This window comes from Dipodomys merriami, unplaced genomic scaffold (genome assembly GCF_024711535.1).
Source record: "Dipodomys merriami isolate MVZ:Mamm:240054 unplaced genomic scaffold, mDipMer1.0.p SCAF_1, whole genome shotgun sequence".
NCBI classification, from domain to species: Eukaryota; Metazoa; Chordata; class Mammalia; order Rodentia; family Heteromyidae; genus Dipodomys; species Dipodomys merriami.
Genome location: NW_027202270.1, coordinates 141,236,923 through 141,381,101, shown reverse-complemented (window position 1 = coordinate 141,381,101; position 144,179 = coordinate 141,236,923). Strand labels below are relative to the sequence as shown.

Sequence of the window (144,179 nt, the reverse complement as noted above, 5' to 3'; positions counted from 1 at the left end):
TTCTTGACCAAGCCTATAACACACCTGATAGGTAGACGATGCTTCAAGCTCCTTCTCTTCTTTCACCCCTCGCATTGCCCTACCTTATCCTAAGGTTTCACCAGAATAAAAGCAGTTAGTCATCTTCATAGTTAAAGGAAATCTAAAATCAGCTCAGCCAACAAACTAGGCCTTCCCATGAATCAGGGCCACACTCATCATCCCAGTACACTGGCTTGTGAATCTCTATCTTCCAAATTATTTTGTTGTGACTTTATTCCATGTAGTGGAGAGAGAAATACTGCATTTGTAAAAAGCCCTAGGAACACATCTCTTTAGTTTACTGCCAGGATGTTGAGACACAGAGGAGATAAATTACTTGTCCAATATCACACTGCTAGTGTCTATCTGAGCAGAACAAAGAAGTTAGGTTTTCTGTGAGGTTCTTCAGTGATATCAAAAAAGAGGTACAAGTGTTGCCAGAAAGGATTTGAAAAGAAGCAAATTGCAGATGTATGTATAGGGTAAGACCTTAGGAATAATGCAAATATCCAACAACTGGAATAAAGTTAGGTAAATGATGGTGTGTCCATGTGATAAAATAGGTCATATTAGAGGCAAGTTCTTCTATATAATCCATGCAAGTTTACCTGTAAAATGATCCTTAATGAAATACATTAATTACCAGTGATTTTTGTTATTTTTTGTACTTTCCAGAGTCCAGGCTATGTGTTACTTTTATATGCAGAAACTTGCTTTTAAAATTATCATGCCATATTTCTATACATTGTTGTTAGAAAAATGAATTTGTATTATCCCCTAGTATGCAACAATATAATCTATTTAAGGATGATCATTGCAGCACTATTTGAAAAAGTGAAAAATTAGAGAAAAACATACATGTCTATCAACAGGGGCATGGATGGATAAATGAAAATTATTGCCATATTATTGTTACAATTATCACTGCTTTGCTAAAAAGCTTACATTTATTGGTCCATACTGTGTGCTAGATTTCAATTTAAAGTACTTGTGGCCTAAGCTTTTTAATCTCCACTATGACTCTTTGAAGTACAGATTTTTATTAGTCAGAGTTCTCCAGAGGAACAGAACCAAGGAAACACACGTAAGAGGGGATTTATCAGCCTGGCTTACAAGATCAGATGCTAATTCCTCTGCAATGTCTGTCTTTAGCCTGGAGAGTCAGAAAACTCATGAGCTGCCCAGTCTAAGAAGCTGGAAGCCTCAGAGCAAGCGGAAGCAATGATGCAGCCTCACCTGAGGCCGAAAGCCTGAAAGGCCGCTGGTGAGTCACAGGTGCAAGTCCATGGTCAAAGGCTAAAGAACCTCCACTCTGATATTCATTGGCCAAGGGCAACAACAACAACAAAATGCACCCACTTAAGAAAAGTGGGAACTACCCATGCTCCAATTTCCTCCAGGTCCCAGCTCACTGGATGGTTCCACCCACGTACAACACGTGCCTTCCCCTGGCATAGGTTATCTCTGGAAATAACATCACACTTCTACAGTTTTCTAAGCATCTCTCAATCCAGCCAAGGTGACAACCAAGATAACCATGACAATACTATTACTACCTTCACTTACAGTTGAGTTCTTCCACACATATAATAGTCCATATATTCAGCTTTTGGTACTTTGCATTTCTTTAATCATTAGCTGTATTACATGTACTGTTCCTGGGGAAAAGTGTGTGGGTATGTGCGTGCGTGTGCATATGTGTGTGTGTGTGTGTGTGTGTGTGTGTGTGTGTGTGTGTGTGTGTGTATTTGTGGATGCCATCCTGGGGTTTGAACTCAGGTACTGTCCCTGACCATTTTTTGCTCAAGGCTAATGCTCTATTACTTGCACCAAAGCTCTACTTCCGGCTTTTTGGTGACTGATTGGAGATAAGAATTTCATGGACTTTCTTGCCTGGGCTGGCTTTGAGCCCTGATTCTCAGATCTCAACCTCCTGAGTAGCTAGGATTACAGATGTGAGCCACCAGTACCTGGCTAAGCTTACTTTTTATTGTTACTTTTTCTATTCATCATTTAAGAAAAATAAGAGAAGAGGTAGGTCAAAGTGAGGGTGAGATTATTGCATGAGGTAACACTGATCAAGATGCATTGCATTCATAAACTGCTTTGCTAATGGCATCTCTTTTGTACAACTACTTAAAGATAAGTTTTTAAAAAATTAATTTAAAAACTGTGGTGTTCTGATGTACCTGTGGGGGAAAATGTCCATGATCCTTTTTTCTATAAATAAAACACCTCAAAAATGTCAATATTCAGGACAATGACTTTTTTTTTTTTTTTTTGCCAGTCATGGTACCTGAACTCTGGGCCTGGGCACTGTCCCTCAGCTCTTCAGCTCAAGGCTAGTGCTCTACCACTTGAGCCACAGCATCACTTCCAGCTTTTTCTGCTTATGTGGTGCTGAGGAATGGAACCCAGGGCCTCATGCATGCAAGGCAAGCACTCTACCACTGAGCCACCTTCCCAGCCCCAGGACAATGACTTTTTTGGTATGCAAATGTTTGCAAATCTATGGGCATAGAAAAATGGTCTAAATTGGCAAACTCCTACTAAGGGACTTCTCCAACAGAAGTAACAAAGAGTTTAATACTTTACTTCATGTTCTTTTAAAGTTTCATAGACTTTAGTAATCAAAATATTATTGTTTTAAAAAGCAGTGAAAAGTAAAACTATCCTATCATTATACAACTAAAACTGAGAAAGAAAATGTATAAATGTATATATGTGTGTGTGTATGTGTGTGTATACATCGATATGAAAAACCCATAAACTGCCTAAAAGAAGTTGACCATGCAAGTCTAAGGATGCTTGATAATATCGTAGACAAAGTTTACACAAATAAAAATGACAGGCATCATTTGATCAAAGTTACTCAGAGGAGAATGAGGATATACTATGCGCCTGGAGAGTTCAGAGAAAAAAGTTTGATTAAGCAAAGGGAACACCCTTATTAACATCACGGGAAACAATTCTGGTGAGAAGATAGTAGAGGACCTTGTCTTTCCAGTCACAATGTTGGACTTGATTCAAGTGAGTTTAAAATACTAGTCAGTCGATGGCTGGCATGGTTTTATGTACCTATAGTCTCAGATACTCAGGAGGTTGAGACAGGAAGATCATGAGTTTGAGGCCAGCCAGGGCTACATAGTTAGACGTTGACTCAAAGAAAAAGATACTAGATAGATAGATAGATAGATAGATAGATAGATAGATAGATAGATAGATAGATAGATAGATAGAAGATAGATAGACAGATAGATACAGACAAAAGCAAGAGAAAGAGAAACAGGAAAACAAAAAGGTGAAAGTTAAAAATTGAATTAAAATGTTAGCTTTGTTGAAATAATTTTGGTTTAAAGTGTTAATATTCAATGTATTTACATTTGGATTTAAACTTTAAAAGTAGACAAATATTTTAGAAGAGCTGTTTAGGAGAAATCATTGTTATGTTTTATGATTTTAATTTTCAATCATTATTTCATCACATTTTTGTTAAAAACAAGTTTAATTTATATTCATAACACAAATTAAATTTTATTTTCTGATCTTTAACATAGTTGTTAGTACAATACCAAAGGTAAGAAACTTAATTGGTGATTTTGTGGGGGAAAATAAGAAAAATAAATGGTATTAAATACACACATAATAATTTTGAAAGTATGTATATCTTTATTTTATCGCTCAACCAAACATCATCAGCCCATCAACAGAAAACCCAGACATGTGTAATTATAATTAAATTCAGTTGTTTCTGACATTTTGCCAAGTTTCAGTCATACATAAACCATAGCTTTACCCATATTTTTCTCTGGTATTATTATGAAGCTATTATATTTCAAGGCAAAAAGGAATGCAATTTATTCAACGGTTTGTAAGCTTGACTTTTTGTAACTTTTAAATCTTTAGATTATAAGGTTTATGGGCCATTATTTTACTCTTGCCTTAGGCCTCTCAAATGATATAGAGAAAGTCCTAGATTCAAGAGAAATTAAATAGAAAAGTCTATTTAGGATATAAGGAGCTAAGGAAATGGAGATAATAGGCAGATGCTTTACTACTTGAGCCATGTCCCCAGTCCAGTGACTCAAGCCTGTAATCCTAACTACTCAATTAACTACCAAAAAAGCCAGAAATGGAACTGCGATTCAAGTGGTAGAGTGCTGATATTGAGCAGAAAAGCTCAGGGACAGGGTCTAGGCCCTGAGTTCAAGCTCCAGAACTGGAACACACTAATTATTATTATTATTATTAGTGATCATAAATCTGATGATCCCACTGAGTTGAGAAGGGAAATTGGAAAGGGTAGCTTTTCCATTTGACCTTTCAAAAAGTCTAATGTGGGGGCTGGGAACATGGCTCAGTGGTAGAATGCTTGCCTTGCCTGAATGAGGCCCTGGATTCAATTCTTCAGGACCACATAAGCAGAAAATGCTGGAAGTGGCACTGTGGCTCAAGTGGTGAGCGCTAGCCTTGAGCTGAAGAGCTGAAGGACAGCGCCCAGGCCCAGGGTTCAAGCCCCATGACTAACAAAAAAAAATGTCTAGTGTGTCTCAGTGGTTGCATTCAATCATAAACATAAAGGAGGTATAAATTTAAGTAAGGCAGGCCCAAAGAAACATAGGCCCCATGGTTTCCCTTATTTGCAATAACTAGTACATGTGTAGGACAAACAGAAAAGGCAAAATATATGACCATATAAGATGATGTTAAGTGAAATGAACCCCAAGATAGGGACACAAATATCTTTTTTTCTTTCTTGCTCTTGTTTCTAACGTATTTATAATGTACCATGTGATTTTTTTTTTGTTTCTTTGTATGTTCCTCCCCCACGGTATAACCCCTATTTCCACTGTATTTGCATCTTGTATATACACTTCTCTAATTCAGGAAGGGGAAGGGAAAAAACAAAATGCTTAAATAAGGATACAGGCTGATCCATTGTGACAATGAGATGTACAAAACATTATATTGAAAATGAACTTTACAACATTGGCGGGGTGAGGGGGAATAGCTGGGTGGGAAGGAATGGGAGGGGGAAAACAAAGGAGGAGGCAACAATACTCACTAGGAAATGTACTCATTACCTTGCTCATGTAACTGTAACCCCTCTGTACAGCACTTTTACAATAAAAAACATACCAAAAAAATTAGAATCGATACTATCAGTCAGGAGTTAAAGGAAGATAAACTTGGCATCTCTGGAAGTCATATCTGAGCCATCTTGGTAAGGAGTCTATGGATGTAGCAACTCCTGAAGAAAAGTAATAAAGAGAACAGCCACTTTGTTAGGTGAACTAAAATGTATGTGTTTCTACTGTGGGCAATCTCAGAATGGCTCTTTAAACTGAAATTTCAGAAATATGGGCATTATTTCAGAATGGTGATGGTATGAGTTGATAGTATGGGTTTCTATAAGCAAATTTTATTCAACAGAATCCCTAAATCCTGCTGTTAATCTATAAAAATCACATCCTTTTCTCCTAGCCCTGAAGACACACCAGCATCATCATATACTATGTGGACCTCAGTTGACATTTCCCTATGTCTAAGCTACACTTTCCTTTAAGACACCCAACGCTTAGGGAAAAAAAACACTCTGTCCACTTGGCCTGAGCTAGAAGGTGATTTTTCTTCTCCGTCATCATCACTACCCCCATGCTCAGAGCCACTGGCTATGATGGCAGCACACCCACTCTTCTTGTGGCTGAAGTTATTAGTCTACCAGGTCTCAATCTCCTTTAGCACTGTGCTAAATCATCCAAGCCTAATTATTTTGTTAGCCAGCTCTCTGTCACTGACGCAATATCTGAGACAATTAATTTACAAGGGGTAAAAGTTTCCACTGAAAGTTTTTACTCCATGGTCTCTTTACTCTGTTGCTTTGGGCCTGTGATACCATAGTACATCATGGCAGGAGCACTGTGGCAAACAAGACCTTCCTATAACCCGGAAGTAAAATAAGAAAGGGGTAGGGGAAGAGGCCAGGGTCCCATATCCAAGTGCACACCCCAGTGACCTAACTTCCAGGAGGCCACGCCTCTTAAAGGGTACATCACCTCCCAATAGTTCCATGAGCTGGGGAAATATGCTTTCATACCTGGCCTTTGGGAGACATTTTAGGTCCGAACTTTAGCAGACATACTTTCTGCAAATTTGAGTGGAGAAAAGGAGAGAGTTAAAAATCCACAAATATGTAAAGTACATATTCCTCTTTAATGGCTACTATCACCTATCAGATGTAGGGAAACTTTTTTGTGACCAGGGCCATCGGCTATTTATAATATCATTTATGAACCATATGAAATCAACAATGCAGGCAGATGAGCCATCAGCAGTTGACAAGAAGCCTATATGTCAGTCCTGTCACATACCAAATGATTTAATAGGTCTTATACATTCTGCAGGCCAGGCATTCCCTACCTCTGAATTTCCTGTCTTCAGCAATCTTCTGGGATCTAAACAATGCTTTCTGTAACTCCCACCCACACTGGGTAGCCTTTTGGTGCTAGTAACCCTTTCATAGATTAACCTACTCATATGAGATTTAAAGAGAACCTTCCTATTCTCTACCCACATTCAGTTTGCTATTTGAAAAGTTCAGCTTCAAGTAAGTATCATGTCAGGGCTATAAATCTGAGTTCTTACAATTTCCACCTCCATGCTCTCAGCCTGTCATACACATGTATCATATGCATACATCCTCACAAGCTAAAAAAAATGTTGTCTATGTCTCCCTACTCTCTCATTTCCTAAGCATATTTGGCCTCTGTCAAAATATTTTGGGCTGTTTGTGAGACAGAATTCAAGAAATGGATAGGGAAAAAAACCTTGAAAGAAAGAAGAAAATGGGGAAGAATCTTACTAGCAGGAATATTGCTTCTATTATTCTCTTCTAATGTTCAAAATCTAGGTGATATGTTAAGTTGAAAGGAAATTTTAAAAGAGAAGACTTATTTGGACAACACAACAAAGAAGAGTATAAACAAGGAAGAGAGGACATAAAGTATAAAACAGTGTCAGACATGTTTCTAGGGAAGGCTGGGTAAGCTAGAACTACTTCAAGGTGTAGAAAAGACAAGAGAAAGGGAAATTTTTTCCACTGTGTGGTGTGAAATGTATCCCTTAAATAGACTGTAAATGATACAGATGAGAATCAGAAGTGCAGGAACTTCTGATACTAGAGATACAAAGACAGAGCTATTTGAGCCTCAGTTGGCATGTAGGTTGCATCGTAATATAAGCCTCTGGTTGAAAAGCTGTGATTAAGCCTCATCTGAGATTCTGTAGAGAAAAGGCTCTCCAAACAGAGAAGACAGGGACAGACACCAAAATGTATTCAGGCAAGAGTCTTCATCGGCCTGGAGATGTATCTTTGACCATTCAGATGGACTTAACACTTCTTACATTCCTTCTTTTTCCCCTCAAGAGCCTTGTAGAGTTTGGTTTAAGTGTTTATTTCTTCCTTTTCCAAGAGGAAAAGCATAATCTCAAAATGACAACCTTTACCTGGCAGAATTTTCTCTTGGATGGTATTATAGCTTGATAGTATTATAGCTTGCATTGAAAGCTTGATCTGCAGCTGATGGCGCTAGCTTTGGGAGGTAGAGCCTAATTGAAGGAAGTGAGGCAAGCCTGGAAAAGGGATATTTTGTTCCTTGCTTCTTCCTTTTCTTCTGCTTGTGGTCTACCATGAGGTGAACCATTTCGTTCCATCCTATCTTTTCTGTAAACAAGGCTCTGTCGTGTCTGGAAGTCTAGAAGCAATGGAGCTAAGGGACCATGCATTGAAATCTCTGAAATCATAACCAAATAAGCTCTTGACTTCTTTAAGTCATCTCTCTCAGGCAGGAACAGAAAGTTCACTAAGCCAGGTGCTAGTGGCTCACACATGTAATCCTAGCTATGTGAGAGTCTGAGAATGAGAAGATTAAGTTCAAGGCCAGCTAGGGGAAAAAAACAAAGTTTCCAAGGCTCCTTCTTAACCCATAGTTGGGTGTAGTGGTAAGTTAGAACAAAATGCCTATCATCCTAGCTATGGCAAGAAATATAAAATAAAAGAACCATGGTCCAGACAAATACCTAAGCAGGAAATGAAACTATCTCAAAAATAACCAGCAAAGGGCTGGGAAAGTGGCTCAGTGGTAGAGCACTTGCCTTGCATGCTCGAGGCCCTGGGTTTGATTCCTCAGCACCACATAAGAAAAAAGCCAGAAGTGGTGCTGTGGCTCAAGTGGTAGAGTGCTAGCCTTGAGCTGAAGAGCTGAGGGACAGTGCCCAGGCCCAGAGTTCAGGCCCCATGACCGAACCCCCCCCCCCAGCAAAAAAAAAAAATAACCAGCACCAAAAAGCTATAGGCATGGTTCATGCCGTAGAGTGCTAGCCTAACAAATATAAGACCTTGAGTACCTTCCTCCCCCACCTCCCCAAAAAAGGTGATTAATAGAGTTTGGAGATATCCCAGTGGTATATCTATAAATGTTCTCTATGATAAACCATTGAGCTCCACATTTTTTATCTGTGTGTGTTTTTCATGGTAAAATGTTAAAAATTATTGAAAGCACTTATTTCTTCTGTGTTATTCACAAATAATTGAAACTTAACATACTGGCAAAAGTGAAAAGATACTTCTCTTTGGTCATCTCAGAGCTGAGGAACAGTTTTAAATCTGGAAACACTTTGGCCTTCACAGTCACTACCCAGAATTCTCTCACCCAACTGCGAAATTCAGGAAAAGATTAACTGAATTTAAAACTACTCTTTACAGATGCATAATTTAGGAAAACCCCAGAAGTAATTTGTGAACTATTACCTGGCTTTTTTTCTTTACTATTGAAATGCATTTACATTTTAAGCATAATGTGATCTAGATTGGTGTACATAATTCTACCTTGTTTATTATTTTAAGAAGTGTGCCTTTCTTCATGTCAGTGAGCTGGAGACCAGATTCCAAAAGAGGGGGGCCTAATTCTAAGCAAGAGCTCATAATTTTTCATGAGGACATAATCCAACTCTAGAAGCAGTCATGGGTTAAGTATGCCAGATTTAGGGATAAACTCCTCTTGGGTCTGTGGAGAGGGGTGAAATTTTAATCAACTATTTTCTAGCTCATAGAGTCCCATATGGTGTTGGGTTGTTTTGGACACAGGAATGCTTTGACATTGCACATCACTTTTATTTCTCACCCCATAGTACAGCCACAATACCCCCTGGTTTGAGGAGCTGCTTTTAGTAGAAGCCACTCCCAAGAGCCCGTTGATATCTGCTGGCAAAGCTAACTTGCAAGCAAGTCATGCGTGCATCGACTCCTTGCTAATGCTCTGGCATGTCATGATTAGGCACCGCTAAGTCTTTGTCAGGAACAAACCTGTTGCCAATGTTTGTTGTTCATGCCTGTTTGTCATTAATTTTCTTTCTTCCTCACACTCCCTTGTACATGGAAAGGAACAAGAATAGGGAGCTCGGGATGGTTGTCCTTCCCATTTAGTGACAAGAGCAGGGAAAGGTGAGAGGTGAGGTGTGGGAAAGGAAGGGAGGGTAATAGCATGCCACCTCCAAAACAGAACTTTTCTGACATAAATTCCAGCACTGCTCTGTTCCATCACAACTACAATGGAATCAATAGGGGAGATGGAAGGGGATTGATTTCAAACCCCATCTCTCATGGTTAAAGGTGTACGAGCATTAACAGAAACATCAGAGGTCTTTTTAAAAAAATATTTATTTCCTGAGGAGATGCTAGTGTGGAAATCAAGATTAAGAACCACTGTTGTGACTCAGTGACTCAGATCTGCTGAAGATCTGTACGTTTATTATTCAGTCTTCAGCTCAGACTCAATGAGTTGCCTATCGGAAACATCGAGGATCATATGACATGTGACAGTAGCAACAACTAGGATGTGCAACATCAACTGGTCTTGTCCTCCCTTACGGGACAGCTAGGACTATACTCTTCAGATGAAATACGGCATGTCCCAGCCTCCTTTTTCCAAATTGTAGACTTTGGGAGGAATTCAGTGACTATGATAAAGACACTCTGTGTTCCAGGCATATGTGAATACTTAGTAGCTTACTATTTATTTTTGTCTTTGTGCCTGTATGTGTCAATAGGGGTACTCCAGCCTAAAGGGGTAAAAATGAGTCCCCAGAACTCTTTCTAATTTATCTGATGCTGGAGTGTTGTTGGTGAAAATACATTTTTTTTAACTCTCTTCATTGGTCATCTCTCATCTTCTCTCTGTGTCACTATATAAGCACATATATGAAGTGGATTTAGGGGGACCTATAATGGAGAAGCAGGCCGAACTATTAATGCTACCCCAGGATTTCTAGGGCTAGGACTGCTCACCAAATCCCAGGTCTGCAAATGTTTCATTTTAGAGTCTCAGACAATTTATCTACATCTCCTCCACTATCTCTTCCATCGACAAAATGGAAAAATTCCACCAGAGATTAATTCTTGTCTACACGGCACTTTAAAGATTAAAATGCACTACATTAAAAAAGCAAAGCATTAGCCATAGGGAGGAAATAGAAAAAAATCACCAAGGGAAGAGGTAATAACAAGTGAATCAAACAGAAGGTAAGTAAGCCTTTTCTAAAAATGAGCTACACAATTGCTATAAACTTAGATTTCCTGTCTTGATCCCTTGAGTATCTGCAGTTGGCCTGATTGAGACTTAACTAAATTCAAAATTCCAGGAAAAGCTGCTATGTTTATATGAAAGGGCCAGCCCATCTTTTAAATTACATAATCTGAGGTAAGTTAGTTCTGAAATAAACATCAGGGCGCTCTCTCTCTCTCTCTCTCTCTCTCTCTCTCTCTCTCTCTCTCTCTCTCTCTCTCTCTCTCTCTCTCTCGGTGTGGTAGTGGGGTATTTCTCTGTCTCTGTCTGTCTCTCTCTCTTTATCTGTTTCTTTTTAGTTCATTTCTTGATCTGTACATTTCAACATGTTACAATTGATGTCTTAAGTCATGCACAAATAACCGCTAAATATGTACCTGTGAAGAGATGCTGTTTCTTGACTTTACAAAAAAATGCCATTGAATAGATCAAAGCCAGAAAGCACTATCAGATACCGATATAGACTCTTGCCTCTTACTGTCACCTCCCCCCTCAATGCCACAGTTCTCCTAATATATCCTTATTTGGTCAAATACTTGAAAAAGTCAAGTCCATGTTTTCTAGAAAATGGCAAAATTAGGTAGATAAATATTCTTTTACATGGTATTCTGAAGTTCTGTACTTCTGTAACCTACACTGGACAACCCCGTCCTCAAGTTCATAAACTTCAATACAAAGCAGGTAAATTCTGATATGACAAAATTAATGATTGGCTGCTATTGCCTGTAACTGGCAAAGACACCGGTGGACGGGAGACAGGGACTTAGCCGACAAAGGGGAACGCAAGCAGGCGGTGCCATCAGGAGTCAGGCATGCCAAGGGCTGGTCCTACATTCCACCATACCTGGAAGGAGCTGGTGAAATGGGTGTCAGCCATGGGGAAGATTCCCAGATTCACCACATCTTTTCCAGAGTTCCACCCATTACAAGTAATAGACTCCTTCTGTGTATATTTAAGCTGGTATGATAACTGCCTTCAGGTGACACTAACTTGTGGCCAGGACCAGGATGGACTGATGTGGCACAGACCCCTGGAACTCACAGACTGGCTAGTTGGGCATCCTCACTCTGGTCATTTCATGGCTCTTTCAATATACCAGTTTTTGAGTAAGGGGTGCTCTTGGATGGTATTTTTACAATCATGCAGATGTTTTACTCTACTTAATGGTCTCAATTGTATGCAGTATTATTCTTTAATTTGTGCCGTTTAATGCACAGCCAAATTATGAAAGTTCATGGTGGAGAGGAATTACGGTGTCTATTGCAAGTGTCTAGAAGGATGGAGAAGACAGGTAGACACTTAAGGACTCCTGGTTTCATTTCCCTGTTGAGATGTCAGTGCAGGATGAGATGCCTCATTGATATGTTGTTTTGGTGTGTGTGTGTGTGTGTGTGCACGCGCGTGCATGTGTGTGTGTGTGTGTGTGAACTAAGGCTTGAACTTTCACACTCTCTCTTAGTTGTTTTTTTTCTGTCACATGAGCTACATTTCTACTTCTGGCTTTTTGCTGGTTCATTGGAGATAAGAATCTCACGTACTCTTCTCAGCCTGGGCTGGCTTCAAATTGAGTTGCTCAGCTCTCAGCCTCCTGAGTAGCTAGGATGGCAGGCCTAAGCCACCAGCACCTGGCTTGATACTGATGTCTTTTAGCTGCCTGGAAATAAACCTATCTGGCATAGACATTCCTCTCCCTACACATAGGAGGCTCTTACATGTGGCTCAGCCGGGCTTTCAAAATATGCACAGTACATTCCTTTATCCAAGAAGTAAAAAAAAAATAGTTTTACTAAAAGCATCTTTGTAATTCCAATGCTGTTATACAAACAAGTTTCTGATTTTCCAAGGTTTCCTATAGTTACCCCTCAAACTTTGACTTAATTTTTCTCTTGATGCTAAGTGTTTAAGGAAATAGGAAACACACATACACACCCCACTAGTGTGTCCTTCTCAGGAGGAGGTACCCACATAAAAGTCTGGAATGTGCTTGGCTTTGCACCCATCCCAGCAAGGCATTAGGAATATTGGATTTAGTGTTGTGCGTTCGCAGATATAAAATTGGACAGACAGAAGTCTGGATCTGGGCCTCGCGCCACACTGCTAACTTGTAGAGCGCCGGTAGCCAAAAGGGTTTTGGAACGGTTGTCTTGCTACCGAGGCTGCCATTCATTTTCGGTGGGAACAGAACCACTTACATCTAATTACAGTTTCTGCTTAAATTAGCAGGACAGATATGACAGCAAAAACTTCTTCAGACTAACTGGTGGGGAGACCTTTTGCTGACACAACTTATGAAGTAGCTGGCTCGCAGCAAAGTAATGTCAATTTTTTATAAAAAGTAATTTAGAATTCACACGATTGCATCCAGGAGTTTGTGGCAGCCAGAGAAAAATATTTGGGGTGGAATATGACATGGGTAGGCAAGCACAGACCGTATTTTAGAAGAAAGAATAGATTATCTCACTAAGTAGACAAGTTTTAAAAGATTGGGTTACTTTGCATAGCACTACCACAGGGCTTCTGAGCTGTGGAGCTGGCAGATGAATTTCAGAGCTGCATTTCAGCCTTGGTTACCTCTAACACCACCCCCTGCCCTGCTCTGACACCTACCTCCTGTTGAAAATGTTACTCTCAAACAGAGAAGATTCTGTGCTTCATATTGGTATGACGGTAGTATCACTGGCCTTAGTTTGGTCAGTAAACTTCAGGCTGTGGGATCCAAGGTGACCTGATGCTCCTCAGGACCACAGAGATCCTTAGAATGGGTCACTACACAGCCCATTGAATTCAGACACTGAATTCAGTGAGAAATGGGGGCCTCCAGGCTGCCTTTGTGAGAGACATCCCGACAGATGTGAAATTTAAACCTCACATCATTTGCCTCTGAACTACCCTTCTGCCTGTTTTCTGCCTTGTTCTATCTCTCTTTTGGTTTGCTAAACCTCTCCTGTCCATCCACCTAGCCTGTCAGTTTGATGGATCTTATCAGATTTTAGCCTGTGTCTTCAAGGAGACCTGGGCTCTGATTCCTATCTTGTTTACATTGATCCAACAACTTGACAAACAACCACTTGGGCAGGGGCCAGTCTGAGGACCTCCGTACCCACTTCCTGCCCGCTGTGGATCACTCCCTTCCCTGATTCCCACATAGACATGCGTGCATCTGGGATGCTTGTCTTACTTGGGAGCCCAGAGAAGGACAAAGGGTAGACCCAGTCTTGTAATAAGTAGCTACTACCAATGAAGTATGTCCAGGCACTGATGGCTCACGCCTATAATCCTAGCTACTCAGGAGGCTGAGATCTGAGAATCACGGTTCTAAGCCAGCCAGGGCAGGAAAGTCTGTGAGGTTCTTATCTCCAATAAATAAAATTAAATTAAAAATAAAATAATTTATTTCTCTTTAAAGGAAACATATTTTCTTTTTTAAAATATGGTTTCCAATTAATTTAAAAGTTGCTTAGAGTTTGGCTGAATAGTAACAATAATACAAGTCTATAAATCAATGCTGTTTCTCTAAAATCTCTTTTAGGCACAGAAATTAATCTCAAAGCTGTTGCAATGAACAAAATAAAGCATACATTTACCTGTAAGCTTGAGGAAGATAAAGAACAGAACCTGTCAAAGCCTTCGCTGGCTCAGAGCTTAAGAAATAGAACTTTGAAAAGAGTTGAGGGGCAAAGCAAACAGGAGAGAGACTTGACAAATGGGATTACAGCAAAATCAAAAGTTCCTGCACAGCGAAGGACCTGGTTACTAAAGACAGCCAACTGACTGGGAGAAGATCTTTACCAGCAATATATCCTAAAAGGGCTTAATATCTAAACTATACAAGGAGCTCAAAATTTAATCCCAAAACTAATAAACCAATCAAACCGGCAACGAAGGGAAAGAGAGATGTCTCAGAAGAAGTAAGAATAGCAAATAAACACATGAGGAACAATGGTTATCCCTGGCCATAAAGGAAATGCAAATCAAAATGACTCTGAGATTCCATCTCACCCTAATTAGATTGCCACCATCAAGAATTCAAACAACAAATGCTGGTGACAATGTGGGGGGAAAATGAACTCTATTTCACTGTTAGTAGGAGTATACAACTAGTATTGATGGCAATCTGGAGGTTCCTCAAAAAACTAAGCATAAAACTTTCCTATGACCCAGCCATACTACTCTTGGACATCTACCCAAAACATGACAAGTCAGGATATGGTAAAGATACTTGCAGATCCATGTTCACGATAGCCAAGTTATAAAAACAGCCCTGATGCCCCCCCACAGTAGATAGGTGAATCCAAAAATGCATACAATGGGATGTTTCTTAACTGTTAGAATATTTTATGTCATTTGCAGTAAAATGGATGGACCTAGAACAAATCATGTTAAGTGAGGTAGGCCAAGCTCAGAGAGTCAAGGGCACATGTTTTCTCTCATATGTGGAAGCTAGATCTAAAATACACATAATAGATTATGCGGAACTCTAGGCATTCACACAGTCAGACTGAAGGAGGATACTCTTACGGGAGGAACTCAAAGGCATAACTCCTCTGAACATTTAAATTCTTTTATCAAGCTCTCTCTCTGCTTTCTCTATGCTCTTTTCTAGCTCTTCTATTTTCTAGCTATTTTCTCTCTTTTCTAACTCTCTCTTAGCTCTTCCCCAGCTCTCTCTTTCTCTCTTTCCCAGCTCTCTCTCTTTTCCAGCTCTCTCTCTTTCCGAGGCCTTTCCCAGCCGTGTGGAGAGCCAACATGGCCTGGTGCCAGCTGGAACAATGAATAAACCTACCCCTTACCCGAAAAAAAAAATTATTTTATCAAAATGAGTTCCAGAAAATGGAGATAGGTGGTTTATTGCTGTTGTTTTTGTTGGTGCTGGTGTTTGTTTTTGCTTTTGGGGTTTTGTTTTTTGTCTTTTTAGGGGAGGCAAAAGGAGAAGACAGAAATGGAGGGAGGATGAACAAGGCATTCATGGCCTTATTCATGGCCTTTGATAAACACTATGTGAAAAATGAACTATGCAGCTTGTGGGCAGGGACAGGAGGGGGAAACTAGGGGAATGGGAAGGAAGAGGTCACATTATCCAAAAAGAATTCTACTCATGGCCTGGGAATGTGGCCTAGTGGTAGAGTACTTGCCCACCATGCATAAAGCCCTGGGTTCGATTCCTCAGTATCACATAAACAGAAAAAGCAGGAAGTGGCACCGTAGCTCAAGTGGTAAAGTGCTTGCCTTGAGCACAGAGAGGCCCAAGGACAGTGCCCAGGCCCTGAGTTCAAGCCCCAGGACCGGCCAAAAAAAAGAAAGAATTCTACTCATTACCTGATTTCTGAAATGTTAACCTTTCTGTACAACATCTTAATAATAACAATAAAATTATGTTAAAAAAACAGACATAAGCCAGGCACCAGTGGCTCACACCTGTAATCCTAGCTACTTAGGAGGCTGAGATCTGAGGATCACGGTTCAAAGCCAGAGTGGGCAGGAAAAGCCGTGAAACTCTTATCTCCAATAAACCACCAGAAAACCGGAAGAGGTACCATGGCTCAAGTGGTAGAGTGCTAGCCTTGAGCTAAAGAGCTGAGGGACAGTGCTCAGGCCCAGAATTCAAACACCATGAATGACAAAAACAAAAAACAAAACAGACATTGGGAAGTTAATAAAGAAGATGCTTGGTACATGAGTAGAACTAAAATCAGCTCTGGAACCTAGAGCACATACATAAAAATCTGTCCTCTTTAGAGTCCTATTCTCATTTCATTTATTTTATTCTCTTTTAAAAAAGGCATTTCTCTTTTTATGGATACAATATTTACTCTCTGTTGGTGAGAGGGAAGAAGAAAAATAAAGTTTGCAGCATCTCTGTGAACAGAACTGTCTTGTGTCCAACATTCATTGCTTTAAGGTACAGGAGGGTGAGGAGTAGGCTGTGATTCGAGTCTCATCTCCACTATTGTTTCACTATACGATCTTGGATAAGTCATTTGTCTACTCTGTTGTTCCAACTTTTTTATCTGAAAAAAGGCAGGGGTGGGAGAGTCATAAAAGACACCCCAATCTGCCATAATGTAAAGCTGTACAGTAAAATGAGGTGAAAGACAAAGTTAAATGCTGAAAGTTAGCATTTTTTTTCTAGGAATGTGTTATCTATGCTGTCAATTCGATTCAACAACATGGATGGAGCATTTTCTTCATGTGTGCAAACAATTTTTATCATAGAAATCCCTAATTTATTTCAAGATATCAAGATTGACAGCTTATTCTTTTTTTCTTTTTTCTTTTTTAATTTTTATTTATTTTTTTATTGTGAAAATACTGTACAGAGGGGTTGCAATTACATGGGCAAGATAATGAATACATTTCTTATCAAGCATTGTAGCCTCCTCCTTTGTTTCCCCTTCCCATCCCTTCCCAGCCTTCCCCCCCACCCCCCCCACCCCCCCCACCCAATTGGCAGCTTATTCTTGTCCTTCCCGTGCCCTTCGTCCTCCTATAGAACTTGTGAAAATCCTTGTCTTCTTTGGAAAGAAGATAGAACCTGAAGGAGAAAAGCTTTGGGAAACAGGAAGTCAGAGGGTGAGTCCCACATCCCAGGACCTTCCCAGTTTAATCTCCTACTTTGGATCAAAGAGAGGAGAGGAAAGTATCTGCGTGATTACCGTCATTGGCCTGTAAAGCCCGGCCAGCCACTAGACTCAGAATTATCTCTATTGATAACAATGTCAGAGTGACAAAATTTCCACGAGTGGGAAAGGAGATGGATTTGGGTGGCTCATTTTTATCCAGTATCTAGTGGTTAGATGAACAAGCTTGCTGCACTCATCTTTTTGCTAGGCTGTGGCCTATATTTCAGCCGTCTTGGTTTGTTCTTTTTCAAACGGCCCATATGCAGTCCATGTTGTTGTTTTTCAATCCCCACTTAACCACATTTCATGGGTAATGATAAAAAGAAAGCTTACAATGAGATTAAAAACCAAAGACCACTGTCTCACTTCTTAAATACTTAGTGGTAAGTAAACAAAAGAATCTAGAATACTTATTAAAATTTTGGTAAAAAGGGTGTGTGTGTGTGTGTGTGTGTGTGTGTGTGTGTGTGTGTGTGTGTGTGTGTGTGTGTGTGTGTGTGTGTGTGTGTGTGTGTGTGTGTGTGTGTGTGTGTGTGTGTGTGTGTGTGTGTGTATCCTAGGGCTTGAATTCAGGGTCTGGGTGCTGTCCTCGAGCTTTTTTCAGTCAAGGATAGTGCTCTAGCACTTGAGCCACAGCTCCACTTCAGTATTTTTTTTTAGTAGTATATTGGTGATAAGAGTCTAATGACTTTCCTGCCCAGGCTTTGAACCACAACCCTCAGATCTCAGCCTCCTAAGTAGCTAGGATTACAGGTGTGAACCACCAGTGCCAGGCAAAAAGGGTATATATATCCATATATATACAGCTATATTTGTACAAAGTAGTTTCCATTTTAAAAAGTAGTTTGTGCATACAATATATCTTGATCTGTGTCACAGAAAGGGCTTTAACACATGGATAAGTCTTAAATTCATGAATCACTGAAGAGAGTCTATTTTTAGTCTTGAATTTAACAGAATCTTAGACTTGAAAAATATTCAGGAACCACTCTTGAATTTGTTTGTTTTTCTTGGTTATGAGGCTTGGATTCAGGGCCTAGGTGCTGCCCCTGAGCTTTTTTTATTCAAGGTTTGCACTCTACCACTTTGAGCCACAGCTCCACTTCCACCACCCTTAAATTTATGGGTCTTAGATGTCTCTTGACCTGACCAATTTGAGCCTGAGAAACAGTCTCAAAACAATTTTTTTTAAAGGAAAGTATTATTCTCATATCTCCCTAATGTGACTTCTTAGATATTACTATCAGAAAGATGACCATAAGCAAAACAAGATTCATTACTATTGGTTAAAAGGTCCCATTTTAGACTTCTCTCCAGTACATTTTGAAAGTAAAAAAATGACACCGAACCCTACTTAGTGAATATATGACATATGACCAACATTCCTTTAGATAGCCACTCCAGTGGGTAAAGAAAAAGTGATAGAAATGGAAATGTTAGCCTTCAGCCCACTGGTGCTATCCTCCTCCAGGCCACCAATATGCCTTATGATCAAAGGAAAGGCAATTTAAATTTGTTGGGCACAATTTTTCCCCCCAGCCTATGGGCAAGTCTGTTTTATTTGCTTGACCCTCTCTAGTCCTAAAACTATTTATGGTCAGATATTACCAAACGTGTGAAGATCCACAGAACAAAATTACATTTCTTTTAACCAGGGGTAGGGGAAATAAGTTAATTTCATGCTACTTCTTGAGGTCAGATAACAAAATGCACATTTACCCAAGAAGAGAAAATCACAGGCTTTTCTTCCCAAAGTTGTGAGTCCTGAAAGTAAAAAGCAACGGAGGCTAGCAAATCAAAGAAGCAGAGCCACTCACGAGAGAAACCTGGCAGCTGACCCCACTGCTTTGCAAGCTTGGGGCGGGTGATAGAGGCAACTTCTCTGATCATTTCAACTCCTGCAGCCAAATTGTGTGTGCCTCCAAGACTGGGACTCCCCTGAAGGATCACTGAAGGCTGTTTCCATAAGAGGGGAGACAACACAGAGTTGAGAGGGGTTTTTTTTCTCCTCCTTGAATTTCAAGTACGATTCCTTGGAAGCAAAAAAAAGATAGAGGAAAGAATGTGGGATCAGATGGCTCATGACTGTAAGAAGGAAGCAGACAACTGAAATTAGTTCAGAGCACTTGGAGGATCTGGGAGAATGAACCCATGAATTCTGGAGCTGGAAGAGACCTAGGGACCATGTAGTTCGCTTTGTTTTTATGGTTTGGAGTACAAAGATTCAGAGGGTTGACTGGACCCACACATGAAAGTTGGTGTCAAGGCTGAACTGAAATGTGTAGCTCTGCCATTGCTCAGTCTCATTCCATTAAGCTATATTGTCTTGAGGTCAACGGAGAAAGAAGAGAAATGCTTTCTGCATATGTAACATTCTGATTACAGGCTGGGAAGGTGGCTCAGTGGTAGAGCGCTTGCCTTGCATGCCTGAGGCCCTGGGTTCGATTCCTCAGCATCACATAAACAAAAAGAAAAAAGCCAGAAGTGGCACTGTGGCTCAAGTGGTAGAGCACTAGCCTTGAGCTGAAGAGCTGAGGGACAGTGCCCAGGCCCAGAGTTCAGGCCCCACGACCAGACCAAAAAACAAACAAACAAAAAAAAAAAACAAAATAAAAACATTGCTATTACAAATAAAATTTAGTTAAGAGGACTCTCTGGTCTCAACCCTTTCAAGGGCTCTCTCCTACATTTCTGAATTGAGGATAAGTTTGAGTCTACTAATGGGAGCAGACATTAGCAAAGTCACATGTTAATATATATGACAGTTCTTCAAAACACTCAAACTAGAGTAAAGCCATGGTGGCTTATGTCTGTAATCCTAGAAACTCAGGAAGTTGAGATCTAAAGATGACAGTGTGAAGCCAGCCCAGACAGAAAAGTTAACCATTGGGGGGGGGGGGGGAGGAGGGGGAAAGGGAGATACCGCTGGAGGCATGGTTTAAGCGGTAGACCTGCAGCAGACAAGTCAAGAATGTGTGAGGCTGTGCAAAAATATGTCCATCAATAGATGAATGGATAAAGAAGCTGTAGTATATAGATACACGGTGGAATACTATTTGGCTTTAACAAAGGGAAATGCGGTGAATGGGGACAAAATGGATGGGGTTAGAGAGCATTCTGCTAAGTGAAATAAGCTGGGCACAGAATGAAATTCCTACAAGTGAAGCCTGCAATGGTAGTGGCAGAGGCTGGGGTTAGAAGGAATAAAGAAGGATGGTCAGAGGGTACAAAGCCCAGGCAGAAAGCATTGCTTGGTTTTGTTTCTCATGTGTGTTAGACTTATAGAACAGCATGGTCTAGTTAATCATAGAGTTTTGTACAGTTTTTATCCGTGCTAGCGATTGAATTCTGAGCCTCATGTTTGCTAGCCAGCCATTCTACCATTTCAGTCACACCTTGCCATATTTTTGTTGTTCGTTTCTAAAGTAAGGTCTTGCTGTATATCCAGAACAGCCTGAAACACTACTTGTGTTTCCCCATGCTACTGGGGATGGCAGGCGGCACCACCGCCTAGCATAGCTTGTGATTACAAGCGTGTGCCACCATGGGAGACATTGGGTAAGATGGGATCTTGTGAACCTTTATGCCCCAGGCTATCTTTGAACTGAAATTCCCTGATCTCCACCTCCCAAGTAGCTACGATTCTAGGTTTGAACCACTGCATCCATCCATTAAAAAAATTTCTGAGAGTATATTGGGAGGTTCTTTGTTTTTAATGCTTAGAACATTTTTATTGAAATACAAAATGATGAAGCTAAGGAGAAAAGCATAGTAAATATTTACAAAAACATTGATAACATCACTCAAGAAACACATATACCAATTTAGAAAGGTCTTAAACCTCTGTTGCTGGTACCAAAAAAAGGGCAGCTCCCCCCCAAAACAAAACAGATCCAGCCTTAAATTCTGATAGCTCTCAAAAACCTGACCCTGCCAAGAACAAGACTCGCCGCAAAAGGAAGCCATCCACTTCTGATGATTCTGACTCTAATTTTGAGAAAATCATTTCTAAAGCAGCCACAAGCAAAAAACCCAAAGGGGGGACCCATACGTTCCTTCTGGACTTTGATTCGGCTGTGGCTCCTCAGGCAAAGTCTCTATGAGCCAAGAAACCTATCAAGTACCTCGAAGAGTCAGTTGAAGATGACCTGTTTTAAAATGTGAATGGTCTCATTGAGCCTAAGACTGGTTTTAAAGTTACTTGAAGTTCTTAATTTCCTCTCCTTAATACTGTTTGGGGAAGATCTTTTTTTTTTTTGTCTTTTCTTTTTTGGTACTGGGGATCGAACCCAGGACGTTGCACTTGCTAGGCAAGCGCTTTGCCACTGAGCTACATCCCAGCCCTGGGGAAGATCTTTTAACACAAGACTAACGAAGTAAAGTGAATACAGTCCATAGACCCTTAGCTTCTTATACAGTGTACTGTCTAAATAATGATCACCTTGTGAGCATTATTTTCTTCTCTACCTTGTCTGTGCTTTCTCTGTTTTCTTTGATTAAAATCAGATTTCATATTCTTCTAGACTCAAGTTTTATGGTCACTTCAGCAAAAAACAATTTATCAAAATATTAAGCTAAAACTGGAGCCATTTTACTTAAGTATTACTCTGCCTCCTTTCCTGTTTTTACTAAACGGGAGGTTCGTATCACAAAAACAAGTACTTAGGGTGACAAGGTATATTCATTTGTATGATTTCATTGCATGCTACATTCACAAATCATGCCATAGCACATAAATATACGTAATAATATTTTTAATTTATAATAGAAATGGATTTTTAAAAGTATACCTCTAATCAAATTCATTCTATGCAACTGCCACCCATCCACATAAACAGCACACATAACTTCTGGCTTCTTAGCATTCCAGCTGACCCAGAATGGATTCTATTCCTGAACTACAGAGTTCCAAAGAAAACCAGGCGCCAGTGGCTCACGCCTGTAATCCTAGCTACTCAAGAGGCTGAGATCTGAGGATTGCTGTTCAAAGCCAGCCGGGACAGGAAAGTCCATGAGACTCTTATCTCCAATTAACCACCAGAAAACCGGAAGTGGTACTGTGGCTCAAGTGGTAGAGTGATAGCCTTGAGCTGAAGAGCTTAGAGACAGTAACCAGGCCCAGAGTTCAAGACCTCACAACCAACAAAAACAATCAAACAAGCAAAAGCAAATCAGAATTCCAAAGAATACTTCACATTTCTCTTCAAATCCTGTCTTCCTATCCTCCTAATATCAGCCAAGTTGAGAGTTAGACCTTGAATGCACTGGTTTAGTGGTACATTCTTAAGAGGATGTGGTTTGAGAATTTAAACCATTTATAAGTTTTTACCAGTATAGTAGTGGCAAATAAGTACATAACAAATAAAGCTAATACGCTGAATGCAGATAAGAGAAGCACTGAAGATCAACCTCTACTGTTTATGTGTATGTGAACACACGGTTGTGCACATGTATGTCTTTGGCCTCAAGCATGTTAAGTATGTGGTGTACTATTGAGCTACACCTCCAGCTCTCCATCATCTCTACTTCCAATGAACCCAGGAAAAGACCTTGCTGGCCATAGCTTCTTAGGTAGCTGACTTATAAATCAGTGGTTCTCAAAGGCTAATAAGCACCAGAATTCTGTGGAGGGCTTGCAGAAGGCAAATTGCTGCCCACTTCCCTTGATTTTTTTTTTATTTCATAAACTCTGGGCTGTGAATAGTGATTTACTGGCATCTTAAACAAGTTATCTTGGGGATGTGTAATTCTAATGCTGCTAGTCTGAAGAACACCCTGAGAATAAATGATCTAGGGTAAGAAAGGGCAGTCTTGGGCAGAAAGGGATAAAGAAACCCCTCTCTATATTTCTTCTTGATTTTTTTTCAGTCCTTGAGCTTGAACTCAGGTTCTGGGCACTGTCCCTGAGCTTCTTTTGCTCTCTACCACTCTTTAGAACTCTACCACTTTGAGTCACAGTGTCACTTCCAGATTTTTCTGTTTATGCAGTAGTAAGGAATCAAACCCAGGGCTTCATGCATGGTAGGCAAGTAGTCTACCACTAAGCCACATTCCCAGTCCTCTTGAATTGTTTTGACATGTCAGATTTCATCACACAATACTGATGAACAACCACAAATCTCTTCCTCATCCCCAACTTTCCCCTTTGCCCCCCACACCAATAGAGAGCTCTTGCTCAGAGGTTGCCATAGATTGAGGCTCTGTGTGGGTCTTAGATACCTAAGGGCTATGGACCTCAAAAGGGTTCTTTGAAAGACTCAGAGGTCGGTGTATCTATAGCTAATGAAAATCTATATAATGCCAGGCTCTGAGACAGAGTCTCTAATGAATGAAATTCCCAGAGGCTGATGATAATGACCCTAACCTGTGGCCTTAGGCAAGGCCAGAAGATACTCTCAGGACACCTGTTCTGAGGTGAGGCATAAATCCAGAACAGATGCCTTGGAACTATTCTCATATAGTACAGTCCTTTCTAAAGCACTCTACCCTGAAAAGGCTGTGGAACTGATTCCCTTACACAGCACATCATAGTTATCAAAGCAATTTCCACATGTATTCTCACAACTCTGTGAGTGTTAGCATCAGTGTGGTTCCCATTTTACAGATGAGGACATGGAAATCCAATAAGGTTCACCCCAGGTCAAAGAGCTGTAACCCAGGTGGCACAAGCTCAATGCATGGTGCCACAGCGCCCCTCAGAGGCCATGGAGCAGATGCACAGTAGTAGCCTGGGAAATGGTTCAACACAGAAATCAGAAAGACCAACAGAATTCATTAAAATTCTTCATGCCAGGCAAAACAAAAGAACAGGGCAAGAAGCATGCTATTTGGCCAGCAAGCAATGCAGAAGGGGGAGAAAAAAAAACAAGATAAAGAATTGGATTAAATAACATTTACATAGTGATTTTGCAGTAACAGATTTTATAAAACTTAGGTCCTCTGAGGGCACCTATGAAAGTTCTTAGATTAAATTAACCCACAGGATCCTTAAACAGATATCTCACTCACCACCATCCTATAGACACATTTTAATATTCACTTTTGCTAAAGTTTTATTTTAGGGTTATGCAGGAAGAACTGCTACCACAGGAATTAAAATGGCTTTGTTAAAGGTGGTCAATTTCTGAAACCCAGTGATGTTGAGAATGCTTATTGAGAGCCCTTTAAATATGTATTCATGGAGATGCTCTTTCCCATAAGCTCATTCTCCTCCTTTCCTCTTATCTCTCTTATGTCCTGGGTCAGAGCCAGCCTTGGGCAAAACTGACAAATAGGAGTTTATTTTCAGCGCCACCTCCTCATTCCTAATCTGTGCTGGCCCCATCTTCCTATAACAACCCCAGGTGCTTCTTCCTGCCTCTCTTCAACCAAAGACTGTGTTCTGTCCTTCCCAATCAAAATTTGCCCTCCAGAAAGGGGCTGATCAAATTTTCACACTCTAGACCAACAGATCCCAACTTTGGCTACACATTAAAGTCGCCTTTAAAAAAAAATGCCTAAGCTGTATCCTAGACAACTGAATGAGGATAGCTGATAGCCAGCATCAGTTTTTTTTTAAATAACACAAATAAAAACACGCCTTCTAGTGACTCACACAGAGCCAGGATTGTATGTGCTTTAATGAAAGGCTTATTGTGATTCTTTTTCTGGAAATATCTATATTTTATATCATAAGAAAGCCTTAGTAGTGAATTTTTTTTCAAACAGGCAATAAGAGTGATGCAGAGTAGAGGAATTACAGGGAGAAAGGAAGACTCCTGTGTTGAAATTGCTCCCTGTAAAGGTGGGTATCCTATGGTTTTCATCTTCATTAGTGAGCTCTGTGGGTCCAGCAATTATAAAGTATTTCAAACACCTGCATTTGGCTTAAAACCATTCCACCTGATGGGCTGCCTCTTGGATACAACAACCTTTGACTTGTGTTTGTGTTAATGACACTTAGACCTTTCCATTATGTTTCTTTTCTCTTGACGCTAGTTGATTGTTTTCCTTCTTAGACTGGATTTGAATACCTGCCATGACTTTCAGCATTCAGCCAAGTGTGCAGGGTGCCCAACATATTTAGTATTGTCAGTGTTTTGGTGATGGTTCCCAGGTCCTGCTGTAAGAGAGTAGGATCCTACTGGCCAGCTAGTAGGATCACCAAGAATGCAGCATTATAGTATCTGAACCAGGTTTGTCATTGCTCCTGAAAGTGACCAAGCCCTTGTACATGCCCTGGCTCATGCTAATCTACCATGACAGCATCCTAATATCAATGTACTCACTTTTATTCAGATCACTGACTGCCAAATGGGCCATTCCTGTTGGCCAGCTTAGGAAAGTAAGGTCAGGAGACTTCTTAATAAGAATAAAGGTAGAACAAAGGTACAAACCAAAGCCATGCCTTCACAAAATGCTCCCAGAGATTCTCAGAGCTTCTAAAATAGCTGGATTTTTACATGCTAGCCATCCTCCCTACATCTGTTTCTCCTTGCCTTTGAGACAGAGGCCTGCTTTCTGAGAGTTAGACTGTGGGATGGCAAAAAATTTAGACCAAGAGATCATCTTTGTTGAAGGGAGAGTCTGTATCTGATAAGATCTCTTCCACCAAAATAGTGGTCTTAATTCTTCTGCACATTAAAACCACCTGGGAGTTTTTCAAAACTCTTGAAAATGCTGACATGTGAGCCAAACCCCAGAACAGCGACCACCCAAGTCCCTAGGGGTGACAGCCCACAGTATGAATATATTAGGGGTGCCAAACACACCACAGGAGTATGTTGCCTGTGATCGTAGATTATTTTTTAAACTCCCCCAGGTGATTCCAATGAAAAGCCAAGTTTATGACAGACTGAGCTATGTCTGTGAAAGTTACTAGCATATCCAAAATCAGATTGCAATCTCTTTTAGATATCCTGTTTAGTAGGTGTCAAGGCAAGAAGAGTTTATATGTATATGCCATACACTGAGAGGCCTTTATATACATAGATCTTGGTTCTGAACATGGGCTCCTCATCCTAATCCATAGGAGTTTAGCTTCCATAGGGTTTAGCTTCTTAAAGATATTTATATTATGAGGAGGTAACAACGTTCGACAAGAAATGTACTCATTACTTTAATTATGTCACTGTTACCCTTCTAACATCACCCTTTCAGTAAAATAAAATAAAATTCTTTTTTAAAGACATACTTATATTACCCACCACCTCCAAGATCTCCTTGATCAGAAATCCAGAGATTGAATTCTGGGAATCTGGAGCTTTTCAAAACTACCCAAATGAGCTGATCCCAAACTAGGGCTAAGAATCCTGAGCCATGTAAATAACCTGCCCCTGTGATAGCTACTGGCACTTGTTATAATGATGTCACTCTTTGTATGGGGACTGATTATCACAGGTGAATCAATTGGTACCCATGGTACTAATAGACAAGGAATGGCCTCAAAAAAGTACTGGGGAAATAAAATGCCAGTGGATTTGGATCTTGAGGTCTTGTTACACACACACCCTAACTAAAGGACAAAATTTCAATCCAGCCCTAATATCGGATTTTGGCTGATGCCTATTTGAGGTTGGTTGTTTCCATATATACTGCGTGATAAGGTCACTAATATTGTACTTATTGGCACTTACTAATTGCTTACTATAACTTTATTATAACTTTTCTCCTGTAAGGAGAGCATTCATTCACTCATTCATTCATCCACTCATTCAGCAAATACTGACTTCCTGCTACAGAAAAAGACAATATTTGATACTACTATGTGCATAGACTTTGGAATGACACAGCATGAGTTTGAGTGCCTACTCTGTGAGCTATTGATTAGTTATCTTTGGACAAGTGATTTACTCTTTCTCAGCTTCAGAGTTACCTCTTCTGTAAACTAGGGATAATAAGATCACCATACACACGTAGAATATTAAAGCACTCAACACAATATCCAATAACTATTTAGCCAGAATCATAAGCATCAGAGATTGTTATTTCTCCAATGTGCCCTATGGGCTAGATGTGAGTTTCCTGTTGGGCACTTTATCTCCTGAGCAAATCTGTTTATTCACCTATTTAGTAAGTCAATCAGCCAATAAACTATTTTATAATGCTGTGTCAGGACAAGGGAGACAGACAGTAAACAATTGGAAAAAAGAGTCAATGAGCTGCAGTAGAGCTCTGTGTGTGTGTGTGTGTGTGTGTGTGTGTGTGTGTGTGTGTGTGTGTGTGTGTGTGTGTGTGTGTGTGTGTGTGTAGTACCCTGTAATATGGAAGGAGGGAGAGGCCACTGGCAGCAGGCAAGGATTTCATGGCATGATGACCATTAGTCACATTTTAAAGGAAGAACCACAGTCAATGACATGAGGGAAAGAACTTTCTAGACAGGAAAAAACATATAACAGTTTAGCTTTCTAAGAAAATGATCATTTAACTTAAGAGGAAGTACCTTGACTTTTTCCCCCCGGATTTGACAGTCTAAAGAGTCTAGATTTCATTTCTGAGTCTATAGATTTATACCCACCTACAGTAGGTTTTAAAAAATGCTCATCAAGAGTTCATGGGTTCAAAACAACACTGAGATTCCACTTCATCCTAGGTGGAATGGCCATTATCAAGAAAACAAACAATAACAAATGCTGGCAAGGATGCAGCCAAGAGAAAACTCTATTATACTTCAATGGGAACGTAAACTTGTTCAACCACTTTGGAAAGCATTATGGAGGTTCCTCACAAAACTAAACATAGAACTACCCTATGACTCAGCAATTCTATTCCTGGGCATTTATCCAATAGATCACAAACAAAGTTATGGTAAAGCCACCAGCACAACCATGTTCATTGCAGCACTATTCACCAGAGCTAAGAAATGGAATCAGCCCAAATGCCCCTTAATGGACAAACAGATCAAGAAAATGTGGTATATACACACAATAAAATTTTACTCATCCATCATGAAGAATAATATTGTGCCACTAGTAAGAAAATTGAAAGACATGGGGGGGGATGTATTAAGTGAAGTATGTCAGACCCAGAGAAACAAAGGTTGCATGATTTCCCTTATCTGTGGTAGCTAAAATTTACCTAAAAACCCATAAGTAAACACATTGGATGGAATGCAAGTGGCTACAAATTAATTAACTGAATTATGGTATTGGAGCCCTATGGAGAGCTCAAATAGTTTAATTTTATACAAAACCAAAGTCTAACAAAATAAGCCCAGGAAAGTGGTACTTGGGAGAAGGGGAATGGGGAAGAAGGGAAGAGAATGCAGTCAAGAACTCATGCTATATACTACAAAACTAAAAAAAAGTAAGGGAATGGTGGGTTGAATGGTGGGTTAGAATGGTGAAGGAGGTGACATTGATCAAGATGCATTTTATTCATAAGCTGCTTTGTTAAGTGGGACTTCCTTTAGTCAGATACTGCTGGCTCATGCCTGTAAGGTTGAGATCTGAGGATCATGGCTTGAAGCCAGCTTGGGCAGAAAAGTCCATGAGACTTTTATCTACTCAGAAAAAGCTGAAATGGTGTTGTGGCTCAAATAGTACAGTACTAGCATTGAGCTCAAAGAGGCTCAGAGACAGCGCCCAGGCCCAGAGTTCAAGCCTCCAGACTGGCAAAAAAAATAATTTTAATATTAAAATTAATTTTAAAGAATATTATTTTTAATTTTTAAAAAGAATATAAAAATTTTTAAAGAATATTTAGAAGCTCTAATGATATAATAGAGCAGAGTTCAGACCAGTAATGTTTTTTTGTAGCAAGGGAAGTCATGCAACCTTTGTTTCTCTGGGTCTGACATACTTCACTTAATACATCCCCACACCCCCATGTCTTTCAATGTCATTTATGGCAAGAACCCACAAGTCTGAAGGCAAAAAAGGAGATTTGGCTTAAATCACTGCTTCTTAATGGATATTCCAACAGGATTTCCCTATTTTTCTAGCACTTGAATTTGTTCTATTAGCCTTTAAATATCACATGTATAATTCTGTGGCAAAAACAGGCTGGGGAAATATTAACAGAAAGAAGTATTATCAACATTTACTGAATAGGTTAAAGTATATTCTAAACACAAAGGATCCCATCACTAGAGGTTTTTTCCTAGCAGAAAGCTCTGCTCATGTAGCCACAAAACAGATCAAGCCTAAGGCTTGCTCATGTCCCCACTGCAGAGGCTGAAGGAACTTTGTGTGTATGTATGTATGTATGTATGTATGTATGTATGTATGTATGTATGTATGTATGTATTGTGTCTGCACAATACATATTCAGTTTCACTATGGCAGACAGCAACCCTATTGCTCTAGTGTCTCAAAGAAAATAGCCCTTTTGTTGCTGTAGTAAAAGTCTTCTGTTACCTTTCATTTTTGCTCATTTTTTTCTTTTCTTTTTTTGGTTATATCTTGTTTGGTAGTTTATGACTCAAATGAATTATATTTTAATAGTGTATATTTAAAGTCAAGTCATTGCCACAGCTGATTTAAAAATGAAAGGCATGTAGTAGTATTGAATAGTAATCTATTTCTTAGAAAATCTTCTCTAGTTGGGATAGATGGAGAGAATGCTGGAAAGGGTGTTAGTGACCAAGATACATTGTACTTATAAACTGATTTGTTAAACTGAAACCCCTTTGTGAAAATATTTAAAGGTGGAAGGAAGGAAGGAAGGAAGCAAGGAAGGAAGGTAAGTAGGCAGGCAGGCAGGCAGGCAGGCAGGCAAGATTCCTTAGATACCATACCATAGAAGCAAGATAATGCACTAAAGTTTCTAAATCACTAAATTATCACTAAAATAATAATTCATTAAAATTTCTTAAAAAGTTCTAAAGCTCGTAGTGATAATATTTGTATTATTGGTCAGCATACTAATTGCTAATGCTATATGTTGGTAGCTAAATAAATATTAATACATCTTACAGACTGCTTCTTTTCTTAATATATAAAATTATAGGGGGCAAACATCATCTCCTGGTCCTACTCTTACACAGCAAGAAAGACTGCAATTGTAAACGTGCCTTTTAGAACCTTTTCCATTTCAAAAAGATGAGGAGGATGGATCCTGCGTCCTTACTAATCTGTAAATAGAGTAGCAGGCCAAGAATCAATTCTGAAATTTCAGCATCAATTGCACAGGCTTCCACTTGGTTTTAGTTGAATAAAAGCCCTACTAGATACGCAAATAACATCAAACTTGCTGGATTAAAGAGAGGCCCCTCATACTCTAAATCATGATTGTCAATCATCACTCGGGATTAAGGGATGTATTTTAAAAACCTAAAAGCAAGCGCTTCCTTTTAACTTCTGCCTACTGCGCATTTTGGATTATCGCCCAGAAATAGTATTACTTGAAACAAGACTGCCTCCCTCCTACCATCTCTGAGAAGTGCATTGTTACCATCTGCTGTTGCCTATTTGGAATAAAACTCGGGCAAGGCCTGTGGCTTCCTATGCAGAGCCCTTCAGCAGACAATGCTTGTGTTTGTAATGCAGCTTCCTTTTTAAAGAGAGCTGATTTTCAGTTTCATCTGTGTAGAAAACACTGCTATGCTACCCTCCCCACCAGAAAGGAGCAAATTAGTCCAAGAATGAGGACAAGCACAACATATCCAGGTTGTAAAGTGGACACTTGCTTTAAATCCCTGGGGGAATAGCAGAGCTTGACTTGTAGACTCTTCTAGGTATAGTCAGGTGAGTAATTTCCCCAGTTTATTTTTTCTCTTTAGCATTTCTCAATTGCATCACAGAAAATATAGCAGGGAGCATGTAAAAGGAGTTCTAACAGCCCTAACGAGAAACAGATTTTGTGACTGTAGGGAGGAGGCATTAGTATGTTCAAAGAGAATCTCTGAAATGCCCACAGGAGTCTGGCAACAGCATTCTTCAGTTAGGGGTTAGGGAGACTAAAAGTGTGGGGAAAAGTCATTTGTCTATGTTATTTGGTGCTTTCTATTTTTAACACATGAACATATTACACATTTTCAGGTATAACTAATGATGTGGTTCTTTAAAATTATGAAAATAGAATTTTCTGGTTCTTTACATTTTAAAAACAAAAATCACACTCCAGGACCTATCTCACCCAGAAATAGCCCTTTAAAAACATTATTAAAACAAAGTGTTAATTTCTGAAAAGTTCAGCATTCTATTAAAATGCTAACAAAACACAGAATTACAACCCCAACAGGTTGCTTCATTGAATTCATTCATCAATTCTTGGCAAAGACATCCCAAATTTGAACTTAATTAATATTCCTTCTCTTGGTTTCCATAGTTTCTTTTTAAACCTGAGAACCAGTAGAAACTGGCAGTAACTTTAACCATATTCTCAATAATAAACCCCTCTGGCTGTCAATATGTATGAAAAGGGACATTTTTTTAAATCCCAGAAGAGCCTTCATTTGCACGTCTTTTGTTTTACAAGATGTGGGTAACATTTCCTTCTCCCTGTTTCTCATTGAGAGTATACAGTTTGACATACTTAACTCTTTCTCTGCCTAGGGTTCAGTCAACGGATGCTCAGCTAGAGAAGTAAATATTCAAGTAGAATGTTGCGATTCCTGAATCTAAACAATAGCTTCTCGTTCTGCGTCCTGCAACTTCAAAACTGCATTAGTCTATACAACTAGAACCTGATAGAACCAGGCCTGGCAGGAATCTATCACCCAAGACAAATTAGCTGGTGTAGAAAGATTCCTTTGTTTCTATTTTAACAACTGAGTTGAGATGCCATTGTAAACAAAGGAATAAACTGGTACGTAGCAACATTCATGAGTAAATGATATGTGGATCTACAAATTCACAACATTCCATGCATTTCCTCCAAGGTTAAGTACTTCCTTCTGGCCCCAAGTGGAGAACATCATAGGCTCAGATCTAGCCTGGTATCCTGTCCCCTTATCCTCTTCCTCAACTTGCTGAGTGCAATGCTTCCCTTAGTCACTCTCTCTGGTAGACTGCTGGGGGCTGTGGAAGCACACCTCTGTGTCCACTTTAGAATGTCTGTATTTTTCTGCCATGAAGCAGTTGCTCTGATTTTACATGTAGCCTCATCTCTGGACACAGATACTTTTCACACTGCGGATGGTAAATTTATCTTCTACCTACATGTGTCTGTGGTCATTTACAATGAGATTCATAGGCTTATGGGTCTAGCATGAGAGCCCTTTCCTCAGGTTTTAAAGCCTGAACCACTTACCACATTATTGCTGTGCTCCCTGATGGTGGTGTTTGGTGTGCTTTCTCTTCACTGGCCTTCAGTGCCAAAGCCATATGTGGAAATTCCACCTAAGTGGCCGCCATGTCAGTGGCCTCTCTGGTTTCTTCTTTGGTCTTGTTGACACCCCTGTTTGTGACAAGTAGCCACACAGGAGTGTATTCTCAGGGTTGGTGCTAGCCTTGTCTTGTCTACTACTTCTGCATGAGATTCAAAGATCCCACTCTTTCACCTTGGGAATTTTTCAGCTTTGAAGTTTCTGCACAACTGATCATAATTTTTCAAGATTAAAAACAAGCTTCAGAAGCTAAGCCATGATTATTAATAGGGTTCTCCTCCTTTAAGGGGTAGATTATAGAGTTCTTCACTTTAAAATGTTTATGAAGTGACCTCCCTTTGGTAGAGAGTAGTGCTAGATAGATTTTTTTTGTTATTGTCGTTTGAGACAAAGTCTTACTATCTAAAATTTGGCTTCTGAGAGTCATGATTTTTTTTTTCCTATCTTAGTTTCCTAAGAGCTGGGATTTACAGGTGTATCTCATCATGCTTAGGTCTAGTTTGGATTTCTGATCACTGATAAATCCGTTGTATGCAGAGAAATTCTCTTTGGGGAGAAATGATCTAGAAGAGGCTCATTTGTTATATACCAAATGAACTTAAAAGAGTTCACCTCCTAGCTGCTTGCGAGCCTGAGACAGGTGGATCACAGTTTGAGACTAGAAGATAGAAAAGTTCATGAGACCCTTTCTCAACCAGTAACTGGACACAGTGATGTGCACCTTTCATCCTAGATTCATGTGTGGCCAAGATCAGGAAGAGTATAATTCCAGCTGAGCATGGGCAGAAAAACAGACTCTATCTCAGTGGAAAAAGTTGGGGCATGGTGGCACATGCCTGTTATCTCATCCGACACTATGGATAGAAGCCCTAATATAGGCGGACCAGAAATGGTCCAGAAATACAAGGAAGCAAGACTCTATTTTAAAATATAAAACAGTACAGAAAAAAGCCTGGCTTAGTCATAAAGACAGCACTTGCCTAGCAAGCTTGAGGTTCTGAGTTTAAGCTCCAGTACTACCATAAAGAACAAAAATCCATTCATCTCAACCAATATTCTTGAAGGATCTTGGAGGAATATGGGGAGTCATCAGAAATACAAGTCTAGCCAGGCATGATGGCTAAAACCTATAATCGTAGCTGCTTGGAGATGGAGATCATGGTTTGAGGCCAACCTGGCTATAAAAGTTTGAGTGACTCCATCTCAATCCATGGCTGGGGCAGTAGTACATGCCAGTCATCCTAAGTTATGGAGAAAGCACAATGGCTAGGCACAGAGGTACATGTCTGTCATTCTAGCAACAGTGGGAAACACAAATAGGAGAATCACAATCTAGGCCAGCCTATAAGCAAGAAAGATTCTCTATCAAAAATAACCAATGCCAAAGGACTAGTAGAGTCTCAGGTGGTACAATGCCTGCTTAGCAAGTAAATACCTTAAATTCAATCTCCAGCTCTAACTCCCTTGCTCCTGAAAAAAATAGCCAGCCATTATAATCTGAACAACTCATTTTGAAAGCCACCTACTGCTGTTTCACCGGGAGTTTTGTTGGTGGTGGTAATAGTGGTGGATTTTATTTCCTATCGTACTGGAGTTTAAAGATTTGCTCATCCTGCATACCCACCACCATTTGTGTCTTGCTATTACTTGTGTCATATTTCCAGCTCTACTTCTGCTGGTTATTTTGGACTTTTTTTTTTTTTTAATTTTTTTTTTTAAATTGTATTTTATTTTATTTGACAACATACTGTACAGAGGGGCTACAATTACATGGGCAGGATAATGCATACATTTTATTTTGGACTTTTTATCATGGACTTTTCTACCTAAGCTAGCTTTGAACTCAGATCCTCTGGATCTCAGCCTCCTGAGTTGCTGGGATTATAGACATAAGCCACTGGCACCTGGCCCATGGGTGTTTAATAGTACATGTACCAATGACTAACTGCCTATGTTCATTCCTAGCTTTACCTTGCCTTACCTGAGCTGAGTTGCATTTGGTTTTGCCATGTTTTAACTCTTTTATCTATAAAATTATAATAGTAGTAGTAGTTACTAATAGTAGTAGTATGTATCCTATAGTTTTTGTGTATATTGAATGTATTATGCATGTATTATGAATGCATTATCTGTCATAGACTAAGTGCTTAGAATATTAGCTGTCATTGGGAATTACATTTAGTACCTAAATGTGGGATTACCTGTGCTGGGTATTGAAGCTTTGGAGAAGTGCTTTCCCTTATGTCTCAGTGTTCCTATATGATATTAAAATGAACTAATCTGGGTTTAAAAGAAATCCACTCTACTATGATTAAACAATCATTTTAAGGGAGAAAAATGAAGAGACCTTGGAATTAGTGGCAGGGGAGTAGGACAAAGATCCCCTTTATATAGCATGAATTTGCAGTATGAAAATTCTGAAGGGTTTTGTGGGTAAGTGTCAAATTGGCCTCAATATCTGGAACCTGATAACAATTCCACAAGGTCCAAGATATTGAATTTGTGGCTCATAAACATGAGAAAAGCCACTGCCAGTAGCAAAATCATTCAGTAAAACGTCATTAAGTGCTATGTTAGGCTTCATGTTAGGTTCAAGGTGTTGCATCGAAGTCATAATTTTAATGTTTTCTAAAAATCTAACCATTTTTAGTCCAATGTGGCAGCACATGACACTATGTATTTATGTGCATGCTACATTGTATATTTCTATGAGGTATTTTACATTGTATACAGGTTTACTTTAAAATGAGAAAAAGATGGGTAGTACACAAGTTAATCTGTCTACATAGGAATTACTACAGTAAGTAGTTCTTATTCTTTAAGGTCAAACAATGTTAGTTATTCAACAAATAGCACAAGACAGGAGTTGTATCCAGAAAGTTCTAGAAGATGTATTTCTGGATTCTACAGTTGCTGTTGTTATTTAAAATAGGGGCAACCTTCCCTCATTTGTTGTCACTAGCATGTGCCTATAAATCTACAAGTAAACACACTGGATGGTAAAAAAACAAAAAAATACACTTGGAGATGATAAATTATACAGGACTCTAGACATTCCCTCCTGAGACCAAAGGAGGCTATTCTTGGGAGAGGATCACAAAGGCTCAAAAGCAATGTGTATATAATCATATAAAATGATGTTTATTGAAATGAACTCAAGGAAGTGGAAACACGAAGTTTTTTATTATTTTGCTTTCTATGTTTAGTTTTGGTTGGGTTTTTTTCTCCTTTGTCACTGTTTTTGATTTCTGTACCTTTGTCTTGTATATAAATTTATCTATTTGGGGGAAGGTAGGAGGGAACACAGAAATGGTGGGACAAAGGGTGAAGAAATCTAGAAGTGATATTCACACTATGTTGAAAATGAATTATACAACTTGCTATGTGTGGGAAACGGGGAGAAAATGAGGGAAAAGGTGACATTGCTCAAAAAGAAATATACTCATTAGCTGACTTGTGCAATTGTAACACCTCTGTACCTCACCTTTACAATAATAATTAGAAGAATGTTAAAAACATTTTTTAAATGGCAAAGTTTATTAAGAACTTTAAAGCTTCTTGGGCCCACAAATTAACAGCTCGGCATTCTGGCCTAGCTGGACTCTATGTCCTTTGCCCTGGGCCATTCTCTTCTGCAGTCACTTTTCAGTCACAAGTCAGGAGAGAACAAGAGATGGGACTACCAACCTGCCAGATATGAATGGCTCTTACTGGAACAGGTCTCCTTCTAGCAAATCTTATAACCATGGACTGTCAGATCATCTCTGATCATGAGAACATGTTTGTAAGTGGGACTATTTAACTACATACATACCTTTTACCTTCCTTCTCCTAATTCTTGGCCTATGTGAGCCTATAGTTTACACTTGTCTCTACCCTGAAGATAAACTAAAATGTTATCTTCCTGTGGCTGCCTGTGTTAAATAATAAATCTCCTTTCTCTGTCCAAAAAACCCCCCAAACCAACAGAATAGAAAAATGCTAATGGCTCATGCCTATAATCCTAGCTACTTAAGAGGCTGAGATCTGAGGATCAAGGTTTGAACCCAGCCTGAACAGGTGAGTCCATGAGACTCTAATCTCTAATTAACTACCAAAAAAGCCAGAAATAGAGAGAGCTCTGGTTCAAGTGGTAGAACACTGGACTTAAGGGGAAAAAAGCTCAGGGACAGCACCCAGGCCCTGAGTTCAAGCCCCAGATGGGCACAAAAACAAAACAAAATAACAACAAAAAAGCCCTAGAATACAGTTCATTAGAAAGACATTTTCAGCTGAGAGCTAATGGCTCATTCCTATAATGATAGCTACTCAGGAGGCTAAGATATAAGGCTCATGGTTCAAAGCCAGCCTAGGCAGGAGATCCATGAGACTGTTATCTCCAATTAACTATCCAAAAGCCAGAAGTGGAGCTGAGGCTCAAGTGGTAGAATGCTAAGCTTGAAGTAAAAAGCTCAGGGCCAATGCTCTGAGCTGAAAAACTCAGGACTGGCATAGAAAGGAAGAAAAAAGGAAGGAAAGAATGAGGGAACAAAAGAAGGGAGTGATGGAGGAAAGGAAAGGAAAGAAAGAAGGAGAAGAGAGAGGAAGGGAGGGAAGTAGGGTGTGAAAGGAGGGAGGGAGGGAGAGAGGAAGGGAAGATCTGATCTGGATTCTACAGAATTTGTAACAATATAATTAGTTGCTATGAATAAAAAATAAAAATAGTGATATTCCATTCATTTTAAGTAACATTTTGTTAGTATATAACAAATTCAGGTATGTACAAATTGTACATTTGTCACAATGAATTATTACAAAGCAAAGACTCATGTAACTGTGCTCAGATAAAGATCTAATCCATCCTAGAAACTTCCCTCTTGCTCTCTTCAGACAGACTCTTCTCTTAAAGGAAGAGTAGAATTTGGGGGCATTCAAAGCAGTTGAGAAAAAAACCCTCATGCCATCCAGATAGCCACATATTTATTCTCCCCAGAAATGTGTATGAGTTCTAGGAGCATTCCATTCTATGTGCATTCCAGTTGCCATGAGATGGAATTGTCAGCATAGTGTAATATTAGCCGGCCTGAGGGAGGAGTAATGGCCTCTCACTGTGGATATGGATTTTAACTGTGATGAGCAATGAGGTTCCACACCTTTTCATTTGTGGATTTCAAACCTTTGCTCATTTTTCTATTCAATCATCTTTATCTTAGCCATTTGTGGAAGTTCTTCATGTATTTTAGATAAAAATCTTTTGTCAATTATTGCTATTGCAAATATGTTCCTATTTTTGGGGGGCCTTTTCAATATCTTGAATTCTATTGACAAACTTGTTAACAGTCTTCATAATTCTAAATCCAGTCCCCAAAATTCTTGGGCTCAGATATTCAGAGTATCTTTCTCCCCAATTCCCTCACTCCTAATAGCAAGAATGAGAATAACTTTTTTCTTCCTGTCCAACCCACAGAGTGAAACGATTCCCAGTCCAGAAAGCAGAATTCTAGAAGAAATCTACCACCGTAGAATGAACTTCTCAAAGATCAGGTGAGTTAACAAATTGATTTTAGCTTAATGTAATCCTATACATAATTTTTGTAACCTAAAAGGCTGTTTTCCCCATGTTATCATATATTTCTGGGTTTTTTTAAGCTTTATTTCACACTGAGTACATAATTAACATAGAATTTGGTTTTGGGTGTGGCATTGAGAGTCAAGGTTCATTTTATAGAAATGTATTAGTTATTGACAACTGTTACAAAACTGTTTTTCCTCTATTACTCTTCAGTGCCAGTGTTCGCATAAAGCATGTTTCTGAAACCTCTGTCTTCTCTTTCATATTGTTTTTCTATCCTTGTGTTATTCATAGCATCTTTTTTATATTGTAAATAAGAATTAAGTAAGAATTATTAGAAGGGTTACAATTCCATAAGTCGTTATAAGTACAATGTTTATTTACAATGTCATCCCTACCTTCATTCTACTCCATTTTCCTCCTCTCATCCCTACCCACAAGTTACAGATACAGAGTTCACTTGTTTTGGTTGTTGGTGTTTTTTTTTTTTTTTTTTTTTTTTTTTTTTTTTTTTTGAGGGGGGAAGAAGGTTGTCATAGGGCTTGAACCTGTGCTCTGTCCCTGAGCTTTTTTGCTCAAGGTTAGCACTCTACCTTGAGCCACAGTGTCACTTACAATTTTTAGGTAGTTAATTGGAGATAAGAGTCTCATAGACTTTCCTTCCCAGGCTGGCTTTGAACTTCAATTACATCTCCTCAAAAAAAAAAAAAAAACATGTTTTGATTTCCTGGTTTTGATAAACAGTACCTTAGCTGTTCAGAGGAGTTATACTTTTGGATTCCTTCCCTAAGTATACCCTCCTTGAATCAGTTTGTATGTAAATACATAGAGCCCTATATCTGTTATACCTAGCTGTATTTTAGATCTAGTTTTTGAATATGAAAGAAAAACATGTGCTGTTTGTCTCTCCATGCCTGGTGTACTTCAATTATCATGATTTGTATTAGGTACATGCATTTCCCCTGCAAGTGACATATAGGTCTTTCTAATGGCAAGTTTTTGCGTGCTGGGGATCAAAGTCAGGGCCTTGTTCACATTATAAGCAAACACTCTACTTCTTAGTCATACCCAGCCCACAGACTACCTTGTAACTTCACACTGTTAGTACCTAGTAGTGAATATAGTCAAACTTTTTCTTCTAGAACATCTTTGTTATGGCTTTTGCATTTCTTTGTGAATTGTAGAATCAGCCTAACAATTCCACAACAAATATGGCTATTTTGGTTATGACTATTAAATGTAGGGATCACTCTGTGGGCAATTTACTTATATTGAATCTTCTGATACATGATTATGGCCTTCCTTTCACCTCACTCATTGTTTTGAAGTCTTAGGCATAGATGTCTTTTGCTATTTTTTGACATTTTTGTAATTGGAAATTGTTTTAAGTTTTATTTTCAGGTTGTTATTGCTAGTGTAAAAAAAGATAGTTTTGCGTATATGGATTTTGCGTCCAGCAACCTTGCTAAATTCATGTTATGACAGTTATCTTATATGGATTTTCTATGCACATAGTATCGACAAATAACGCAATTTCTTTCCACCTTATTGCATTGGCAAGGATCTCCAGTATAATATTAAACAGAAGAGCAAATGTCCTTGCCTCATTACTGATCTCAAGGTTTTCAATTTCATTTCATATTATATTCATATCATATATTATAAACTTTGTTGTATTTTTTGTAGGTAATCTCAGATTAAGGAACTTCTAACTCAGAATTCGTTGGATTAAAAAAATCAATAATAGTTCCATCAGCTTTTTTCTTCTTTGACTATTCGCCTTTATCCAAAAAATATGGTAAATTTGATTTTTGAAAAATTTAATCAACTTTCTATTCCCTAAACTTCTGTGTATATATTTTCCTTTTTAAATATTGCTAGGTTTGGAATTTGTTTTGGAATAGTCTGTAATTTCCTATCTTGTAATGTCTCAGTTTGGGGGATTAAGGCTTTATTGGCTAATATAGAATATTGGACATTCTCTTTCTATAAGAATTTACTGGACTATTCCTAATAACTATTGGGATTATTAATATATACTTTTTAATCTGACTACAAGTGTTAACAAATTTAAAATTATTTTGAAGTAAAGTAACATTTCTTTGAGTTTCTTGGGGAGTTGACATTGTTTTCAAATGCCTATAGAATATGTCAGACATTTCCTGATATTGGTTGAACTGGTAAGTCTTTGTGAATTTGTCAGGTTTTTTAAGTGTCAAATAAGAAATGAATTTATTATATATGATTTAAAGTGAATAATGTCCATTATAAATCTCCAGTTACAGCTATAGATTTTTGGATTACTGTCATTTTCAATGGTCCGTTATATTTACCTCTTCCTGATAAGCAATTGATGCTTTACAGAAAAAGTGTCTCATTATTTTATGGAGCCAATAATCACTTTATTCCCTAGTATTGTTCTACTTCATTCCTGAACCACCTCCTCTAGTTCAGGCCTTCACAAGCCACCATCCATGCAATAGTCTGTTTTTTGTTGTTTTCTCCCTTCACTTCTCTGGTCCACAGCATACATTTCTATTGCATGTCCTAAAATACGGAATTGTTCACAATGTCATTCACCCACTTAATCTTTAATGGTTTCCTGTTGTCTTTGTAATGAAACACAAATCAACTGACATAGCATTCAAGTTTTTTTGTGTGTTTGTTTGTTTGCTAACCCCAACCCAATTATTCCAGTTCCACTTGCTTTTCTGATGGTGCTCACACTGAGCTCTACCCTGAAGGCAGGTATCTTATTCATTGAATATGACAGTTGACTCATATCTGCACTTTTGTAAGTGAGTCACTACTGGCCCCTCTCCCTTGCCTTTTGAAACACTACTTGCATTTTGCCCAACCACACATTGACTTCCTTGATGAAATCTTTCTACATGTAAAATAACAAAGTGGTTAAAACATTGGTTCTGGGAGCCAGAGGGCATGAGTTTGAATTCTAACCTTTTTAGATTTATAATTTTGGTAATTTAGCCAGTTTACCTATTTCACATGAAGTTTATCTTAGTATGTATGAGATCCAACATCAGTCGATTCCTTTCTTGTATGTCCATCTTACTTAACATGTATTTTTTCAAAGCCTTCAAAAACAATAATTATATGATGTTTTTTCCTTTGAACTTTATTAGCAAAATAACCTATTGTTATATTCAGTTTTTAATGGTCAGACTTCGATTCACATTTCTCTGCAGTACTCTACTATTAAATAAATTACAGTATGAAGATTATAGAAAAATATAATAGTAGGCATTCCAAATTTAATTCATTTAAAATTTAACTTTGGTGTCTTTGGTGTAACACTTTACACTCAATTCAAGTTTACTAATTTACCACAACTGGGAAAAACATCCAAATAAAGCAATTTCTGAGGCACAAAACTATGAGTAATTTATTTAGAAATTTTAAATCTTTATATGACTTCTGTGAAGACCATTTTCATTCACCCAATTTGTTCCTAAAGTACAACTACAGTACCTGAATGGGAGGGAGATGCCCTTCTCCTGAGCAAGGGTGGAAAGCTCAGGTGGGGTGGGAAGGGTGTCACACAGAGGAAACATGTGTGTATACAAAATACGTGTTTGTGTGTGTATGTACACATAAAGATCCCTAGCACTATCCACCGAGAAGCTGTAGCAAAAACACCTTAATTGTAAAAGTTTGGAGGGATGGCTGATTCCAGATCTGGGGCAATACAAGTGCAAAATGAACTCGAAAAACCCCGTTACGCTGAAGGTCATGGCGCTTTTTAAATGATGGCAACATGTCAAAAGGCCATAAAAACTCAACTTCAAGAGGCTGCTATTAACCAAATTTTGGACAATCTGAGGTAGGATAAAGTATTATAATCCCCTAAATAGAAAATCATGAATCTATGGTGTCAGAAGGAAACTGAAGCTTTGGTTAGAAACATGATACGTACATACCTTCAAACTCTTCTCAACAAAATATTTGCAAAAGGAAAAATAGTAGCTCTACAGTGGAGAAATCTGCTATTTTAAGCAGGGCATCAAAATGAACAGCACCAGAAAAGAACAAGATAGTGTTGTTCACTACCTAATAGGAGAAAAATGAAAATACAGACTAGCATCTGCAATACTCCCCAACAATTACAACCGGAATCTAATCATGAGGTAACAAAATCTAAATATAGGAAAGATATGTCTCACTTATAAGAAATTAAAGTGCCATAGGCCACAAAGTCAGGAGAAACTAAGGAACCGTCCAAGAATCAAAGTCACTACAAACACGACAGCCTAAAGCAATACATGATCCCAAGACACTACTGGGACAACTTGTAAAACTTGAGAGGGGCCTCACGATTAGCTTTCCAAATTTGATGGTTGTACAGGGTTAACTGTACAAGAGAATTTCTTCTTTTTGAAAATACAAAAGTATTGCAGGGAAAGCATCACAGAAGCAATTTATTCTAGAAGGGAAAAAATATTCAGTTTTTAACCCACCAGTAAGCTTGAGGTTATTCCAAAAATTTTCCTTTAAAAAACAGGAGCTGGACACCCAGTGGCTCACACCTGTAATCATAGCTACTCAGGAGGCTGAGTTTTGAGGATTGTGGTTCAAAGCCAGTCAGGGCAAGAAAGTCCATGAGACTTTCATCTCCAACGAACTACTCAGAAAAAGCCAGAAGTGGCGCTGTGGCTCAAGTGGTAGAGTGCTAGCCTTAAACACAAAGAAGCTCAAGGGCAGCACTCAGGCCCAGAGTTCAAGCCAAAGACTGACAAAAAAGCAGAAGGGAGAACATAAACCAATATCCTTATCATTATTTAAACATTCATAAAGGATGAGTATAATCCATCATATCTGTCAGTCAAGCTACTCAGGAAGATTGAAAGGGTTGTAGTTAAAGGCCAGCCTGGTAAAAAAAACTTTCCAAGATCTCATTTGAACCAATCAAAAGCTAGGTTGGGAGTGTGTACTTGTCATCCTACCTATGCAGGAAGTATAAATAGGAGGATTGGGTTCCAAAATGACTTGAGCCTAAATGAGACCTTATCTCAAAAATAACCAAAGCAAAATGGGCTGGGGCATGTTTCAAATGGTAAAGGAGAAAGCCTGTCTAGCAAGAGGCAAGTCCCTGATTTCAAACCCCAGCACTGCCTAAAAACCTAAAAACACAATTTAAAAAAAAAAAAAAGTTGATCATGTAACTGTAAATCTGTATAGCATCTTTACAATAAAATAAAAATTTAAAAAAATAAAGGAATTCAATGAAATACACAAAAGTAGTCTAACTGTAGCAAACTCTTCTAATTTCTATGTCCATTGTGTACATGTTTTGGTTGTCCTTAATTTTCCCCTAACTTTTCTCATAAATGATTTTGAGTCTAATTTAAACACACACGCACATATTCCTACTATCACAATAGTGACATGGTTCTAGGTGTTGTTCAGTATAGGAGTTATATGAATTCTGTATTTGAAATAAAAATGTAGATAGTACTATAAAAAATAACTTTTTCCCCTTATGGTAAAATCTGAAAATAAATTCTAGTGAAGAATAAGCACTTATTCTTTTTTTTCTTTTCTTTTTCTTCTTCTTTTTTTTTTTTTCTTTGTCAGTCATAGGGCTTCAACTCTGGGCTTGGCTGCTGTCCCTCAGTTCTTCAGCTCAAGGTGACCACTCTTCCACTTGAGCCACAGTGCCATTTCTGGTTTTGGGGTGGTTAATTGGAGATGAGTCATGGACTTCCCTGCCCAGGCTAGCTTTGCACCGTGATCCTCAGATCTCAGCCTCCTGGGTTGCTAGGATTACAGGCGTAAGCCACAGGCTCCTGGCACTTACTATTCTTTATAAAGTACTTTCATAAAATTTAATGTGAACCTTCTATATTAGCTCTAAGTAATACACAGTATTTTCAAACAATGTACTCAGAAGTAGTTTCAGTTTTCTTTAGGTCAGGATTGTCTGGATTCTATTTGGATAATAGCCTTCATAGTTAAAAAAACAATTCAGGTGTGGTAGAACTGGCACAATGAAAGGCCAGAGTTAAAAGGATTGGTTGGTCACCTATAATATAAAGATTACAGTGGCAGGCAGGCAAAGATAGCTTCATTCAAAAGCATCTAGCTGGCTATTTAAGATTATAAGAACATCAGGAAGATCAATCTAAAAAACTAGTTAAATATTTGAAAAATCTACCACTAAAGATTAGTTCCTCTGAACTAGTTCTTTCCAATCTTCACTTAGTTTATGAATATAAAGATATGCTGAGAAGGGGAAAGACATTTTCTTTTTTTTTTTTTTTTTTTTGGGGGGGGGGGTCCGGTCGTGGGGCCTGAACTCTGGGCCTGGGCGCTGTCCCTCAGCTCTTCAGCTCAAGGCTAGCACTCTACAGCACTTAAGCCACAGCACCACTTCCAGCTTTTTTTTTATGTGGTGCTGAGGAATCGAACCCAGGGCCTCGAGCATGCAAGGCAAGTGCTCTACCACTGAGCCACCTTCCCAGCCCGACATTTTCTTCATTTAAGATTGCCAACAGTGGAAATCCACTAAAGAAGTCAGTCAGCTAAGTTATAAATGAAACTTAACTTTCTCATTCAAGATTCTTATCCTTCTTATCCTTCCATATTTCTTCCTATTAAGTCGCCAGTCACTGATAAGTCTATGCTTTACAAACCTTTCACTGATGATAAAGTAATTTAAATGGGTTTTTGAAAGTAAACAATTCCAGTTTCAAACTTTTAAATTAAAAGTTGCTCAGTTGGTTACTGTCTCCTAAACACTGTAATATAAATATTAGTTTCTTGGTTAAAATGAATTATTGACAATTTTAATACATGTTGCGCAGTACATATTAATATGGAAAAATACATGTTATCAGCAGTGTAATGTTGACCATGTTCTAATCCATTCCACCTGCTCAAATATTAGTGCAAATAATTATATATTTGTAATGCATCACTGCTGTCTAAAGGAAATCTATGCCTTCTGAATAAATGGTTTGCCTCTGAGATTGTTTGCTATTTCTAGTACAATGTGATATTCTTATTTAATTTTGTATGGAGAGGCAAACTGCAACCTAGCCATTTAGAAAATGAGCAAATGTATTTGTCTTCTCTAAAAAGATACTTAATCATAAAAACCTACTGAATAATAGTGATAAGATATAAAATATACAAGGCCTAATTTAAAAATAAGTCTAGGGCTATCAGGGTAGTTGTTCCTATTTATCAACTAAAAGTCTTTTTCTAATGTGTCAGGTTCCTCTCTACCATATGCTTCAGAGGCTGTTTCCTCACTAAACTAGGAAAAGATAAGTGATTTATCATTGGTAGGAATAAAATGTGTTAAACAATTTTTAGAAGAGTTAGCATTCAATATTGGTATTATAAAAATGATTACGGATTGCTTATACAGTACTTTTTGCCCTACATTTTCACTATTATTAGTACTGATATTAAAAAAACTGCCAACACACTGGCTATGGTGGTACGCATCTGTGATCTCAGATACTTGGCAGATAGAAGTAGGATTATAGTCTGAGACTTGCTGGGGCAAAAGGGCAAGACTGTAAAATCCAAATGGCAAAAACAAAAACCAAAAACCAAAACAAAACAAAAAAACCAAAAGGATTCAGGCATGACTCAAGTAGTAGAGTATTTGCTTAGCAAGAAATGAGGCCCTGGTTAAAAACAATCAATGCTCTGAACAGAATCAGCAAACTTCTGACATGTAGTCTATGACTGAATGTATAAATACTAGTTTCCTCATATCTTCTAAGGTAGTTAAACATTTTCTATCATGTTACAAAATATTGTGCAAAATACCTAGACTTGTCACTAAGCAGAAACAGTATCTGACTGTATAACACTTACTAAAACTTCCTGTATAAATTTCTACTAAGTATGAATTTATTCAATTAAAATCTCATGACTGCTTAATTTAAAAAAACTAAGAAAGCAGGACCACATACTGGACACATAAACAAATCCAACAGTAATTTATATACTGATACTATAGTCTAACATCATAATCTAAACTTCACAATGGCAGTCAACCATTGAACAAAAAGAAAAATAGATTAAGCAAAACAAGCCTATCAAACTAAAGAAGCCATTTGTTACATAAGAAAAATAACAGAATACAAGAGAAAGAGAGAGATCCACTATTCTGTCAGGTTTTTCTCATATGCACTTGTAAGGTAGTTTCACCACTAAACTTGGAAAGACTTAAAGCAGCTTTTAAATGAGCTTTTAAAAAGCATTTAAACGAGCTTTTAGCAGCTATAGACCTTCACAGGTCTGTCTACTTACCCTTTTGTGCCTTAGGATTTTCACCTGTTAAATAAAAATAATAGTACTTAGAAGTTACTTTTGAATCAAATAAGAGAATACATGCAAAGGACTCAGCATAATACATAGGACTTAAATCTAACAAATGTATCTAAAATTATCTTTATTGTGCATTAAAATTCTTTAAATTGTTAACTATTTTGTACTTCAAATAGAATTAGTCTAATAATACAAATTGGTCTTTTCTTCCAAAGTACATCATATATTGTAGGATAAGCCTTCTCAAGCAGAGTAGTACAGGAACTGAATGTAGTTAATCTGGCTAAAAGCATAAAATGCTTTTGATGTCAAATTCTCCACTAGAAATCAGAATTTAGTATGATTCTGAAAAACATCTCAACTCTTCTAAGAAGTCAATATGCAATATGTGGTCAATGACAATATTTTTGCATTAAAATCTAACTGGCCAGAGATGAGCTTTTTTCAGTCACCAACAAAGTATGCACTGAGTGAACTGTGCTATCTCCCACATAAAATTCAAACAAGCCTTAAGCCACTGTATCTTGTAAGTATGTCCATGTTGACAGTTTTGTAGTATTACAGGAACCAGTAATGTTTTCTCTTTATTTTAATACTAACCATATTAGGTGAGAAAAGATCATCTTAAGGAATTACATTTTCTACCTGGAAATCAGTATGTTGACTGATCAATAATTTCACGGTGAGCCAGAAGGATAGTATGCAGAAAGTGAAATACTTAAAAGAGGAAAAAGAAGAATGTTCTAAAATATAACATACATTAATCTATTTCAAATTTTAATTGAACTTACATTATTTTTTTATTTTTCAGTCATGGGGCTTGAACTCAGGAACTGAATGCTGTCCCTAAACTTTTTACTCAAGGCTAGTACTCTACCACTTCTGATTTTCTGGTTAATTTGAAGAGTCTCATGGACTTTCCTGCCTACACTGGCTTTGAACTGCAAACCTCAGATCCTGAAAAGCTAAGATTACAGGCATGAGCCACTGGCACCAGCAATTTAACCTACTTTAAATGAACCTGTAAACTATTTCTAAAACAAAATCCTAAGGACTTGAAACTAGGATCACCTTCAAAATGATGCCAATAACTACCTTGAAATGGTCAGGTGTCCATCTAAAGATCAACTAAAAGTTGTTACTTAATATTTTTCATCAACTCCTCATCCATTCTCATTTTCTTTTCTTCTTCTTTTTTTTGCCAGTCCTGGGGCTTGAACTTGGCCTGGACACTGTCCCTGAGCTTCTTTTCCTCAGGTGAGCGTTCTACCACTTGTGCCACAGTGGCACTTTCAGCTTTTTTGAGTAGTTTATTGGAGATAAGAGTCTCACAGAGTTTCCAGCCAGGGCTGGCTTCCATCCATGATTCTGTTCTCAGCCTCCTGAGTGGCTAGGATTATAGGCATGAGCCACCATCGCCCATCTACTCTCATTTTCAATACAGTTAAAAGGACTATATTTCTTTCTTAAATCTGTTTTATATTCCACATACAAAAGTTTTATGAAAAAACAATTTGTACTGTTTTAGTTTTACCTAAATATTACATGTCTTATGTGGAACTGTGGACTGTTACAAAGTTTTCCCTTCATCATCTCTTCCTGGTTATAAATTTTATGATGCCTACATATGAAAATACTTTAAAATCCAGATGACAAAGAATGTATATTGCTTCGCCCAACATTTATTTTTTTTCTTAGAGAAATATCTGTGTTTAGGCTAAATTTATAACCTTGATTATACAGTCACGTATATTTCTGCTTAAAAAAGAAAAAAGTAAAAAGACCAATGCTATGAAAAATAAGTATCTTAAAGTTTTAAATAGAAATGTTATAAAATTTAGTATGGATGTCCTTAAATGTAAAAAGAAGAGTGAAATAAAAAAACAATTGAAGGGAATTTGTTTATTGAGCATTAATGTTAACACTTCTAAATTAGGTAATCACTTATGAATTTGTCATTGTCCTATAAATGGACATAATGGAAAATATTGCACAAAACTCAAGCAAGGAAATAATAATTAACAAAATATCTAAGCAACAAATATATGCTTTACATTTTAAAAATTAATCCAAACAAAATAATCTGAAGTGCTTCTCTGGCTTAGAAGTCTTAAAATGTTATATCTCATATTTTATCTGAGATTTTTTTTCTTTTTTTCTTTTTTTTTTTTACAAATTGACACTGTACAAATAGTTCAAATGGCCAGTAAAACTACTGCCTTAAATTGTTGGCTTTAAGTAACAGAGGTATAATTTGAATTCACATCAGAGCTCTCTAAAATGGCAATAGAACAAGCATGACTTTTTCTAGTATCCAAAACCTGTTCTGGCTCTCCCTTGGCTGCAGAATAAAAATCTGGAAAGCCTTCTAAAGCTGCCACAATGTCCTAAAATGTGTTGACAAAAGTTGGCATAGTTCATCTCCCTTGCTTTGCCTTGGTAACACTGGGCTAAACAGAAAATGAAGAAAATTCGATCAATAGTAACTTAAATGGTTGTTAGTTTTGGACTCAGAAAGTTTGGGAAAGTTAATGACCATTCAGAATCAGGTTCTCAGAGGAAAAGTGGTTTTCCAAATTTAAGTCCCAAAGCCTACATTAAAGGAAAAAGTGCTGAGAATAAATTGAACATTAAAATTGTTCTGGTTCGTAGAGGACTATGAACAACACAATGGAAACTGATACACAACATATAATTTAAAATGCATTTTCACAGAGCAAGTTCATAATGTTTATAGAGTAATGGCCTGTCTAAACTTTTATTAATGTTTATCATGTGTAAGTGACTATATCACCATATTAAGCCAATTCAATTAACCATATCCAAGAAGAAACTTTTAAAACACTCTGAAAAAAAGAATTTATGCATTGGAGAAGCAATTAGTCTTTGCAAAGCTTGTCTCCAAATATAGAATATGTATCAATTCCTCTTAAAATAGAAGATTACCTACATGTTTAGCCCTCCAATCTTATTCAAGTTTAGCAAAGATAGAAATTTAAAAGGACTGCACTGTTGCTAAACATTGTCAATTATTTCTCGTATGCACCTTTTAGACTGTATCTCACTTTTTAACTTTCCTATGCTATTAAAAAATGAATAAATATGGTCCTTTAGGTAAAGTTCTCCAACGTATCTTTGTGATATATAAAATAAGGTAGTTTCATTAGTTTCTTGCTAGAACTGGCTTAAAACCTATTTACCAAATAAGAAATAGTAAACTTTAAATTTTACCCAGAAGGCAGGTATGTTCTGATCCACTTTCTAGTGTCTATATAAAACATTTCACTGTTTTAATCTATAACATTAGCACTGCTGTTTCTCAGAAAAACTTCCAATCAGTAAACTACAGAAATGATGTTCAACTGCTAACTTTTTGAAAAAAAGCAAAAGATTCAAGAAATCTTAAAAATATTTTGATTAATATCTAACAGTGCTGGAAAGGTCAATAAAAACTGATGGATAATAAATGTGGTTTTGCTGTGTTTCACCCATTATTAATGCATACCCCTTCAGATGGACAATGTGAAAGACAAGAACTAGAGCACTGGTAAATTTTCATTTCCCTTCTCACACCAACATTTTCCAGGATAAAAACAGTGACACGTGGTTTTGCCAAATTTGAAATTAATAAATTGAAGTAACCGGGAGAAAAATATAGCTAGTGTCCAAATTTCAAATAAGACCTCAAGGATTAACTATGGCTGCTGTTTTCTTCCAGTCATTTTCTTTCCAATTAAATGTTGGCTGTGTCATAAGGAATCTCCTGTGCTTTCCATCAACCAAGGCTTGATGAAATAAAACACATTTCCATAGTAAATTCAACCTCAGCTGAAATGTCGAGCAAGGCGAGCAGATCTATAGTCAGCACGAAGTTGTACAAAGGAGTGAAGTATGTTCTTGTCCAGATTAGCAAGTTGTTCTCCTGAGCAGACCTGCTTTAAATTATCAGGAGCCACTACCAGAAGATTGCAAAGTGCATGCAGAGTATCAAAAAGATGTAATACCATTGGAATCTGAAATGAGAGAAACAAAAAAAACCCCACTGAAACAAAATTTCTTACTTTATAATTAATTTGGCAAATGCTTTGTATATACTTCTAATTAGAACTTACTAAATATTAGAACTTGAAAAGTTAATACTTGGCTTCTAAAAAGTTAACACTAAAATATTTCCATAATCTTTTGAAAAGATTCATTTTATGTCAGTTGTCTCAATAATTAATAACTGATACTCAAACAAGTTATCATTAACACCTTTCTTAAATAATTTAAACTGAGGGAAAAAGTTCAGAAGGCCATACATGAAAAATATTATTTTCTTAATGTATGGTCATGGATGTCAAATAAGGCTATTTGGACTATGCAACTAAAATAGGATCTGGTGAAAGCAAAGCAAGAAGAAAGTGTTAACACTGAAAACAAGACTGAAGCAACACTTTTTCAGATAGAATATGTATGTATTCATCTGTGTATCAACAAAAGTTAAATAACATTTTAATAACCATAATGATCAGATTTATATTTCTGATCTTACATGCAAGTTTGATTTTTTGTGAATACATACCTTGAAGTCTTTGGCACACTTCCTATATTCAGCAACATCACAAATTGCTAACATGCCACCCATACAACTGTAGGAATATTGTTGAAGATGCTCATAAATAAGTCGATGAAAGCGTACTCCAAGTTCCATCAAAACTGTATCTACATTTTTTCCATCCATGGAATTTTTAATCTTCTCAACTTGTTTTCTTACATAAGCACAGACTTTCACACAGGCCTGTAAAAGTTTTCCTACATTTACTATATAGGTTTGTATATCAGCTTAAGTAAGGAGAAAGAATAGTATATTTTTTTTTCAATAATTTATACAAATAACAGACAACAGAGGACATAGTAAGATACAGTGATGAAATTTTATTAGCAAGCTGAATAGCTTTACTTACATTAGTATACTGAATCAAAACATTATTTTCATCTTCTGGCTTAAAATCTGTTTTCTTCTGTTCTGCAGCCAAAATATGCTTCATCTGACCAATCATACAATTTAGTGTCCTGGAGAATTGAAAACATAATATATTTGATACATCTGTTTGATACTTTTACTTACATCATTTACAACACTAAAATTACTTAATATCATATCACCATAAACCTTTTGCTATTGGTAAACCTCAGAATTAAAAAAAATCAACTATATGTCTTGGATCAAAAGGCTCATGGCTATAATTTCCTACTCTGGAAGAACTTAAAAATCTGTCCCTCATTTGATTACTTGACAAGTATCTTCAAGGACAAAACTATACATACAGTGTTTAGGAAGGTGGAAAGAGAGAAGGCTTAAGAAAAATGACTATGTCATGGAAAAGCAGGTGGGAGATTCCAGGCTCTCAGTCTAAGGGGATTTAAGATGATGAAAAAGTGGCACTAAAGATCCAACTAAGACATGAGAACATAGATTTACAATGATAGCAATAATATGTAATTTATATTCTCCAACAAGCAGTCACACAGCTACAGGAATAACGAGACCATACTGATCCAGATTCTGGCAAGATAGATGTGGTTGAAGAAAACAGATTTAAATAAATATAAAGCAGTAATTCAAGAGACAGGCCAAGTAATTTTAACACAATAATGAAAGCAAGTTAAGAAAAGGACTGTGATACTAACATAAAATGAAGAGATTACAGGAGATTAAATGAAGAGATTAAAGGTCTTGCTGAGGTCAGAAAACAAGTACATGGAGAATTAAAAAATTGGGACTACAGCAGGCTATAATAGGATATAGAGTAGTACATTCAGGCTGAAGGTTCTTATTACCAATAATCAATAACCAAGAAACAATGATTGGTTTTAGTTATAATAGGTAAGTGCAGATGAACAACAAAATGACTCACATCCATAGATATCGGAAAAAATTGACTTAAGGTCGAAGAAAAGCTATGAGAAAGATGCGGAAGTCCTCAGTAACATAGAGAAAAGGCTGAAATGACAACACAAAAATGATAGAAGCTTTAGACAGATTTTTCTGGCCTACTGGTATGAAAGTATTAGCAGGGAAGCAAGTAACACTGAGCTACTTAATACTCAAGGTCCTTCAAGAGATCTCATTAGCCCACTGTGCTTTCAGCAGAGTAACTAATGCAAACACCCCAATATTAAAGCTCACAGGCTATAATATAGAAGGAAAAAAACTTATTTATACACACATACTATATATATGCACACACACATATATCCATATATCCTCCAAAAAAATATGAGAAATAGGCACCAGTGACAAAAAGCTGGAAAGCTTTTCCTTTAAGAGCAAAAACAAGAAAAGGATGTCCACTCTCACCACTTCAACATAGTACTGAAAATCCTAGCTAGAGAAATAGGTTAAAAACTAAAATTAAAACACAAAAGAAGGCATCTAAACTGGTATGGGAAAAGTAAAGTTGTCTCTGCAAGTAACATGATTCTATATAGAAAGCTCTGAAGACTCCATCAAAAATGAATTCAGAAATGTCACAAAATGCAAAATCCATATACAAAAATCAGTTGTGTTTCTGTATACTAACAATGATCTACTCAAAATATCCTAATTTTACTTATAACAAAATGAAAAAAATATTTTAGGAATTAAACAAAAGGGTAAAAAAGACTTTTACATTGAAAACTTAAAACACAGCTAAAAAAGTTAAAAGAGATAAATAAATGGAAATAGCCAGGTGCCAGTGGCTCACGCCTGTAATCCTAGCTACTCAGGAGGCTGAGATCTGAGGATCATGGTTCAAAGCCAGCCCGGGCAGGAAAGTCTGTGAGACTCTTATCTCCAAAAACCACCAGAAAACTACAAGTGGCGCTGTGGCTCAAGTGGTAGAGCGCTAGCCTTGAGCTGAAGAGCTGGGGGTCAGCACCCAGGCCCAGAGTTCAAGCCCCACAACTGGGAAAAAAAAAAAAAAAAAGGAAATACATTCTATATTCATATAAGAGTATAATTAAAATATCCATACTGTCCAAAGTGATATACAGATTCAAAGTATTCTCTATCAAAATTTCAAGTGTATTTCACAGGAAAAAAAAATCATATGAATTTTCAGTTCTAAAATAGCCAAAGAAATCCTGAGCAAGGATGAAACTGCAAGTATTACACTTTAAATTTCAAGATGTATTATAAATCTAATTAACAGTATGGTAAGTAATTACAACAGTATGATGCTAGCTTTAAAACAGACATGTAGACCAATGCAATAGAAGACAGGGCCAGAAATCAACTCAGGATATTATAATCCATGGATCTTTGACAAGAGTGCCAAAGACACACAGCAAGAAAAAGTATCCTTGTTAAATGGTGCCATGAATATTGCTTGATCACAACAGAGAAAATTAAAAGTAGATTTCATATATACAAAATAAACTCAAAACAGTTTAAAGGCTTTACCATTAAGATTTTAGCTGGTAAAGATACCAGAAAATCTTCTTGATGTCAATTTTTTTTAATATTACTCCCAAGACAAAAATATACAGATAAGAGTGCGGTAAACTAAAAAAAGCTTCTGCTCAGCAAAGGAAATAACCAATAGAGTAAAGAGACAGCCTATAGACAAAAACCAACACAAATTTAAAAAGGGCGAGGAACTTTGACAGATATTTCTCAAAAGGAGACATATAAATGACCAACAAATATATAAAAAGCTGCCCAACATCACTAGTCATCAGGTAAATACAAGTATTTAAAGTGAGATCAGGATCTATCAGGAAGGCTACTATAAAAAAGACCAAAGATGGCTAAATGTTGGCTAGGATTCAGAGAAAGAGGAACTCTTATACAGCTATACACAACCAAAATGAAATCAGTACCTTAAGAGAACTGCTTTAACTAATGTTCAGTGTAGAATTATTCAAAATAGCCAAGATATGAAAGTAAACTAGATGTCCCATGAAGGATGGAGAAAGAATATGTGGTATATTTATACAATGGTGTATTATTGAGCCTTAAAAAGGAAATTCTGTCATTTGCGACTACATGAGTAAAACTAGAGGACATTAAACTAGATGAAAAAAGCTAGACAGAAAAAGACAAATATTCTGTGATCTCATATGTGGAATGTAAACAAGAAGCTAACAGTGGTACAGGGTAGAATGTTGCTTGGCAGGGCTAAGGAGGGGAGGTGTAGAAGAAATAGATATGACAGTCAAAAAGGGCAAGATTTCAGTAATGCAATAAAAATCAATTCTGGAGATGTAATACACAGTATGGTAACTATATTTAGTAATACTATAAATTTGTTGAGAGAATATTCTTAAAATTGGTAATTATGGCCGGGTGCTGGTGGCTCACACCTATAATCCTAGCTTATCAGGAGGCTCAGATCTGAAGATCACAGTTCAAAGCCAGTCCAGGCAGAAAAGTCCCTGTAAGACGCTTATCTCCAATTAACCACTCAAAAACTGGAAGTGGCACTGCGGCTCAAGTGGCAGAGAACTAGCCTTGAGAACAAAGAGGCTCAGAGACAGCAGCCCTAAGTTCAAGGCCCACAACTGACCAAAAATTTAAAAATGGTAATTATGTTTAGGGATAGAAATGCTTAATTAGTATTATAGTGCTACTCATATCACAAAGTATTTATACCTTAAAACATGTTGCTCTACTAAGTGTTTCTACAATTAAAAAAATGTAACAGAAATAACCCAACAACTTGCCTGTCAATGCCAGTATCCAATTTCATCTCCATCTGCTCAATTATTTCTTTTTTCTTCTGAAGGCATTCAGATAATTTAGGAGAGGAGCTATTGTATATTTAAAGGGGAAAAAAATCACATTAATAGGCTAATTTCAAAGGTGTTTTATATACATATATTTATAAAAACATAACATACTTTAATTTACACTAACATGATTGATTCACTCACACTAGAAATTCATTAAAAAGAAAGGAAGAGTAACACTGATTATCAATTGATAATGCCTAGTGTGCTTCCTGGAGCACACTAGGCAAGCATTCTACCAACTTTAGCTATACCTCTAACTCCTTTGTCTTTTGTTTTTGTTTTTTAGGTAAGGTCCCACTAACTTGTCAGAAGAGGAAAAATTAAATTTGTTACTCTCTGTGAAGCTACCCTTAAGAACAAAAAATATGTAATTTTGAAATTTGGCATCTATTCATTTCCTTTATAAGTAAATACTGGGTATTATACCAGAAAAGTCACAAGATACCACAAAACCCTTAAGAATGTATTATATTAAAATATAAACAATGTTAAAAAAGACTATGTAATTCTCTGCTATATGGTATAACAATCCTTTAAAAAGCAAGTTAAAAAGTAAATTCCCTTAACTAGGTATAGTAATGCATGTCTAAAAAATCTCATCAGTTAGTAGGTGGAAAGCAAGAGTCAAGTCACCCAGGAGTACATAATAAGGTACTGTCTCAAAACAAAGTAAAATGAAAATAAAACCCAATAAATAAATATTCTCTCAAAGTGCAATTCAGGCATTACAAGTGATCTTCACTTATGGATTATTCTTGGCATAACAATGTTTAGGACACACTGACAAAATTTATCTTTTGTGTAAATATCTTTTCTGTAATAGTGTTAAAGAGATGATTATATACTTTACTCATTAATTATATGCTTTTAAAGTTCATATATAAATTTTTGTAAAATTATGTCAACTCTTAATGGCTCACAAAATCTATCCCCTGGAAGTGGTGCTGTGGCTCAAGTGGTAGAGAAATCGCCTTGAGCTGAAGAGCTCAGGGACAGCGCCCAAGCCCAGAGTTCAAGCCCTACGACTAACAGCCGCCTCCCCCACCCCCCCAAAGAAAAATCTATCCCCTATCAATCTCACAGATTTCCCCACCCCCCACCCCTTGGGCCTGGGCACTGTCCCTGGGCTTCTTTTGCTTTGGCTAGTGCTCTACCACTTGAGCCACTGTGCCACTTCTGGCTTTTTCTGTTTATGTGGTATTGAGGAATCAAACTCAGGGCTTCATTCATGCTAAGGAAGCACTCTACCACTAAGCTATATTCCCAGCCCTCACAAAGATTTTTATGTCTTTATATTGTAATAAACAGGCTGTACCTGTTGAATCTTTTTTCTTTTGTTGTACTGAAGTTTGAACTCAGAGCTTTGTACCTATTATGCAGATGCTCTGCTGTTTGAGCCATGCCTCAAGCTTATTTTGCTCTGGCTTATTGCAAGATATGGTCTCACTTTTTACCCAGGCCAGCCTAGACTGATCCTCCGAAGTACCTGCAGAACTGCACCATCATGCCTAGTTTTCTCTGCTGAGATGGAGTGCTGTGAATATTTTTGCCTGGGGTGGCCTAGAATTGGAATCCTCCTGATCTCACCCTACTGAGTAGCTGGAATAAGAAAATATAGGCCATCAATACCCAGCTACTGGTTGAGATGGGAGTCTCACAAATATTTTTCCCAGACTGTGAACTGCAATCATCTGTTGGTGTCTAGGCTGTTGGATCTTTTTTGTTGTTGCAGTTGGTCATAAGGGCTTGAAGTTGGGGACTAGATGCTGTTCCTAAAGATTAGTGCTCTACAATGTTGAATCACAACTACACTTCCAGTTTTCTGGACGTTAATTGGAGATACATTCTCACAGATTTTCCTGCCCCAGCTGGCTTTGAACCATGATTTTCAGCTCTCAGCCTCCTGAGTGGAGTGAGTCACTCCACTCAGTGAGTCACTGAAATTTTAAGGATGTAAATTTACTGAACTGTAGTAGGCTGGAAGGCCTCTTTCATACAAGATTTTAATTTTAGATTATGATAGCTGTCTTTTCAAATGTACCAAAAAGTTGAGTTCAGCCCGGGAATAAATACGAGACCACATCTCAATAGTTGGCTTCTGCATCACACACGTCATCCTTGCTATAGGGAGGTTTAGATCATATTCTACTTACACAACAGAAAAAGAAAACAGGAATGAAAGGAAAATCAACACTTTTTTTTTTGTGATACTGATGTTTGAACTTATAGCCTTGAGCTTGCTAGGCAGGCATTCTACTTTTTGAGCAATGATCTCAACCCTTTTTGCATTTGCATTTTTTTTGCCAATCATGGAGCTTGAACTCAGTGCCTGGGCCCTGTCCCTGAGCTTATTTTCCTCAAGGCTAGCACTCTACCACTTGAGCCAGAGTGCCATTTCTGGCTTTTTCTGTTTATGTGGTACTGAGGAATTGAATCCAGGGCTTCATGCATGCTAGGCAAGCACTCTACCACTAAGCCACATTCACAGGCCCTGCATTTGTTGTTTTTTAAGTAGAGTTTTACATGTAACTTGGATCAGATTGTACTAATATCTACTTATTTATACGTCCCACATGGAGAAAATGACATGTATGTTCTACCTCATCCAGCTATTAATTGAGATGGAGTATCACAGCTTGGTCGAAAACTTCAACCCTTCCAATCTCAACCTCCTGATAACAAAGATGACATGTAAAACAGAAGCCAGCTATTGAGATGTGGTCTCCTGTTTCTTCCCAGGCTGAACTCAAACTACAGCTCTCTATCTGAGTAGCTATGATCAGACATGAGCCACTGGCACCTGGCTAAAAAGAATAGTTTTATTTCTCATTTCCTGTCCTGTTGATGTTTTTAAAACAATTCAAAACATGATTTTTTAAAATTTAATATAAAAACTGTAATACTTACTGAAATATCAATGATTGTGACTAACCTTATTAGTGGCATAAGGTGATCATTAAACTGTTTGTCAAAAAGGTGAAAAATAGTATTGGCCTGTTGCACAACATCCAAAAAATAGAGATTTGCATTCTTAGAATCTGAAGAAGGAATTCCTACAATTTGAAGGAATACATAAATGAAAATCAACCTTAAAGAAATTCACCTTGAGTAAAAGAAAATGGGCATTATATATATTGCATGAGTTAAAAGTAATGTTATTTCAAGATTCAGCAATGATTAAGAGAAAATTGTTAATAGCTTAATAAAATTCATCCAAAGCACTTTGTTGCTCAAATTTTTGCTATTTAAGATTTTGTTGAAATAAACCACGCAATCATCTTGCGTCTATCTTCTCCTTTCCTTTCCAATTCTTTTTTTAAATTTTTATTTATTTTTTATTGTGAAAATACTGTACAGAGGGGTTACAATTACATGGGCAAGATAATGAGTACATTTCTTATCAAGTATTGTAGCCTCCTCCTTTGTGTTCCCCTTCCCATCCCTTCCCAGCTTCCCCCCCCACCGAATCCTCCCCCCTCCTTTCCAATTCTTTAGTACTCAAAAATTCATATGCTCCATGAATACATCAACCATTTTTCTTGTAACAGGTCTTTATCTCATTTCTATCTAAAATATTTTTATTAGTTTTCCTGTTTCCTATGTCTTTATCTTCTATCCTATATATCATGTCATAGTAAAATATACCTCAACTTATACATCTTACATTATCTATTCTTTCCTCAAAAATATTCAAAAATCAAACTATATCAGAGTAAATTCCTGATATTCAGCATAATAATCAAGCTAGTCTACATTCTGACACTAAAAATTGAGCTGAATCACTGGATTTCAAAGTTTCTTTTTGTAAAGAATAATAGATACTCTAAGGTTCCTAGATATTTGCACTTTCACCCAAAATTAAAAGACTTGAGACTCAGAAAACTATCCAGAGCTTGTAACAACATATTAGCCTAAAACCTAGAGTTATGTACAGAACTCATTTTAAAAATGGAAAATATATGTATTCTTCCACATTAGGCAAAATCAAGTGGTAAGAAAATTAAAGGCTCTGACATAAACTTTGAAAAGAAAAATACACCTCATTAATCATTATTATTAAGATATGAAAATTTAAGGCAATATTGATGTTTTCAATTACCAAGTTATTAAGGAACATTCAACAGTGTTCTGAAAAAGCAGTACATGTAAATAGGCTAACAGTAGTAAACATTGATAGGGAAGAATCCTTTAAAAATAAGTTTATATCAAAATGAAAAAAAATATTGTGTTTTAAAACACCTTATTTTAAAACATATACATATATATATACATATTTATATTACATACTTTGATTTGGTTATTTCACGTCTCTGATTTTAGCCAGAGAAAATAAACCAAGATAGGGAACATTTAACCTATATAGTGTTAGCTGACCAGTACTTATTACTACTAAATTAAAATTTAGTAATTGAAATTATAATTTAGTAACTGTACCATTTCAAAAGGTTCAAGATCTAGAATAACAAGGTATGGAAGCTATATGTGTTTGACAGAACTTCATAAAATCCTATTTGATTTCATGCCAGTCCTAGGGCTTGAACTTAGGGCCTGGGTACTATCCTTTTGCTCAAGGTTAGTTGAGCACTCTACCACTTGAGACACAGCTCCATTTCCGGCTTTTTGTAGTTAACTAGAAACAGGAGTCTCTTTTGCAGACTTTCCTACCCAGACTGGCTTCAAACTCTAATTCTCAGCTCTCAGCCACCTGAGTAGCTAGAATTACAGGTGTGAGCTACCAGCACCCAAAAATTTTGTGCAGTCTTATCCAGTCCTGGCAGGAAAGTCCATCAGACTCTTATCTCCAATTAACAAATCTATCTTGTTGCTTATAAGAGCAAAACTGAAAAATTGGGAAAGGATAAACCAGTTAAGCCAAAGCAACTGATTTATGCTAATTCTGGTTTACTGTTAGAATCTTTACAGAATGTTTTATACAGCCAATAAAGATATTTTAGGCATCTATGCATGCTCAGATGCTAGAGTACAGCATTGAATAAAACAAATTAATATTCCTATCTAAAAGAGCTTACATGATGATGTTTCTATCTAGACTACTTATTCTCAAGTCAGTTTATGATACCACTTCAATCAGTTCTCTCATGTGTCTTTGCAAAGGTCTTCTCTATTCTTTTTTTTTTTTTAAGCTCTTTGCCTGTGAATCCTGCACCATACCTCATTACTGTTCTCTCTCCCCTACTCAATTTCATTTTTCACTGGATTTTCTAATAATTCATCTGACTTTTCTACAAAATGTAAAATGGGTCCAGGAGTAGGAAAGCAGTAATATAAGGCAAGCGAAAATGAACTCTGGTGAGTGAAAGCAGATACTAACAAAATTTCATTGTGATGTTATAAAAAATGAATTTAATGATGAGATCATGAGTAACTAACTCCAAGTGTACAGCTAAGGTGAAAGCAAAGCCTAAGAAGGGGAGATCTGGAAATCAGAAGACTGCAAAGCCAGTTTTGAGATGAGCTGAGAGAAAGGAAAGAAAAGAATGAAAGTTGAATTGGGACAATGTGGAGAAATGCAGCACAAGAAAAGGATGAATACATTTAAAAACAGATCAAATAATAAGCTATTAGAAAGAGTGTTATTCTTTTCCTTAAAAAAGTAATCATTAAGTCAGGCCTAGAGGGACAAAGGACACATATTTTCTCTCATATTTGGAAGCTAGCACTAAATTGTAAGTATACAAGCAAAAAACTTATAGGTTGTAAGCAAGTGCACACAAATGTATTAACTCAGGTATCGTATTTGCAGGGGAGAATTCAAAGTCCTTGCAAAAATGAACTCACAGTCCAACAAAATAAATACCAGAAAATTGGCGCTTGAAAAGTAGAAGGGAGGTATCAATGAGAGAGCAGTAGACCAATGAAGGGGGGGAGGGGAATGCAGTCATAATATTCAGCGCACAGCCTATGAAGGAAATTGAGGGGAGATGTTATATTGGGAGTTATGGGGGAAATGATGAAAGAGGTGATATTAATCATGATGCATTGCACTTATACACTGATTTGGTCAATAGTAACTCCTTTGTGCAACTACTTAGAGATAATCAAAATAACAATTTAAATTAAATGAATTAAAAGTTTTAAAAAGTAAATAACTGGTGACTACATGAAATCAGTACCTCAGAAAGGCAACAATGGACAAAGGACAGTCATGAGCCAACAGTGTTTAAGCTAGGGTGGCGTTTATTAGAGATAAAAGTAGAAAAATGATATCTGCATTGATGAAAAAGAAAAATTAAGGGATCACCTGAGTTTGAAGTTTGAGTAACTAGTAAAAAGGTCCTTTTTATGGGGAAAAGAACATTTTAGAACAAGACAATGAATTTCTTTCACTTTTGGTACATTAAATTTGAGATAAGCATTGAACAAGTGGCAAGGTCAAGTAGGCAACTAGTTTAATAGGACTGGAACTAAGGGAAGAAATCATTGTTATACCACTAACAATGACAGATAGACCAAGAAGATCAAAAGCAAAATAAAAATTGTAATATAAGTATTCCTTTTCAGACTTACTTGCTAAACTAATATTGCTTAATTCCCTTCACTTATGTACCTTGACGTTTTATAATGGACAGAATTATGTTATATTTTGTCATGTACTATAATAACTTATACTGTTTATTACTCTACTACATGTAAACAATATTATATAACCATGTATTTATTTGTATAGCGTTCAGCACCTGGCAAATCCTTATATTATAGAAGCTCAAAATTCATTCTACTAAATTTAACATATAGATGTAATTAGATCCAAAAATTCTAATTCTATGTTCAGTTTAACTAAGTAGTACCAAAGAACTTTCACAGAAAGTGTGATACAAATATACTTACCAGCAAGTCCTGTTTCCAAAGCATAATCAATATGTTCAATACACAAAAATTCCACAAGAATAGTAAAAATTCTAAAGGCATTCCTTGGTAAATCAGAAGGATCCGAAAGCTTTAAAAACAAAAATATAAACAATATCACTCCTCCAATGTACCTTTTCTATTAATTAATTTAGTTCACAGTTATTATAAAAGTGATGTACAGAGGGATTACAATTACATGAATCAAGCAATGAGTATATTTCCTTTCGTATAGTGTCTTCTGTCCCCTCACTCTCTCCTAGTCCCTCCCTCCAGTCTCTACCCATAAGTTGCATAGTTCACATTCATCAGTGTATAGTGAGCTCCACTGCTGCACCTTTTTCACCCTTTTTTCCCTTGAGTTCTGTACCTTTTAAACAAAGCGAACTTTTGCCAACTTAAAAAGTACTCAATTTTGTATAAAACATAGTATTTCAAGTATGAAAGTAACTTTTATTCCAATCCTCCCTGTCCATACATAATTACAATGGGTCATATTGATTTAAAACTCTTGTGTCTTAGAATAATGTTTTTAAACTTAAATTATAATCCTTTAGTGAAATCAACTACATTTACAGCAAACACATACACAACACCACACATATATAACACATACTCTGCTGCCATATAAAACACATTATTCATTTTGAGTCATGACCAAAGGGGTTTGAGAGCCACTCACTGAACAAGGGAAATTCCAGTAAAACTCAGAACTTTTGAGTTCTTTAACTGCTTCCTATGTTGTTTATATTTTATTTATTTATTAATTGTGAAAATACCGTACAGAGAGGTTACAATTACATGGGCAAGATAATGAGTACATTTCTTACCAAGCATTGATGCCTCCTTTGTTTCCCCTTCCCATCCCTTCCCATCCCCCCCCACCACGCCCAAAGCTGTAAAGTTCGTTTTTTTGACATAACGACTTATACATCTCATTGTTGCAATGGGTCCACCTGTATCCCTATTTAAATGATTTTTTTTTCCCTTCCCCTCCACAAATTATACCAACATCAAATACAGTGAAAGCAGGGATTATACCGTGGGGGAGGGACATACAAAGCAACAAAGAAATTATCTTATAAATATGTTAGATACAATCGCATGAAAGAAAAAAAACATTTGAATACTTATCTAGGGGTTCCTATGTTGTTTTTATAAATTGATTTCTGCCTTTGTCAAGCTTATTTGTAGTCTCCATTTATGCAATCTTTCAGGATAATACTTATTAGAGGTGAAGGATCCCTTATCCAGAAGGCTTAAGACTAGATTTATTTGAATTTTGGATTTTTTTTTCAGATTTTGGAATATTTGCATATACATAATGAAATATCTTGGGGATGGAACTCAAATCCAAATATAAAGTTCAGTTATTTTTCACACCTAATATACTACCTAATACACCCAGCCTAAAAATGGCCCCATAAAATTTTCTCAGTGTGCCTGCATTTTGACTGCAATATATCCTACAAAGGCAAATATGTAATTTTCTACTGTGGAATCTTTATTAGTCATTAAAAGATTTTAGATTTTTGAACATGAAAGATTCTGGATTTTAAAATTAGGCATGCTTAACCTTAACGTAATAATAAAATCCTTATGAAGTATAATATAATCCCTATGTATGAAGTCAGAAGTTTATGAGAATTCATAACCATCTTACAATCACCATTGATTATAAATACTGATTTTGTTGTACACTTCATAACTACTCAACCTATATTCCTCACTAGTCTCTCTACCCAATTTTCCTCTTCAATTGATTCAACAAGTGTCCTTATCTTCATTCTAAACCATAAAGACTAAATTTAGCTTCTTACTCTCCTGTTCACATTTAAAAAGTCTATGCATAATATAGTTAAGGCAAACAGAAAATTGACAGATACAGAAGAGTCAATGAGCACAGTCAATGACACCTGACATTTACAGAATACATAATCCGACAACAATAGAACATATATTCTTCTCAAGTTTGTGAAACTACTCATATGGACCATATTCCAGGCCATAAAACACCTCAATAAATTTCTTAAAGATTCACAGCACGTAAAGTATATCCTCTGGAATGAAATCAAACACAAACCTATCTCCAAATACATGACAATAAAAACATACTTCTAAATCAGTTTAGGATCTAAAGAAAGCAAATAGAAATTTGCAAGTAGGGGCTGGGAAGGTGGCTCAGTGGTAGAGCGCTTGCCTTGCAAGCCTGAGGCCCTGGGTTTGATTCCTCGGCACCATATAAGCAAAAAGAAAAAAGCTCAAGTGGCTCAAGTGGTAGAGTGCTAGCCTTGAGCTGAAGAGCTGAGGGACAGCGCCCAGGCCCAAAGTTCAGGCCCTACAATCGGACTCCCCCCCCCAAAAAAAAAAGTTAAAAAAAAAGAAATTTGCAAGTATTTTCAACTGAATAAAATAAAAACACAATACCAAAACTTCTCTGATGTTGCTAGTCTTTTAAGTGTGAAATTTATTACTAAATACACTGGTAAAGAAGGTCTCCAATCAGGTAACAATGCTCGATAGGAAATGAACTCAATACATTACTCATATAACTGTAACCCCTCTGTACAGTATTTTTACAATAAAAAACATATGAAAAGAGAAATGAAAAAAAAGGTCTCCAATCAATGATCTCAGCTTCTACCTCAAAAAATAGAAAAAGAAAAGGCAAATGACACCTAACATGAAGAAAACAGAGAAGAAACCAAAGAAATATGAAATAGAAAAAAAGACAAGCTAATGGCTCTTGGGGAAAACTAAACTGAGAGTGGTGACATGAGCACCACTTCTACAAATACAAAAAGACTAACAAAATGTCATGAACAATTTTATTCAATGAATGCAAAATCTACATAAAATATGTCTTTGAAAGGCAGAAACTACCAAAGCTAACTCAAACTAGATTATCTGAATAGCCCTGTGTATAGCTGAGGTTAAAATATTCTTACAAAGAAAAATGTAGGGGCTGAGGCATGACTCAAGTGGTAGAGCCTATGAATAGCATGCATAAACTCAAATCAATCTCTCTCTCTCTCTCTCTCTCTCTCTCTCTCTCTCTCTCTCTCTCTCACACACACACACACACACACACACACACACACACACAGATAAACAGGAGAGGGAGGGGCATCTACAGGTTTATTAGTGAATTATACTAGTATCAAAAGGTTAAAACCTAAAAGTCTATCAATTTAACACAAACTTTTGGGGAAAACTGAAGGGGGTATAGAAATATTCCCAACACATTTCATGAGACCAACCTTTAATGATACCCAATCAAAACAAAGACATTAAAGGAAGATAGGCCATTATTCTTCATGAACACCAATGTAAAATGCTTCATTTTTACCCCCAAATATATATGTAAGATAACAGGGTAAAAAAGTCAGTTGATGACCAACTTGGATTTATTGAAGAATGCAAAACATTTTTTAAAATCAACTAATGTAATTCACAACATTAATAGAAAGTATCTGACAAAATCCAGCTTACAGTTAAATTAACTAGAATAAGAAGAATTTCCTCACTGTGGAAGAATATTTATGAAAAACCTGTAGTTAGCATACTTCATGGTAAAAGACTGATCGTTTTACTCTAAACATTTGAAATAATGGAAAGTATTTATTCTCCCCACATTTATTCAATACCATATGGAAGTCTGGGAAGGGCAATTAAGGCAGAAGAACAAAATTATTTGTACTAGAGAGGAATTAAGGGAAAATTGTCTTCAGGGAGACAACACAATAGTCTAATATAGAAAATCTGCTGGAATCTATTTAAAAAGTTATTAAAATAAAGAAGTTTAATTAGGTTACTGGGTACTTAAGATAAACAAAAATCACCTGCATTTCTATATATAAACTAAACTATAAATTTAAAAGCATTTTTATTTTAACACCAGATAAAACTATAGATTCATTTTCATTCCAATCAAAACTTCACCTTTTTTGCAGAAACTGAGTTATGAGAATTATGAGAGGATTTATATTACCTGATTCAAGATCTACTCTAAAGTTATAACTAAGACAGCATGATATTGGTATAAAGATAAATGGAAATAGAAACAAACCAGAAATAAGTGACTGGGTTTTTATTTTTGTTTGGTGTGTGTGTGTGTGTGTGTGTGTGTGTGTGTGTGTGTGTGTGTGTGTGTGTGTGTGTGTGTGTGTGTGTGTGTGTGTGTGTGTGTGTGTGTGTGTGTGTGTGTGTGTGTGTGTGTGTGTGTGTGTGTGTGTGTGTGTGTGTGTGTGTGTGTGTTTATTTTTTGTTTGGTGTGTGTGTGGGGGGGTGTTTTTATTTTTTGTTTGGTGTGTGTGTGTGTGTGTGTGTGTGTGTGTGTGCGCACGCGTGTGCATGCACGCATGCCAGTCCTAAGGCATAAGCTCAAGGCCTCCCTGAAGTGTTTTTCACAAGGCTAGAGCTCTACCATTTGAGCCTTAGCTTTACTTTCAACTTTTTGGTGATGAATTGGAGGTAAAAGAAGCAATATCTTGTGTTCTATCACATTAGTAGGTTGACTTCAGATAATAATAGACTGAGTATTTTTTTAAAAGAATGGATTTTGAAAGGTTTTACCACACAAAAAAAGTTTGAAAAGCTATATATCCTTAGGATGATTTGAATATTATTCAATATGCATATTTATTAAAATATCATACCGTACCTAATAAATATCCTTTGCATAGAAATTATTTAATTTAAAGAAGGGAACCAGGTGCTGCTGGCTCACCTTAATTGTAGCTACTCAGGAGGCTGAGCTCTGAGGACTGTGGTTCAAAACCAGCCTGGTCAGAAAGTCAGTGAGACCCTTATCTCTCATAAACTATTCTATCACTTTGAGCCACAGCTCTACTTTTGGTTTTCAGGTGGGTAATTAGAGATAAGAGTCTCATGGACTTTCCTGTCCAAGCTGGCTTTGAACTGTGATCCTCACATCTCATCCTCCTGAGTAGCTAGGATTACAGGTGTGAGCCACCAGCACCTGGCAATATTGATTTTTTAGACAACTTGCTATCAGGAATATAGAATTGCTTCTATTTTTTGCAAATTGATTTATATCTTAAAAATTTGTATGTTAGTTTTAACAGTCTTTTTGTTGGAATTATTCGGTTTTACTAAACTATTCAGAAAAAGCAGAAAGTGGTGCTGTGACTCAAGTGATAGAGTGCTAGCTTTGAGCAAAAGAAACTCAGGGACAGTGCCCAGGCCCAAAGTACAAGCCCCAGGACTGAGGGGGGAATAAGAGAGTGGGGTGAGGGTCAGGGGGGAAAATGGCTCATATAGTACCAGTGCTTGTCTAGCAAGCATTAGGCTGAATTCAATTACCACGACTGCAAAAAATACATTTTTTTTAAATTGCTGTTGCTGCTGGTAATGGGACTTGAATTCAGGACTTGGGTACTGTCCCTGAGCTCTTTTTGCTCAAGGCTAGTGCTCTACCCACTTTAAGCCACAGTGCCACTTCTGGTTTTCTGCTGGTTTATTGTTTATTAATTAAGAATCTCATGGACATTCCTGCCAAGGCTAGCTTTGAACTGCAATCCTCAGAGCTCAGCCTCCCAAGTAGCTAGGATTACAGGCGTGAGCCACTAGCACCTGGCAAAATACACACATTTTTAAAATTACAAACAAAATTATTCTGTAAACAAAATAAAACCTAAAATACACAAGAACTGGTAGACAAAACACAATAAAATACAATAAATGTACAATCTTTCTTACCCTATGACATCTTTCAAAGGCTTGTTTGGTTTCTTGTAAAAGATTAACCACCACTTCTTGAGACAAGAAAGTTTCTCCATGGGTATCAATACTTGGCCCCAGTGGTAAATTGGTGCGTTGTCTAATTCTCTCTTTCAAATCTTGAATACTGTATACCATTGTAGCCAAATTAAAAAAAAAAAGATTTTATTACATATACACAAATTTCAGCTTGAAGTATTTAGTGTACAACAACAGAAAAAGGACCAATAACCAAGAGCCCTAAATCAAATTACTATAATTTTGTGGCGATTTTCAGCTGAAAAAAATGAGTATATTCATAAGTTATGATCCTTATGAGTATATTCAGAGTTATGATCCTCATGAGTATATTCAGAGTTATGATCCTTATGAGTATATATTCAGAGTTATGAGGTCCTTAAAGTTTTAAATTTTTAACTCAGTGAAGAATAATTTGTTTTCTTCAGGAAGTGATTTATTTCAGTAAGTTTGCAGTACAAATAACTAAACAGTCATATTTTAAAATAAAACTTCAGCCAGGAGCCAGTGGCTCATATTTGTAAACCTAGCTACTGAGGAGGCTGAGATCTAAAGATTTTAGTTCTAAGCCAGCCCAGGCAAGATAACTCTTAAGATTTATCTCTAACAACCAAAAGCCTGGAAGTAGACCTGTGGCTCAAGGGGTAGAATGCTATCCTTGATCAAAAAAGTGCTAAGATATACTTAGTCATTTGAACGCATTATACATCTCTTCATTGTATTACCAGATGTAGTCAACATAACTCAGCTTTCCTAAGTATCAGAGAGGTGAAACATGTGGAGTATCTTTTTTTGGAGGGGGGGTTGGGGGGCAGTACCAGCCCTGGAGCTTGAAGTGAGGGCCTGGGTGCTGTCCCTGAGCTTTTTGCTCAAAGCTAGTATTCTACCACCTGAGCCACAGCTCCACTTTGGGCTTTTTTGGTAACTAATTGGAGATAAGAATCTCATAGACTTTCTTGCAGCTTCAAACCATGATCCTCAGATCTCAGCCTCCTCAAAAGCTAGGATTACAGGAATGAGCCACCAGTGGCCATATGTGGGGCATCTTTAAGTAAAACTTTCTTTGCTCCTAGAATACAGTTTTGGGTTTTTTTTTAAGGCTTATAACTTAAGGTTTTTAGTTTCAGTTTTTTTCTTCTTATTGTCTTTCAGATTTTCTCTTTTTTTTTTTATTGTGAAAATACTGTAGAGAGGGTACAATTACACGGGCAAGATAATGAATACATTTCTTATCAAGCATTATAGCCTCCTCCTTTGTTTCCCCTTCCCATCCCCGCCCCCTCCCCCACCAAAGTTGTAAAGTTCGTTTTCGACATAACGACTTGTACATCTCATTGTTGCAATGGGTCCACCTGTATCCCTATTTAAACGATTTGTTTTTCCCCTTCCCCTCCACAAATTATACCAACATCAAATACAGTGAAAGCAGGGTTATACTATGGGGGAGGGACATACAAAGCAACAAAGAAATCATCTTATAAATGTGTTAGAAACAATCACATGAAAGAAAAAAAAAACAATTGAATACATATCTTAGGGTTCATTTTCCTAACATCGACTTATCTGACCTTTTCTGCTTGACTCAGACATATACTAGTTATTGCAAATAAGGGAAACCATGGGACCTAAGTTTCTTCGGGCCTCGCTTACTTCACTTAATATAATTTTTTCCGAGTCTATTTCCTAACAAATGGGTCAATGTCATTCTTTCTGATGGAGGCATAGAATTCCATTCAGATTTTCTCTTATACCTAATTATAACCTTTCTCTAATCATCATTTAATATACAAAACTGTGGAACAAAATTATTTGGCTGCATAGTGTGTGAATTCTGGACTCAAAATTATATGACACTAAAGAAATCATGATACCTCCTAGAATCATCTAGGTCCCAGGTAGTGAAGACCTGGAACTGAGATGTCATCAGCTCTAAATTGTCAACTGTTTATTCTTCTTTTTGTCATATCTGCGTAACAACAAAAACTGATTCTTAGTCAATAACCCAAAAGAATTTACTCTGTCTGAAATGAAAAAGAAATAAGTTCTTTTATATTACTGTCATTGTGCTTATTAATTTTTTAATTAACAAATGTTTTATATTTTAATCATGCTATATCATTTCAGCATGTAGTTCAAGATCAAGAGTTGGTCAATAATACAACAACACTGGTTAAAAGAATTTTTTTCTTTTTGGTCGGTCATGGGGCTTGAACTCTCGGCTTGGGCGCTGTCCCTGTGCTCTTCAGCTCAAGGCGAGCGCTCTATCCCTTGAGCCACAGCACCACTTCCAGTTTTCTAGTGGTTTTTATTGGAGATTAAGAGTCTCATGGACTTTCCTGCCCAGGCTGGCTTTGAACTGCGATCCTCAGATCTTAGCCTCCTGAGTAGCTAGGATTACAGGTGTGAGCCACCGGCACCCAGCAAAAGAATTCTTCACAAACAATTTTGACAGTCAATATTTGATGTTTATCTAATCAGTATTTGATAACTTTGCCCAAATTCACCATTTTTTCATGCATTTACTTTTAACCATAATATATAAGAAAACTCACCCTCCTGTGCCAATGGCTCTCTTTTGGTGGTTTTTTGAATCGTAATAACGCTGTAGGATCATAGCACTTCTGCTTTTCAAATAACCAGTCTCCACCTCAATATAGTTCTCCAAATAGGAAATGAAAATGGATTTGATAAGCTTAGACAAGAAAGTCTGTTTATCAGTACCTAAGTTAAACTCCATCAACTTGCTGGAAAGATTGGTGGTTCTTTTCATAGAAAAGGAGGAAAAAAAAATTGATGTATGTTTTAGGTACAGTAGTAATACTAAGGAATATATATTTTTATAATGTGACTTTACTGACATATTAAGCTACTATTTTTAAAACCTTGGCAGACAGAACTTAGGATTTAGAAAGCAACCCTATAGAGTTATATACAAAGTAGAATGGAATACTACAAACAATACTAATGGTTTTAAGAACTGTCCAACTCCTGTGGGTGATCTCTAAGAATTTGTGAGACAATGATCCAGGCTAGAAATGGAGACGGCGGCAGAATGGTCTCAAATACTTTCTTATACCATTCATCACAAAGAATCCAAACAGCACTGAGAGGTCTGCTCTCACTGTGCACCCTGTTTGTCTTTCTCCATGTGGACTCTCCTCTTATTTACTTCCCATTGTTGAAGACAATGTTGTTGCTGTTACCGAAATGAAACTTCTCCCCAAATGCAGAGATTGAAGGATAAGTAACAGTTTGAAAATGTCAAATAAAAAGTGCTCCATATGAAGCTTCTGAGATAATATCTCTGAGGGTAATCCTGTCATTTACAAAAGAAAAAGACAAACTCACATAGGACTTAACATTTGTTAAGAATGTTATTTCTTTCTAGTTTTAACTGCAAATAAATCTAATTATACTAACAATACAAAAAAGTAAACTAGCTCACAATTAAAATTACAAAAAATATCCTTGAATCAGATTAAACAAGGATCTTCCCTTCTTAGTATAATCAATCGAAATACTCAAATCCTAAAAGTAATGTACTCAGAATGCTATACTTGCCCAATTCTAAACCAAGAATTCCTAAAAGGCATATTGTTATGTTAAAAACTATTAATTCAAAATACCCCTTACCTTTTACCATTTTTTTACTGTCAAGGTGATGTACCAAGGAGTTACAGTTACATAATAAATATATTTCTTGTCAAACTTATTACCTCTTTCCTCATTTTTCTCCCACTTTCCCTCCTCCTCCATTTACTTTAAAAAAGGAAATTGAGATTATTATTCTTGTAATTAAAAATATACCTTGTATATAGATCATAGAGATTTTTCAGATACTGCTCTGCATCCGACTTCCTACATTCTTCTAACTGATCTTTTACAAAACTCTAAAAAATGAAAGAACATCCTGTTAAATTGAGTAAATACTAAGTAATATTTAAGTTCTTAATATATTTAACATATATATTATACATTCTTTTTTTTTTTTTGGTCGGTCATGGGGCTTGAACTCGGCCTGAGCGCCATCCCTCAGCTCTTCAGCTCAAGGCTAGCGCTCCACCACTTGAGCTACAACGCCATTTCTAGTTTTCTGGTGGTTTATTGGAGATAAGAATTTCACAGACCTTCCTGCCCCGGCTGCCTTTGAACTGCAATCTTCAGATCTCAGCCTCCTGTGTAGCTAGGATTACAGGCGTGAGCCACCGGCACCCAGTTTCATATATATTATACATTCTTAATACATATATTACATTTTTTTCCTTGAAAATTACCACAGTTTTAGGGTATTCTATAGGTATTCTATAGGGTATTCTATACGCTAAAACAGTATTCCTTAGTCAGTAAACATGGGAGGTGCTATTTATTACATTCTCATTCTAAAGAACTGTAACATATGAGCATTTTCAAAGGTTATCAAAATCTTCTGTTTGAAAAACAAACACTGAATGTGGCTTAATCTACTGGAAGTAGAATTTAGGAAATGCTGTCTGAACACATAGTACTACAGAAGTAAAGGTTAAAAGCGAAATTACTGTTCTCCCTTTACTGGGTAATACTATACCAAAAAATTATACAGATCATATTTGTTCTTTGTTTTTTCTTTTTGGTGGTAGTCCAGGGGCTTGGACTCAAGATTTGGGCACTGTCCTTCAGTTTTGTGCTCAAGGCTAGCACTGTACCACTTAAAGCCACTCTACCACTTTGAGCTAGCTTTTAGGTAGTTAACTGAAGATAAGAGTATCTCGGCCTTTCTTCCCTGGGCTGGCTTTGAACACCAATTCCCAGCATGTTTGCATTTCTTGTTCATTTTCACAAATATCAGTCTGAGGTCAAAGTGAGAACCAAAACAAAATAGACTATCTGAAGCTACCTTACCACAGCCCATCACTATTATGAAAACATATTTCAAGCATATGCTCTAATGACAGAATGATTAACATCTTTCCCTTAGTGAAAAACAAACCAGCTTTCAAAAATTATGATAATGCTGGAGCACGAGTGGCTTATACCTATAATCCTAGCTACTTAAGAGGCTGAGATCTGAGGGATCATAATCTGAAGCCAGTCTCAGGCAGGAAAGTCCCTGACATTCTTATCACCAGTAAACTACTTTGAAAGCCAGAAGTGGATCTGAGACTCATATAGTAGTGCTAGCCTTGAGCAAAAGAAGCTCAGGAATAGCAGCATGTAGACCTTGAGTTCTAAGGTCAATATGTAAGTAAGCTAAAATCTGAAGAAAAAAAAAAATCAAATAGAACAAGACATCACAAACTGCCTGAAAACTGATTTAATTTGTCACTGTTTAAAATTACCTGTAGTTTAATTTCAAATACATTCTGAATAAGTTTAGCGAGTACTGTTTCTGGATTACTGAAGATATCTCCAACTTGCTTATTCACACGTTGACAGAGTATTGCTGCATCTTCAAATATATCATTTCTCAAATAAGCACCCTAAATAGCAGAGTAAATATACATAGTGGATACATAAATTTTATATTAGTTTCAAAATAGAAATTAGCGTCAAATTTAAAAAAAATAGATTGTCAAGTTACCTCCTGGCACTGCTTTATATAAACATCAACACAATGGGAATAGCCCTACAAAGAAGAAACACATTTTTATTGTTCTTGCAAATAAAAAACCTCAGGAAAAGTGTTGTATGTAATAAAACTATGTCATTTTTCTAGTGAATGGCCAATAGTCATTGAAATTGATAAAATTAATCGTCAATAGCCAGTATGTTAACATGAGTGTCTTTTCCTTCTTTTTATGATGAAATTCCCTGACTGCTTTATATCCTTGTTGGAGTTTAGATGAAAGAAGAAAGCTGAAGTATGACTGTGCTCTCTACAGTGGATTCTGTCTTAGGATCAATCATCTAGTAAACTCTTTCACTCCAATACACACATACAAAAACACAGACACACACAGAAGAGAAGTGAGAAGGATTGACGTATTTCCTTTCCTTTCCATGAATTTAGACAGATCTTTGTTTAACTGGCAGTTAAGCAATATTTGGGTTTGAACTCAGACTTCTGGACTGCTTTACATATAGTTTACGGCTAAGCCATGCCTGAACATTTACTCTTTATACTGAATCTATTTCAATAAAATGTGTCTAAAACAGAGCTATACATTAAGATCAATAAAGTTAGATCTTTGGTTATCAATAAATCATACATTAAAAATGAGTGAGCTTGGGGGCTAGGAAGGTAGCTCAGTAGTAGAGTGCTTGCCTTGCATGCATGAGGCCCTGGGTTTGATTCCTCAGTACCACATAAGCAGAAAAAGCTGTAAATGGTGCTATGACTCAATGGCACTAAGCTTGCTGGGTGCTGGTGGTTCACCCCTATAATCCTAGCTCCTCAGGAGGCTTAGATCTGCGAACTGTGGTTCAAAGCCAGGCAAGAAGTAAGTCCATGAGACTTTTATATCCAATGAACTACTGAGAAAAAAGTAGTAGTGCTATGGCTCAAGTGGTAGAGTGCTAGTCTTGAGCACAGAAAGACTCAGGGACAGTGACCAGGTCCTGAGTTCAAGCCCAGCACCAACAACTGCGACCTCCCCCCACCCCCAAAAAAGTCCATCAATATAAAGTAAATCATTGTCTCAAAAACCATTGCCAATACTCGTTCACATTATCAAATAAAAAGTCCAATAAACAGTTTCCGTTTTCCTAATCTGATATAAATATGAAGAAACACACTGAAGGAGGAATTATTTCTTTTTCAATACCAGCATTTGAACTCAATGCCTTGAGCTAACTTTGATAGGGTGGGATTTTACTATGTGAATTACACTTCTAATCCAGAATTTTACTGGTTATCAGGGAGATATCTCACAGACCTTTCTGCTTAGGCTAGCTTTGAACCATGATCCTCAGATCTCAGCTCTGAGCTAGGATTACCAGTGTGAGTCAGGCCCCCCGGTCGTGGGGCCTGAACTCTGGGCCTGGGCGCTGTCCCTCAGCTCTTCAGCTCAAGGCTAGTGCTCTACCACTTGAGCCACAGTGCCACTTCCGGCTTTTTTCTTTTTGCTTATGTGGTGCTGAGGAATCGAACCCAGGGCCTCATGCATGCAAGGAAAGCGCTCTACCACTGAGCCACCTTCCCAGCACGGAAGAACTATTTACTTAAGCATCTTCTTCACAGAATATACTACCACAACAGATCTCCAATTCAAATTCTAGAAAGACAATTCCATAATACAACATCTCTCTGAGATCTGGATTTCTTCTATTAGTCACATTCATCTACTATTAGGTTCCTATATTCTACTGGGAATTTTATAGTGAAGTTTTCTTCTTTTGACTTATTTGACATGTTGAGAAAAATACATTAAAAAGTAAGAGAATGACAATTTTGTCAAACTATATCAAATATTAAATATATAAATATTAAAATCCTTACTAATTAAATACCTAACATTTAACATTAGATATATAAAATATGCATAAAAATTACTATAAAAGTTAAACTTATTACTGTTATATAAGAGGGAAAATCAAATACAATATATAAAACTTACAAAATCTCTACAACCTTGAAGAGAGTCTTCCATTTTAAATTTGTAACCGTTACCTTAAAATGAAGTAAAACTGCAGCTACTTCCCTCATTCTGGAGATTTCACCTCTTCTTTGCGCACTTGTAAACTCCTGAATCAGTTGGCATTCTAAATCATGGTATTTGCCTAAAAAAAAAAGAAAGCCACTCTGTTATCCAAGGATATTTTTATCAATGCAGGGGGAGGAGGGGGAAAGGCACAAATGGAGTGATGAAGGATGAGAAAATGCAGTCATTATATTCAATGAACATTATATAAAAACTGAGTTTTGTAACTTGAGGGTAGGGATGGGGAGGAAGAAGAATGAGGGAGAACAGTGGAAATGTCACAGTGATCAAGATTCATCATACTTATAACCTGATTTATGACATTGTAACCTCTGCACAACTACTGAATGTTTTTCAAAAGTATACAAGTTATATATATATATATATATATATATATATATGTATATATATATATGCATCTAAGCTATTTATAAATATGACTTCTATGGATATTCCTTCTTTTGAAACAATTACAAACATAGTGGGATTATAAACAGTGGACCTAGCTCTTAAAACACTGAAATATATAAATCTGTATTTTCAAGACACAACCACCAGAGGGAGGGAGGCAAAGAGAAGAATAAAATCCCCAGATGGCAAGTTCTCACAGCAAAAAACTTAAAACATCCTGAGTCTTAAACCAAAAGCTACAGAAAAACTGAAGAGGACTAAAAACTTCAGTTTACTATAGTTCAGATGTCTCTACCATAAGCAATGATGGACTTAACAACAACAAATTTCTTAAGATGATATGTGATACTTGATTCACTATATTCCTTAGAATGTTATGGTTCTCAATGAATACCTAAGTCCAACCTACCCACGTCACCTTTATTCTTAGACTTTTGAAAATACAGGTGTTTTTTTGACCTTCTGTTAAAATGGTCCACTAAACAGTGAGCCAAGCTACCAATCAGTGATTTGGGAGTTTACAAATACAATGATCTTCCAGAAACTCAGATGATCTAGTCTAAAATATACCAAAGATAGGAAAGAATCAAGCATTAAGTATGTAAATAGATATTAAATATTATAATATCTTAACATTAAAATGAATCTTTTTCGGACATATATGTATGAATACAATTTCTCAAATTATATTAAGAACACAAGTTAGGTACTGATGGCTCTATGCCTGTGATCCTAGCTATTCAGGAGGCTGAGATCTGAGGTCTCGGTTCAAAGCCAGCCTGGGCAGGAAACTCTGAGACTCTTATCTCAAACTACTCAAAAAAGCCAGAAGTGGTACTGTAACTCAAGTGGTAGAGAGCTCACCTTGAGCAAAAAGAAGCTGAGGGACAGTGTTCAGGCCCAGAGTTCAAGCCCCAGGACCAGCAAAAAAAAAAAGTCTAAAGCTACAATTTTTTAAAAATTGGGATGTGCGAGTGTGTGTGTGTTTGTGTGTTTGTGTGTGTGTGTGTGTGTGTGTGTGTGTGTGTGTGTGTGTGAGAGAGAGAGAGAGAGAGAGAGAGAGAGAGAGAAGAAAGAAAGATAGAATGAATCAAAACATACTCTAGAAGAATGCCCAGACTAAACTGGTAACAGTTGTATCCAGAAAAGAGAAATCAAATTCAAAGATGGTATGAGGAAGATAACATTTTTCATATTTTCTTTCCTTTGCTATTTACTTTTTCCCTTTGGTGTAGTTTTTGTTTACTTAAAAAACCAGATAAATAGCTGGATGCTGGTGGTTCACACTTGTAATTGAAGCTAATTAGAGGAAGTTAAGATCTTAGGATCGATGTTAGAAGCCAGCCCAAGGAAAGTCTGAGACTCTTATCTCCAATTAACCACCAAAAAGCTGGAAGCAGAGCTATAGCTAAAGTGGTAAGGCACTAACTCTGATTACAAGAGCTGAGGGACAGGGCTGAGAAGGTGGCTCAGTGGTAGAGTGCTTGCCTTGCATGCAACAAGGCCCTGGGTTCAATTCCTCAGCACCACATAAGCAGGGGGAAAAAAAAGCCAGAAGTGGTGCTATGGCTCAAGTGGTAGAGCACTAGCCTTGAGCTGAAGAGCTGAGGGACAGCGCCCAGGCCCAGAGTTCAGACCCCATGACCGGACCAAAAAAAAGAAGAAAAAAAAAAAAAAGAGTTGAGGGACAGTGCCTAGGCCCTGAGTTCAAGCCCCAGGACTGGCACAACTTTTTTAAGCCTAAATAAATACATTCTACTTACTTGCAATTTTGGATTTCACTTCTGAAAATCTGGAAGATAAAAAAAAGTAGTTTTTTTTTTTACGATGAACATACCAGGATACTAATACAAGACATTATAAAAGGTTCACACATAAATAAAAGCATTTCTATATTACCTCTGATAATAACCTCTACAATATTTCAGACACGTTTCTATAAATTTAATACTACTACTAAATTAAAAGGTTAATATATTTTAAAAAAGAGGCAAAGCCACAGAAAAGAGTATTGATATAAGGTAAATTAACTAAATTTAGTTAATTCAGATAGGGTATATGTTTCTCACTGAGGAAATCATTGGGTAATCATTCACTTGTTAATAAGGAAAGATGTCTGCAGGAAGCTCTAAGAACATAGCCAGACCAGGACTAGATTGCTTTTCTTGCTTATTTAAAACTCACTTATTTTGAATAATAATATTCTTACCCATCAAGCTTTTTAAAAATAGTTTAAATTATCTTTAAAAAAAAGCAGGGTGCAGTGGTTTATGCCTATAATCCTCGTTACTTGGGAGATTGAGATCAAGTAGTGAGAACTGTGGTTAAAGACCAGCCCAGGCTAGTGAAATGGAGTTCACAAGGCTGCATTTCAACCATAAATTGGGCACAGTAGTACATGCCTGTCATCCCAGCCACAAAGAAGACTAAGATTGGAAGGACTCCAGTTTGAGGCCTGCCCAGGCAAAAAATAAATAAATAAAAATAAAAATAAATAAGATACCCAATCTTGGTTAAAAAAAAAAAAGGTATGGTGGCACAAGCATGTCATCTCAACTATAGCAGTTAACTATAAATAGGAAGATCATAGCTCAAGCTAGCTCAAGCAAAAATCAAGCCCCAATATCAAAACTAACCAGAGGACTGGAGGCATGGATCAAGTACAAAGTCCTGGGCTCAAACATTAGTACCATCAAAAAAGGAGAGACAGACAGAAAAAGAGCAAGAGTAAGAGCAAGAACAAGAGCATGAGCACAGTGGAGAGAGAAAGGGGGGAAAAAGAAAAGAATAAATAACAGTAAGATTTGATAATAGTAATGGCAAATGATAAGAATTAAAAATCAATGATTAATAACAAAAACTACAAATAGTTTTAAACTTAGAAAATGAAAGAGACTATACTGAGTACATCAACATACCTACATGAGCAATCATTCCATTTTTTACAAATTCAGACAAGAATAGACACATGCAGTGCAGTGAATTTTTACTAATTCAAAAACTAAAATATCACAGACTAAAATATTTTCAAGTCCCAAATATTGAGGAAACTGTCATTGAGAGAGCCTGCAATCTATCCTTTGAAGACAGGAAAGTAGCTGGAAAAAGAGATGTTAAAGGCAAGTGAAAAAAGAAATCCAAATTTAAGAGTTACACAAGAATGATATATCAAAGTCATAATAGAGGACACAGTAGTACATTCCTATAATCCCAGCTACTTGAAAGATAGAAGTAAGACTGAGGGTGAAGGCTAGCCAGGACAAAAGCATGTGACCCTACCTGAAAAATAAACTAAAAGAAGAAGAAAGAACATCAGCATAGCTCAAGTAGTAGAATGCTTGTCTATCAAGCATGAGACTCAATCCCCACCATTGCTAAAATAGAGAAGAGGGAGGGAAAAGGGACAGAGGAAAAGAAAGGAAAAGTAAGATGGGGAGTGGAGGGGTCAATCATAGCAAATCTCAGAATTCATGAGGCCAAAATGATCTGAGTAGAAAAAAAATTAGACCTGATTAGGACAAATATTCAACAAAAAGGCTTAGTAGAGAGGCTAAAACTAAGAGAAGGATAGGGGTATGGCTCAGTGGTAGAACTCAGTCTCAGTATGTAAAAAACCCAACAAACAAAACTGTATGAACCTGAGGGATGGAGAAGGTAAATATATACCACTGTGTTTTGGAGAATAGAAGAATTGGAGATGTAGTCAACTATTATTAGCATGCACCTATTTTGAGGTAGATACATTATATCCTTTTAAGTAGTCAACAGAGCAGTTTTACTCTGTAAATTGTTACTCCTTATGATGATACAGGATTAACAGTTAAAATAATACTTTTGGCAGGGGAAGGGGATATTCACTTTATGTTTTAAAGTTAATGTTCAGAGTTAATGTTCATCTTTAAACATAACAATGCAGTCATACTGTTTGTAACTGAAACCTTTTAACAGAAGAACATCTGTTGTACAAAAAGTTGGCTTTCATCAGGCATTGGTGGCTCACCCTTGCAATCCTAGCTACTCAGGAGGCTGAGATTTGAAGATCATAAAAAAGTCCATGAGACTTTTATCTCTAACTACCAAAAAAGCCAGAAGTGGTCCTGTGGTAGAGTGCTTGACTTGAGCAAAAAAACTCAAAAACAAACCCAGTCCCTGCATTCAGGATTCAGGACAGGCATGAAAAAAAAAAATCATATCTTTCTTTCAGATATTCACACAAACTACCTCTACCAGCAACACTTTATTACAGAGTATAACGTTCTGTTGACTAAAGGAATTTATGAAAAAATTTCCTTCTCAGTGAATAGTTTATATTAGGGTGAAATTTAATAGCAATGGCCCTGAGACCTTGCATTTAATCTTAAGTCTCCAGGAAATGTACAGATAAAATCTACAGCATCATAAAATTATAAACAATAATCTGGTATAATTTTTAAAGAAATTGTTGGGTTGGGAAGGTGGCTCAGTGGTAGAGCACTTGCCTTGCATGCATGAGGCACTGGGTTCGATTCCTCAGCACTACATAAGCAAAAAGAAAAAAGCCAGAAGCGGCACTGTGGCTCAAGTGGTAGAGCGCTAGCCTTGAGCTGAAGAGCTGAGGGACAGCGCCCAGGCCCAGAGTTCAGGCACCACAACCGGACCCAAGAAAAAGAAAAAATTGTATAGCTTTCATCAGCCTTTCAAAAGTACCCAAGACTCCTTAAAACTTAAGTACTCTCTTCTAGAAATAGGAAAAAGCAACTTAATAACCCTGTTCTAGCTGTCTCTTACAATCATGATTCTCAACACAAGAATATTCAAAATTTTACTTCAATTTCAATTTTTTTTCAAATACCAAACAAGAAAAACTGAAATTATTTAAAGACTTAGTAGCATTAAGTTTATATACTAACAGTAGATCATATTGTTTCAATGAATTGCTTTACATTATAACTTACCAAACAGAGCTTGACAACTTCTGTTGACTTAACAGGCAAAGAAAGTCACAGAGAGAAAAAAAAATCCAATTCTATTTCATACATTATACTATATTTATACATTAGCTCTTGAGACAAACTTACCTGTCAAAAGGTAACTCCTGTGCAATTAAATGTAACTTCTGAATGATGTCTGCTGCTTCCTTTATCTATCAAAGATTTTAAAAAAAGCAACAATACAAAAGAAAAATCACAACTTTAGGCATATCCAAATTAACAGTACACTTAATAATAGTTTTTCTTTAAAACCCACAAATGAAATGGTGGGCAACAAGAATACATCTGAGGGGACAGGGAAGGTGGCTCAGTGGTAGAGCGCTTGCCTTGCTTGCATGCATGAGGCCCTGGGTTCGATTCCTCAGTACCACATAAGCAAAAAGAAAAAAGCCGGAAGTGACACTGTGGCTCAAGTGGTAGAGCACTAGCCTTGAGCTGAAGAGCTGAGGGACAGCACCCAGGCCCAGAGTTCAGGCCCCACGACCGGACCCCCCCCCCCAAAAAAAAAAAAATACATCTGAGGTATCACCATAGTAAGTCCAAAATCCAAACATTTGTCTTTCTGGTAGCAAAATTTTGTGGGTGTGTGCGCACGCATGCGTCCCAGTCCTGGTCTTGAACGCAAAGGCTAGGCACTGTCCCTGAGCTTCTTTAGCTCAATGTTAACATTGTCACTTGAGCCATAGTGTGACTTCTGGCTTTTTCTGAGTAGTTTTTTTGGAGATAAGAGTCTCAAAGACTTTCCTGTCCATCGGATGGCTTTAAACCTTAATTCTCAGATCTCAGCCTCCTGAGTAGCTAGGATTATAGGCCTGAGATACGAGTGCCCAGGTGTGATTTTTTTTTTTTAATTTTTTAAATGCCACAGTTCTTTCCTGATCAAACCCATAGTCAATCTTTACTCTGGAAAAATTTAAATCTTTTCTTACTGAAAGCAAAGTGTAAAGTTCTTCTAAGTTTATAAACCTAAGAAAGATAAACAAGGTTTATGAAATGTTTTAGAACATGCTGCTGCACATGCCCACTTTAAGATAAATAAATAAAATAGTAACAAAATGCTTGTCAATAACTATGTAAGTTTAAAACACTTGTTCTAAAAGCAAATATAAAGTTTAATATAAAGCCAATTGAATGAACTATAGTATAGAGATATATACTTTTGTTGTTGTTGTCCATCATGGGGTTTAAACTCTAGGCCTGGGCTCTGTCCCTCAGCTCTTCAGCTCAAGGCAAGTGCTCTACCGCTTGAGCCACAGTACCACTTCCAGTTTTCTGGTGGTTTATTAAGGTAAGAGTCTCAGAGACTTTCCTGCCCTGGCTGGCTTTGAACTGTGATCCTCAGATCTCAGCCTCCTGAGTAGCTAGGATTACAGGCCCGGCTGAGGTAATTTTTAAAGTTGTTAAACAGAAGAAATTAGACAAGGAGTTAATATTTTTTAATGTATATATTTGTACTTATTTATAGAACACTGTAGGTAAGTTCCATAATGTATACCTTTCCCTTACATTTCTAATTAATGCTGACTTTTACTTTGGCAGAACTTTGAAAAATAATTTTATGGTGATTCTTTTCCTCTTTCATTAAAGATTCTTACGAAAGTAAAGGAATGGCTAAGAACAATAACGTATTAGCTTTTTCTTTTCTATTTTTACTACTACCATTCATATTATTACTAGTACAACTACTACAACTCAGGGCATCACACTTGCTACATACACAGTGCTACTCCAAGGGAATGCTTCCCTAGATTTTTTTTTTCTAAGTGGTCATGCTAAGTGTGGCAAGCAACTGTGGATAAGAGCAGGGCCTATTTCTTATTATTCCAAACAATAGTGAAGAGCATTCCCGCTTTAGCTACTCTGCTTTCTATCTACTAAGTCATTGTCATTTTCAGCTGCCACTTACACCTCCTACCTTTCTACAAAATGACACGTTATCAGTTCAGTACCACTCCTCTCAATACCATTTAGTTGTACTAGCAAATTCCATCATTTTCTCCTTACCAAAGAAAATAGCTGGTACACAATCAGCTCTATATTTGTTCTTATTCTTTGAAGAGACCGAAGTATACTGTTTGCTGATTTTGCTTACCATAAGCAGTGATTTTGCTAGTACAATAGTAATACAATGTAGTACAGCAGTAAATCATGTTTGTTTTATTGACTTGTCTTAGCTAATTATTTTATAAAAACTGATTAAAGCATATGCATCCCTAAAGGTTACAATAATATTATAATTAATGCAAATAAATAATAATAAATATTAAGCATATTAAAATCAAAATATAATAATATGCTTGAATCTAATATTGATATTAGGATATATTACCCCCCAAATTTTAAGAATAACCAATCATTAAGCCTAATCTACATGAAAAACAATAAGATACCAGTCTAAGAAAAATAAGCCACATACAGGTAAGGACAAGTAAACATCATATGGAGGGGAGGGAGGGGTTGTAGTTGTATTTTTCACAAAAGTAGGTAATATTCTAAGACTGAAAATTTTGCTTACTGTAGGTTAGCAAAAAAAAGTAAAAAAATAAAAAGCAAAAATTTCTCAGGAGCAAGAAGAAAAAGAAATATGATATACTGATATCTTAATCAATTCTAATTCCTCTCACAATCACACATCTTTCTAGCTAGGTAGAGGTTTTCCTTTTTTTCCACTGTCAAAGTAGTTGACAAAGAACCAAGAAGATGAGACAGTTGGAAATTTATGTAATAATTGGCAGTCTAATATCATACATGAATTCTTAAATGTGGTTAACTGTAATAAGAGTTCCAGGCCAAAAAAGTGAACACCCTTTATTAGCAAACAGTAAACCAGAACTTGTGAGAAAGATGAGAGAACAAAACAGAGGAGGAATCAAGCATAATAGATAAATAAAACTCATCTGGGTATGTTGGCAGATATTAATTATAGTCACAGCTAGTCACCAGGTGGAAGCAGGAGGATTAGGAATTCAAGATCAGTCCAGGCACAGTTAACAAAACTCAATCTCGAAAACAAAATATAAACAAAAGGGCAATGACACATGTGTCCATGTGCAGCAAGCAGGGCAGGAGTGGTTAGCAACTGAAAATGATAATGGTAAGAGAACCTATTTAGCATGTTTATGGAACTAGGCTCAAATTATAGTGCTGAGAAGGAAAAGAAAAGGAGATAAGGGAGAGAGAAGGAAAAGGGAGGGGGAAAAGTTAAAAAAAAAGGGAAGGAAAAAAGGAGGAAAGAGAAGAAAACAAGAAACAGACAGATGAAAAATAAGGAGAGAAAATAAATTTACTTAAATACTCTACATGAATCTTTATTTGCCTTTCCAAAAGCCCCAGGACCAGTAAATACTACTACTAACAACAACAACATTTATCAAGATGAACTCCAGGAAATGGAAATAAGATCTTTTTGCTTGTGGCTGTTTTGTTTTTGGTCTTGTTTGTTCATTTATCTGCCTTTCAGAGGGTAAAGGGGGGGGGGCACAGAAATGGTGGGAGAAAGGGTGAACAAATGCAGCAGTGATACTCACTAGACACTATGTTGAAAGTGAACTATACAATTTGTGGGTAGAAAGGGAAAACTGGGAGAGAGCAATGGAAGGAGTGATATTGTTCAAAAAGAAATGTACTCTTTACCTGACTTATGTACCTATAACCTCTCTGTACATCACCTTTATAATAACAGTAACATAGACTTACTGTCAATCTGTTTCAGACTACAATCAAATCTCTATTTAAAGGTTCTAAAATAGTTCATTTTTAAAACTAGATTTTGTGTCCTTTACTCTTCAAGATATAAATACATTAAAATTTTTCCTGCATTAAAAAACTCATTATTGGGCTGGGAAGTTGGCTCAGTGGCAGAATGCTTGCCTCACATGTATGGGGCCCTGGGTTTGATTCCTCAGCAACACATAAACAGAAAAAAACAGAAGTGGTGCTGTGGCTCAAGTGGTAGAGTGCTAGCCTTGAACTGAAGAGCTGAGGGACAGCGCCCAGGCCCAGAGTTCAGGCACCATGACTGACAACAACAAGAAAAATTATTTAAAATATTGGCATCTTTTGGAGGAATTATTATATATCTGACCATTTTTCAAAGAGCATAAAAATTATAAATTCTATAACTCATAAAAATATCTTGCTTAATTAAGAGAACCTCAATAACACTTAGCTTTTAACATTCTGCTATCTGATATACTATGGAGTAAACGGGGAAAAATTTAGAAAAACTGTACTCAATATGAATAAGCAATGTTAGAATAAACACAAGAATGTCCACTTTATCATGCATTTTGATTTTCTTTTCCTGAGAAGGCGGCAAGCTAAATTACCTTCTTTCAAGGCTGTTGTATTAGTCATTATTAATACCCTTAGACCAGGTTTAATGAATTAAGTGTTAGAAAGGCTCTAACATGGGGCTGGGAATGTGGCTTAGTGGAAGAGTGCTAGCCTAGCATGCATGAAACCCTGGGTTCGATTCCTCCATACTATATAAACAGAAAACAAAATGAAAAAGGGTCTAACATAAATAATCCGTATTTTTCAATCCTCTATGATTCAAACTGTTCTAATTCCTTTCAAGAGATTTCTTTTATGACAATTTTATCATTTCAGTAGTTGTACAGAGGGGTTATATTCAACATGTCAGTTTATGGATACAAAACTTCTTGATCAATCTTACCTCTTTTATCATCATTCTCCCCCATGTTTTCCAACTCCACCCATCCTCTCAATTTTCCTAGTTCCATTTTCACATATATACACTGAATATTATAACTCCCATCTTTATGCCCATTAACTGATTAAAAATTAGAAGCTTGGAATTCTTTTACAGAAAGGTAATTCAGCTTGCTAACAACGTAAGTTAACAACAACTTAGGTCAGATTAATCTACCGCCATCCAATGGTATATAATAATTTAAGCACTCTATAAACTCAAATTTATAGATATACTTATGAACAGTTAATCCAGCATTTACAAACATGTGCTTTCATATATAAAAATATCAAGAAAACTAATTAAAATCTGAATATAAATATTTCAGAAATCTACAGGCACCGTATTAAATTTTATTTCAGAATGATAAAAATTTTCATTATGTCAGCTATTGAACAACTCTGGAAGTTGTAACTACTGTTCAGAATCAGAGCATTATTATGAATTGCTGATGATTTGCTTTCATCACTTTATAGTACTTACCTTTTCAGAATTTGTGAAAACGTCAGATTTCAATTCTCCATCTAGAAATTCATTAAAGTATTTCATCAATTTCTGAGCCTCCACTGCCCGTTGTCTAGGTGTGTTTACCCCCTCCAACTGGTCTCCGAGGTGACAGACTTTGGTTGCTACATAGCTAATATGTTCATCTAGTTCTTGGAAATGTTGAAAGGCAACCTAGGAAAGATATGCTTAAGTATAAAATATAATCGGAGAACTACAAATCAAAACTATCAACGTAAAGCAAAGTGGTAAAAACACTTGCCCAACATGCTCAAGACACTGGTTTGATGCCTAGCAGCACAAAAAAGACTAAGTAACAAAAACTTTAAGACTAAACCTCCAATCTCATTTCTTTTGATTAAATATAACACAGAAATTATAATGAGATCTACAAAGTAGTTCATGATTATTAGTCTAAGATCGGAAAACTTTAAAACTTTAACCATGTTATAAGCTTTAACATTTTCAACTATTACAATAACCATATTTATCATGTATACATCGTACTTAACAAAAGTACTCAGCACTACAGAACCTTAAATAATAATTCTGGAACCACTGAAACCAAGTATCAAAGAGCCCAGATATTTGAAGACCCCTCTTGATACTAAAAGGATAACATTTAAAAATGTCATAAGTAAAATTATTGATTAAAATGAAAATATTTAGTATGTATTTTAAATATTTAAAATGCAAGCTAAGACAGACATGGTGACACATACCTGTAATCCCAGCACTTGGGAAGCTGAGGCAGGAGGATCAAGAGTTTGAGGTCAGCCTGAGCTACATAGCAAGACTGTTTCATTGCCCTCAGCTCCCTAAAACAAGCGATGCTAAAGATTATATATGGTAAAATTGCTCTTTCTAGTTTTGAAAACATTAAAGTCTATAGCAATTATTTTACAAAGGCAACAACCTTCCCAGAATGTTCTTTCCTTTATTCCAAAGGATTCCTCTATGGTAGGTGAAAAGTGTGTGCAATGACTGCCTTAAAACTGTCTCATTAGCAGGACTGCTGACAATTCAGTACGGTACTTTTGTTCTAACCTTAAATCAAGGGAAAAAAGCTATAGACGTGTACTGATGGCTTCTTATCATTCTAAATATATTATATATATATTAAATAATTCTCATAAGGATTATTAGCCCGGAGAGGTTAAACTGTTTCAGATTATACAAAACTAAGAAATGTCAGAGCTACAATATAAACTTAGGTAAACTGGCTCCAGAATTTGTTAGCTTAATTATTAATACTATTTTTATTACCAAAGGAAAACTGCATTAGAAACATTTGGAAACTGTTACCATAACTACATGAAAACACACTCCCCATCTCATTAAATTACTGACTTTTTAATTACTTTCTCACAGCCATGTATGTTTAAATGAAAGAACCTAAGTAAATGAAGTTCTTTAGCAGAAAACAGTTTGTTAATCCCATCACTAAAGAAAAAAAAGCCCACGGGAGGCAGTTAAGAGTTCAACAATACTCTTCAAACTACATTTAGAAAGGGCAAATTGTGAAAGGAATTTGGAGATTCAGATTAACTCTAGGAGTAAGAAAGTGGCCTACTTACTTCTAGGGCCAAATGTTTTGGTTTCACTTCAGAGTAGACTGAGAAAATATTCTATATCTGCTTTTCTAGTTTCAGTAAAATTCTCACTCAGCCATATACTTTATACTTTTGTGAAACTACCCAAACAAGGTTTCTCTAAGGAAAATCCTGATCCAGGTGTTTATTTCTTCATGACAGAAGATATGGCAAATGACTCCTAAATATTCATGCTATAAAGAGTCTCTAAAAGAACAAGTCTATGTAGCAGTCATTTAGAAATTTTTACATCGTAAGAGCACAGACCACATCACATCTGAATATCATCCTAGCCTGAAAAGGGAATAGTGTGATCCCAAACTAACATCCAGTAACAAGTCAATGTCAATTCATAACATCATTAATAGTTTATCTGTTGGGACCAGAGAAAAGACAAGCCTCAACTGCTACTGCAATTTGACCTGACTCTCAAGAACTTAAAGAGGAAAAAAAATAATAACATATCCTACAGAAGCTATTCATGCCATTGCTAAATGTTACCTGGTTGCTCTTCTGGAGTTCTTGTACCTTCTTGGCAAATTCCTTGGCTTCCTTCTGACATTGTTGTTCTAATTTCTCTACTTTCCTCTGAATCCTTTCATCCATTATCTGGAGTTCTTGAATATGATTTACAAATTCTTCTAATAATCTAATAGAGGAAAATTAGAATATGTATCAACCTACCCTTTATTTGTTAAAAGGAAATTGACTAGCTCACTTATAATCACTAAACCTTTACTTATTTTTACTAAGTAGTGTTTTAATAGAATTCTCTGATAGCAACTTGTTAGTAATTTCTCGTAAAGTAATTTAGTCTTCCTAAAATGTCATAATTTCTCTTTTGCTTTGTCTAGGTCACATTGTTTTCAAAGGAACACTGCATTTGGAAATATAGTTACTCTTTCTTAACTTTTCAACAGATTGTCTCTGAGGTAAATGAAAACATCCAGAATCTCCATTCAATTTTCAAAATAGTTGATGTAAATAAATGTACAATATAAATATATGATTCATTCCCCAAATTCAATGACTATGTTCTCTAATTTGCAGCTACTATATTTTGAAAAACATTTTCAACATGTGTTATTGGGGGGGTAAGGAATTCTTTATTTCTTTATTTTAGGAAACTCTTATCATGTAACCCAGGCTGACTTTAAACTTTTCAAGGTTTCTGAATGTTGGCATTCAGCTCTCCGATCGTTTCTTTTTTTTTTTTTGGTCCAGTCGTGGGGCCTGAACTCTGGGCCTGGGCACTGTCTCTCAGCTCTTCAGCTCAAGGCTAGCACTCTACCACCTGAGCCACAACGCCACTTCCGATCGTTTCTTTACCTTTTAGGATCAAAAGCTTCCGGTCCACCTCTAGAACCTCCTCCTGGGGTTCTCCATACAAGCCGTTCAATATACTCGTCAGCCACAAAAGGCTCCTAGTTCACAAAACATTATTATTTTAAGAATCTTTGCAAAATTTAGTTTATTTTTATATGTAACCAACTTTATGATTTATCTGGGCAAATGTCTTTCTTGATTCACTTCTGTAAGTATGAATCAAATTTGACAAATTTTCTTGAGTTCTTCTGGGTGGTTTTCCTATTAGGTGGGCTCTCTACTACTTGAGTCACACCCCCTGCTCTAGGGGTGTGTGTGTGTGTGTGTGTGTGTGTGTGTGTGTGTGTGGTGTGTGTGTGTGTGTGTGTGGTGTGTGTGTGTGTGTGTCTCTACTACTTGAGTCACACCCCCTGCTCTAGGGTGTGTGTGTGTGTGTGTGTGTGTGTGTGTGTGTGTGTGTGTGTGTGTGTGTGTGTGTGTGTGTGTGTGTGTGTGTGTGTGTGTGTGTGTGTGTGTGTGTGTGTGTGTGTGTGTGTGTGTTTTCTGTATTCTTTTTTTCTTTTTTTTATTGTGAGACTACCATACAGAGGAGTTACAATTACATGGGCAAGATAATGAGTACATTTCTTATCAAGCATTGTTGCCTCCTTTGTTTCCTCTTCCCCGCCCTTCCCATACTCCCCCCACCGGACCCTCCCCCACACACACCAAAGTTGTGAAGTTCGTTTTTCAACATAACGACTTATACATCTCCTCATTGTTGCAATGGGTCCACCTGTATTCCTAGTCAAACGATTTGTTTTTGCCCTTCCCCTCCACAAATTATACCAGCATCAAATACAGTGAAAGCAGGGGTTATACTGTGGGGGGAGGGACATACAAAGCAGCATAGAAATCATCTTATAAATATGTTAGAAACAATTGCATGAAAGAAAAAAAAACACTTGAATACTTATCTTGGGGTTCATTCCCCTAACATCAACTTATCTGGCCTTTTCTGCTTGACTCAGACATATATTAGTTATTGCACATAGGGGAAACCATGGGACCTATGTTTCTTTGGGCCTGGCTTACTTCACTTAATATAGTTTTTTCCAAGTCTTTCCATTTCCTAACAAATGGGTCAATGTCATTCTTTCTGATGGAGGCATAGAATTCCATTGATAACAGCATTATTTATTAATATAAAACAAACTTTAATATGAACACTGTTGAATGACTTTTTAGTTCAACATGGAAGTCATTCTCTCAATACAGAATTGGAGGTAGAAATGAATTGTTCATTAATTCTGAATATCTACCAAACACTTACATATGCTGGGCACTGAGAATACAGATGTGAAGTCAATAGACAGAGTTCCCTGAAAAACCTCATAAAAATGATCTTCTAAGTAGGGATGCCAATTAACCAAGTAATCACAAAAACAATGAATTATGATTCAAATGTGATAGCCAGAAATGTCCTAACAGAGGAACAGAGATGCTGGGAATATAGGAAGTTCAGATGAAGACTGGCTAGGAAGGGTGCTAAGGGCATCTAAGCTGTGAGCAGAAGACAAATCAGCCAGATAATAATGGAACAAACTGTTTAAACTGCTAAAGGAACTGAGAAACAGGCACAGCTGCTAGGTACAAGTAACCACATATAGAAGATCCAGAGAGGGATGACAAGATCAATAAATGGATCATCCTGCCCTTATCATCAGCACATTTTGAATGTGAGGGAATAGATCACCCAGTCTCATGCAGTAAGAGTAGGTAAACACAGCTGAATTTCAGTCAATAAGAATAACCATCTGAAAAACTATCAGAATGAGATAGGAATGCCTTAAAAACAAATTTATATGTTGTTTATCTCACATTAGTAAGGAATGTCCTATTTCATTACTATCTGAAGACACTGAAGTTTTGAGACCTTAATTACTTATTCAAGAAAACACAATTTATATGCTATAACCCTGAGATTTAAATTTCTCTATTCTACAGCTATAAAGTAAATGGAAAGTTCAGTAAGCTATAAGAAACTACTAAAGTTATGTTAGTGAAGATAAGCAGTAAAGCTAAGAAAGTCTAGACTGATATATGAAGGACAATACATTTTCTTTTTTTTTCCTTTTTTATTTTCAACCTACATTAATAAATATTCATCATATGGCAAATACTAGCATCCTTTTTCAAAGTCCTTTTGTCTTTTTTCTCTTCTTAATCCTAGTTACTCAGGAGGCTGAAATCTGAGAATGGAGGTTCAAAGCCAAATCTGCCATGGGCAGGAAAATCCATGAGACTCTTAACCCCATTAACCACCAGAAAATCGGAAGTGGCGCTGTGGCTCAAGTGGTACAGCTGAATAACTCAGGGACAGCATCCAGGCCCCAGAGTTCAAGCTCCACGACCGGCCAACCAAAAAAAAAAGTCTTTATTTTGCTATTTTTCTATGGAGGAAAAGAACTCTATTTTGAATTAAAAGACTATTGGACTATAATGTTGTTTTCAACAAAAGAAAATCATAAAGCCTAAAAGGAACTAGGAAAATATGGCCTAGTCAAAGGGAAAAAAAAACTGAACAAAAACCGTATTGAAAAGTCCTAACAGTAGCAGATCTAGCAGTCAAAGACTTTAAGAACTGTCTTCAAGATAAGCAAAGAAATGAAGATGTGAAGTCAAAAAATATGCATAAACAAAATGAAATTATGAATAAAAAGACAGCTTAAAAAGAACAAAAAAACTGGACCTGAAAATTATAACTGAAATGAAAATTCAGTAGAAGAATTCAAAGGCAGAGCTGAGTAAGAAGAAACAATCCAAGAACTGAAGATCATACAATGAAAATTACTGACTGTGAAACAGGAAACACAGTTAAAGTCAGCAGAGCCTAAGATATCCATGGGGCCCAATCCAAGTGGACCTATATACACATTATAGAAGTTCTAACAGAAGAAAGAAAGAAAAAAAAATAAGGGAGATAATTGATATAACAATGGCTGAGGACTTCCCAATTTTGCAAAAAGACATAAATATAAACATCCAAGATGCTCAAAGTACTCCAACTAAGATTAATTCCAAGAGATTCACATAAAGACACTTAAACAACATAATTAACAAAATAAATCACCTATAACAAAGGCATATCTGAAGTACACCAGTTTAAAAGCAGTACTTTGTAAAGATGGAGCACTATCTTCAAGATGCAGTATGCACTCTGAATCAAACACTTTTAACTGGTGGTGTATCCTCAATAGGAAAAACATGAATCCAGAAAGAAGTAGTAGAAAACATGGCCATGACCCTTAGTTTGTGTATATTTCTAAAAATCTAGGGTCTGCAGTAAAAGTCAACCAAAGGGAGGGCACTGGGCTAGGAACAGAATCCCATTATTGATGAATGTGCTGCCTATTCACATTTACTGCTTATTTTCAAGGAATAAAAGAATGATCAACTTTTGGGGCTGGGATGTAGCTCAGTGGCAAAGCGCTTGCCTAGCAAGTGCAACGTCCTGAGTTCGATCCCCAGTACCAAAAAAGAAAAGACAAAAAAAAAAAATACAGTTAAAAAAAACCCAAACAAAACAATGATCAACTTTTGCAGAGACAATCACTGATCATTACAATGAGGCCAGCAGAAAAAAGGAATATTATCTTTGTCATGCAAGTGATCCTCTTGGGAGTATGAACTCCCATAACCAATTCTGAAATTGAAAACCAGTGTAATACAGGCCTAACAAGGATATGGCAACCAGTTAAGACAAGAATTTTAGAAATGGATGTGAGGGTGATCTGGCTGTGACACCTGTCACCCCCTTGATCACCAGGGTTGATTCGCCTGATCTGGCTAGTTAGGCAGTCTCTCCTTACTTTCTCACCACTCCATGCGTGTCCCTCCCAAAGCTGCATGTTTGACCGACTAGGATGACCATCCCCAATACAGGAGTAAGTATACGAGTCGTTGTGCCCCCCTTCTAGAACCTCCAAACACACTCTCAAGAATTAAAGAGATGGAAGTGGTACAGTGGCTCAAGTGGTAGAGCACTAGCCTTGAGCTGAAGGGCTGAGGAACAGCGCCAGGCCCAGAGTTCAAGCCCCATGAAAAGAAAAAAAAAAAGAATTATAGAGACACTATGCAAAGTGAAATGGAGTTAGAATGTGTAGTAGAGGAGAAAGACGGTATCACTTGCAACTAAGACTAGCTGTAGTTGTGAAACTGCTCATTCTACTCACATTCTTCTAATTTTCCTCCAGGATGAGACCCAAATGCAATATTAAATATGAAGATGTGGAGTCTAGACACAAGAGTAGTCTATAGTAGATACAATTATGTGCACTCCAGATCTCCCATCGAAAAGAAACTTGCTCTAGCTACTAGTACTGCTGTCAGGGAAAAAAACAAAAACAAAAAAACCACCTTTTACTTGGTAGTATTTGTGGGGATCCTTTCAGTATAGGATACACTTCACTCAATATCAGACTTTTCTCAATATAGCATGAGTCCAATGACTGACTGAGATGAGCATATGAAAAAGCCTGAACCCTTTGGCCAAAAGCACACAACTACAAAAGGTCATTTTAGTTCTAGAACTCCCTGTAGGAGCCACCAATATTGTTACTGGGCTATCATTGTACCTCTCTGTACTTTTTCACATGCCCAATCCTACTTCCTTACTAACTCCTTCACAGACATTTATCCTGTCTTCTACCTTTCTTCTTGCCTTTATACTATATATAGGTCAAAAAAGGCCTTCACTAGAGGCTAGCACCTTGATTTTAGACTCCTCAATCCCCAGAACTGTGAGAAATAAATTTCCTTCAATTATTTGGTCTGTGGAATCTGTTAACAGTAACACAAAACAGACTATAACACTATGCCCATACTAAAAAACTGGCTCAATTCTTCCCTAGTGTTCCATTTGGCCCTTGAATGGTTCCTTCCCTAGATGATACACATTGATTTCTCCATTCTTGATTTTTCTATAAACCTAAATCCAATGGAGAACAATGTATTACTAATTGTTCTCTCTCATTCCTTGCTTTCCTTCCTTCCTTCTTCCTTCCTCCTTCTCTCCCCTATCCCTTTCTTCCTTTGTACTAAGAGGTTTGAATCTAGGGCCTTGCTAGGCAGGCACTCTACTTTAGCTAAGCCACCAGCTCTTTTTATGCATTTGTTATATTTTTTAATAGGGCCCAGGCCTGCATAGGCACCCAGCTTCATTTTTTTGTCTTAAAACTATTTTTTAAGTTCTTTTCACCACATTTTAATTGAAAGCAAAGGTAGGCTCTGCCTTATAATGCCCTGCTTTCCAGCTGTGGTCAACAGAACAATGCTAGGCAAACCAAACACTAGCTAGTTAGTGTTTGGCTGAATCCTCTAAAATGATATTGAAAAATCACACTCTGATCTATATATCCAAACTCAGAAGAGTAAGACCATCATACCAAAACCCAGAAATTAAAGCAAACATATGGTACTATCAACCCAAGATACTAATAGAAACTAAGTATGAGCCTAATACAATTCTGGCACTGGAGGTAAAAGAATTTGGTTTTCCCTTTACAACTAACTTTAAAACGTAAACTGACCAACATGTTAGGTTGAAACTCCTTTTGTACAACTATTTGAAGAGAAAAAAAGTTTTTAACCAAGTTTGAAAAAAAAATTTTTTTTGTCGTTGATGGGGCTTGAACTCTGAGCCTGAGCGCTGACCCTCAGGCTCTTCAGCTGAAGGCTAGTGCTCTACCACTTGAGCCACAGCATCACTTCCCCTTTTCTGAGTGGTTTATTGGAGATAAGAGTCTCATGGACTTTCCTGCCCAGGCTGGCTTTGAACCACAATCCTCAGATCTCAGCCTCCTGAGTAGCTAGGATTGTAGCCATGAGCCACCGGCGCCCGGCTGAAATGTATTTTTGGGGGGGTACGTTTTTTATTGTAAAAAATGCTGTACAGAGGGGTTATAGTTACATGAGCAAGGTAATGAGTACATTTCCTATTGAGCATTGTTGCCTCCACCTTTTGAAATGTATTTTTGAAAATTACTTTGAAATTAAAGCCAGTGTAAACAATCAATATCAAGTAACTGTCAATCTTTAAACTATCTGTAATTAATTATATTATCAGAATTGTTTTGTAGACTGTCTAAATTGTGTCACTTTAAAATTTTTTTCAAATACATTAGGTTTTCTTAAGTCAAATATGTTCCCAAGAGAAAATATACCTCACATGTGAAAATACATCTAATTTCTATGCTCCAAAGAGAAAGGAAACAAAATTTAATGATAATTCTTACATAATTCACAGAATCACAGAACTAGATTTAAAATTTCTAAAGCAGGAATGAACTTTGGCTTGACTCTTCCATCTCATATTTTTACACACAGGAATTGTGAGTCTTCTTAGGGTACTAAGCCAGTATCTAATCCAGATTTATTTTTCCATTCTAACATGTTTTAAAATAAAAACTATCAATGTTTATATAGAACCTAAGTGGATGGCATTTCTTAGCTATAATTAGTAGTTGTGCAGTCTTAACCTAGTTACCTGTGGCTCGGTATACTCATTTGGAAAACTGGGAAAATAGGTTTATAACTAAGATTATTTTCAAGATTATCTTAAGTTAATAATATTTATGGGATGCCTTGGGTGAAATTAAATAAATGCAAAAAATAATGATTTCTTTGGCTTACTGCTAAATAGTGTGTGTGTGTGTGTGTGTGTATGTGTGTGTGTGTGTGTTTGTGGTGGGGGGGAGGGGGGGAAGGTATAGTTATTTTCATACTTCATTTCCAAGAAAAGAAAAGTTAGCTGGGGCTGAATTTATTAAGTTCTTAAAATATATTAGATGTATATAAAATTCTAATAATCAGTGGGGCTGGGAAGGTGGCTCAGTGGTAGAGCGCTTGCCTTGCATGCCTGAGGTCCTGGGTTCAATTCCTCAGCACCACATAAGCAAAATGAAAAAAGCCAGAAGTGGTGCTGTGGCTCAATGGTAGAGCGCTAGCCTTGAGCTGAAAAGCTGAGGGACAGTGCCCAGGCCCAGAGTTCAGGCCCTACGACCGGACCCAAAAAAAAAAAAAAAAAATCTAATAATCAAAACTTCTAAATTGCATTCTACTCAACTGATTCAAATTTTTATTTAAAATGTGTAGGTTTTATTTCCAGGGTGAGTGCTATATAAAACTGGAGAATGGGGTAAATAAATCATTTAAGCCACACACATATACCACACAACTATTCAATTTCCTTAGAACATAAGGGATTCATATTCTTCTAGTTACATACATGTGTAGTCTATAAAACCGTCTTTAATTTAAAGACTTGTTTCTTCCAAAAATTCACTCCAAATTCATTCCAAGTTGTTTTGTATAGAAAACAAGGGCACAAAATACTTAAATACAGAAAGCAAAGGATGACATTGTCTAAAAAAAAAAAATGTACTCATTACCTGAGTACCTGAGTACATATGAAACTGTAACCCCTCTCTCTGTACATCTTAATAACAAACATATTTAAAACATTTTAATGTAAACCCATGACTCTTATCAAATTTTAATTCATTGTTTACTAAAAGTAGTAGGAGCCTCTTTATCTTGATGCAAGTAAGTAGATCAGCCACAGTTTGCTATCTATATCACTGCATACCAACCATCCCCATACACCAACCACTCTCGACCTTAATGACTTAAAATAACTATAATCATTATTTTGTTCACAAATCAACTTAGCAAGCAAATCCTGTGTTTGCTCCACATGACATCAGCTAGTTCTGTTCAACATAGGATGAGAAATTGGTGATTAGTGTCTTTGGCAGTTCAGCCAAAGCTGAAGGCCAGGGGTCTTGGTTCTTTGAAAAGGTGCCTGAGTCCAAAACAGAATATCAGAAAAGGTCCAGGCATATTAACTTTTACAACTTCATCTTGAAAATCACGGTATTACATTGCTTGTACTGTAGTCATAGCCTGATTCAAGTCAAGAAAGCAGCACTAGACCCTTCTTCTCTATGAGAAGTCACTTTGTAGGATGACAAATCTTAACTAGGTAATCCTGAAGTTAACCTTCTACTCCTTTTTGTAATTCTCTTCTCCTATTTGTAGGATCATTTCTTCTTAGTCTACTTTGAAAAGCTTTTCCTCCCTAAAAGATGCTCAATTTTCTCCTCTTAATCCACATAAAGTAGCTACCAATTAATTTTTTTCAATTACAATCACTCTTTCAATCGCATTCTTCTAAGTGATTTATCAATTAAAGGTAATCTATGAAACATCCTTCTGAAGTAAGAACTACTATCTTCCCATTTTATAAATAGGAAAATTGAAGTACAAAGAAGTTAGGTAACTTTATCCAAGTCCATACTCAAGGGTAGAGCTGGGAAATTTCCAGGTTTAAATAATCACCTATATAAAATAATTCCTGTCAACTAAGTTGTCTACCACTTTCTGAATTTCTAATTCATATGTATAAGTACCATCTAGACTTTTTCACAAGGATATCTTGCTAGAACTAAATATATATCTTTAAAAAAATTAACACAGGGGTTGGAAATGTAGCTTAGTGGTAGAGTGCTTGCCTTGCATGCATGAAGCCCTGGGTTCAATTCCTCAGCACCACATAAACAGAAAAAGCCGGAAGTGGCACTGTGGCTCAAGTGGTAGAGCACTAGCATTGAGCTGAAGGGGTCAGGGACAGGGCCCAGGCCCAGAGTTCAGGCCCCATGACCAAAAAATAAATTAGATAAAATAACACGACTTCTTCTTTCTGAAAGGATTGTTCCAAAATACTGCCACAGTTAGTACAATACCAACAACCTATTGTTTTTGAAGTTCACAATAACCAAATTATTTTCATTCTTCCTCCAAAATGCCATCTCAAATTTCCTGTCTTTCCTGTCCATTAAGTCAGGTTAGGATTTCAACTGTCCTGATTAGTCAATTATGGACAATTATGGAACAATGACCAAATGACAAGACTGTTGCCAGACTGATAATCTCTTCTCCATTAAATGATATTCTTCAAACTAACATTAAAATTATCGACCTCACCTGAAACCTTTAAATAAAAGTAATATCAGCCCCAGCAAGCATGGTACATAAAGACTCTTCCAAACTTCCTAAGGCTTTTAAGGTCTCAATCCTTTGTCAGGAGCCTTTACTCTCTAGTCCTAAAACATTGTGATGACATGTGAACTGAGCATTGATGGATGAATAGAAACTTCCAAAGCATCCACAGAAGTAACACCAACTTCTAAGGTGAGATAGTGTGTGTATGTGTGTGTTGGGTGTGTGTGTGTGTGTTGGTTGTGGGGCCTGAACTCTGTGTGTGTGTGTGTGTGTGTGTGTGTGTGTGTGTGTGTGTGTGTGTGTGTGTGTGTGTGTGTGTGTGTGTGTGTGTGTGTGTGTGTGTGTGTGTGTGTGTGTGTGTGTGTGTGTGTGTGTGTCTGTTGGTTGGTTGTGGGGCCTGAACTCTGGGCCTGGGCGCTGTCCCTCAGCTCTTCAGCTCAAGGCTAATACTCTACCACTTGAGCCACAGTGCCACTTCTGGCTTTTTATGCTTATGTGGTAATGAGGAATCAAACCCAGGGCCTCATGCATGCAAGGCAAGCACTCTACCACTGAGCCACCTTCCTAACCCTAAGGTGAGATTTATTTAGGGAATACTAAGAGAAAGGATGTGTACATGCATATAAAATCTTTCCTAATCATCTCAGGAAGATTCTGTCCTTTCACTGCACTGTGTTAACAGTTATACATGTCCTCCCCAACTATAATTTTAATTCACTATCTTCTAACTCCAGTATCTAAAATGACATCCAGCATAAGACAGGTATTCAAGGAATACTTTCTGAATTAATGCATGGATGAATTTTCAATGGGATATTTAGCTTTATTAATGTTGGCACATTATCTTGAACTCAGCAGGTACTCAAAGGTATTTCCCAAGTAAATAATTGACTTTAGTTATTAACAGAGAACTATTCCTACAGGTAGACTGCCCAGAGAAAATGGAGGATGTAAGGATGTAAGAGAAAATTTCTAAGGATGTAAGAGAAAATTCAAACATGAGAAATGTCTTCAGCAGTGCAAAAGAAACAAATGTATTTACCATCCAAGCCTTCTTAAATGTAGGATATATCATTAATCCAAACCACAGAAAGGACATCCTGAAGTGTATTGTTTAAAAGACTACAGTTGAAGACTTTCAGGATCTTTCAACAAGGGTTGAAAACTAAGAAAGTATTCTGGGCAGCTTCCAACATATACATTATTACAATAATTGAGTTATGTATTAATAAATCACTTCTATCAAGTAAGGAAATATCCTAGTTCAATTTTGCTGTTTGATACTGTCTATGTAAAAAGGGAAAACTCATAAGATCAAAATATTTTTAAAAAGCAGAATTGACAATTGTTAACTCTGGTTAAACAAAGTTTAATTTTGTTTCCAGTTCTTCAATGTGGAAGATGAGAGCCCATTCTATTTAGTAGTGCATGAAAACCAGGATGTGTACAAACAAAATATCCTTGACTACATCCTGTCCTGCTTTCCATGGTTCTCCAGCTGTGATTAAGAAGGTCAAAGAGGAGATTTAAAAAAAAAAAAAAAAACCCTCACTTATCCTATAACCTAGATCTATTGCAATAGCTGCAGGAAATGCCAGCAGAGACTGAGGGGTTTTTTTCTTGTCCTCCTCTTTCTAAAGCAAAGAGGTAAACTTTTCACTTGGGAATAAAAATGTAATTTCAAGAGCACAGGCCACTACAGGGCTAGCTAGACTCAAAAATCATAAAGAAAAAAGATAAATATAGGTCTTACATTTATATTTAATAATACATCATTCTAACTATTACTGTAATTTGGTTTACTTTTGATGAAGCAACAAGTGATATATGGTCAGTAAAGAAAGTCACTTGTGTTTAGGCCTATACGCATGCTTAACTTTGTGTAAGAGCCCTCTAAGCAGTATCTATATCACTGCTGAATATTTCCAGCTGCCATGTAACTCCAGTCACTAAGTTAAAAAGTAAAATATGTACTTTTCACTCCTCTCTTTCTGGAAAAAAATACATTTTCAAATAGCCTTTTCAAACACATGTGATCACACATTTAAAATTTCTAAATACACATAATATGACTAAAGACAACTATAAATATCAAAAAGACATTAATTCAAAACATACTGTCTTATAAAATGTATGACTATATAATGGTTTTCTGCTAACAGTCTCCTTGTCATGAAATTCATTAAATTCCTTAAGTTTTCTACTTTTATAAAATGTGAAAATACAAACAAGAAACCACAAAGTACCTATTATGTTACCCAGGAATATACAGTAATGAATTCAAAGCAAGAATGCTTCCTTGCTACAGTATCAATGAACAGATGGCAGATGTTAGTGTAATCTCCCAGAAAAAATGCAACAAATATTTAAGTGTTGAGTGAAATTATAATCCTACACTCACAAATTAATATTTCGTTACAATTTCTCTAACATTGACATGGGTTGTTTTGTGGGGGTTTTTTTGCTCTCAACAAAAGCATTAACTATGCAAGAGGTGACTGAAAGCCAAAATGCAGTTACTAGCAAAAGTAACAATCAAGAGTTACATTCGTTATGTAAATAGTGGCATCTAAAATTTAAGCTACAAGACCTAATAAATCTTAAGCTTTCAAAGATACAATTTTTATTGGAGAAATTCTCAGCTGTGAACTGCAATGTTGTCTACCACTTACAGCACTTCTGGTACTTCATATTAATAATATTTTTTTAAAAAAAGACCTTTCCTTTTTTTAATGCTCCCTTTTCATTCCTTTCACAAAAGAAAAGATTTTGTATGTTTCATTGTGTCCCGGTCTCATTCAACCATCTAATATGACAGCTTCTTAAAGTGGACTTTATACTAAAATTGCAGGTTTAGACACTGAAAACACACCAGGAAATTCATCAGCGAGTGATCCTTCCCCTTCCCTGTCAAACACACAGGAAGGATTCCTTCGGCTTAGCAGTTCGGTGGTTTCATAAAATTGTAAATTCCCTGAGATCCGAGCCCCTCGGTTCATGGTAGGTGCACTTGCCTGTGTCTGCGGGATAAAGTAGGCCTTTGGGGCCCTAAATGATTATTCCTAGCCTTTTTAAACGTAAAGGAAAAGCGGCGGGACAACATTCAGCGGTGGCACAGTACAAACCCCCGGGAGTCCCCCCCACCCCCATACACGCACACACACACACACGCACACGCGCGCCAGGCGGTCTCTACGAATGCTACCGCCTATCCGCGCGTCCCGACCGGGTTCGCCCCACCGGGAGCTCGGGGGGTGGGGGGGGTCTTTCCCCGTCCCCAGTCAGCCCTTCCCGGTAGACAATTCCTAACGCCGCAACCTCCTGACTCCCACTCCTGACAAAACCAACGCTCCCCGCACCCCCGGGGCCCCTCCGGACCCGAAGCCGGCCCCCCGCCCCCCCCCCCCATTGCACGGAGCCCGCCCCGAGCGCGAGGCCGCCGCCCCGTCCCACCTCGCCCCGCCCCCCGGCTTCGCACCGTGCTCCCGAGGGCTAGGGGGAGGGAGGGGGAGCCCGAGGAACGCGGCCAGCTTCCTCCGCCCGCCCCACGCCGCACCCCGGGCCTGCCACTCCCCGCACGCACGGCCGCGGGACCCACCTCGAAGAGCTCGGCCGTCGTAGCCATCCCGGCCGTCAGAGAGGATCGCCGCGCGCGCGACTCCGTCTCCGCTTCACATGCTGCGCCTCCGCGGCGCGGCGCACAGATCCCCGCTCGGCACGGTCGGCTCCGGCTTCGGGCAGTCCTGGGCTCTCCCAGTCCTCGCAGAGCCCAGGCTGGAGGAGAGAGCCGCCATGCAGCGAAGTCAGCGACGCCTGTCAGCTGCCTCCCGGCGCCGCCCGCGCCGCTCCCATTGTCACCGCCTCGGACGCCGGAAGTGGAGCTGCGCGCGCCCGGGGAGGCCGCGGGAGGGGCGGGGCGGGGCGGGGCGGGGCCGGCGTCGGAAGAGCGAGTACTGGAGCACTCGTGAGTCTTCGCGTGGCGGCCCTGGAGGAAGTTTCGTCCTCTCGGGCCACCGTCCCGGAAGTAGAAATGCGAGGAAGGCAGGTTGGCTGGCGGAGGGCGGAATGGGCAAGTTTCTCTGGGTTCTCGGTGCGGATTCTTAGAACTTTGAGTTGACGTGCCTTGACCGGAGAGACTGGTGCTTCTCTGGTGACGGAACCCAGCCCGGGAGGTGTTGGTGGAGTCGGTCTGAGGCAGCCGCTGTGGGTCGCGGCGGGGGTGGCGGGCAGTTCCGAGGTGAGCGGATGCCGGGGGCCCGCCATGGCCCAGCGCGCACTGTGGCTCGTTCGCCACGAACCGGGAACCCCACCTGGTGGCACCGTCAGATTCTCCAGGTGAATGCAGCTCGGCGGCCTCGGGCACGCTGGGGGCGGGGATGGAGGGCGGAGCACAGTCTGAGGATGTTTGGTAGCCCAGATCCGCCGAGAATAAGCCACGCCAGGGCTTTGGGCTTCTTACTTCACCTGTTTTGTCCCTGAAGGCGGAAACGTTCATAGACCGTGTTGTCAGGTTTGTAACTCACTTCGTACCTGGCACGTAGGAAGTATTGCCTGGGCTCCCCTCGGCCCCCTCCCCCCACCACCACCACCATAACATTAACTCCATCTGCTTCGGGGTCGATGCAGGCTGCAGAAAGGAAAGGGGAAAAAAAATTAGGATTATCAGACTATATGGAGGATGTCATTCAAAGTCATCTTAAACTCATTCTGCTGAAAAATCGTTATTACTGAACAGTAGTATTTTCATCTTACCAAGGTGCGTGACTGCTAGAAGTCGCCGCCGTTTACTGTTCCCAGTTGTTGAAAAAAATAAGAAGACGTGGGAAAACATTAAATTACCATCGCTGTTTCCTTTGATTTTGTAAATGATCTTGTCCCACTTTAAGAATTAGCTGTAGGTACGGTGCTTTTCATATAACTTAAAATGTAGGTAGTAATTTGTTTCACCTTTCACGCTCAATGGCCACTGATAGTTCTTTCTCTCCCTCCTCCCACCTTAACAATGCATTCTTCTCCGAGGAAAGCCCTGTGGTCTAGTTGAATGAGAGATTGAAACGGATAAAAAATTAGTGCAATTTTGAATGTAAAGTGATTGACAGTGCAGCTATGAAAAAATCCTGTCTTTGCAACCCAAACAGTTGTCTTACTGAAGGTATCAGAGTTGAAGTTAATCATTTTCCTCCAGGATACCTGACTTAAAATTTGTTGCTGTTGGACCTCAGGACAGAGAACATTTGTTGTTACTGGACCTTGGGACAGAGAACTGATTATATTCTTAGCTCCATGGTTCATCAGCTTCATTGATTTAAGGGACCCTTCCATTTTACTGTCCTATGGTTGTCTATTTCTACTCACATGGGTTAGTCTTACACTATTTCATTTTATCCTGTCATTTGTGTGTGTTTGCATATATATTGTTAAGTTACATAATTTTAAAAGACTCATTTTTTCTTACATTAGAAAAGAATGCAAGACTTTCATTCCCTTTTCTTACATTTTTCAGATTTCTCAGCACTATCACTTTTAAGTTTAAATACCACATGTGCCTAGTGTCTACCATATTGGACTGCAGAGCTAGGCCATTGCTTCAGCTTACTCTGTAATACTTCATGTTTTACTTGTTCCACGTTTTACCTGTCTCTTGTTTAGTGCCTTCCTCCTAGCCATCAGAACAATTGCTCTGTAGTTATACTCACATTGATCTATAGGACATATCTATGCTAGTTGTGACCAAATACTACCAGAATACTGATTGTACCCATCAACACATTGAGGGTTTCTATATGTCTCTTATTTCATGTCACTTAATCTGATGTTTGCCAGTAAGGGATATCTAATTGTGTTATTTGTGAGTCCTTTATGTATGCTCTTCTTGTGAATTGCCTATACATTTGCTCTTTTTTTCCTTTAAAAATTAATGCTTTTCCCTGTTTGATTTATGAAAGTTTATTGTGTGTTTTTATATTAATGCATGTCATTTTAGATATGCACATATTTTCTTTTAGTTCATCAATAACTTTTATGTTACCTGCAGTTAAAATTGTGTGTGTGTGTGTGTGTGTGTGTGTGTGTGTGTGTGTGTGTGTGTGTGTGTGTGTGTTTATTCTAGAGCTTGAACTCCAGGTCTCACACTATCCCTCAGTTTTCTGGGATTTTTCCATCACAACTGGTGCATTGAGCCATGCTTCTCCTTCTTGCTTTTTGCTAGTTAATTGGAGATAAGAATCCTTAAGTTTTGTCTTCCTGGGCTGGCTTTGAACAGGAATACTCAGATCTCCTTTGTAGGTGTAAGCCACTGGGCACCTGGCAAAGTAGCAGTTTTGATACAATCAAAACCATTTTATATTTTTTAACCCAGTACCACCAAACAACCCTACTCTTAAATCCCAAATTCATCTATACCACATTATTTTATCTACTATATTTAGGTCTTTAATTCATCTGTGGTACTCCTTCAGTCATGGTTTAAATGGGAATCTTACTTAGTTTTTCTCTAGACCATGTATCAATTTTGCTATTATCATTTAAGCTTTATATCTTCATTGGTTATGTGAACCCTGCTTTCTGGGCTCACATAATTTATCTCTCTGATACTGATTCTGTATCATTCAACAAATCAAGCTTACATTATTTTCAGAATTCTGACTTCTTGAGACTAGAGTTAGGCTGAGCAGATGTACATTGGCCATTGTTTAAGATTTAAGAAGGCAGATGTTCTTAGCACACCAAAATTTGGTTTAAAAATTAAATTCTAGTTTAAATATTTGCTGTCCAGATACTAATAGTATCAGCTTAAGCCTGGTTTAGGTTGGTATTGTGTCCATAATTATAGGCCCAATTAAGGTTTGACTCCTGTTAGGAAAAAAAAAAACCTAGAATAAAATTTGGAATGACAAGTTGAGTCATCCAACAAAAATATTTATTGAGCACATATTAAGGCATTATTTAAGGTTCCAGATGAACTTCTTAACTTTATAACTTCTTGACTTTTTCCTTTAGAGTTTATCCTCCAGGTGATGAGAATGAGAAAGGTCACTAATATTATCCTACTTAATTCTTCCCCTTTTTCCATCAGGAAAATATATTAGAATTTAAATAAGGGAAATTTACTCAGATTGATAGCTTGGAATACATTCTTTTTTTTTAATTATTAGTAAACATTTGTATTGGTAAAAAGCATTGTTTTAGGGAAGTATGTTTCTGGCCCCTTGATAAAAACAGCTGATTTTTTGCAACCCATTTGTTTTGTTTTATTTTCTCTTAGTTTATTTTATTTATTTTTGATGCTAGAGATTGAACCCAAGGCTTTGTGCTGCTAAGCAGATGCTATACCACTGAGCTGTAGTATGGCCCTCCTATTTTTTTTACAAATAAGAAAATAAGCTTAGGAAAGTTAGATGATTTACTCAAAAGTTAATAGTTAATATTACTCTAGACTTTGAAGTGGAAGGAGAAGGAATAGGAAAAATGTATTTTGTCAAACTGAGAAGCAGACTTCTGTACAAGAACAATAGCATTTTGTATTACGTTTCCAAAGAGAACAGATAAATTAGTAACTTAATGTTCTGTTCAGAGCCAGCAAGCAATAAAGAATTACAGATTTTGTTTTATTACCTCCTAGTATCTTCCAGGACTCTAGAGATAAGCCATTGTTTCTAATATGTTCTTGTTAATATTTGGCAGGAAGACTTAATATACCTGTTACAATAGACTGAGTAAAATAGGACATTCTTTTTTAAATTATATCATCTTAATTGATGAATCCAAATTAGAAGTTTATAGTGAATCACAACTGTGGTTCTGTTCTTTAAGAAGGAATCAAAAGAAAAACAAAAATCTTATAGATGACTAAAATGGTCTAGATATATACCCCTTGCCCACCAAAAGGAAATCTATGAGACTAAAAAATAAAAATGTGGGATTAAAATCACATACTCTTACCCTAAAATTAAGTAAGTTGAATTAGCATCGCTAATAATAAATGATACTTTATCATTTAAGGTAACATTCTAAATATGAAACACTGTAGTAGGAACTTAATACACATATTTTTTGGTTGCTGGCTTTTCTTGGTATATATATTTGTTGTATGTTTGTGATTGCTACTGTTTGCCTTGTGGTTTAGGGCTGTTTTTAATTTTTTTTTTCCTCTTTTCTTTTTAACGTTTTTGTTTTCCTATGCAGACGATTCCCTACTGTTGAAAAACGAGCCAGAGTCTTCAATGGAGCAAGTTATGTGCCTATACCCGAAGATGGTCCCTTTCTTAAAGCACTTCTCTTTGAATTTAGATTATTAGATGATGATAAGGACTTTGTGGAGAGTCGTGATAGTTGTTCACGCATCAATAAAACATCCATCTATAGACTTCCATTAGGAGGTCAAGAACTCTGGCCAGTAATTGCTTTTCTGAGGAATGGCATGATATATGCCAGTATCCCACTAGTTGAACAAACTCTGTCTCCTCCCCCACCATTAATCAGCATTAGTGGAATTTCACAAGGCTTGGAACTTCTTTTTGGGATACAAGATTTTCTTTTCTCTGGTCAGAAAAATGACACTGAGCTAAATACAAGATTGAGTCAATTACCTGACTTGCTTCTTCAGGCTTGTCCATTTGGTACTTTATTAGATGCTAACTTACAGAATTCAATGGATAATATTGATTTTGCTTCTGTGACTCAGCTACCAAAACAGCCAGCCTGGAAAGCTGGAACATACAAAGGAAAACCACAGGTTTTTATTTCTATAACTGAAAAGGTAAAATCCATGCAGTATGATAAACAGGATGTAGCAGATACGTGGCAAGTTGTTGGAACAGTCGTTTGCAAGGTGAGAATTTTTTTCCTTGGGTATTTGCTTTATCATAATATTTTAACATACAAAGAAAGGTAAAATTTGTGACCTTTACACTGTTAAATGGCATGCTTGATTTTTGTCTTTAGCAGCAGCATTCAGTGTTAGTTGTGAAATGTTATATTCCTTTTTTGTTTTAACTATTGATGAATTCTTCCATTACTTTAAAATAAACATTTACTATCCTTATGGTTATTTACTATCTTTATGGTTTCTATGAGCCGCTCCTATTTAAGTAGCTTAGCTAGAAACTTCTAGTATAGAACCATGAGATCACAGTCAAGATTTTGGTTGCCGCTATAGTTATCTGAAGGTTTGACTGGGGTAAGAGATCAACTTGGAAGATAATCCACTCGTATGGCTGGCAAATTGGTGCCCGTTACTGGGGGAGGCCTCAGTTCCTTTCTACATGAACTTCTCTAAGTGCTGCTTAACTGTTCTTGCAACTTGATGTCTGTCTTTTCTCAGATCAGATGATGTGGTGGGGGAGGAAGAAAGAGGAGGAAGTTGAGTCAGAAGCTATTTTATGAGTTAGACAGAAAAGTCACATGCCACCACCAATTCTACTGCATTAGATGTGAGTCACCAAAGTCTGCTCACATGTATTAGATGTACCTTCTGAAAAGACTGTCAGAGAATTTGTCAGCATATTTATAATCACCACATCCATTTCCTGTTTTCTCTAGTGAGTGAAATTGACAAGTCCTCTGACATGATATGCAAAAAACCTCTTGTTTTATTTAAATAAGACCATAGGTTAATATATAATTATCTGACTTACAGTTAGAAAATTGGGAAAAAAAACAATGGAAATATCAATATAGTTAGCAGCAATTAGTTTCGTGTAACATAACAACCAAAGTAAAATTTCTTCAAGGAACCTTCTATGTTTATCTGTTAATAGTATTCTCAGATGTCTGTTTCTTCCTTTTCTTCTTTGTACTCTGTTTTACTTTTGTTTACTGTATATGCCTTCAATGTAAACTTTTTGAATTTCAAATTTATTTTTAAGTGTCTATATAAGCACTATATGTAAAAGTAGATTTTGCAAAGAATTAGAGCAGTGTTAATGGAAAAATAGATCTCTCTTTTCCTTTCCATCATAATTACAATGACCTAAACTTTGTATCTATTTTTAACATATACATTCCTCTTAATCATTCTATCAGCAGTAATTAGGCAGAAATGGCTCTAAAATTATGGATTATGTCATTCATAAATGTTAAATTGAGTTGATTTATACTTTTAGTGTATAATGTCTCAGCCCATTTATAAGTTGACTCTAGTTTGTTACTTATGTAAACTTGAATTGATTCTTGGTACAAATTACCGTCCTTTAAAATAAAAAATACAAAACAAAGGAAACACTAAATGTTTTCAATTGTACATAGTAGCACAACAGATAGCCAAGCACTTTAAACAGTATTTCAAGAACTTAGTATTTGATGGCCTTATTGTGAACGCCATCATAAGTGGAAATATCTAATAGAAAATCTGATGAACTAGCCAAGCACCAGTGGCTCATGCCTGCAGTCCTAGCTACTCAGTAGGCTGAGATCTGAGAATTGTAGTTCAAAGCCAGAAAAGTCCCTTTGAGACTCTTATCTGCAATAAACTACTCAAAAAAGTCAGAAGTGGCCCTGTGGCTCAAGTGGTAGAGTGCTAGCCTTGAGCACAGAGAGGCTCAGGGACAGCACCCAGATCCTGCAAGCCCCAGAAACTGGACAAAAAAGCAAACAACAACAACAACAAAAACTGATTAACTGAAAGTCTGAGCACTCGGGCTGAGGAAGTAACTGAATGGTAGAGTCCTAACCTAGTATTTCTGAGGAACCAGTTCAATCACTAGAACCACCTATCAAAAGAAGGGAAAGGAGGGAAGGTGAAGAAGAGATAAGTGAAGGGAAAGGAGGGAATGCGAGGGGGAATACAATGAATAGGAATGAACTATATATATGATAGTGTGTTTAAACTGAGGTTCCAGCCCTTAATCTTGCTGATTTTCTTTGTGACCACAGAAAAGTCATACAACCATATGAATCCTTTAAAACTGATGTCATTCATAGCTCTTGAGTTATCATTCCTGGTTTTAAGTAAGGTCCAGATTTGCATGTGAAGAAGAGTTTAAATGGTAGTAGATACTTCCTAGAATAGCAATCCTCATTTTATAATAAATGCTGCCCTGGTTAAAGTATCAAACATTTTAAAACTAAAATACACCTTTTTTTCATTTTAGTAACATTATTGGACATTTTCATTTGATACTATTGTAATTATAACCAAAAGAACTTTCTTTTTGTTTTTTTTTAATCCTTTCTTTGTGCCAGTTCTGGGCCTTGAACTCAAAGGTGTGGGTGCTGTCCCTGAGTTTGTTTTGTTCAAGGATAGTATTCTACCAGCTTTACTTCCAACTTTTGGGTGGTTAATTGGAGATAAGTGTCTTCCCTTCCTGGAGATAAGAATTTCCTGCCAAGACTGGTTCTGAATCCCATTCTTCAGATCTCAGCCTCCTGAGTAGACAGGATTATAGGCGTGAACCACAGCTGCCCTGGTGAAATTTTTGTTGTTGATTTTTTGTCTGTCCTGGGGCTTGAACTTTGGTCTTGGGCGCTGTCCTTGTGCTCTTCAGCTCAAGGCAAGCACCCTACCTCTTGAGCCATAGAGCCACTTTCGCTTTTCTAGTGATTTATTGTAGATAAGAATCTCACAGACTTTCCTACCTGGGATGGCTTTGAACTGTGATCTTCAGATCTCAGCCTCCTGAGTAGCTAGGATTACAGGCTTCCAGGTGAAATGTTTTAAACATGGATACAATTTTTTTTTTAATTATCATTCATTAAGGCAGCTCTAGCATTGATGAAGAATGGACTGGCTAGAGGAAAGTAAGTCTAAACATATTTAGAGGACTAGGACAGAAATTGCAAAGGCCTGTACAAATGTTGGAAAAGGAATAGAGAGAAGTAAGTGGCTTGAAATATCTTTTTAAGAAGCTTACAGGTAAGCATAGGAGTCTGAAGCCTCTCTGGCCAGTTGCTTGACTATCTAAGAGTGTGATAAAACCATTAAATAGAAAAGCAGAAAGCAAAGAAAAGAAAACCTAGGGAGAAAAGTAAAGTAAATTGGGAGAAATTACTACTAAACAGGTATATGCAACTCAGATCTCATTTCTGTTTGTATTGCAGTGTGATTTGGAAGGAATCATGCCAAATGTTACCATGAGCTTGAGTCTCCCCACCAATGGATCTCCACTTCAAGATATCCTAGTTCATCCTTGTGTGACTTCTCTCGATTCTGCCATTCTGACTGCTAGTAGTATTGATGGAATGGATGATTCTGCATTTAGTGGACCTTATAAATTTCCATTCACTCCACCTTTAGAATCATTCAACTTATGCTACTATACTTCCCAGGTAAACAATCAGGAAAGTTTCTGGTATGTTTATAAATACTATTGATAAGCAAATCATTTGTATTCTTGGGAGTCTGTTTCTTTTTAATATTCCCTAATAAGAAGTCCATGGTCACATGATAGGTCCTGTTAAGATTTAGTCATGATTTTAACTATAAACATGAACTAACACTAATCACTAATCACAGGAAAATCTTAGTTACAAATATATTAATAGCTATATATTCTTATTGAATCAATGCTGTGTCAGATCTTAGGCATTTCAGGTGTATTTTCTCTCGTGCTTTCAATGAACCTTAACTTGGGTATTTCTATCCTGGTTTTTCATTTGAAGTCTCAGAGTCATATGACTGATAAATGGAAGAGCCAGATTTTCCAGATTCACAAGCCCAACATGTTTTCTATTCAACCATACTATTTGTTTATCTTGTCTTTTTTCATTTATTTCTTTTTTCTAATTATAGCTCAGTAGGTTAAAAAGTCTTATACTAGTTTAAGTAGAGGGAATTAATTTTGAGAAGTCAATAGGTTATTATCATTCAAGAAAAGAGGTAGATACAGGTCATACCCAAACTAGAACCAGAAAGTTAAAATCGTTATGTGCTCAAGCACCAGTTACTTCATTGCTGCTTCTCATTCTTCTCTTTCACCTGAGTTTCTGTGTTTGCCTATGACCTTACAGTTCTACGGTTTACCATGTAGAAGAAATCTTTATGTCTTATTTCAGTGTACCAGTAGCAGTGATTGGTTTTTACCAGGCTTCATATTATTTCCCCTTCAACCAGTTTTGATGACCAATCAAATAAGGCATAATAGAGCTAGATGGTAAGGAGATAGAAGAGAGTGCAGTCACAGAAAGGATCAGCAGGGAATGGACAGGACAAGTGATCAATGTGTGTAGCACAGGCCCTGTTCTGCAGTTCTGAGAACATATAAGATCAAGAATATACTGTGTCCTTCTGTAAGGTACCTTTCTCATCTCTGAGAACAGGAAAAATAGAATCTCTGTCCTTAAAGTGAATGTAGACCCATCATTGCTATTACCAAAAGAACTTGGAATAACTAAATATCTGATAAATCTTACAAATCTGATACATATTTCTTACATATACCATAATCTTTATAAGATATATACATACACAATTTAAGCAGATATATATTACTACAGTGTATAATATTTCAATCATAATTAATATTTTAGACCCATTTTATAAAAGTGAGAGAATTATATAAAATTTTGTGTTGGTTTTCAGGTCCCTGTTCCACCAATTTTGGGTTTTTATCAAATGAAAGAAGAAGAAGTACAACTAAAATTAACAGTTAATTTAAAACTTCATGAAAGTGTGAAAAATAATTTTGAATTCTGTGAAGCTCATATACCTTTTTACAATAGGTAGGAATAAATAACATATCAATTTCTACCTCCCTATTGCCACAAATTATTTATTCTTTTAACCTTATTTTTAAAATTAAATTTTTTATTCAAATGAATTCTGATTCTCAATCAAAATAATGTGCATAACTTTAAATGTGTCTTCCTTTTTCTGGTTAAACTTTCTAGTAAGTTCTAAAGTTAAGCCAATATAACTTCCTCAAGGATATTTTACTAGGGACTTCCTTTCTATCATTCCTCCATATTCCACATATAAGTCAATTCCAACTATCAGCAATCTGGTAATTATCTAATTATAAGATTACTTTCTCACAAGATCTCTTTTAAAGTTATATTGCAGCATAGTCTTTTTAAGGTGGAATTAGGATTGCAGTTCAAAGGCAGCCTGGATAAGAAAGTCCATGAGACTTTTACCTCCAAAAAGCTAGAAGTGGAGTTATGCTATAAGTGGTAGATCACTAACTGGCCTTGAGCTAAAAAGCTCAGGGACATCACCCAGGCCTTGAGTTCAAGCCCAGGATCAAGCACCAAAAAAAAAAAAAAGTGTACTTAAATATATACTAAAATCATACTTTTAGTGTTGAACCAACCCATGTGGCTATTAGTAGTCTTCGTGATTTCATAATTGTCATTAGTAATAATCAAATGCAATCATTGATATAAATGTTTAGATAATTTCTGGTTGTTCTGAGGTATATATTCATTCTGTTCTACAAACTAGAGTACAGATCAGCTTTATCAGCTTTTATGCTGCCCTTGTATTAAGTAACAGAAGATTGACTTCAATCTCATAAATCTAAGATCTTTTTTTTTCCTATTTTTTAAGAGGTTCAATCACACATTTGGAATACAAAGTTAGTTTTGGCCAGCTTGATGTATTTCGAGAGAAAAGCTTATTGGTCTGGACTATTGGTGAGAAGATTTTGTTCACTGATTTTCTTTCATTTGTTGTAGAATCTAAGTAATTTAGAATTTGGTATACTTGTGCTTGTAGGCCAGAAGTTCCCCAAATCAATGGAAATTAGTCTTTCTGGAACTGTAACTTTTGGATCCAAGAGCCGTGATAAACAACCATTTGACCACATTTGTATTGGCACAACAGCATATGTAAAGGTAAACCTATTTATCTGACTTCTTATATTTGAAGTCCTTCCTTTGTTTCTAGATTGCCTCTAGATTTTTTTATATTTTCTAGAAATTTGTTTTAAATTCTATGATTTATATCTGGCATAGTCCTTCTTAACTCCTTTTTAAAATTGTTTTGCTTCTTTTGGCTTAGTATTAGTTTTTTTTTCCTATTTCCTTAAAATTTACATTAAGTATAACTTATATAACCTAATTTAAATTATCTACCTAGTTCTCAAACTTGAGATTTGTATTTTAAAATACATAAGATGTAGTTGTTGGTCTCTGAGGATTTTTCAGTAATCCATATCAGTAATCAGTGAGTGCTAATTGCTTTTGGGGTCTCAAGAAAAAGTGAGCACTGCTGGCCAAAGTGGTCAAAGAAAGATGGAGGTAAAGCAAAATCTGAGGACAAGATAAGCCAATCCTTGAAGACTATAATGGGTTAGATAAAGAAATAACATAATGAAAGAAAGTAAACACTGTATAATTAATATTCAGAGGGTAAACAAGGCAGATAAGAACCAGCACTATTAACAGACATTCTTTTTTTTTTTTTTTGGGTCCGGTCATGGGGCCTGAACTCTGGGCCTGGGCACTGTCCCTCAGCTCTTCAGCTCAAAGCTAGCGCTCTACCACTTGAGCCACGGCGCCACTTCCGGCTTTTTTCTTTTTTGTTTATGTGGTGCTGAGGAATCGAACCCAGGGCCTCAGGCATGCAAGGCAAGCGCTTTAACCACTGAGCCACCTTCCCAGCCCTATTAACAGACATTCTATGTAAGACTTGATAGTTTAAATTCAGAATGTAGTTATTTGAGTCTTTTATTCCTTTGGTAGATATTTTAGGATTTCTAAAAGCGTGGAGTAGCATTTCACAGAAGAGCTATAAAGAACATTAATCCACAATGAATGACTGAAGAAAATAGAGACAGCAAAAGCATTTTATAGATACTTTAATATTGCAAGTGGAAGTTAATACATTGATACTATCTAGCATAGTGTGAGCATAAAGAGAAAGAAAGGGACTGCTGTAGATCTGTGATAAAGGTGCATGAATCCTTGGTCACTAACATTTGGACAAGAAATAGTTACTAGTCAAGATGGTGGTATTTAAAAATATGTAAGTTAACCTGGACTTGAAACTCCAAGAGAACAGAAACTATATTTCCTGAACTTGTGAATATATTTGGGTGAAAAAGTATTGATGTGGAAGAAGTTGGGAAGGAGTGAGCTTCATATATTGTTGCAGATAATAGTAACATACCTTAATGTAAAGTCCTATAGTAACCAAATACCTAAAGCTTGAGTCACAAGTGAGAAACCAGCTTCAGATAAGGATTTAAAAGTTACCACAGGGAAGAAATAGTTAAGATCATAATTTTTTTTTTAAATGGATACAGAATTCAGAATAACGATTCAGTAAGGCAAACTGAGTGATTAGAAAGGAAAATAGAATGCTGTCAGAGAAATCAAAGACTTAACATTGAAATCTATCCATAAAGGCAACTTGAGGAAGTAATACAAAAATCAGAAATATACTGATGATTATTTTTCCAGTCAGCTTCAGCCAGCTCTGTCTATCTATCAATTGTGTGAAAATCAGTTTTACTGTGCATGACCCTTAAGCATTCAGAAGTAAACCAAACAAGAACAAACCCTTTACTATCAGAAATTACCTACATTGCAGCAGTAAAAAGTTGCTGAAGTCTAAAAAGTATATCCTGAGACCAGCTAGTTTGGCAATTGAAAAGAACATTTTTACAAAATGGGAGAAATTGGCAGGTAGGAGAAAAGAAAGTGTGAGGCTGGGATTGTAGCTCAGTGATAGAGCACTTATTCGTAAGACCCTGAATTTGGTCCCCAGTGTTGTGTAAAAAGAAAAAGTATAGAAATTTCGAGAATCTTGCAAAATCAGGAGCATTTAGCAACAGGCATGAGGAGAGCCACAGTAAAAGTACATCGCAACTCTAAAACATGGTCCTTTTCATAGTTCTTGTGTGACACTTGTGACTGAGATGCACTCTGACACCATCCCTTCAAAGAAGGTCATAATGTCTCAGCTTATTACAACATAGTATTATAATTGGCATTTATGGTAAGAATAACACACTGTCAATGAAATTCAGGAAGGATAGATTACATTTTAGAAAGTTTTGAGAAGGAAGGGGAAATTTCTAAGCTTAGTTCTATAAAAGGTCAATTTTAATTTTCTGGAAAATGACCCTAAAATAAACTGATGTCTCTGTTTTAGTAATTGCATTCCTATGCTGTTATACTGAGGTACATGATTCCTGCCTGCAAAAGAATTGTGACCTGAAATAATAATTGGGATTAAATGGCCATAGGGGTATTCTAAACAGTATAGTGGAAGGCATGCAGCTTTTATAGTGCGTCAGGTCTGAGTTCAGATACCAGCTCTGTTGCTTACATTCTAGATGCTAATTGCTTCCTTCACTGAACCTTATTTTCCCCTTCTGTATAATGAAGATGGCCTTGTTGTGGATTAGAGTCCATACTGGTGAAGTGCCTGGTATCTGTTAAGTACTTTATGGCAGTTTTACGAAGAAATGGCCCAGGGCAAAGGAAGGCAGTATGTATGTACAGTATGTATATACATGTGTACAAATCCAGTTGAACTTTGTGAACTATGGTCAACTAAATTCCCTAAATTTGTGTCAGGGCAAAAATGTAGCCATGATTTTTATCAAATAATCACCTCAACTTGCCACATTCCTCTCATTTTTTTAGCTCCATTTTAGGATCCTGGATTATACACTTACAGGATGTTATGTTGATCAGCATTCAGTTCAAGTTTTTGGGTCAGGAAAACCAAAAATAAGTGCACGTAAGTAATGCAGATTCAAATTAATGTAATGGAATTCAAGTGTATATTTTTGCCTGAGTTAAAATGTGACAGAATTTAGAGATTGGAAGAGTAATCCTAATAATAAAAATTCTGTTCTGCTCTACTCCTTTTTACATTGTGTGAACTTTATGTTACTCTCTCATGTTTAAAACAACAACAACAACAAGTATAGTCACCAATGCTTCATGCCTGTAATCCTAACTATTCAGAAGTTGAGAAAATAAGGATTGCAGTTTGAGGTCAGCCTACACAGAAAAAAAAACAGGGCTGGAAGTTTGCCTAAGTGGTAGAGCATAGCCTGTCAAGGGCAAGGCCGGAGTTCAAACCACAGTGCTGCCTCCACAAAAAAAGTCAGTGAGCAAGGATTGGAAAGGGATAACTTTTAGTATAAAGCTGGATTTCCCTTGCTCTGGTTATAATAAACTTTTACATTCAAAAATGGTTCGCAGAGACTTTATTAATGGATAGATCAGGATCTGACTTAGCTCTAATAGTTTATTGGTTATGTAGCTTGAGCAATTCAATGAACTTTAAAATTTACTTTTCCATCCATCTATAAAGTTGAAATAAGGCATAATAAGAACATGTTGATCAAGCACTCAGCATATAGTGTAAATTCAATAGATGTCACAATTATTATTTAAATTTTTAAATAATTTTTACTAATGTTATCAGTAAATATTATATAGTACCATTTCTATTCTGCCAATATGCAAGCAATAAAGAGATGGTTCCCTACCTTCATTGAGTTTATTGATTATAAAAAGAAAAAAAAAAACACATAAATGGGGCCCTAAAATTCGGAAGGGTATATAACAAGACTCTGTAAGCAATTGTAAGCAATCTCTTGTAACTAGCAGTAATTAATTCTGCGTAATGCCAGAATAAGCCAGTATCCTGAATTGATAAAAAAAAATAGTAATAGTGTATATATATTATAAATACATGTACATATATATATATATATATGTATGTATGTATGTATGTATGTATCCTTCCCTCCCTTTAGTAGTACTGGGGATTGAACTCAGGGTCTTGCACTTACTAGGCAGATGCCTTACAACTTGCACCATTTCCCTGGTGGTTTTGCTTTAATTATTTTTCAGATATGGTGTCATTTTTTTTTTTTTTATCAGCCAACCTGGACTACAGTTTTCATGCTTTGCATCTCCAAAATAGCTGAGATGACAGGTGGATGCCACCCGGCCTAGCTTTTTTCATTGAGTTGGAGTCTTTCTAACTTTTTGTCCCAGTTGGTCTCCAGCTGTCTCTGCCAGCCAAATAGCTAGGATTACAAACATGAGCCTCTGTGCCTAGCAGTATACCGTTTGTTTTTTTGTTGGTTTTTGTTTTTGTCAGCATAGGACGTTAACTCTGGGCCTGAGTGCTGTACCTGAGCTCTTCAGCTCAAGGCGAGTGCTTTACCAATTGAGCCACAGCACCACTTCCAGTTTTCTGGTAGTTAATTGGAGATAAGAGTCTCACAGACTTTCTGTTCGGGCTGGCTTTGAACTGAGATTCTCAGATCTCAGCCTTCTGAGTAGCTAGGATTACAGGCATGAGCCCCGGTGCCCAGCTGTTTTCATTTTTGAGAGGGGGGGTCAGGTCATGGAGCCTGAACTCTGGGCCTGGGCGCTGTCCCTCAGCTCTTCAGCTCAAGGCTAGCGCTCTACCACTTGAGCCACGGCACCACTTCCAGCTTTTTTCTTTTTGCTTATGTGGTGCTGAGGAATCGAACCCAGGGCCTCAGGCAGCAAGGTAAGCGCTATACCACTGAGCCACCTTCCCAGCCCCTGTTTTCATTTTTTAATGGAAGTTTAATACTGAACAATCAATCAGTGGTTTTATCTGTATACCAGCAGGTCCGTATTTAGATTGTCTATGATGAATACATTCTCTTTATGTAGTAACTAAAATACTTTTAAGCATTTTATTAATATTAACTATGTGTCTCACAGACTTCCCTGCCCAGGCAGGTCTCAACCTCCTGAGTAGGCTTACAGGTGTGAGCCACTAGCACCTGGCTTCTGTATGTCTTTTATTAAAACTGACAGCATTCTATATGAGTTATGGCCATTTTATAGACAGAATCACTGATAGAACATGTTATAACCAGTAACACTAGGATTCTGTAGCTAGTAAATGGCAGAACTAGGAGTCAAAATTCAAGCAGTCTGTTCTGGAATGTGTTCACACAGCAGTATGCTGTGTTTTCTCTTGGCGTTCCAGATTGTCAAACTTTTGAACTGAACTGAATAAAAAAGGACAAGATTCTACTTCCATATTCTGTTATGAAGGTTATAAAAGGCTGAATTGGATATTAGTGATGCATACAATAAGAACTTCAAGTTATATGTCCAACTCCAACTGAGCATTATTATCTCAGTTTTATATATCAGAAAAGTTCAAAGAGGTTGCCATTTGTCCAGTTACAAAGGTATTTAAACAAATCAGAATTATAAGAAGAATACTTCTTTAAAGTATTACTGAAAAATTGAATGTTGATTTGCAAGCCCAGAAACAAGTTAAAAAGGGGGTAAGGGGAGCCTTCAAAAACGAAACCAATAATCCATCTTAAATGCTTTTCAATTAAGGTAATGATTCACAAGAAATAGAATTTAGGGAAAATGTGAGGGAAAAAAATTGAGAGATGTCATAAGTTACAGGGTATTTATAAACTAAAAGATGAATTGTTCAAATATTTAAGAACTCATTTATTAGAGTGGTAAAAATTTGATAAGGTGAAACTAAAATGAATGTTGACAATATTACCATGAAATGTTGTTTTCCAAACTTCAAAGTCATGGATTTGCTGTTTGTTGAAGTTAAACTAACAAAATATTTTTGTCATTTTTTTCCTTTCTTTTTTCTATTTTTAGGACGGAAACTAATTTCTTCTGATTATTACATCTGGAATTCTAAAGCCCCTGCTCCAGTTACATATGGATCATTGTTATTGTAATTACAATGTATTTAAATGGGATTTGTATACTGGTAACATACTGGTATCCAATCATAGTCATTGTTTTTAAAGATGTATTTGTAAAGCCTATGACTGAAAGAATATCATTGAATGATTTAGTTATAAAATACTTATTTAATGTGTTTTGTCTGATACAGTTTGAAAGAATATTTTTAAAGGCTAAGTTTTTGTTACCTTTTGATGTTACGTCACTGTGATCCAGAACAAGAATTTAGAGTGATTCATTTTGGGTTATTTCAGACAAGTCCTGGGTCAACATGTTCCTGAGGCAGACATTACTAATCAGTCATATCCCTTTCTCTACAACAAGCTTTCCTGGGTAAGAGCTCAGGCTTCTTCTCAGTGCAGAGCTTTAGGCAGCCATTCCAATGCATTGCAGTTGTATGCAAGACAAAAATATTTGCTTGTCTAAACCTAATTATTCTTAGTACAGTGTACTGTTAAAGAGTACCAGAAACCAGGTTAAAAATAGCCCAACACTAGTGGCCCTCACCTGTGATCCTAGCTACTTAGGAGGCTGAGATCTGAGAATTGCAGTTCAAAATCAACCCTCACAGGAAAGGCCATGAAACTTATCTCCAATTGAGTAAAAAAAAGCTCAGGGACAGCTCAGGCTCTGAGTTCGAGCCCCACAACTGAAAAAGCAAAACTGTGTAAAGGTAGCCAGTGAAAACAAAGAAAAATTATTTGATCTTGCTTTTAAATCAGATCTATTGATTAATAAAGAATCCACAATTCTATTTAATTTTGATCTCTCTCCTAGAGCTTTTATTTTTGCTGCAAAAATTTTTTTTTGGCACCAGTCCAGGAGCTTTAACTCAGGGTCTGGCTACTGTTCCTGAGTTTCTTTTTTGTTCAAGGCTAGTGCTCTGCCACTTGCCACAGGTCCACTTCCACAGCTCCACTTCCAGATTTTTTGGTAGTTTTGTACAGATAGAGTCTCATAGACTTTTCTGCCCAGGCTGGTTGCAAACTACGATCCTCAAATCTCAGCCTCCTGCGAAACTACTATTACAGATGTGAGCCACTAGCACCCTACTTTTCTTCTTTTTTTAGAACTTTTTTAAGTAATCTTTTTAGTCTGACAAAATAACATTTTGCTTAAGATGCTAGGCATATGAAGATGGTAGTGATACTTTTAAAAAATGAGCATAGTATTTTACGACCACCTAATGTCTGTAGACCAATTTTTTAAGAAGAATTTAGTCATAAAACTGCTTTTTTATCCCTTTCACCAAATTAAATCTATTAATGAATGAATTCAGGTAAAAACTCAAAAACCTTTCTGTGAGTAGAATGTATCATTTACCATTATTTTATGTAGCATATTTTCTCTAACTTTGTTACTCTTATTTTCTGTTACCCATGCTCTTAGTTTTTTCAGAAACTATCTACCCATAGTCTTAATTCTCTAATTCTACAATTCTTTTTTCAAAGTAATTCATTGTCGGGGTGGACTTTAAATGACCATAAGAAGAAAAGACATCTCATGATCCTCAGAACAAAAAATAATAATGATAAGATCCTCAGAACATCTGGAAATTCTTTTTACAGAACAGAATTTGAAGCATTATAAAAAAATATGCATTACAGATTAATATTCAATTTAACTACATCCTGAGTTCTGTTTTTTTAATGAGGCTCCTAGGGGAAAGCTTAGAAAAGAGCTGTTAACTCCTCTAAAGAGTTTTACTAGTTTGAAGGGATAGTACTTATAAACTTAGGATTTGAAATATGATTTTTTAATTAAGGTCAATCCTACTCATTATAAACCCTCATTTATAGAAAGCATTATCATAACATAGATTCCATGTTCAAAATTATCCCAAGTAACAAAAAAAGAGAATAACTGCCTGCCCAGGACTTTAACTTGCTATTCTAGCTTAATCATACATAATCGGTAGTAAAAAGGTTTCTTTTTAAAGAAGAAAATACTGTTTTTCACACATTGTCATGCTTCAGCTCAGTGAAAGCTTAGCCTTTTACTTGGGTTAGTGTTAATAGAGACATTTGGAAATCTTGATTATACAATGATTCACAGTCATTTATCTAGTGGTATGTAATATATATAATAATATATAGTGGTATATAATAAACTCTGAGAAAAGTTTTCTTCATAAACAGATAAGAGGGAGGAAAAAAGCAGTGAACTGTTTGGTTTTTGACATTTCTAGAAACTTGAAGAAAATATAGGAAGTGCTGGAAAAGTTTAGGGTTGATAAGGAACCCAAAACCATCTGTTGCCATTCCATTCTAACATAACACTACAGAACTAAAGCCCAACTCATGTTTTCATCCCATTGAGATCAGCTGGGCACACTGTGATGCTTTTGATTTTGTCTAGAAACCTGTCACTTCAGGATAATTTCTGAAGACAAAGTCTGTTTCCCGTTTGGTAGGTGACCTGTTTAATGTTTTCCCTGTGTCTGGGAACTCCTTAGTGTAATTAGCGACCTTTGAACTCCTCAACTAATCCTGAGCTATTTTGTATTCCTTACTCATCTTTAAGGCTGGACCTTTCTTTTCTTCAGAGTCCACTGCCACAATTAAAGAAGAAACAGCTGCATTTCAAAGGGATTCCGATTCCAGAAGCTTAATCGTGATTGACATGTTCTTATTCTAAGCTATAAGACTCTAAGAGTCCTTTCTTGGGGTAAAACTTCAATCATTTTCTAAAAAATTATCTCACTATGGATTTCATTCATTTTCTTTGATAACTATTCTTTGCATTTTTTAACTTGAAAGATGCTTTGCGTGTGCAATGAATATGAGCAACTATTTCCAGTGAAAGATTTGGATGGTGTCAGACCACTCTAGACACTAAATTGCTAAATTCCCGTTAAATGCCAAATATGATTATGAAACCTGATGTCTATTATATGGGTAATTATTATTCACTAAATTCAAAATGTGAAAAAAGAAAGAAAGTTTAACTTTCTGAGAATTAACTCTAGAAAAGATGGTGTATGATTTTGGTAAAAGCTTTTCCCCATTTTTTACTAAAAAATATTTTTAAACATTTTATAGGTAATAATCTAGTAGTTAGGCCATACGCTTAATAATAGTAGTATTTATAATGATTGTCTCTTTTATGTTTGAAATAAATAGCCTTGTCCAGAATTCTTATGAAAATTACTTAAAAGTTTCATTAGACATTATTAAGTCTCATAAAATTAGTCATTCAGCTGTGTTAAAATTAAGATGGCTTTATACATTATATGGGTTTTTTTAACACCATTTTGTATATAGTAAAAATTACTCAGGTTTTTTTTTTCTGGTTTTTGTGTAAACAGTCATACATTCCTCCACTACCTCTAGGACAGACTTAGATAGACAGAATTAACATCTAAAACTACTGCAGGGACTGCTGCCACAGCAGAATAGTTGTTCCTAAGACAAAGGTCAAAAAAGGATGTTAATAAACAGTCCCCAGGTTTAAGGGACTTTTTTAGGATTACATCTTAAATTCCAACAAATCAGATTTAGGAGATGCTGAAAGTGAAATTGATCCATCCCTCATCGAAACTTTGCAATACTTTCCTGTTCTGACATCATTTAGATAGTTAGCTGTATTATCAGATTAGAAACCATTGTACCCGACTGCTGAAAGGAAAAGGAGGCAAAAAGCTAAACATGGGATGAATTCTGAACCTTTTAACCTGGCTGAAGTATGTTGGTCCCTGTTATGCAAATACCTTCAATCCTCTGCTAAGTTCAGTGGAAATAATTTTCTTGAATGACAGGTTTATTCAGCAAGGATTCAGTTGGTGATTAATCCCCCTTTGATCTAGGGTATTTCACTTAACTACCAGTTACCTCGTTCTGACAAAGTGCAACTGAGATTAGGGAGATCACTAGAACACTACCAGGGTGTGCATTTATTCTCTATAACCTTTTCAAGCAAGGGCCAAGAATGCAATTTATTTTCAGTATTTGAAGATGTAAAGTCCTGTCTGCTGAGTTAGAAAGTCAGTTGAATACCAAATGAAGTTTATTTCTTACGTAACAGAGCAAACATTTCTTTTTTGCTTTGCCTAACAATGATGTTAGGAAACAGGCTTTGATGAAAGAAAGAAAGAAAAAGGGACTGGGTTCCAAGTATCATTCTTGTTTTGTTTCATGTACTACAGTATATACTTATTGGCCCTGAAGTAACCCAGAAGTCGGCAGCTACAATTGAGATTGAGAAATGCTTCTGTTTTATTAAACGATGTGATTTCTTACCTCACCCCCACCACCATTAGAAAACACCATGCTATGTGGTAAAAACAGTCCAGTTAGTGAAACATATAATACAAAATTAACCGTCTTTAAGCCTTTTGATTTTTTACCAGACTAGAATAAGGGAGAGTCAGAGGGTGAGGCTAATCAAGATCCATTGTATACTCATGAAATAGCAAGATGAAACCCTTTGTACATCTAGTATGTACTAATGTAGAAAAACAGACTTCTGAATTCAAAGATTTGCTTGTTAATTTCCTTAAGGAAAAATATTTATTACATTCCCACTAAAAGAACTGTCTGCCATTTTCAGAATGAACCTTTTCTTCCATTAAAAATGTAAATGATATCATTACCAAAATACTTGGAATTATTTTGGATGTTTTCTGCCCTTTTTTTAGCTATCTATGTACTTAAACTTTGAAATATACTGTAGAACTATGAGGGAAAAATAAGATGTTTTTCATACTAAGCTTATTAACGCACTGTGTGTGTGTGTGTCTGTGTGTCTGTGCGTGTGTGTGCGTGCGTATGTGCACATGTGCATACTGATTCTCGGGCTTGAACTCGGCCTGAGCACTGTCTCTACTCCGCTATTCTCCAGTTGAACCACAGCTCCACTTCTGGCTTTTTGATGATTAATTGGAGACAATCTTACCAATTTTCCTGCCTGGGCTGGCTTCAAACTCTGATCCTCAGATCTCAGCCTCACAAGTAGCTAGGATACATGAGCCATCAGTGCTCAGCTTTAAAACAACTCAATTATCAGCATTTTGCTGATACCTTTTTGAGATCTAATTTATAAATTGAAACAGTGACCCAAAGAATGCACACCTCAGTTTTTGTCAAACCAGCCTCTAGTTCCAGTTTATTAATCAGTTCCTAAATATCTCTGGATCACATCACAGCAGAAGTGGGGATTGGCAAAAAACAGTGTTAGGAGGATCCCATGGATATATTGCTACCAAACATTTTTAAGATATCATCCCTCAGGACATAATATTGGTTAATAATATAGATTCCTTAAAAGGGAAATTACCAAGGATCTCATGAATTTAGTCTTAAAGAATGGTTAAGACTTAAAAGCTGAACGCTTTTCAACTAGCTCCTAACTTATATAGTATTGTCCCTAACTAGCCTGAAAGAGTACAGTGACGTAACTCTATCCTCATCTTCTTGCCACCTAAGCCAGTTATTCTTGAGGTACAGGATGGGTTCTGCAAGGACTTAGCTGTTTCTTGTAGTTGACATCGGTGAGGTAGTGTATGATGGATAGCATAAGCATGCAGATTGCTAAGTGCTTAGGAATGGAAACCATCTACTAACAGTTTTTCTAGGAAGTCAAGATTGCATATCAAATAATACATTAAACATTTAAAGTCCTCTTTTAAATGCTAGTTTCTGGAGGTTTTTAATGATGTTTAACAAACTATAAAGTATTGGTGAAAAAAATTTAATTACCCCTCTTAAAATTTTTACCTTTTTCTTCAAGGGACTTGAGTGCCCTCTACAGGTTACAAAGAGATAATTAATGACCATATGTCATAAGAACCCTGTGATTTTTCCCCCTTTTATAAGTATCATCTGCTTACGTCTAATCCTAAGGTATGATCCAACTTATTTATTTTATGAACTATTCATTTGTCAGTGATTGATATATGAGAGGTTTCTTTTTCTCTCTCTGCTGGTTTAATTGTACTTAGTATTAAAAGTGTGATACTATTGGACTATCCGGAACTTTAGCTAGGATTTTTAAATGTTGGATCCATAATAACACACATTTACTCACAGAAAGAAAATTGGGAAAGCATTTATATTTCACCCTTATTTTCACCCTGAAGATTTTTTAGATAGCTTGATTATTTTTTCTTGTGTCTGAAATGGTGTGCCTCTTTAATATGACTTGTAAAATGGCATGAGAGAAAACATTAAAAAGTATGTGACTCTTCTGTTACTTGATCTGGTTGATGAATAATGTCCTCTTCTAATTTTTTAAATGATTGAACAAGGAATTATGATGAGAACAAGACTGGATCAAATTAATAAAAATAGATCTTATTGAAAACAATGTCATGATTCTGATCAACCTTGAAAAGTAAATTAGAACAAACAAATTACTGTTGAAAAATTCTTTCAGCACTCTGCTGTTGCTACTTAGCTAATCATGGCTCAGCCACAGGAGAGGAAAATATGCACTCAGTTTTGCTTTAACAAAGGAAACATTAAAGTGAATGTTTACATTGTGTTTTGTGAAGTGTTTAGAGTGTCCTTGCATCTTCAAGCAGCCTGCTGCCTTCTAGACTATTCCACTGCATAATTGATAAGAAAAATGAGTGATTTGCATATTTTAGAAAAACAAAACCTAAGTGTTTCTCAAATCTTTAAAATACCTTAGTTTTTGGACTGAAAAATACCTCCTAAATATTTCTGTAGAAAATGTATCCCCCCCAAAAAAACTTACTTACTTGAATATATTTTCCATTTACTTACAGATTCTCTCTGTAAGTTTCTTCCCAGAAACTATAATGACTAAATAATAGTCTTTTAATTTTTCAATACTGAAAATAAAAATGAAAACAATTATGAAATTATTGACATGGGTGTCCACCTGAGTATAAAATATGTGCATTGGAGAGAGGTATTTCCTGTTTGCTGTGATAACTTACTGTTGTTTTGGATTTTTTGTTCATTTGTATTTGGGGACAGGGTCTTACTTTGTAGCTTAGGCTAATCTAGAACTTGTAGTCCTGCCTCACCTCCAGTGCAGGGATTATAGGTATGTATGCAGTAACATACACAATTTGGTGCAATTACTTTTGAGAGCAACTGTTATCTTGAACTACCTCACAGATGAAATTGAAAATGAGAAGGCCTTCTGAAGAACATGCCAGGTTGGTATTTAAATTTAATATTTTGCATATACCAGTAAAATGGGACTAAAAATTTAGAAAGTTTAGCTTTAACCTTTCTAAAATGGACAAGTTAGGCCCTTTTTATATCTTAGGAATAGAAGAATTAAGAGTCAAGTATTGTCACATCTCTGATGATCGAATGTGAGTTCAATATTCTGAATCCCTTATTGGCTTGATTGATTGATTAAGGAATAATTCTTGAGCACATAATTCACACTCAGGAATTGAAATTTTTTGTTTTGAGGGCAAGAGGAGTGGTTCAGATGTTTGAGCACGTGCTTAGTAAGCATGAGACTGTAAGTTTAAACCTCAGTACTAACAAAAGAAGAAAAAGGCTAAGGTAAAATTTTGGTTTTGAAACTCTTACATTTTTTAACTGTAGTAAACTAAAGTATAAGGTGGGTTTTCTGTATTTAAAGTCCAGAATCAAAAAAAAAATTTCTTCGTCCATAATGTATAAGATATTGGCCTAAAGACATGCCACTCCAGCTAGTAATGCTGATTCTTTGTTAACTGTGTCAAAGTATATGCTCCCAGTTCTGTGACCTGTTGCCTCATACCTGTAACACATTTCCCCATATTCAAGTAGCAATTCTGCTTATAAACAGAAGGTATGGCTTAGACATTACTGAGCAACCAAGTTGAAATCAACATCTTACTCCATTTTATCGATACAGATTTATTTTTATTTGCACATTTGTTGTGCTCCAGTATATATTCTATAGCTAAACATGAAGACAAGAATAGTTCCAGATTTTAAGCCATCCATTGTAACTTCTGCAGTGTATTGTTGTTATGGTATAGAAAGCTACTTCTCTGATAACACAGAAGCTTTCCAAATAGGTGGTTGAAAGTCACTGCAAATGAAAGAAGGAAATTCGAGAGGCAACAGAATTGGAGAGGCAAGAGCTTCTCTCTAGGTCTGTCTCTGACTGAATCCCAGAAACTTGAAAGTCTGATGTAACACAAAGGGGAAAGGGAGGTTTAAATACATGTGTATTTATGCAAGAGATTACACTTTTCCTCCAAATGTTTTCAGTCTAGATAATGTAGAATAAAGCAATTGCTGTATTTAGTTTGGTGTACCTACTGTATCAGATAAAATATAACAAGTTCAAAGAACATTCATCTAACAAAGGGTGAACAAGTGCAGCAGTGGTACTCAGTAGATGCTGTTGAAAATGAATTGTAAAACTTGTAGATGGAAATGGGAGGGAAAAACTGGGAGGAGGGGGGTAGAGGAGCAGTGATGTCCAAAAAGAAATATACTGTTTAGCTGACTTGTAACTGTAACCCCTCTGTACCCCTCTTTATAATAACTTTTAAGTTTTGAGTGTTGTACTAGTATGGCATTTGCCTTTGTATTATCAATGCATAAATTGAATGTACAGTATTATGAGGAAATGCTACGCAATCTATTAATAACTTATGATTTGTGGATTGATAAGCTAAATTTTTCTTTAGGATAGTTCAATAAAATTTCTACTTTGGGGCACATTCTTAGCCTTATTTACTTTACAGATGTACATTGCTTCTTTGTATGTAAATCCTTCCCTCTTGTTTCACCCAATATGTTGAACTTTTGACAGTGTCAATGATCACATCCTTATACTGTCAGTGCCACCAGAAAGACAAAAGAAGCTTAGTGTTGATGTAATGAAGTAACAAAATGTTAGGTACATACCAAAGTAACACGTCATCTCCCCTAAGACATATCAATGCTGTCTAATTTGGGGTTTTGTATATGCATATAGAAAGTCCACTGTAGAAGCAGTGATTCAGTCTGCAATCTGTATAGGTGAATTCTGCCTGTGGTTGCTACTTCTATCAGTGTTCAGAGAATTTGTTGACATTGGTAACACTGCCCTTCAGGCACACTCTACAGAGCTTTGGCTCAACCTGTTAAGACAGCAGCCAAATCTGCCCCTCTTAGGTTCATTCTGCCTAGTTAAGCTTCAGGAAAGCTCCCATCCTAGGAATTCACTCTCCAGCAGCTTTGTGGGTTTCCCCCTATTTGCCAAAGTCAAGTTCAAGTTGGCTTGATGATACATGACGGGATAGGCTGTGGTCTGCCACGGTTCTCACTGGACCCCAAGTACTGATGAGGTGGGCTTGTCCATATCCAAGAAGTGCAAGTCACTCTTGATCATTTGTTTTTGCAATGAAACCTAGGCCTTCGCAAAGGCTAAGCATTCTACCTCCAAACCTATACTCCCAGACCTAAAGTGATGGTTTGGAACATTTCCATTAATCGTAAAGACAAAAGTCATTAAGAGAAAATAATCTTTGAAATCACACAGGCCTTAGTTCAAATCCCAGCTCTGCTGTTTACAAGCTGAGTAGTCCTGGAGAAACTGCCTAACCTGTGGTCTTTAGTTTTCTTTTTCTTAGGGCAATGGCATTGAATGATTCCAAGTTCTAACTGCATGAGTATTCAATGTTTGTTTCTTTCTAAATCAAAGGTTTATAATGGTCTTTTCATAGAACGATCTCTTCCTGTTATTAGATAGTTATACCTTCAGATTATCAAAATTATATTTATTGTCCATATACCCTTTTTTAAATGTGCAGCTATATACTGCAGGGACACTGTCAGTGGTTTGAATTGGGCCTTTGGAGTTAATAAAATGACTATGTTGTTTTGTTTGTTCATTTGTTTATCTTTGTGAGGTAAGGGGAGCACAGAAATAAAGAGACAAAGGGTAAACAAATGCAGCATTGGAACTCACTAGACAATATGTTGAAAATGAATTATATAACTTGTGGGTGGGGACAAGAGAGAAAAACTGAGAGAGCAAGGGAAAGGGTGACATTTTCCAAAAAATATATTACCCATTACCTGACTTACGTAACTATAACCCCTCTGTATATCACCCTTGTAATAACTAAAAAAGTACAGTAAAAAAATGAAATGACTATAAAAGAGTGGCATTTGTTAATTTCTCATGATACATGGGAATATTTTCACTCAAAATTTACATAAAAGACAACAGCCATAGTCTTAAAAAAAAAAAAAAGGTTGAAAAAATTAAAATTTACCTACAGGAAAATAGAATAAATTTATTAAAATCCACCAACTAGGACACCATGTTGAAAATGAACTAACTGTACAACGTATGGGTGGAGATGGAAGGGGAAACAGCAAGGGAAGGGGTGACACTGTCCAAAAAGAAATGTACTCTTCACCTGACTTAAGTAACTGTAACCATGGGGCTGGGAAGGTGGCTCAGTGGTGGAGTGCTTGCCTTGCATGCCTGAGGCCTTGGGTTCGATTCCTCAGCACCATATAAGCAAAAAGAAAAAAGCCAGAAGTGGCGCTGTGGCTCAAGTGGTAGAGTGCTAGCCTTGAGCTGAAGAGCTGAGGGACAGTGCCCAGGCCCAGAGTTCAGGCCCCACAACTGGTCCCAAAAATAAAAAAAATAAATAAATAAAAAAGTAACTGTAACCACTCCACATCACTTTTATAATAACAATAAAAAAGTTTAAAAGCCCACCAACTATTAATAGAGGTCTTTGCATTGTTAAAGATAAAGCCTGTGTTAATAATTTTCATCTGAAAATCATTTCTTGATAAAAATAAATAGCTGGATTTTTTTGATAAGGAGATGGATCTACTCAGAATATTCTGGTAACGTATTTATTATGCCAAATACTGTATTACATCCTAAGGGTGGGGGAGGGGAATGTGATTAGACTAAGTGCTTGCTTTCCCAAAAGGATATGAAATGCTGTAAAGTATTGCTTAAGGCCTTGGTTTCTTCAAAATGTTTTTAATATTTAATGACACCAATCTTTAAAACTGTCAGTTGCTTAATTTATTGATTAATGAAACTGTGTTAGCCTGGTTGATGACTTCTAACTTCCAGCATTGTATTTTTGCTCAAACAGATAATTGTTTCACAAAAGCCATTAGAATCTGACTATTTTTAAAACATGGAGGGGAGACTCACATTAGTAACTTTAGAAGATTATGTTTTCAAATACTTGTTTTTCAAATTGCTTTTCTCTAGAGATGATTCCAGAGAAGCTCTCAGCTAGAAAAGTATTTAGGGGACTTCTTATTAAAACCCTCAGTAATAATTTAGAAGGTACAGAGGAAAAATGAACCTTAATTTTTTTAACAAAAACTTTCATTTAGCAGAAGCAGACACATCAAATTATTTTAAACGAGTATAACTCAGTTGTAAAGCATTTGCTTAGCATGCTTGCAGAACAGGATTTGATCCACTACTGCAAAAAAAAAAAAGGACAAGGAAAGAAAAAATCAAATATTTAGAATATGCCACAGAATATGAAGTTCATTCTCAAAGAAAGGAATTCTCATCAGATTTTTTGCACAATGGCAGGATCATTGGCATAGTTAACCAAATAGTACTTTGAGGCTCATTCGCAAGGTCTGGAATGTTTGTTTTTAGACAAATATTAACAATAGGCATGCCCCATACAATGCAGTCTTACATGTTGCAAGGAAGCCAATATATTTTCAATATCGGGGTTTATTTGGGTCTTCTTTGAACAAAGAATGAAGATAAATTATTTTAAAAATAACAATTTGGAGGTCTTTTATAGCGAATATCTATTTTGACAGGAAAATTATAGCAATTGTACCTGTAGTGTCTAGTCTAGGAGTGAAACTGTTTTAAATGAAGAGAAAATAAGAGACTATTTGTACATGTTTTTTCATATTCTAATTTAAATACTTGATCAAGAGAAACTAAAAATTACGTTTTATAGGTTATTCTCATGACAATCTGTGATTATTCATATTTAAGGTTAAATATTTCCTGACATTTTTACTTCAATTACTCTTAGCTATTCACTCACAAATGCAGTAAGGCTGACATAATTACCCCCCTTTTAATTCACAAATGACATGTGTTTACCTATTTGATCTAATGCTTTTCATGCAAGCATGCTGTTTCTGTGACAAGACTACTTTGAACACACAGTAGGTAAAATAATACAGTATATTGCATGGCAACTCCAATAACCAAATGTTAATTTAATAAGAAATCATTTAATAGAGTCAAAAATGGAACTGAAATTGCTCTTATGTAGCTCACTGGCTTAGTAACCATTAGAAAAATCAATCAATCACAGGACGCTGGTATTCACATCTGTGACCCTAGCTACTCAGGAGGTTGAGACCTGAGGATTGCAGTTCAAAGCCAATCACAGGCAGAAAAGTCCATGAGACTTCTTTCTCTCTCTCTCTCTCTCTCTCTCTCTCTCTCTCTCTTTCTTTCTTCCTTCCTTCCTTCATTCCTTCCTTCCTTTCTATCTTTCTTTCTTCCTTTCTTCTTTTCTTTCTTTCTGCCAGTCCTGGGGCTTGAACTCAGGTCCTGGGTACTGTCCCTGAGCTTTTCCTCAAGGCCAAGACACATTCCCAGCACATGTCCATGACACTCTTATCTCCAAACCCCCTAAAAAACAGAAGTGGAGCTGTGGCTCAAAGTGGTAGAGTGGTAACCTTGAGCAAAAAAAGCTCAGCAATGGGGCCTAGGCTCTGAGCTCAAGCCCCACAACTGACAAAAGAAAAAAAAAAATCAACCAATCAAGGTGCAAAGTATATTTTCTAGTTGCAACTAGTTAATAGAGGTAATTTCTAGTTAATTGTTACATTTTCTGTGAATCATACCGTGTAGGTATTAGCTAGAGTATCTGACACCTATCACCTCCACATGACAAATTATTTTCAACAAAAATCATGAACAAGAATGAAGATCTATAAAGGAATGCAAATAGCAAAGATCATCTGTGTGTGTGTGTGTGTGTGTGTGTGTGTGTGTGTGTACTCAATCACACTGGTTCAGAATTAAGGAAAGTAGCATCACAAAATAAGGACAATTGACAATCCTTTAAAATTGCATAAATCTTAATTAAAGGAGGTAGAATTTATACCTAAATATTGGTCTGTTGAAATAATGCACAGACCTACAATAACCTGTTAAGTTAGTTTTAATAAAACCAAAGCATGGCTAGGAAGTTGGCTTATTGGTAGAGTGCTTGCCTAGCATGCATGAAGCCCTGGGTTTGATTCCTCAGTACCACATAAACAGAAAAAGCCGCCAGCGGCACTGTGGCTCAAGTGGTAGAGTGCTAACCTTGAACAAAGAAACTCAGTGACAGTGCCCAGGCCCTGAGTTCAAGCCCCAGGACTGGCAAAAAAATAAAACCAAAACATTATAAAATTTAGTTACAATTTATTTTGAATGTTTTTATTATTGTGAGTTGTACAAAGGAGTTACCATTTGACAAAAAGTTTATATATACAATATGACTCCGTCAAGGTTACTCTTAACATTCACATGTAAGAACAATTTAAATAATGCTGTGAAAGTAATGCTGTTTTCCTGAGTTATAGTTTATATTAAAAGAAAGAGTTAAAATAAAAGTATTATTCAAATACAGCAAAAGAGTTGCTGTTTGGAAGTGACGCCATGCCTCAAGTGGTATAGCGCTCACCTTGAGCTGAAGAGCTCAGGGACAGTACCCAGGCCCAGAGTTCAAGCCCATAACAAAAACAACAACAAAAGATAATTGGGGCTGCGAATGTGGCATAGTGATAGAGTATTTGCCTAGCATGTGTGAGACCCTGGGTTCAATTCCTAAGCAGAAAAAGCCAGAAACGGCACTGTGGCTCAAATGGTAGTGCACTAGCTTTGAGCACAGAGAGAATCAAGATCAATGCCTAGGCCCCCTGAGTTCAAGCTCCAGGATCAGCAAAAAAAAAAAAAAAGACTTGCTTTTTTAAATCAAATCTCACTTCTTCATCTCAGAATTATGATGTCCCATTTTAGTGCTTAAAAACTACACAGGGTGACCCTTTCAAGTAACTAGGGCTCTGTTTCTTCATCTTTAAAATCATTATGCTCAATTATTAACTTTGAATATACTTTCAGAAAATAGAACACAACACCACAAAATTTATAGATAGAAATTGCTTTCCAAGCAAGCTTCAATGCTTCTCAATTGTTAGTTTCTCCTGAAAGAAGTAGAGTCCATTTGTAGAAGTTTAACTGGAAGTTTTCCAAATTCACTTGAGTGGAAGATGTAACTTCTTACGGCACAACTTACCAAAATTTACTAAAACTTTGTATGCTTTATTTTGACTCAACAATAACCCAGAAATTGTTTAGCATTTAAACCAGAGAAAACTAGCTTCCTTGATTAGAACTGTTGACACATGGTGAACAAAATTAATTTAATTGTATTTAACTTCTGTACAGAAAAGGCATCACAGTATCAGAAGAGGCTACCTGCTACACACATTTCATCTCTACCTATGAGATGTGCCTTGCATTTTTGCCTAATACATCCATCTACAGAAATATTCCTAGATGTCTGCACCAATCTTGAATCTTTTTTATTTTTATTGTGAAAATACTGTACAGAGGGGTTACAAATACATGGGTAAGATAATGAGCACATTTCTTATCAAGCATTGTAGCCTCCTGCTTTGTTTCCCCTTCCCATTCTTCGTATCCACCCTCTCATCCCCCCCACCAAAGTTGTAAAGTTCATTTTTCAACATAACGACTTATACATCTCACCGATCTTGAATCTTATGTGCCCACTGATACTCACTTAAAAGAAGATCTAGTAAATTAGCAATTGTCAGCTAACTGTGTATCAACCATATGTTTGCCAGTGCCTTTATCCAACATGATTAGTTCTGCATCACAGCCTACCATTTTTTAACTGGCCAGAAAACTCAGAATTTGATTTCAGTGTGCAATTGACCTTCAGTATCTTTGTTTCCTCTTTTAATACATTCCCAGTATGCACTCTGCTTCTTCCCCGGTGCTCTCAGTATTTCTGTGGTCCTGAATTTCTGGGATCCCTTCAAAGTTTCTGTGTCCTCATTAAAGTATTAAGAACCTTTTATGTTTCAGTATTCTAAGGATTTGCTTTTCAAATAGAATTGCAGACCAAGTGAAGCTTAGCACAAAAGGCAATCGCACAATTTTTGACACTGTGAGTATTTTATATTTTGAGTTCTAGAGTTGCTACACTACCTGTCAAATCACATATTGGATCAGCAACTTCTTATTCATCCTCACTTACTAGTCCACCCTGAGAAACTGACAGCTAAGTCATTGTTCATGTTTGCAAATGGAGCTTAGGGCTCCTGAACTTACAGGAGTCTATCCTGATGAGGACAAGTTATCAAACCTTTCCATGAGTGTCATTTTTTTCCTCTTAAAACTAAAGCCCAAACCCTCAAATTCAGACAATAGAGGCAGGAATTGTATACAAATGCCAGTATGTCCTCTCCTATCACTTTTCACATCTGGAAAATGTAAGAACAGGATAACCATATGGTCTCCCCTTTTTTAATAAATCAATTTTTATCTTCTTAGAATTATGTATGAGTGTAGGTGTCATATTTTATCATTTGTAGCCACAGGCAGTTTTGGGAGAACAGTCAGATTTTTTTAAATTTTATTTTATTTAACAGTCAGATTTTTAATTGTTATTTTAAAGGTGATGTAGAGAAGGGTTACAGTTATATGTCAGGAAAAGAGTACATTTATTTTCGGACAATATCACTCCTTCCTTTGCTCTCTCCCATTTTCTACCTCCCATTCCATTTACAAGTTGTATAGGTCATTTTCAACATAGTGTCCAGTGAGTACCATGGCTGTGTGTGTTCACCCTTTGTCTCTCCATTTCTATGCCTCCCTTTACACAGAAGAATTGAAACTATTCATAGAGAAAACTATTCGTAGAGAAAACTATTCGTAGAGAAAAAATGATGGTGGTGATGGTAAGAAACGCTTATAAAAAGTTGCCAATTTATGAAAGTCTTTTCTATTTATTATTCTCGGAGTTGAGTCACAATAGTAACTGAGGCCAGTTAGCCTTGGAGGATATGGGGTAGAAAATAGAAGGAGGTTGTATGTTACAGCTGTGGTCAAAAAAGAAGTGTTAGGCTTCTTTAAAGAACTGCTTTGCCCTCCCCAGGGGAGTACAGAACACACACTTCTCAACAGCGACTCCATGCAGCAAACAGAAGCAGCAGGAGTAGTGGGCTGGTGAAATTGACATCGAGATTCCATAGGGAGTGTCAGGATAGTCCATTCATTCCCATATTTATCAATTTATGGATAATTTGTACAATAACTCAGATATATCCTCAAAATTGTATAAATAGCCTTTACTGTTCTTTCAATGGATAAGAAATGAAATAAACTACTTCATTCTACTCAGTGCTTTGAATCATGGTTCAGAAGGAAATTTTGGCCATATTCAACATCACCCAAATATTTATTTATGCCATACAAATGCATGCCCCAAACTGATTCTGAATATGGATAATAAGAACTAACTCTTGTAAAGTACTTAGTATTGATCCATCTATATTCATTTTCTCTAACTCTAATAACCCATGGAACTTTGTTCTATTTGTGCATCCCTTTTGCAAAAGACCAAAAAAGAAAAATGGAACTTGGAATGGCTAAATGGTGTAGGTGGACTCAGCCAAAGGCATTTGGCTTAGGAAGCCTTCTTTCTTCCCTTTCTAATATATCACCTTCCAAGAGGCAAAAAATGTGATTCTTTGGCACTTGGAAAGTGAACCCTCACATCTATCTTTTCTAAAACCTCACAGGTCTTCTTCCTAACCCAGATAACATCAAAGCCAAATTACATTTGATCCATCCTTTCCTTAATTAAGTTCGGTGAGTATTTCTTCTCAGGTCTTTCCTCTTAATCCTCCCGTTCACAAAAGAGTGGCCTTCAGTTGTGTGCTCTCCCACCAAGCCAAAGATGCTTTGCAGTCATCTGTGAAATAAACGGTTAGCCTCGACACCCTCCATTTCCACAACAAATGACTCACTCAAATTTCATAGGCAAGAGATGAGAAGAATGTAAATGTGATCTTTTGAAATGTCTCCTTTGGGTACAGGGACTGTACATTGCAGGGGCTAATTGTCAGAAAGTTTAATTGTTACCCTGGAACTCAAGCTTTCCTAGTGTGTGGAGACACACCATAGGTGCTAATAGTAAGAAAATTTGACTATGACAGTGCCATGCTCTCTTCATTAAGCTAATGGAACATTTTCCTCTCATTTTCTCCCCAGGGTGGTTGTAGGAGTACTTTATAATTGTTGCTCTTACTGTAATTGGAGGTAGTAGGAGTATATATAATCTTATTGTCTTTTCTATGTGGTGGTAGTTCCTATTGACAATTCCCAGTCAGCAGCAGAAAACTCAGTGAGTCTTACATTAGCAGTCCCTCCTAGGAGAGTGATTACTAAACAAAGACTATTATTAACCAGAAACAACTCATACATACTCGACCCATCATACCAAATATAAACTTCATTATTGCGAAGATTGACCCCTGTAAGTATCATGGTTGGGTTGTTGTTGTTGTTTTTCCAGTAGAACTTATAAGATCTTAATCTGTGCCTTTTTTTAGATACAGGGACTAAGCTTCACGAACTATTTTGGGAAGCTCTCAAAGGGCACTGCATATGTCCTTCAAAGTGACAGGGGTACTATCTAGCTATTAACATTGATGGAGTATTTTCAGGAGAAAAACACCAAAAGTTAGCCTTTAGCCCTTGCTTTTAGACAGGTGGGCTATTGTAAGTACAGTTTGGAGCTATCAAACCCCTCTACAAAAGGACACCCTTAAAACCAAATATACCTGGAGGAATATATTGGTGTAAAATATATTGCAATTTATCTCCTTTTGTTTCTTTTTCTTTTTGTCAGTTGTGGGACTTGACACTCAGGGTCCGGGCTCTACCATTTTGAGCCACAGTACCACTTCCAGGTTTCTGGTGGTTAACAAGAATCTCACAGAATTCCTTGCTGAGGTTGACTTCAAACTGTGATCCTTAGAGCTCAGCCTCCTGAGTAGCTAAGATTACAGACATGAGCCACCAGTGCTGGCGTTGCAATTATCTTGATGAAAAATTCTCTTAGTATCATCTACAAGATGTAGTCATTAGGACATTGAGTATTCACTGAAAATTCTCCATAATCTATGTAAGAATTGTATGTTAACTTTGTTGCATGAAATACAAGGACTGTCTTCCTTTTTTGTTTTTAACTAACTCATTTACAAGAATGTATCATGTTTTCTACCCCCACCTGGATATGAACATCATCTAAACTTTTAAGGTTGCACATATTTAGTCAATAGTAAAATATCTGAATCACAAAATTCATAAGTGGAAATTAACATCACTTACATGTCTACTAAGTGAAAAGCACAATGTTAAGAACCTCATAGAGATGAAGGCTGTAATCACCAAAACCTGGAGACATTTTTTATTTTGGCAATACTGGGGTTTGAACTCGGGACCTTGTGCTTGCTAGGGAAGTACTCTATCTAGCCCTTTGCCTCTCTTTCTTAGGGGCTTTTGATTATGAAAACTTCAGTGTATTATATTTGAATCATGAGAATGTTAAGGCCCTTCAAAGAAGACAGTTTTCACAAATGAAATAATTTTAAGATACATACTTCATTAATTTTCTTTGAGAAGAGGACGAAGAAAGGTATTTCTGCATATAGAAATTTTAGTACATAAAAATACTCCCAGGAAGTTTTCTTACTCATTCTAACTGCCACAATTATTATACCGATCAGGTTTCTTTCAATCATCAGTCAGAGGAAAATTATCATCTTGAATTACTCCGTGCTTGCTAAGCATTTCAGGTTAAAACTGTGACCTGGCAACGATTCAATTTTGTGACCCAAGAAAACATCTTGTCCTCAGTATTCTGTTGGATTTCAATCTAAGGATGACAGTTAAAGAGCTCAACATTTCTTCTAATATTTTTACCTGAATACATAACGATTGGAAAGAGCTTCTTTTAAAAGAAGCATAAAATTTTGAGAGCAAAACAACAGACTGGCAGACTCAGCTGTGGGATAAACCCACAACGCCTACATCCTTGAACTCCAGTACATTGGGTGTGACAATGGCTTCCTCAGCATGACAGGTTGGCATCAGACAAAACCACCTTTCACTCCCAGTCTCTCGGAGAATAAGATATACACTTTCATGCAAGATGTTCTCATTAAGACTGAGGAACTCAGAGTATCAAAAGTGGCCAGGCAAGCAATCTTTGAGACTGAGATAAAACCCGTGGCTTATAAAACCAAAGAACAATCAGTAATCAGTGAATTCTGGGAAATGTAGCCAGTGTCTGGTGCCAGATTGCCATCATAGGTGGAGGTAGAAGAGAAGAGGTCTTGACAATGGTCTCATGGTAGTGGGTGGCTCCATCCTTCCCAGTGAGTGTAGCTTCATTACTGGAGGGCCACTTTGGAAAACAAGTCACCTACCCCACACTGGTCGGAAACTAAGATCTGCAGAAAGGCTGCTTGCAAGTAGCCTAAATTTAGGCAGACTTTACTACTGAGATACAAGGAAGGAGTTCGGAGGTTGAACAACCAATGTTCAGGGATTTCTGGGTCACCTAGCCATGGTGCTTAGGTGGGAGACTGCCACTGGATGATAATATACAGAGGGAGAGATATTGACTCAAACAAGCTCCCAGGGAGAGCTAAAAAAGCCCTACCCCAATCTGTGAGAACCATTTCATTACCTAAAGGACATTTCAGAAAACAGGGACTTTACCTCTGGTGGAGGTTCTCAGTCTGGGAGCTATGGGAGTGATCAGTCTATATTAGCTCCTTGCAAGCAGTCTGCAGAGTCAGGTCTACATTGAGTCCCAACCCGAAGGCTTAGAAAACAAAGAACAATCAAGAGACAGCCATGAGCAGTGGCTGTGCAGTAGAGCAGCTTAAACCCAGGCAAGCTGAGAATTCATGGCAGCAGCAGGAGCTCAGGCATGAGCAATCTGGGGATCCATGACCCCATTCCCCTGGCTAGAAGAAAACTCAATGCCTGAGAATCACCACCAAAACAGCACCAAGTAGGTGGCTGTAGATATGTGTAACTGACCTTTGGAAAATTGTACCTAGACTCACATAGAATACCAACTTAAACACAGGAAATACAAGAGACCTCAGCTGGTTCTTCTCTATCTGGAGGACCAGGTTTGGTGTCCTGGTCATGTGACAAAAACTTGGATACAAACTACCCCTTAGCTTGGAGGGGAGGAACTAATAGCAACCTTCTACTACACTATTCTATCTGACCACTGTGAATAAGTGACTGAAAGGTGATTAAAGTCTACCCAATAAACTGCCCTGGATGCATAAATCTCAAGAAATTATAAGGAAAAAATGCAGCATGACACTTCCAGTGAGAGACAACCCCACAGTAATAGACATTAACAATAGTAAAGCAAGCTCAGACAAAGAATTCAAAAGCAAGATTATAAGAATTATTAGTGAAGTCAGAAAGCATGTATAAGAAGCTGAATGAATTCAGAGGATACAAATGAACTGCTGAAACAAAAAAGAATACAAATACACAGCAATGCAATATATGAAAGAGGAAGCCAATAAAGACAGAAAATCACTTAAAAATAACCAAACTGGAATTCTGGAAATAAAAGCTCAATAAGTCAAATAAAAGCTCCATCGAAGCCAGGTACTAGTGGCTCACACCTGTAATCCTAGCTACTCAGGAGACTGAGATCTGAGGATCGCAGTTCAAAGCCAGCCCGGGTAGGAAAGGCGGTGAGACTTGTATCTCCAATAAACCATTCAGAAAACCAGAAGTGGTGCTGTGGCTCAAGTGGTAGAGTGCTAGTCTTGAGCTGAAGAGCTGAGGGACAGCGCCCAGGTCCAGAGTTCAAGCCCCATGACAGAAGAAGAAGGAGGAGGAGGGGGAGGAGGAGGAGGAGGAGGAGGAGGAGGAGGAGGAGGAGGAGGAGGAGGAGGAGGAGGAGGAGGAGGAGGAGGAGAAGAAGAAGGAGAAGAAGGAGAAGAAGGAGAAGGAGAAGGAGAAGAAGGAGAAGAAGAAGACGAAGAAGACGAAGAAGGAGGAGGAGGAGGAGGAGGTGGAGGAGGAGGAGGAGGAGGAGGAAGAGGAGGAGGAGGAGGAGGAAAAGGAAGAGGAGGAGGAAGAGGAGGAGGAAGAGGAGGAGGAAGAGGAGGAGGAAGAGGAAGAGGAAGAGGAAGAGGAAGAGGAAGAGGAAGAGGAAGAGGAAGAGGAAGAGGAAGAGGAAGAAGAAGAAGAAGAAGAAGAAGAAGAAGAAGAAGAAGAAGAAGAAGAAGAAGAAGAAGAAGAAGAAGAAGAAGAAGAAGAAGAAGAAGAAGAAGAAGAAGAAGAAGAAGAAGAAGAAGAAGAAGAAGAAGAAGAAGAAGAAGCAGAAGCAGAAGCAGCTCCATCGAAAGTCTCTCTGTAACCCTAACTATTTGGGAAGCTGAGATCTAAAACAGTTCAAAGCCAGCCTGGACAGAAAAGTCCCTGTGAGACTCTTATCTCTGATTAACCACTCAAAAACCAGAACTGGAGCTCAAAGTGGTAGAGTGCTAGCCTTGAGCAAAAAGAGCCCAGGGGCAGCACCCAGGTCCTGAGTTAAGCCCCATGACTGAAGGAAAAAGGAGAGTTTCTTTCAAGTAGAATGAATCAAACTGAAGACAGAATATCAGGGTTTAAGGATAAAGTAGCTGCATTAGAACAGTCAAAAGAAAAAAATGAGAAAAATAGGCAAAAGCTATGGGAAACTATTAAAGAGCCAAATCTAAATATCATGGATCATGGGCAGAGTAGAAGAAAAGAGATGAAAACTAAAGAGATAGAAAACATTCAATAAAATAATAAGAAAAATTTCCAAATCATGGGAAACAAATAAGGATCCAACATTGGTACATCATTATTAACTGAATTCCACAGTTTATTCAGTACCACTAATTTTTCCCTCTTCCTGGACTATATTCCTAGATATCTCCATACCATCTGCTCTCCTGAACCTCCTTTACTGTATGGCAATTTGTCAAATTCTCCTTGCTTTTAATGATGTTGGCTATTCTAAAGAGTACTGGTCAGGTAACTTGTAAAATGTCCTTCAAAGAGGGCTTAGATGGTGATTTTTGTTATTGTTAAACTGGGGTTATGGGGATCTGGGTAAAACATAAAGGTCTCATAAGGAGACATATTCTCGACATGCTTTGTTGTTGTTGTCTTGTTCTTGTTGTTTGTCAGTCATGTGGCTTGAGCACTGGGCCTGAGCACTATCCTTTAGCTCTTCAGTTCAAGGCTAACACTCCACCACTTGAGCCACAGCACCACTTCCCACTTTCTGGTGGTTTATTAGAGATAAGGGTTTCACAGACTTTCCTGCCTTGGCTGGCTTTGAACCGTGATCCTCAGATCTCAGCCCCCTGAGTAACTAGGATTACAGGTGTGAGCCACCGGTGCCCAGCTTCAATATGATTTTGTCATTGATCATGTTTACCTTGATTATATTTTTCCAATGTAGGGTTCTTTCCTCTTTTTGCTCTTTACTCATCATCTTAAGCTCACAACCAAGCACAGTTCACAATTAAGTAAAAAATGAAACTGTACCTTCATGAGAGATGGCATTAAGAGTCTACAGAAATCATTTGGAATTCTTCTATATGGAAAATGTAGGGCATCACTCTTGTTTATTTATTCAAACATGGATTCATATTTATTTATTTTTTATTTCAGCATATAATTTCATCCCATCTTCTTTATTTTGATGCTCAAATTATCCAGGTTTGTTGATTGGCAGTTTTTAAGTTGGCTCCTGTGTCAGCATCCCCTTGATACACCTTGTTTTTTCATTTCTGAATTTTGAATACATTCTCACTCACTGGATTAAAACTGCTCTAGATTCATCTTGTATATTCCCTGCCTCAGCTCTAGAATCAGACATTTTGCTGAGAAGCCATATTTTTTTAAATGGGGGCTCTCACATGCTTGCTTCTTCCTTCTTTTCTTTTTTCCCCCTTTCCTTCCTTTCTTTTTTTTTCTTGCTATTTTTCTTTCTCCCTTTCTTTGTTTTGTTCCTGTTGTTGTTTGGTTTGGTTTGATTTTTTAAAATTATTTTCTATTGTTATTAAAAAGATAACATACAGAGGGGTCACAGTTATGTAAGTTAGGCAATGAATACATTTCTTTTTGGAAATGTCACCCCTTCCCTCAGCCTCTCTCCTGTATTTTCCCTCCCATTGCCTCTCACAACTTGTATAGTTCACTCTCAAGCTAGTGTCTAGTGAGTACCACTGCTGTATTTGTTTACCCTTTGTCCCTCCATTTCTGTGTCTCCCCCTTACCCTCCTAAAGACAGCAAAACAAACAAAACAAAAAGAAAACCAAACAAAAGCAACCACAAAACTCTTGTTTCCATTTGCTAGAGTTCATTTGGATAAATCTTACTTTATGTCTTCAGAGTGGTTTGGTTTTTAAGACCTCCAGTTCCCATTCAAGTTAAAAACTATTTGTAGTACTGTATCAGGGAAAGAGAAAGATACTGATAAATTTCCTCATACTTATTGCATAATATCTAGACACCTTATTCTAGCTTTCTACAAGACAGACACTATCTTCATCATTTTATTTCCTAGAAAAATATACTTTGGGTTGGAATTTTCAGTCTTAACCTTATGCCCTTACAAATATTAATGAAGATTTGGCAGTCCACCTAAAAATTGCTAAACAAGTATCCCAAGAATTAGATGTCAGTAATATTATCTTAACAGCAGAAGTCCATCAATATTGAAAAATTAATATTCTCAGGCTTTTCTTTCTTCTTTTTTGACAGTCCTGGGGCTTAAACTCAAGGCATAGATGCTGTCCCTGAGCTTCTTTTGCTCAAGGCTAGCACCCTACTATTTGAGCCACAGCTCCACTTTCGGCTTTTTCTGTGTATGTGGTACTGAGGAATCCAACCCAGGGCTTAATGCATGCTAAGCAAGCACTCTACCAACTGAGCCACATACCCAGCCCTCTCAGGCTTTTCTTAAAGACATGTAATGGATTTCATATATCCCATTCACTATGTGCATGACTATAATCATTTTTATTTCCTTAAGGAAAGATACTTTCACAGCACACATGAAATGCATAATCATCAACAAAATGTTACTTCATAAACAGGAAATTAAGTTATATTAATATATACTAATAACTTCACTTAAAGTTAATTGTGTTATTTCCCCCACCACCAACAACAAAAAGCTACATTTTTACTTACAGGTACAGGGTTCAACTCAATTGTCTGTGTCAAATGGCGTAATCTGTTTATTAAGCTTACGACGGGATTAAAACATTTCAGTGAGAAGGGGAAAAATAAAATATTCTTTTGTTAAATAAAGTTTGCCATTCAAAGGATTTGTTCATTTGGGCCTTCAAGTTCTACTTTTCAGTGTGCGAGTGCCTGAATGTAATATCTTTGCTTCAAAGGCTTTTGCTTTCAAATTTAACTTTTACTTTGAAAGTAACTGAAAAGAAACTAAGTGTATCAGAACCGTACCTAATCTCCTAGGAGTCAGCATTGCATCAAGTTTATTAAAATTAAACCCTTCTCTTTTTTTCTGTCTCTATCCTTCTCAAATAGGCATCTGGTAACAAAAGACAAATCATCTGGGTTGGGATAAAAAAAAAAAAAAAAAGCGGCAATGTTTTTCCTTCTCTGGCTCATTTGGAAAAGTTGCTTTGCTAATTGAGAAAATTTTAATGAATTTAACTTGTATTAACATAAAGGTGATTGCTTCATGGTGACAATGTACTCATTTGAGAAAGTCATTACACTTATGTATTGTGTTTTCATGTAAATACTTTTGCCAAAATGTATTAGCAAGGAATATAATATTATGGTTCATGGTTCATGTAGTCTCTGAAAAGAATAATTGTATAAGTAATCAGTGAAAACAAAGCAAATGTTCCTCTCGGGTTTGTACAATAAAAATGGAATTAAAATTATTCAGGCTCAAAAATGCAAATATAATACATCTCTGCCAGCCAAAAAAAATAAAACTTCCAAAGCAAAACTTGTATATTCAATTTCTCCAAAAGTCTTAGCTTGATTACAAAATCAAACTCATCAAAACATTCATGCATTTTTTCCCAAAGTATTCAAATATTAAAATTATCATTGAATTTTCAGAGTAGGCTCACTGATATTCAGAACACATTCTAGGAAAGTAAAATGCTAATCAGCACAGCTGCAGCAACCAAAATAGTACTTCAATGTGTTAAATGGTAACATAATATTAAATTCACGGTAACCTTAAGAGCAAACAACCAATATTAATTTGAACAGATTAAATCTTGGGAAAGGGCAAAGTTTAGAAGTGATCTGAACCTATAACCCAAGGTCTGAGACTCGACCTTGTATTAGACAACAGCACCCCCTACTGGAAGCCTGGACAGGCTAACTGAACAGGCTTGGGTTTTTTTTTTGACTACAGAGAGATTTTATAAAAAAAGAAGGAATCTCCTAGAGCTCTGAGCTCCAGCAGACAGGCAGACCTAGCTGGGAGCCCAAGGGTGTCAGCAGTCCCAGAATCATTTTTTTTCTATGTGAAATTGTAATTATCGGAAAAGGATGAAACACTGGATACCAGAAAAAGGCAACGAGTA

The 144,179-nt window shown here is 36.9% G+C and overlaps 2 protein-coding genes across 3 annotated transcripts; one reads left to right on the top strand and one right to left on the bottom strand.

The window, feature by feature from the left end:
* Positions 1–48,253: 48,253 nt before the first annotated feature.
* Positions 48,254–101,779, bottom strand: Exoc5 (exocyst complex component 5). Of its 2 annotated transcripts, none has more exons than XM_070032873.1 (18): positions 101,527–101,779; positions 88,890–88,984; positions 88,062–88,209; positions 85,948–86,142; positions 80,838–80,902; positions 77,544–77,572; positions 75,339–75,448; positions 73,311–73,355; positions 73,069–73,209; positions 71,561–71,643; positions 70,306–70,515; positions 67,715–67,862; positions 61,976–62,084; positions 58,059–58,179; positions 55,058–55,144; positions 51,313–51,421; positions 50,931–51,146; positions 48,254–50,379 (listed from the first exon to the last, which is right to left on the bottom strand). In XM_070032873.1, exons 1-18 carry the CDS (start codon positions 101,551–101,553, stop codon positions 50,191–50,193), a joined length of 2,127 nt encoding a protein of 708 aa, XP_069888974.1. In that variant the 5' UTR covers positions 101,554–101,779; the 3' UTR covers positions 48,254–50,190. The 2 variants fall into 2 exon arrangements, with proteins under 2 accessions (XP_069888974.1, XP_069888981.1); XM_070032880.1 differs by lacking the exon at positions 101,527–101,779 and adding an exon at positions 100,801–100,827.
* Positions 101,780–101,979: 200 nt separating this feature from the next.
* Ap5m1 (adaptor related protein complex 5 subunit mu 1) lies at positions 101,980–127,209 on the top strand. The gene is made up of 8 exons (XM_070032864.1): positions 101,980–102,263; positions 106,113–106,758; positions 109,965–110,192; positions 111,445–111,584; positions 112,411–112,496; positions 112,579–112,697; positions 115,458–115,554; positions 118,455–127,209. The coding sequence occupies exons 1-8, from the start codon at positions 102,190–102,192 to the stop codon at positions 118,535–118,537; spliced, it is 1,473 nt and encodes a 490-aa protein (XP_069888965.1). The 5' UTR covers positions 101,980–102,189; the 3' UTR covers positions 118,538–127,209.
* The last annotated feature ends 16,970 nt before the right edge of the window (positions 127,210–144,179 follow it).

Excerpts from the sequence above, each read along its gene's own strand:
- Exoc5 (XM_070032873.1), bottom strand. The coding sequence starts at position 101,553 with ATGGCTACGACGGCCGAGCTCTTCGAG. Across the intron at positions 77,573-80,837 it reads CAGGAGTTACCTTTTGACAG|ATTTTCAGAAGTGAAATCCA; the intron begins GTAAGTTTGTCT and ends TTTATCTTCCAG. Across the intron at positions 55,145-58,058 it reads CACCTTATGCCACTAATAAG|CTCCTCTCCTAAATTATCTG; the intron begins GTTAGTCACAAT and ends AATATACAATAG.
- Ap5m1 (XM_070032864.1), top strand. The coding sequence starts at position 102,190 with ATGGCCCAGCGCGCACTGTGGCTCGTTCGCCACGAACCGGGAACCCCA. Across the intron at positions 102,264-106,112 it reads GGCACCGTCAGATTCTCCAG|ACGATTCCCTACTGTTGAAA; the intron begins GTGAATGCAGCT and ends TTTCCTATGCAG. Across the intron at positions 110,193-111,444 it reads TATGCTACTATACTTCCCAG|GTCCCTGTTCCACCAATTTT; the intron begins GTAAACAATCAG and ends GTTGGTTTTCAG.